The sequence below is a fragment of the Salvelinus fontinalis genome, chromosome 30 (genome assembly GCF_029448725.1).
Source record: "Salvelinus fontinalis isolate EN_2023a chromosome 30, ASM2944872v1, whole genome shotgun sequence".
Lineage (NCBI taxonomy): Eukaryota > Metazoa > Chordata > Actinopteri > Salmoniformes > Salmonidae > Salvelinus > Salvelinus fontinalis.
In genome coordinates, this window is record NC_074694.1 from 21,424,564 (window position 1) to 21,535,775 (window position 111,212).

The 111,212-nt window shown below is 42.6% G+C and overlaps 1 protein-coding gene, 1 long non-coding RNA gene and 1 pseudogene across 4 annotated transcripts; 2 read left to right on the forward strand and 1 right to left on the reverse strand.

The window, feature by feature from the left end:
- Positions 1–235: 235 nt before the first annotated feature.
- LOC129828464 (uncharacterized) lies at positions 236–32,087 on the forward strand (annotated as a pseudogene).
- A 355-nt stretch (positions 32,088–32,442) lies between these two features.
- LOC129828796 (uncharacterized) lies at positions 32,443–81,772 on the reverse strand. Of its 2 annotated transcripts, none has more exons than XR_008755294.1 (5): positions 81,578–81,772; positions 79,038–79,136; positions 78,517–78,588; positions 36,386–36,507; positions 32,443–33,166 (listed from the first exon to the last, which is right to left on the reverse strand). It is a non-coding gene; the product is annotated as an uncharacterized LOC129828796 (long non-coding RNA). The 2 variants fall into 2 exon arrangements; XR_008755295.1 differs by lacking the exon at positions 32,443–33,166 and adding an exon at positions 34,806–34,892.
- A 730-nt stretch (positions 81,773–82,502) lies between these two features.
- six2a (SIX homeobox 2a) lies at positions 82,503–86,999 on the forward strand. 2 transcript variants are annotated; one of them, XM_055890006.1, is made up of 2 exons: positions 82,503–83,551; positions 85,012–86,999. In XM_055890006.1, exons 1-2 carry the CDS (start codon positions 82,986–82,988, stop codon positions 85,313–85,315), a joined length of 870 nt encoding a protein of 289 aa, XP_055745981.1. In that variant the 5' UTR covers positions 82,503–82,985; the 3' UTR covers positions 85,316–86,999. The 2 variants fall into 2 exon arrangements, with proteins under 2 accessions (XP_055745981.1, XP_055745982.1); XM_055890007.1 differs by having other exon boundaries at positions 82,504–83,545.
- The last annotated feature ends 24,213 nt before the right edge of the window (positions 87,000–111,212 follow it).

The following is a 111,212-nucleotide window of genomic DNA, read 5'->3' on the forward strand; positions in this document are numbered from 1 at the left end:
AAGGTTGAAACTGGATGTGGATGAGAGACTGAAGAAAATTACAAGAACATGAGAGATTATTAAAAAGAAAGGCAAAGATGGAGGTGAAGAAAGTGAAAGAAGAGTTGGAGGGATTGGAGAAGAAGATTAAAGAGAGAAAGGAGAGGGAGAAAGGGAGAGAGAGAGAAATAGAGCGAGAGAGAGGGGGGAGTTTGAGAAGAGGAAGGAAGAGGAGGTGGAGCGTGTGAAGTTGGAAATGGAGGAGAAGCTGAAGATGGAGGTAGAGAGGTTGAAGCTTATGAAGGTAAGGATGGAGGAAAAGTGGAAGACCAAGATGGAGAGAGTGATAGAGTTGATTGTGGAAGAGAAGATAAATGAGAGAAATAAGTTTGACTGTAAGAGCGAGGATGTGGACGAAGTCCGAGAGGAGTTGGAAGGAGTGATGGAGAAGATGAAAGAAAAGGAGGAGACGTTTAAGAAGGTGGTGGAGATGAAGCTGGAGAAGGAGAAGGCGGTGAAGGAAGTGAGGAGGGAAATGGAGGAGAAGAGATTAAAAGCGTGAGAGAGTGGATTAAGAGAGTGGAGGAGACCTTCTGTAATTGTCCTACAGCATACGATACAGGTGCCTCTATTGCCACAGCTACTAATCAGTAGAATTAGCTTGAATGTATGTAGCCAGAGCCACTATTAAGTTGCGATTGAATGGACTCCAGCCACTATTAAATTGAGATTGAATGGACTCCAGGTACCATGCTCTTGTGGATGAACTAAACCTTTTTTTTCACTTTCAGATTCACAGATGGGACATCTACAGTGATTACATCTCTGACCTCATCAAAAAGGAATAGGATGGAGGGAGGAACACACATACACGCACACGCACACACACACAACACTACCATTTTTCTACAATTACTTCTTTAAAAACATCACATTTCAAATAAAGGCAAGCAAAGGCAAAGTGGTGTTCCTAGGTGTAATACGACCTCAGATTTAAGGGTTATTATAAAGTAAGAAAGTTGTACTAAACTCATAAGGAATTTTTTATTATCTTCTAGAAATCTATGGGATTACATAATTAATTGAAATGAAAATGTAACAGCAGGAACTCTTACAGACTGGGCCAAGAGCATGATTTATTTTTTTTACCTCTACTACTACTGTACTAATACTACTACTACTACTGTACTACTACTGATGCTACTACTACTACTGTACTAATACTACTACTACTACTGTACTACTACTGATGCTACTACTACTACTGTACTACTACTACTGCTGTACTGCTATCGTATTACTATTGTACTACTACTACTGCTACTACCACTACTGCTGCTACTGCTACTGTACTACTACTACTACTACTACTACTACTACTACCACTACTACTACTTCTGTATTACTACTACTGTACTACTACTACTACTACTTTACTAATACTACTACTACTACTACTACTTCTGTACTACTACTACTACTACTACTTTACTAATACTACTACTACTATCACTACTACTACCACTGTACTACTACTACTGTACTACTACTACTACTACTACTACTACTACTACTGTACTACTACTACTACTACCACTACTACTACTACTACTACTACTACTACTACTACTACTACTACTACTACTACTACTACTACTGTACTACTACTACTACTACCACTACTAATACTACTACTACTACTACTACTACTACCACTACTAATACTACTACTACTACTACTACTAATACTACTACTACTACTACTACTACTACTACTATTACTACTGTACTATTACTACTACTACTGTACTACTACTACTGCTGCTACTACTACTACTGTACTACTACTACTGCTGCCACTACTAATACTGTACTGCTACTACTACTACTGTACTACTACTACTTCTACTACTACTACTACTACTGTACTACTACTGCTGGTACTACTACTATTGTACTACTACTACTGCTTCTTCTACTACTACTGTACTACTACTACTGCTTGTTCTACTACTACTGTACTACTACTACTACTGTACTACTACTACTGTACTACTACTACTGCTGCTACTACTACTGTACTACCACTGCTACTACTGCACCTACTACTACTACTGTACTACTACTACTACTACTGCTGTACTGCTATCGTATTATTGTACTACTACTACGGCTACTACCACTAGTGTATTACTACTACTGCTACTACTACTACTACTACTACTACTACTACTACTACCACTACTGCTGCTACTACTACTGTACTACAACTATTGTACTACTACTGCTGCTTCTAATACTACTATACTACAACTACTGCTACTACTACCACTGTACTACTACTACTGCTACTACCACTACTACTGTACTAGTACCACTACTGTAATACTACTACTACTACTACTGCTACTGCTACTACTACTACTACTACTACTACTACTACTACTACTGGGCTACAGGTACCACTACTGCAGTCACTACTTCTACTGTTGTTATCAGACTAAAGGCTACTATCTCACTACTGTATTACAGTCACTACTTCTACTACTACACTGGCTGAAGCAAGTCGCACATTTTTTCTTCAGGAAAAGTACCCTTTCTAGTTTATTTTATTAACGTAACCAATACAATAGTAAACATAAAATGTTGGAATGGTGACTGACTAAAGAGAAGAAGAACAACAATACTAGAGCTGCACATGATTTTCTTTGTCGAGTTCAATAGAAATGTTGGAATAGTCACAAATTGAAAACTAATTGCAAATTAAGATAAATCAAGCAGAGCTGAACAACCTTCATTTGACATGTATTTTGACCCAGGTGGTTAGTGAAATAATTAGGGCTGTCAGTGTTAATCAGTTAACTCCATTTCCCTTTTTGTAATATTAGTGCACCCTTTTTTATGTGATTAATGGCGTTGTCTGAAAGTGTTCAAAATACACTGAAAACATCCTAAGTACATCTACAGTACACAGCTAAGAACAACAATGCAATGTCAAAAGAAGTTGGCATTGAGGTTAAACAAAGTGTGCTTTATCAATTTACCAGATTTTTTGGGACAAAATCAAACATCAAAATTGTTGCAATACTTTTTGCATAAAAAATCTTAAATTACAGCTCAATTTTATCAAATTCTGAATTTATTGTGATTAATTGTGATTCATCACAGCAAATCCTGCAATTAACTCGATAAAAATGGTATCGTTTGACAGCCCTAGAAGAATAAATAAAAACTGACACTACTGTTAAAGTTCATCATATAGTGTGTGTGTGTGTGTGTGTGTGTGTGTGTGTGTGTGTGTGTGTGTGTGTGTGTGTGTGTGTGTGTGTGTGTGTGTGTGTGTGTGTGTGTGTGTGTGTGTGTGTGTGTGTGTGTGTGTGTGTGTGTGTGTGTGTGTGTGTGACATAGGCTTGTGTGTGTGCAATGCATGTACTCATTGGTGTAGGTGTTTACCTGCTCAGGTGAATCTCCGGGGCAGTAGGGTGTAGCAGGATAAACAGGTGGATGAACTGAGCTGAAAGTAAGGTCAGAGGTCAGAAGAATGAAGAAGATTAACGGGAACATTCACATGACCCTGCTCATCCTTCTATGACCTTTGACCCTGTCAGAAGCAGCTGAGTCGCACCTGTCTTTGCATGCCTCTAACTGGGGGAGTCAAGACAGATTGAAATAGGCCAACCTTACTCAATCACTATATATTTGTATGACTTTTAGTCGTTTTTAATGGTTAATTAACAAAATACACCCTGACACCCTGCATGTCTGTGCGTGTGTGTGATTGGGGGCTGGGTGGAGCTTGGAGACTAGGGGGTAAGAGAGACAGGGGCGAGGGTGGAAGTTGATGTTCCTGGTCCTGGGGGAAGAGCAACAAAAGCGGATCAGTATTAGTAACAGGAAGCGCCTGCAGCGCAAACTGGAACCTTGTACCTCCTTATCTAGGGGGCAAGTGAGTCTCTCTGTATCGCTTTCCCATACATACTTGATCCGTCTGATAAGATCCTGTTGGTGTCTTAAAGATCTCAGCTTACCAAAAAATCCCCAAGAAACAGCCAAGAGGCAGGGAGGCCCCAGAGACAGGCCTCACAATGGCACCAGTGACAGTTGATGACAGTGATCGTGATAATTATGAGATTATTAATAGCATTTAGCACCATCTGTAATAATTTATGTGGTGAATCACTCATGGCATTGTTGTGAGACTAGGTCAGAATGAGGTGATCTTAACACACTGACATGGAGGGGAATGGTTGCTGTTGTGCCAAGTATGTGCATTATTGTGAACGGTCGTGCATATTTCTGTTTGTATGTGATACTTCAGCATTCTGGAGTGTCAAGTGTATAACACAGGAGGTTGGTGACACCTTAATTGGGGAGGACGGGCTCGTGGTAATGGCTGGAGCGGAATAAGTGGAATGGTACCAAATACATCAAACATGTTTGATGCCATTCAATTTGCTCAGCTCCAGCCATTATTATGAGCTGTTCTCCCCTCAGCAGCCTCAAACTGGTGTATGATGTGTGTATTGAGTTACAGTAGGTTACACTCTGTGGGAACCTGCGGTCCCTGGACAGTAGTGTGATGGCTGAGATTGGAGAGGACATAATGAGAACAGGGCAGAGCCACACACACACACACACATACACATCCATCACTCTGTCACTCCAGATGTCAGGTTACTTAGAGAAAGTGACCAGCCGAGGCAACTGTTGGAGTTTTAAGTCAAAGTCATTTTCCGTTGTAAGAATCAATACAGGGCGTGCCGTCAGGCAGGTCACCCGTGATACAAGTCAGTATTCGACGTCCAATCTCTATCTGAGGATGTCAGGAGATGACCTGGAAACCAGCCACTAGGGGCAACAGTGAGCGCTGTTACCATCAACTTGTTGGTGCAGTAATTAACTCTGCAGATATTAGTCTCACAATCACGGGGACAGGAAGGGACTCCAGCTGACAGATGGACAGACAGACCGAAAGACAGATTGGAAGACAGATGTAAAGCCCTGATTTTGTTGCACGCCATGCAAGCTCTCTCTCTCAACTGCTTCCCCTTTTTTCCTGTGTTCTGGAGGGTATTAGGTTGTAGTGTTTTTTTCTGTCTTCCTGAAAAGGTAAGACGATCCATCTCCTTTTTTTCCTGGAGAACAATGCCAGAAGGCCGGTGCTGCTGGCACAGACTGCAGAGTGTTCAGAGAGTTCACGGCTGGAACGCTCCACTGTGAATCACACTGCTGCTAAACTCTGACGATCATCTCTCCTGATTCCTATGAGAAATCGAGAGATTAAAACATTGTGGACCGGGAGGTAGGTCTCCTCTATTCCACGGTCACAGTCAATTCAGAGACGTTGAAGCCAGTCAAGGTGTGACCTGTCTCTGGTAATGTCAGACTACCTTGAAGCCCACTCTACTCACAGGTCAAAGTATCTATATGGTTATTCAACTTATATTATAGAGACAAGGTTTGGTTTTGGAGACAGCCTTTCTAAACCATCACACACAATGATTAAACACTGTATCTGGAGACCCTGTTAAAGGAAATCCTAAAGGGTGAGCTTTTGTTCAGACATTCTCAGTCCTGGTCTTTGAAAGCTATTACTCCAACGTTTGGAGATTACTGCAGAGGTGTCCAATAATTTTGAAAGCCTGTCCTGCCCAAAAGTATAACTACATTACAGCACAGTACACAGTCAGATACCACAGTACAGTCACATGCTTGAGTATTCAGTCCTAGTTCTTTTAGAGTACAGGATTTCATCTCACTTACTGTCCCCCATTAACCTACTTTTACAACTCAATGTAGTCGTCAGATATTTTATTTTATAGAGAGCTCAATTGAAATCCCCATTATAATTCCTAGTTCTCATATGGTTTCCTTTTCATGTGGTTAGTGAGTATGAGGAATGCCCCCTGGGACGGTCTACAGGTACTGTACCACAGACACCCTGTCATGACTCACTACTGCTGGAGCCCCTCGGTCTGGGAAAGCACTCTTAATCAGAAAGTCTGCGTGTCTGTGTTTGTCTGTGTGTGTCTGTGTGTGTGTCTGTCTATCGGTCATTCGGTCACCTGGTCAGCCAGTTGAAGCTGCTTTCTGTCTGATAGATCGCCAGTCTGTCTGTCTCCCTGCCTGTGTCTGTATGTGCGGGTGTCTTTCTGACTGCCTGGACTCTATACGTGTCTGTGTCTGTCAGTCTGTCTGTGTGTTCTATCTGTAGCGGGTCCATGACAGGGTCAAAGCCAGATGTGGAGGTGAAAGGTGGACTTTTGATCGGCCCTATTGAAACCTTGTTTATGCTTTTTCCGATCAGTAGAGGTGAGGGTGTGCGAAAAATGGGACTGACACAATCTGGACTGAAATCTGTATTTTTTCCCTTTCCTTAGCTCAGTCCCTTTTCTCCCTCCACCCCCACTTCACTGGCCTAGCCACCACAACCATCTACCTCCTCCACTTTCCTCACTGAAATCTGAGACGGGTGTTGGGTCACAAACAGTCGTGTTCAGTGGGGTCAGAGTCATGCTTCTATTTTGAAGCCCAGCTATAAACAATGTGCAGATTGGATTACAGAGAAAATAAATGAACTAACTGCAGAAAATCCATTAGCCATCAATAAACAGTGAACTGCAGCGGAACAGAGCTCCTTTCTCACATTGCCTTGCATGTTCATAGTTGACCTTTGTAGCTGAAGGCAATGAATTATGGGAAGTGCTGTCTGTGCATGTCCAAGATATCACTGAAGGAGCACTAATGTTTTTTGTTTGATAAAGTCGGCTTTTTGGAACGCTAGATCTGCATTATAGCGAGCTTGACATTTAACACGCATCGTTTACTGTGAATGTGATCGCCGCCAACGTCGGTGATAATATTTTTAAAAGCCTGGGCTAGGTATACCTCTTACCTAGGCCAGTAATGTCACGTCCTGACCATAGTTCTTATGTGTTTTGCTTGTTTAGTGTTGGTCAGGACATGAGCTAGGTGGGAATTCTATGTTGTGTGTCTAGTTTGTCTGTTTCTGTGTCCAGCCTAATATGGTTCTCAATCAGAGACAGCTGTCAATCGTTGTCCCTGATTGAGAATCATATATAGGTGGCTTGTTTTGTGTTGGGGATTGTGCGTGGTTGTTTCCTGTCTCTGTGTTTGTGTTCTGCACCAGATAGGACTGTCTCGGTTTTTCACGGTTTGTTATTTTGTTATTTGTTAAGTGTTCACGTTTATTGTAATTAAACATGTTGAGCACTGGCTACGCTGCGTGTTGGTCCGATCCCTGTTTCACCCTCTCTTTTAGTGAAGAGAGGGAAGGCTGCCGTGACAAGTAAACAACTTTTAAAATGTAACAATCCCAAAAACGGACAACATTTTCACACTCCCTCTCCCTGTTGTACATTTAATACTAACCTTTATTATCACAAAGCAATATTTTCTATGGGGATGAATGGCTGTGGTTAATGTGCGTAATTGAATTTGGGTGAAGGGGGTTGTAAGCACAGGCAGGCAGCTGCAGCAGGGCCCGCCCGTCCCTCTCTCCCTGGGGAGTCTGAGTCTGTGGTCACCATGCCCACCCAGGATGGGGCCAGGGAGGCTAGGCCTCCTCCATCTGCTCATGGGCTAAGACTTTGGGTCCTGGGTACTGGGTCCTAGATCTGGGTCTGTAGTCTGGGGTGGGATCCTGAGGCTTGCTGGTTGGCAGTGAGGTAGAGCAGGGTGTGGTGTCTGCTTACATCCACCGGGCTGTGCTTCCAGGGCTGAGGGAGGGGAAAGGTGGAGAGGTCTGATCCATCTGATTCCAGAGGTGAAATAGAGACATGTCAGTGGTTGTGGATGGGAGCTCTGGGGATTCAACTATGTACCCTATGATCCCAGGTCTGGTTTTGTGTACCATAGATATAAATCATAGTTTTATCTCTGGTACAAGGTGTTACTTCAATGTCATCCCCAGAAGCTGAGATGTGCCATGGCTGTTCAGGGACACTTCAGATTTGGTTAGAGCACGCAGTATTGGAGAGAGGAATCTGGGCAGAGCGACAATGGTGTATTTAAAATAGAAAAGCAAAACTTTGAGTTGCTTTATAAAGATTCTTGAGTGCTGTAACTGTACATGCTGGAGGAAATGAAGTTGTCGTGGAGAGCGGTTAGGCTTCTCCACAGAAAGAAGAAATGACCAATTCTGCTTTTCCCTTTCTGCTACTTTCTTTCTCAGCGTCAAAAATTCCAGGGTGGAAATTCTGAGTGTAATCCGAAAACATGAAAAGGAAATTACTTTAAATATGAAACCTTGCAAAACTGCCACATATTTCCATAGGTTTCCACACAGCTTACAACAGCTGCTGGTACAGTTCCGCCAGCAGTTGTTACAATTTCAGTCTCTCAGTCTCAGTCAATAGACAAGACAGTAAGAATATCCCATGTTAGATGTACTAACCCATCTCACATGACCAAGCCCAGTCTGCTACAGGGTAAGCCCTGATCTCTATCTCTCTATCTGGAGTACACATGACCGTTCTGTATCTGGGTCATTGTGACAGTAAACCATGAAGATGAAGGGGCAACATGCTCAACTCTACACCTTCAAAGGGGTAGAAGCCAACAGTCCCAACCAGAGCCATGTATTTAGAGAGTTGTGCCAACTTGTTTTTATTGTTTATATTGTCATACTGATTCAGTTACATTATTTAAATATTCCCCATGTCAAAAAGTCTAATCAAATCAAATGTTATCTGTCACATGTTTTTTCATTCCAGTGTTGTCTTGAGTCCCACCACTAAGTGCTACTACATGTAGCCTAGCGTTTTTTTGTGAAAGACATGAACTGCTGACTCACCATGACATGGGTTAAGCTGTTATTCACTGAGGGAACAGCAGCACACCCTATCCAGCCATCCCTGCCCATCAGGCTGGGGGTCGCTATGCTTTGCTCATGTGATATGTGACCGCCTGGTTCCAGCGTCTGGTATTAGCCTTGCATCACCCGACCTGGCATACACTCCATATACTTGATATAACATTTCTGCAGCTCTGGGAATTGCAGGGGCTTCCTTCTAACTGGCATCAGCACGTTATCACCTCTTAATTAGCGTACTTTTGGACTTTAGTGCTATCTGGTTTTAACGTGCAACACAACACCCAGTCACCCAAACACAATTTTTACACTGTATAAAAATAGAACTGTATAAAAATATACTTCGGCAATCTACGTTCTGAAATTCCATTGGTTCAGATTGGGCCCATATGCCTGAGCTTGACCAATAAGAGGGCCCGTGGAGCATAAGGATCACGTTACCTGTGTGACTGCTGGGTGATTTAAAGAGGCGCAGGTATTTATATCAGCAGTGAAAGTGTCACAGATAGAAGGTCACAGTACTGGGTAAACACTTCAGCCCTCTGTATCACAGAAAAGCCTGCTTGTTTAACCTGTAGGCAGGGTACATGTACACTAACACTAATACACCCACACAGTGCTGAGGACACACACATACTGCATGCATGCACAGTCACACACGTGGAAGCATGTATGCAGATACACACATACAAACGTATGAGACACACACAAGCACAAGCACAAGCACGCACACATACATACACTCACATAGTCCTGCTGTGGTGTTCACATGGCCAGGGGCCTGTCCATCTCAATGAAACCTCTAGAGCAGTGTATGTCAATTGAAATGGAGTGTAACCGAAATCAAACGTGCTCGTTTAGTCCGAGGCGATAAAGTGCATATTTGCTCAGTGCTGTAATATGGTTAATATCCCCATGAAACTCTCGCCCCAATAAAGAGCTACTCAGAACACAATGGAGGTGCCACATGTCGGACTGGAGCCGAACCAGCGATGACACTGTCCTCTTCCAAGTAGGGAGAGAAATGAAAACCACAGCCAAAGTTACTGTCAGCAGACATAATAAGAGAAGGAGAGACATTCTCAGGGTCGGATTTTGACTCTCTCTGCACCTCCCTTTTATGTCTGTTCTAAATGAAAGCTCAGAGCCAGTTCGGCTGCTATTCAGCTGTGAATAAGATAAAAGGTCTGTATCTGTATGTGTGCTGGTAGCTGACTGACTTGGTGATACGAGACAAAAGAGTTGTTTATTTACCCTCAACAGCTTCACACTACGTCTCCATGGAATCCATTACCCATAACACCACAGGCTAAACAAATATCAACAAATACCAATTTATATGGAATCAGGAAAGCAAACAAACTTGATCTACAAACAGAATATTACTTTTCTGAACACACATCCTGAAGGTTGGTGTCATGGGGGTATATTTTATATGAAAATTCGCTTTGACATTTCATGCCTCTAACACTCTGAACCGCAGTTATATGTGAGCAATCAGCTCCATTTTGGTACAATCTATTTCCAGGGGCTTAAGATTTACTGATGCTGTTGCCTATATTTTTTAACATAAATCCCTCATAAGTTCTCAAGCCTTTACGATTGGACTGTTTCAGATTTCATCCTCCTTCCCCATGCTCCCCTGCACTCCCTTGCTCCATGCCTCAGATGGCTCTCATATTTGGCGAGTTGAACGTGTCAACCTGAATTAAGCCAGAGGAGTCGGCTTGGCCAGCGGCTGCCCGCGTGGTGGGACACCTGTGACGGTGGTGTCAGGTGAAGGGGCCACCCTCACTGCAGTAACCGTGGTGCCTATCACTTACATACATGACATTACATATTAGTCATGTAGCAGATGCTCTTACTCAGACTCAAAGAATCGTACAACTAGCGCATTCATCGGAAATAAGTAATACAACCATGTGTTAACTGTCATTGCAAGTAAAACACAAAAATAGCAACTAACGGCAGGATCTTTATGGTCAGTCATCTGTCATCTATATACAGGGGTTGTCTTCTCAGTGTCACAGCATTTGGAGCTTCTGCTGCTGTTCTCTCCACCTTCATAATACTCTCTTTCTAATATCGTCTTGTTCCATCTTCCCTCCCTGGAATTAAGGGAGTGGCGTAGTCAGGGAATGTCAGTCAACACACCCAACCTGTCATAACTCAGTAACCCACAGAATACTACCAGACAGCATCCTGTCTCTCCAGCTAGTCCTGCTACCTCTCCCACTGGAACCAGTAGAGTACAGATGGCCAGTTTGGGTTAGGATTGGCTGGCAGGGGTGGGTAGACTGGTGTGGGCTGGGCTGGTTGTGGTCACTTGCACAACCAGAATCAAGTGAGTAGAGAGGTATCATGGCGTGCGTAGTGTTTGACGCAGAGGCCCAATTTGTGTTCTACTGATGCAATGGTTATGGGTTGAGAGGGAAGACAGTTGAGTAGGAGAGAGAGAGGGAGAGAGAGAGAGAGAGAGAGAGAGAGAGAGAGAGAGAGAGAGAGAGAGAGAGAGAGAGAGAGAGAGAGAGAGAGAGAGAGACAGAGAGAGAGAGAGAGAGACAGAGAGAGAGAGAGAGACAGAGACAGAGACAGAGACAGAGACAGAGACAGAGACAGAGACAGAGACAGAGACAGAGAGAGAGAGAGAGAGAGAGAGAGAGAGAGAGAGAGAGAGAGAGAGAGAGAGAGAGAGAGAGAGAGAGAGAGGAGGACACAGACTCCCTCCCAGAAACCCAAAGGCCTTGCAGACAGTAATGCACAGTGGAGCATGACTATATACAAACTCTCAGAAGACCCCAAGGAAGGGGTCACAGGTCAAGTTGTTATTTCCCCTCCGTGTCTTTAAAAATCTGCAGATGACAATTACGGCGGATTTGATTAACGTAGAGGGCGGTGCAGATATCGGGATATCCAGTTTCACTAACTGTCATTTATATGGCCAGAGGAAGGCAGGGAAGTCCCTTTACTGCTGCAGCCCTTCTACAGCCCAGACTTCAAACAAACCTCCCTGGTTCGAAAGACCAGTATTATAACTGAACCTGGAACAAGGCAGAGGGAACAGAGTGAGAGAAAGAGAGAGAGAGAGGGGACATGGACATTGCTTTAACAAGTGATTTCCTCAGTCATTTTTCATTGAGTTTCACTTTCGGTCCCTTTGGTAAAAAGAGGGAGTGGGTTCTCCATCTGATTCCATGATGGCTCAGCCCCGTAGAGCACATACAACCTCTCTCTCCAGTCCACATCAGCTACCTACTTCTTCTCAATCCGGCCTGGTGCCCCTTCATTAAAGAGAGCTGTCAATTTGTGTTTCTCCCCCTTAGTCCTCTGTTACCCGTACCAGGCTGCACATGACAAAGGCTGTCTGTAGTCGTCCCTCCCGGTCACGATTCGATTGGGCCCAGTTGTTTTTACAAGCGCACTGTGTAAACCCACTGGTTTATTGAGACAGCCACCCCTCTTCTCTTTCCTCCCCCCCTCTTTGTCAATGGCCGATACGGATGAGTGGCCAGCAGCTATAAATAGCCTTCTTCATTAAATCAGTTGTTCTTTTAATTTCAACTTAAATCAAGAATGATTTATGTGGGGCAGCTGGTTCTAATAGAGAAAGAGAGCTCCTTGTCTCAAGTAAAAGCAACATTATTTTCAGCCACTAGGCTTGTGTCATTTGGGGGTCCTTGGTGTTATCAACCTCTCCAGAAAACATCCGCACCCTACCCTGATGCATTCAGAGATTTATTTTTCTTTCAATTAAATAAATGGTTTGGTATTAAATTCCTGCACCGGATTTGAGTCTAATGGCCAATGCTGACAAGTGTTAATGTATGGGGAGAGGGGTTTGAGACGAAACACGCTGTCCTCGCCTCGTTAGGCCCCCCCCCACACACACACACCCCAACCCCCAGCCACTCCCTCTTAAGTCCCCCTTGAATCTGCAAGCAATTTTGCCTGTGATGGCAATCACCCTCCTCTGCCAGTGAGCCGTTTTCATTACTCTGCTAACCTAATGCACAGCGCTCACTCAGCAACACCAAGACACATTTCTGACACATTTTTTTCCCTCGCCGAGACAAAAATTCTTGAAGTGAGCCGTTGTTTGAAAGCGTTTTGTGGTCTCTGGCAGTGGTGGCTGATGGAAATTTGCTGAGTTGGAGCCATGAAAAGTTGCAGCTGTCTCACTAGAGCCTGGCCACAACTGGAAGTCTCAGACCTTGGCTTCTGGTCAAACGCAGCCAGAACCGGAGTCCTTTTTCCCCCACTCTACCTACCTACCTACCTACCTACCTACCTACCTACCTACCTACCTACCTACCTACCTCTCTCTCTCTCTCTCTCTCGCTCTCTCTCCTTCCCTCTCTCTCTTTATCCTTCCTCCCTCCTACTTCCCTCTCTCTTTATCTTTCTCTCTCAGTCAACCCCCTTTCTCCCTCTCTCTCTCTATCTCCCTCACCCTATCTCTCTGCTTTGTGAAAGTTGAGAATAGGTGTTGCGTCTGCTAAATGACTAAAATGTAAAACAAAAAAATAGAATAATCCTATTACCTTATCCCCAGGTCTTCATTTCCATGTGTTGGGTTAGGAGATTGTGTCCCTCCCTGATTTGGTAGAAATCAAATAAAGCGCTTCAGGCTGTGTTTACAGGACCTCCTGAGCTGCCGGCCCAAACACACACACATTTCTACCCAGAACACACTCGGTCTGCAGTCTGCAGTGCAGAAGAGGCACTGGAGAGGACACGAGTGGAGAGTCATTTGTCAAGAAATGTGTGTGTGTGTGCAAATGTGTACGTGTATGTGTTTGTGTGTGTGTCTGTGTGCATGGGTGCGGACATGTGTTTGCACATGTGTGTGTGTGTGTCTGACTTCCTCTATGAGTGAGGCAGCCACTTGTCCACTGGAGGGATCTGACTAATGTAATCCTCTCCAAGCTGCAGGACTACTGCTACATACCTCTCTAATAGCAGGTTGAATATCAACAAGACAGTCATTTAGCACGTTCCCAACATCTGCTTTCTGTCCTTCCTGAAAGTGTCTAGGCCTCATTTCCACACCCAGGCTCACTCCTACACTCTCATACTGACATGTGCATGGACATACTCACTCATACACTAACCCCAGGCCAGAGAGCCCCAACAAACATACACTATATGCATTCACAATATACAGTCCATTTACAAACATGGTCACCCATACTTAAACATAAACAAAGACATCCGTCTCCATCTTGGCAGTAAGCCTACGGTGTATTGCACCTAAAATGACAGTGTGTTAAAATAAGCTTTATTGTGTAATTTCTCATAGAGTCTCGAGCATTTGACAAAAGCTAAACAGTCAGGTTTGCTTTATATCCTGCATGAACAAAGGTTATTGCTTGTTAAAAACTTGTTGTACATGTTGTGCCAGCAGCTTCACACAATCTAGTCTAAATAATAATTGTGCTAATTCAAACTCTTTGTTATTTAATATGTAATGTTTTGACTAACTCTACAAGAGTCTACATTCGATCCCTTGTATCTCTGCTCTTCATTGCCCTGGTCTGCCCTCTATGCCCTCTCCAGAATGACCTTAGGTGAAACTGTAGTCTAAGGTCGACTCGCCCCACTCAACCCGCAGGTCGTTTGATTGACACATTCCCCCCAGCCCAGAGGATGGGTGGCTGATTGAGGCCTGGCATGCAATTCTCCACTGCTGCTCCTCTATGATTGGCTCTCATCACCAGGACATCTGAAAGACCATGCTGTCCCTCTTCTACGCTGATTTTCCAGCCTCTCTCCACTTTCCCCTCGCACGGCTCTCACAGCAGCAGCCACCGGCTCCCCGAACAGCCGAATGGAACCAATTTAGACCCCTCCAGCAAGGTGGTTTTGATGACATTTGAAATGCTCACAACGTAAACTTGGCATATAAACACCCTAGGTCAAGAGAAGTTTAGAAATGCCGTTTGTAAACACTTGAAAAAGGCTCCTTTTGACAGATGGGTTGTCAAGTATTTCAAATATCATTTAATTTGTCATTCAGTGTCCAGATATTATATGAGTATGTACCTGCAAAAATATATTGGGCATGGAAAAGAAAATTCAAGCCGTACACCTTAATAACTTCTCATTAGCGAGCTCAGTAAATATGGTGGACAAATCAAGGTGACTGTGGTCAGCACCTTTAAAGAAACACAAATACACACTGCTTTAAGGACTAATGTCAATGCTAATATCAAGCACAGAGGAAAACCCAAATGTCTGCAGCGACCAGAAAATAAACACAAAGACGATAGGAAAAATATACTGTGTGTTACATCTTTTATGTTCCTACCAAGAGGGACAGGCCGGTCATTCAGTTCACCAGGGATGTTGTGGCAGGAAAATAACAAACACGCAATAAATACTGGGATTGACATCATATGTCTGGTTTACCGTACGTATGACATGGAATTTCCAGATTTCTAAATTGTCAATCTATTTGTTTTAGTTTGTGTACTAAATAGGTCATTAAGTGTTCATTCAACTCCACTAATGATCAGACAGTAGTATTGCATTGTTTCCATGATGGTCCTGCGCTCCAACAGGGGACACTAAAAGACAACTGGTATGTCTAACACAGCTTGACCTTTGCCCCTCTTACAGAACATAATGTTTGGTTTGGGCTGAAGGATGTACAGAGAGAACGAGAAATCCTCTCTGTGTTTTTGATCCAACCTTGAGTTTTCAGAGATGACAGGTTGGTTCTTTGCCGGCATCGGCACAGTAAACGTCTCTCTTTGCAGCTCAGGCTTCTTAATTGATCCTCCATTAGAGCTTTATAGAGACCGTGTCCATCTTGATTGCTTTTTATGTTTGCCATTTAAAAATATCAAAGTCTTTCTTTAACTCCTTATCATGCTGCTGAGTTTTTATGTTCTCCTCAAACTGGGAGCGCCGCTCAGCCTCTTTACTGTATAATGGAGAGGATTCAGTTACATGGCCTCTGCATTTATGTGTCAGGCTGGCACCATTTTACTACCGGAAAATAGAGAAAAAATGAGAGAAATGTGGAGAACGAGAGAGAGAGAGAGAGAGAGAGAGAAAATGATAGCGACAGAGACAACCAGAGAGAGAGAGAACGAGAGAGAGAGAGAAAATGATAGCGACAGAGACAACCAGAGAGAGAGAGAACGAGAGAGAGAGAGAAAGGATGACAAAGAAAAAAGTGAAAGGTGGTGAGAAAGATATTACAGCCTACAAGTGGTACTTGTTTATTTTCCTAATAATTATATTAGTTGAACGCCAGAGCTCATTCTAGTGTAACTCTATCCCTAATGAACCAATAAACAAACAAACACTCTAAAAGCCTATCCATACTTATTAATACAAATAATTCCACATGCAGACACCTGTGGTGTACTGAGCCTTCAAGTACCCCTAGAACAGAGACACATTAAACAGCAGTGTCGTCATAGCATGACATTTGGAGCTAGATAGGACTACCGGTCTTAAATCAAAGCACTAATAACGTAAGTATATTTTGAAACCAGACTATCACAACTCTGTGTAATCTAACATTAGATCCCTGTGCACAATATAGGACAAATGTTTTCTAACACCAGATCATACGATAAGACTATACTTCAGTATTCTAGCACTGACCGGGATACTCTATACTCAGATATTAGGTTCAAGACACAGACACACTATAATCCATATGGCCGAAACTCTATACTCCAGTATTTGGTTTCTGAGAGAAACTCACTACCCCTCTACATTAAATCACTTTTACTTACACCGTACTATGCAGGCAAGTACTTAGACACACTACCAGGCCAAGACTGAGACTGAGACAAGCTGCTTCATGCTTTTGATGTAAGATATACTGTAGATGTCTAACTGATGACCAGCGGAGACCAGACATTAAATATGTTTCCCCTAATTAGAAAACATTCTGAAGTACATACTACATCACCTGTGTGATTATCAATTATGAATTTCATTTCAATGTTAGAAACAAATACTGTATCACTGGAGGTAGTAATAGTTCTTCTTTAATATCCCCTGCTATATATTTCTGACATTTAAATCATCACATTGACATTTTTGAAACACTTTTATTAGATTTTCATCTCCAAACAAACATTAACTTGTGTTAAAAAGCAACATCATATCATTGAAACCGACTAGATTGAAACAAAATGTCTGCTATTACTTGCAGAGGTTGGAAATAGTCTGCGAGACAGAGTACTTGTAACTTTGTGCCTATATTCAGATATGCATAACACCACCCATTTGATATGCATAACACCACCCATTTGACATGCATAACATCACCCATTTGACATGCATAACATCACCCATTTGATATGCATAACACCACCCATTTGATATGCATAACATCACCCATTTGACATGCATAACATCACCCATTTGACATGTATAACACTACCCATTTGACATGCATAACACCACCCATTTGACATGTATAACACTACCCATTTGACATGTATAACACTACCCATTTGACATGTATAACACCACCCATTTGATATGCATAACACCACCCATTTGATATGCATAACACCACCCATTTGACATGCATAACACCACCCATTTGACATGTATAACACCACCCATTTGACATGCATAACACCACCCATTTGACATGCATAACACCACCCATTTGATATGCATAACACCACCCATTTGACATGTATAACACCACCCATTTGATATGCATAACACCACCCATTTGATATGCATAATACCACCCATTTGACATGTATAACACTACCCATTTGATATGCATAACACCACCCATTTGATATGCATAACACCACCCATTTCATATGCATAACACCACCCATTTGATATGCATAACATCACCCATTTTACATGCATAACACCACCCATTTGACATGTATAACACTACCCATTTGACATGCATAACACTACCCATTTGACATGTATAACACCACCCATTTGATATGCATAACACCACCCATTTTGACATGCATAACACCACCCATTTTGACATGCATAACACCATCCATTTGATATGCATAACACCACCCATTTGACATGCATAACACCACCCATTTGACATGCATAACACCACCCATTTGATATGCATAACACCACCCATTTGATATGCATAACACCACCCATTTGATATGCATAACACCACCCATTTGAGATGCATAACACTACCCATTTGACATGCATAACACCACCCATTTGATATGCATAACACCACCCATTTGATATGCATAACACTACCCATTTGACATGCATAACACCACCTATTTGACATGCACAACACTACCCATATGATATGCATAACACCACCCATTTGATATGCATAACACCACCCATTTGATATGCATAACACCACCCATTTGATATGCATAACACTACCCATTTGACATGCATAACACCACCTATTTGACATGCACAACACTACCCATTTGACATGTATAACACCACCCATTTGATATGCATAACACCACCCATTTGATATGCATAACACCATCATTTGATATGCATAACACTACCCATTTGATATGCATAACACCACCCATTTGATATGCATAACACCATCATTTGATATGCATAACACCACCCATTTGATATGCATAACACCGTCATTTGATATGCATAACACTACCCATTTGATATGCATAACACCACCCATTTGATATGCATAACTCCATCATTTGATATGCATAACACCACCCATTTGATATGCATAACACCATCATTTGAGATGCATAACACTACCCATTTAATATGCATAACACCACCCATTTGATATGCATAACACTACCTATTTGACATGCACAACACCACCCATTTGATATGCATAACACCACCCATTTGACATGCATAACACCACCCATTTGACATGCATAACACCACCCATTTGACATGCATAACACCACCCATTTGATATGCATAACACCACCCATTTGACATGCATAACACCACCCATTTGACATGCATAACACCACCCATTTCACATGCATAACACCACCCATTTGACATGCATAACACCACCCATTTGACATGCATAACACCACCCATTTGACATGCATAACACCACCCATTTGTAATAGGTCTCAGTATGCGTGTGAGTGTTGACATGTATGGGCACATGAGCTGGAGAAATTCAGTGGTCTGCAAGTTTGAGTGTTTCCAGTGTAAGTAATGAGTGTGGCCTGTCTTCTTGTTTCCAGTAAGCCTTGCTATGTTCCCTACTAACAATCCTCCGTCCTCCAGCCAGGCACCTGTGGAAGCTGGCAGGCCTGTCCCAGACCTACACCCAGTCCTGGGCCCAGACCCCCAGGCCCCGGGACACCCAGAGCAGCACACCACCCTGGACCACCGGCATGCAGTGAAACAACTGGAGCCAGCACTGGAGAGGAGAGAGCAGCCCACTGTTCAGTACATGTAGATGAGTCGTGTTGCTTCCTTCTCTTCTGGCTCATCTAACCCTGGTTAGTTTTCTTCTTCCTCAAATTCATGTTATTGTTGCAGAAAATATCTAAATTAATGTTATAGATTTTTTCCATAATTTTGGGGGAAATACAAAATGTTATATACTATATGAAATTACACATTATTAAATATTGTGATTAAATAGTAAATGTACAATAAATAAATAAAATTATATATTTCATTGAGTGGGTATAGCTTTCAAAGATATTATTTTATGTAAGGGTAAGATGAAAAAGTTTTCAGAAGGTCAGGTCAGATTAAAATCAGGTAATTCAAAAAGAGCAAAAGCTATGTAACACTACCCAGCTCCCGGCTTTCCTTTCTAATTTGACTTCAAATGCTGCAAGCAAACTTCACAACCAAACCTAAGTGAATAATTCAGTGAAACACCTTAAGTCTCTTTCAAACAAATTCACAAAATCAAAGTGGTACTTACAAATAATTATGCTGGTGTTTTTAAATCAGAATAAGTAGGAAAACAACAATTAACAGAGAAAGTTTTTTCCCCCATTTGCCGGTGCGCTCTGATAGGAGGGGAAGTATCTGTTTACCTAGTGATTAGGACAATTTTACTGTCGTAGAGCAGTAAATTCAAACCATTCAGCCTGCTAGATTGCCCTAGACAACATCAGGCACTCACTCCTTGTGAACACGTATAGACCCTTGTCTAGTTTTTTTCTCTTCATTTTTCCTTCAAACTTAAATAAACTTTTGCATATAATTACACAGAATTCTGTATATTTTTGTGTCCATTTCCCTGAAACAAAAAACGATTCTAAGAAGTGAGCATGTTATGGTAAACAAACCTATGACACACATAAGGTATGGCTCAGATAGAAAGACCTGAAAGGCTGTCTTATTTATTCAAAGAAAATTTGCAAAAGTAAGAAGGTAAAAGAAACCTTATCCACTCTGTCGTTAAATTACTATGTTGGAGAGAGGTTCACAGTTCTGACTTGCCACGTCGTCAAAACATTATCAAAGTAAATATTATGAGTTTGAAAAGTTCCTCTTATGCAAAAAGTGATATTGTGGTTATGTCTGACTGTCTCACTCTCTACTCAGAGGTGGAATATTCAATTATGAGCATAATCTAGAGTCCAAACCAGAGGACTGGGTGATTTTACTATGGTGTTGAATGCATGTATCTCTGCAACAGAAAAACCTCTCTTCTACTGTTTTTGCCAGTTAGTCAATGCCTCGACATTTCAGAGTGACGCTTTGGCTCTATGCCATGAATGCCCTGAAACACGCTACACAAGAACACATACGTGTGTGTGCGTTTGCGTGTGCGTGTGTACCTTGAGTTCTGGACAGTGTCCCCGTTGCCAGAGAGGGATGTAAGCAATTACCAATTCTCAAAACACTACTTTACCGTAGTTAAACATATTACACGCCTCTCACCGGCACCCTTGTCCATTCCCCTCTCAATCCAGCTTGTGAAATATGGACACTCACACAGCACAAGTTATTTTACTACAATCACAACCTGCCTGCAATTAACCAATCATCATCATCATCATAGTCATCATCATCATACACATGCAAAACACATGCTGCACAAGAGTGCTGCACACCTAGGCCTAATTAACACCATACAATGTTAGTTTGTTTTATTTTCATGTCATTTTTCTTTAAAAGTTTGTGTTTGAAGCTCACCAAATATGCAGGCAATCATACTGTACGTTATGTAGTTGGGAAAGATTTATTTTGACATTATATGGATATGGATGGAATGGGAAATTTAAGCTATGGATACAATTATTGTCTTAAACCTTACGGTAAACAAAAATCTGTAGAACCTCTCTGTTAATGTGTGTCTTTACTGAAAAGGTATTACATGGTAGTTCTGGGCCTATAGTTACCTATAGTTCTAGGCCTACAGCTAGCTATAGTTCTGGGCCTACAGCTACCTATAATTCTGGGCCTATAATTACCTATAGTTCTGGGCCTACAGCTATCTATAGTTCTGGGCCTACAGCTATCTATAGTTCTAGGCCTATAGTTACTTATAGTTCTGGGCCTATAGTTACTTATAGTTCTGGGCCTATAGTTACCTATAGTTCTGGGCCTATAGGTACCTATAGTTCTGGGCCTACAGCTACCTATAGTTCTGGGCCTATAGTTACCTATAGTTCTGGGCCTACAGCTACCTATAGTTCTGGGCCTATAGTTACCTATAGTTCTGGGCCTACAGCTATCTATAGTTCTAGGCCTATAGTTACTTATAGTTCTGGGCCTATAGTTACTTATAGTTCTGGGCCTATAGTTACCTATAGTGCTGGGCCTATAGGTACCTATAGTTCTGGGCCTACAGCTACCTATAGTTCTGGGGAAAATGGCGCCGGAGGAGATGGCCGTTTTACAGTCTCCTAACCAATTGTGCTATTATGTGGGGTTTTTTGCGATATTTGTAAATTGTTTTGTACATAATGTTTCTGCAACCGTATCTTACGGCAGAAAAGAGCTTCTGGATATCAGGACAGCGATCACTCACCTCGGATCAGACGAAGATTTCTTCAACAACAACAACAAGCAGGACTCACACGATATTCTCCAAACACCCCACAGGGCCGACATCCCAATTATTCGCATAAGGAAGCGACGCAGAGGAAGTAGAGCCGGATGCCTCGTCTGGATCCGCAGAAGGCGAGTAGAAAAGCTGCCGTTACCGTCAATATTTCTCGCCAACGTGCAATCACTGGACAATAAACTAGACGAGGTACGATCACTAATATCCTACCAATGGGACATCAAAAACTGTAATATCCTATGTTTCACAGAATCGTGGCTGAATGACGACATGAATATTCAACTAGCGGGATACACGCTGCACCGGCAAGATAGAACAGCACACTCCGGTAAGACGAGGGGGGCGTCTGTGCATATTTGTAAACAACAGCTGGTGCACGTAATCTGAGGAAGTCTCTAGATTTTGCTCGCCTGAAGTAGAGTATATTGTGATAAATTGCAGGCCACTACTTGCCTAGAGAGTTCTCAGCTATACTTTTTCTGGCTGTTAATTTACCACCACAATCAGATGCGGGCACTAAGACCGCACTCAGTCAGCTGTATAAGGAAATAAACAAACAGGAAACCACTCACCCAGAGGCGGCGCTCTTAGTGGACGGAGACTTTAATGCAGGGAAACTTAAATCAGTTCTACCAAATCTCTATCAACATGTTAAATGTGCAACCAGAGGGGAGGGGGAAAAATTCTAGATCACCCGTACTCCACACACAGACACGCGTACAAAGCTCTCCCTCGCCCTCCATTTGGTAAATCCGACCACAACTCTATCCTCCTGATTCCTGCTTACAAGCAAAAATTAAAGCAGGAAGCAACAATGACTCGGTCAATAAAAAAATGGTCAGATGACGCAGATGCTAAACTACAGGACTGTTTTGCTATCAGAGACTTGAACATGTTCCAGGATTCTTCTGATGACATTGAGGAATACACCACATCAGTCACTGGCTTTATCAATAAGTGCATTGAGGACGTTGTCCCCACAGTGACCGTACGTACATACCCCAACTAGAAGACATGGATTACAGGCAGCATCCGCACTGAGCTAAAGGCTAGAGCTGCCGCTTTCAAGGTGCGGGACTCTAACCTGGAAGCTTACAGGAAATCCCGCTATGCCCTGCGCCGAACCATCAAACAGGCAAAGCGTCAATACAGGGCTAAGATTGAATCATACTACACCGGCTCCGACGCTCGTCGGATGTGGCAGGGCTTGCAAATTATTACAGACTTCAAAGGGAAGCACAGCCGCGAGCTGCCCAGTGACACGAGCCTACCAGATGAGCTAAATCACTTCTATGCTCGCTTCGAGGCAAGCAACACTGAGGCATGCATGAGAGCATCAGCTGTTCCGGACGACTGTGTGATCACACTCTCCGTAGCCGACGTGAGTAAGACGTTTAAACAGGTCAACATACCCAAGGCTGCGGGGCCAGACGGATTACCAGGACGTGTGCTCCGGGCATGTGCTGACCAACTGGCAGGTGTCTTCACTGACATTTTCAACATGTCCCTGATTGAGTCTGTAATACCAACATGCTTCAAGCAGACCACCATAGTCCCTGTGCCCAAGACCACAAAGGCAACCTGCCTAAATGACTACAGACCCATAGCACTCACGCCTGTAGCCATGAAGTGCTTTGAAAGGCTGGTAATGGCTCACATCAACACCATTATCCCAGAAACCCTAGACCCACTCCAATTTGCATACCGCCCAAACAGATCCACAGATGATGCAATCTCTATTGCACTCCACACTGCCCTTTCCCACCTGGACAAAAGGAACACCTATGTAAGAATGCTATTCAATGACTACAGCTCAGCGTTCAACACCATAGTACCATCAAAGCTCATCACTAAGCTAAGGAACCTGGGACTAAACACCTCCCTCTGCAACTGGATCCTGGACTTCCTGACGGGTCGCCACCAGGTGGTGAGGGTAGGTAGCAACACATCTGCTACACTGATCCTCAACACTGGAGCTCCCTAGGGGTGCGCGCTCAGTCCCCTCCTGTACTCCCTGTTCACCCACGACTGCATGGCAAGGCACGAGTCCAACACCATCATTAAGTTTGCAGACGACACAACAGTGGTAGGCCTGATCACCGACAACGACGAGACAGCCTATAGGGAGGAGGTCAGAGACCTGGCCGGGTGGGGTGGTGCCAGAATAACAAGCTATCCCTCAACGTAACCAAGACTAAGGAGATGATTGTGGACTACAGGAAAAGGAGCACCGAGCACGTCCCCATTCTCATCGACAGGGCTGTAGTGGAGCAGGTTGAGAGCTTCAAATTCCTTGGTGTCCACATCAACAACAAACTAGAATGGTCCAAACACACCAAGACAGTCGTGAAGAGGGCACGACAATGCCTATTCCCCCTCAGGAAACTAAAAAGATTTGGCATAGGTCCTGAGATCCTCAAAAGGTTCTGCAGCTGCAACATCGAGAGCATCCTGACCGGTTGCATCATTGCCTGGTACGGCAATTGCTCGGCATCTGACCGCAAGGCACTTCAGAGGGTAGTGCGTACGGCCCAATACATCACTGGGGCAAAGCTGCCAGCCATCCAGGACCTCTACACCAGGCGGTGTCAAAGGAAGGCCCTAAAAATTGTCAAAGACCCCAGCCACCCCAGTCATAGACTGTTCTCTCTACTACCGCATGGCAAGCGGTACCGGAGTGCCAAGTCTAGGACAAAAAGGCTTCTCAACAGTTTTTACCCCCAAGCCATAAGACTTCTGAACAGGTAACCAATGGTTACCCGGACTATTTACATTGTGTGCCCCTCCCAACCCTTCTTTTACACTGCTGCTACTCTCTGTTTATCGTATATGCATAGTCACTTTAACCATACATCCATGTACATGTTACCTCAATAAGCTTTACTAACCAGTGCTCCCGCACATTGGCTAACTGGGCTATCTGCATTGTGTCCCACCTCCCGCCAACCTCTCCTTTTACGCTACTGCTACTCTCTGTTCATCATATATGCATAGTCTCTTTAACCATACCTACATGTACATACTACCTCAATAAGCCTGACTAACCGGTGTCTGTATATAGCCTTGCTACTCTTATTTTCAAATGTCTTCTTACTGTTGTTTTATTTCTTTACTTACCTACACACACACACACACACACACACACACACACACACACACACACACACACACACACACACACACACACACACACACACACACACACACACAAACACACACACACACACATACCTTTTTTTCGCACTATTGGTTAGAGCCTGTAAGTAAGCATTTCACTGTAAGGTCTACACCTGTTGTATTCGGCGCACGTGACAAATAAACTTTGATTTGATTTGATTTAGTTACCTATAGTTCTGGGCCTATAGTTACGTATAGTTCTGGGCCTATAGTTACGTATAGTTCTGGGCCTATAGTTACCTATAGTTCTGGGCCTATAGTTACCTATAGTTCTGGGCCTACAGCTAACTATAGTTCTGGGCCTATAGTTACCTATAGTTCTGGGCCTACAGCTACCTATAGTTCTGGGCCTATAGTTACCTATAGTTCTGGGTCTATAGTTACCTATAGTTCTGGGCCTATAGTTACCTATAGTTCTGGGCCTATAGTTACCTATAGTTCTGGGCCTACAGCTACCAATTGTGCTGGGCCTATAGTTACCTATAGTTCTGGGCCTATAGTTACCTATAGTTCTGGGCCTATAGTTACCTATAGTTCTGGACCTACAGCTACCAATTGTTCTGGGCCTATAGTTACCTATAGTTCTGGGCCTACAGCTACCTATAGTTCTGGGCCTACAGCTACCTATAGTTCTGGGCCTATAGTTACCTATAGTTCTGGGTCTATAGTTACCTATAGTTCTGGGCCTATAGTTACCTATAGTTCTGGGCCTATAGTTACCTATAGTTCTGGGCCTATAGTTACCTATAGTTCTGGGCCTATAGTTACCTATAGTTCTGGGCCTATAGTTACCTATAGTTCTGGGTCTATAGTTACCTATAGTTCTGGGCCTAAAAAAGTTAGTGTTAGTCAAGGGTGTCCTCAGACTGTGCTCTGTTGAAAGGAATGTTAGACAGTGGTGAGCAATAATAACCTTATTTGTGCCTCACAGCCTCTCTCTCTCTGTCCAAACAATATAAAAAAAAGATCAGAAGAGACTGAAAAGATAGAAAAAGCCATATATAAAAGACTAAGAGGAGATAGAACACAGGAAACATACAAAGCAGTGGAAGAACTCCAGATCTTCAATTTATAGACAAGAAATCCCATCAGGGTCTCATGCCATTGGATAAAGCATTCTGCTTGTCAATGAGCTATTGCAGTCATTGAATAAACTGACCTTCACTGGATAAAATGAAGCTAAACTGAATAAGAAACAGAAACTGAAATCCATTCCCTTGGACAAACAAAGCAACCATAACACAATCTGCAAGTGTCTCTACTACTGAGGTTGGTCTTTGCTCTGTTTGGGATTTTGTGCGGTTTGGATTTTGGGTTCCTGGGGTTGGTTGAGTAACAAATGCATCCTTTATGAGAAGACAATCAGTATTGGACATCTATTAAAATGGCCTAATCTTACATCAACTTCGGTGCCGCTTGCTGGGATGTATGTGACCTCAAACTCAACCTGTTCATCGTCCTGTCTCACTACCAAACCCTCTCTCTCAAATGTAGAAGTGGATCCATGCTGCAGGCTGGCACTCTCTCTCGATTCCATGCCGTCGACAGCCTTTACAAAGGGGGCTGTCTGCCCAGGATTCTCCCTGGGACCTTCAAGGGGCTCTCCCATGTCAGGACATTCTATCTGTCCTGTGACTGTCCTGTGACATGTCGCCCCCATCCCCAGTGAACGTTGCGCTCCTGGTCATTAACAAGCCTTTCACTCAGAGGAAATAGTCCTTTTGAGACACCAGAGCTGTTCTTGAATTTCCTTATTTCTATCGTCTGCAAGAAGTGGACTTTTTCATGAGCGTGTCGTATAGTAAAAGGTGCATTCAGATACTTTGAAAACATCACAGCTCTGATTTTGCCTGACATTGATGACTGACAGACACAGCTTCTGCAGTCTGGTATCAGTAGATTGCGATCTTTTGATTTCGATGAGAAAAGCTTTTCCTTTGGTTCTGTTTGTGCGACAGTACACAAACTCTCAATAACAAAACTTGATTTAAGGAACCATAAACATGGCAACTACTCACTGTCTGCAGTGAGAAACTGTCAGGGGATAAAGGAGCTCACCATTTTTGCTAGAGATAGTGACAGCATCAAGTAGGGCTACAGTAGATCCATTATTTGAAGAATCTCACTGATGTGACAGTTCTTTCAAACTTATCCCTCACTTAATTTTACTTTGTGACAATCAGAGCAGTCCTGTCCCATGGCTGAAGAGATTGTCCTTGCATGCCGGTCTCATCCCAAACATCACCTCAGAGCATTTCAGTTGCTTGAGAAATCTGGAGTGGTTAGACTTAGGAAACAATGGCTTAACCACTATTGTAGACTTAACATTTAAGGGACTGGGTAAATTGAGATTCTTAGACCTAACATTAAACATGATCTCTTACATTACAGACAATAGTTTCCTTGGCCTGGACAGCTTGGAAACCCTAATGTTAGAAAGAGAACCCCCTTGTACATATCACCACATCTGCATTCATCCACCTCACTTCGCTGAAGAGCGTACATTTATGACACTTTCTCCCTTCTCCCAGTGAGGTCGAGAGCAGCGTTAATTTGACATTTATATTTGGTGCCTTCCCTCAAGGGCTGACCCATTTGAACATTTCCTCCATTAGATACTGTAACGACTTTCCTCTTCTTCTGACGAGGAGTAAGAGATATCGGACCAATGTGCAGCATAGTAAGTGTCCATTTTAATATATAAAACTGAACACTACAAAAATACAAAATAACAAAGTGAATGAACAAACGAAAATCGAAACAGTCCCGTATGGTGCAAACACAGACACAGGAAACAACCACCCATAAAACACAAAGGAAAACAGGCTACCTAAATATGGCTCCCAATCAGAGACAACGACTGACACCTGCCTCTGATTGAGAACCATACTAGGCCAAGCACATAGAAATAGAACAACAGAACAAAACATAGAAAAACAACATAGAATGCCCACCCCAACTCACGCTCTGACCACACTAAAATAAAGACATAAAAAAGGAACTAAGGTCAGAACGTGACAGTACCCCCCCCCCCCCCCCCCCCCAAAGGTGCGGATTCCGGCCGCAAAACCTGGACCTATAGGGGAGGGTCTGGGTGTGCACTTACCGCGGTGGCGGCTCTGGAGCGGGACGAGGACCCCACTCCACCATAGTCTCGGCCCACTTCTGTGACACCTTAGGAGCGGCGACCCTCGCCACCGACCCCGGATTGGAGACCCTAGTAGAGGGCGCCTCTGGACTGACGGGCGCCTCTGGATTGACGGGCGCCTCTGGACTGACGGGCGCCTCTGGACTGGAGGGAGACTGGCAGATCCGGACTGGAAGGCGGCTCAGGCGGCTCCTGACTGACGGGCGGCTCAGGTGGCCCTGACTGACGGGCGGCTCAGGCGGCTCCTGACTGACGGGCGGTTCAGGCGGCTCCTGACTGACGGGCGGCTCAGGCGGCTCAGGACAGACGGGCGGCTCAGGCGGCTCAGGACAGACGGGCGGCTCAGGCGGCTCAGGACAGACGGGCGGCTCAGGCGGTTCAGGACAGACGGGCGGCTCAGGCGGCTCAGGACAGACGGGCGGCTCAGGCGGCTCAGGACAGACGGGCGGCTCAGGCGGCTCAGGACAGACGGGCGGCTCAGGCGGTTCAGGACAGACGGGCGGCTCAGGCGGCTCAGGACAGACGGGCGGCTCAGGCGGCTCAGGACAGACGGGCGGCTCTGGCAGCTCAGGACAGACGGGCGGCTCTGGAGGGTCTGGACTGAAGGGAGGCTCTGGAGCATCCGGACTGGAGGAACACTCAGGAGACTTGGTTCTTAGAACAGGTTCTTAGAACAGGCATAGTACTCACCAGGCTGGAGAGATCTACTGGAGGCCTGGTCCTTGGAGGAGGCACAGGATAGACCGGTCCGTGGAGGCGCACTGGAGGTCTCGAACTAAGGGCCTGAACAACCCGTCCTGGCTGGATGTTGATTTTATCCCGGCACTTGCGGGGCGCAGGCACAAGACGCACTGGGCTATGCAGACCCACGGGAGACACAGTGCGTAGGGCTGGTATCTCTTACTCCTCGTCAGAAGAAGAGGAAAGTCGTTACAGATACCCCCTTACCATCATCATTGGCAGCGACAGCACCCTAAAACCAGGCCTTGCCCTTCAGCTCCATGTTCAAACTATATCCTTCCAGGACTGCTGGAGGCCATTCTTCCAGTCTGTTGTCAGCCTCATGGCCAAAATGGATCAACTTCTATGTGGGCATCACATTGCCAGAAGGTACCTCACCTCCCTGGAGTACTTTGACTTCCAGTCACATGTCTCAGCAGAGTCTGTGGACATGTCTGACCTGAACATGCTTGTGCAGCGGAGGTTTCTGAAGCTGAAGGGAGTGGACTTCATTATGCAACCAGGGCTGGCCACCATGTTCCACAACCTGATCTGTCTGGAGAATCTGATCTCCTGCAGAATCCTAGCTCTGGAGGAGGAGCTGAGCAGAGACCTTCTCTCCCTCAGGCAGCTAATGGTGGAATCTCTAGAAGAGTTTAGTGTGATAGAGAGCTTCCCTGAGCCCCTGCAGCCTGGGGTCCCAGCTATTCTACCTTCACTGCAGCTGTGACAACTCCTGGCTGGTCCCGTGGGTCCAAGGACAGAGACATGTCTAGGTCACCTTATATCACCTTGGGGAGGCAGAGCTAACATGCAAGAACAAAAATGTTATCCAAACTTGAATAGATACTCAGAGGCTGGACGTGGGCTATGTCCTGTTCCTCTGCACCTCCCTGGGCCTGTTCCTCTACATGCTAGTGGTCCTGCTCCATCCGCTGGCCAGGGACTACCTGCTGACCCTCAGCCACATCACCCGCGGTGGGTGGTGTTTGCTCCTAGGCAAGATTTCTTATCCCCTGAAAGTAATTAATTAATTCATTTCATTTGATTAGGTATTCTTATATAGGTTATAAATAAAGATACACAACCACAGACACACAAATGTGTTTTATTTAAATACCTACATTAGTAAAATATACAAGAGATTATCAGCCCAAATAATAACTCTACCTACTGTGAATATCCCAAAAGTTGAATATGGACCTGGAGTCAACAACCCATAATATGCATGAATTTGTTTGGTTAGTTACAGCTTATCATTGGCATCATTGAGAGCAAAATAATGAGATTGGTAGTTCACTGACAAAATGGTAATCTCCTGTTGCCACAGGGTGGGAGAGAAGGCCAACTAGACGTGTGGCACAGGAGCACAGCTTGAACCTTGGCATGTCGTACTGTATAACGCCTCCATTATTTACCATGTAGAGGGGAATCCGCCACATGCTTGGAATGCCTGCCCCAGGGTGGACAGGAAGCAGCTTCCTCAGCAGAGTGGGTGTCCATCTATATGATCCCCACTATGGATTCCATCCCACTGCTGGACAGGGTCAAATGGACAGGGTCAAATTCTTTATAGTAACACAGGGGAATGTGTGTATTGCTGGCCATGGTGGCAGAAGCCCCTACAGCCCAGCAGTCTGCCAACTGACACTAGGATAGAATGGATACATGAGAGAGGAAGGCTCAGCGTGCCTTTCAGAGATGCAAATTTCACTTGGAACATGTCCCCCCCCCCCCCCCCCCCCACACACACATTCCAAAGTTGTATTTTTGTCCCCCACCAGTTTTATCATTGGAATGTGATGCAAAACGAGGCAATGGTGTGCTTTAGGACCATGAGGACGCCTCCGAGTGGACGGATAGGGGAAGGGTGTTTGGAGTGTTTTTCTGACTGGATAAAAAAAATAATAATAATGCCCCCCCCCCCCCACTTCTAAATCCATAGTTGCGCCCCTGGTGTCTTTTATGATGACTTGAGCACTGAGCAGGAGGCCTGATTAACCAAAGCAGAGAGGCAGGCAGAGTGGGTAATTACCTTGAAGAGAAGCTGAGGGCTTCATTACAATATCACAACAAACAATTATGCTCCTCTGGGGTAACCCTGAGAGACATGGCACACACCAATCAAACCTAATGACCAACACTGAGACAGTCAGGAACATGTACTGCCAAACATATTCACACTATTAGAAACAGTAGCATTGACATACAGTAGTGACACATTTAGGCCAATATATCATGCTCACAAGTCACAACCACTTTAAAGATCAGTACTTGGCCTGCTACAGTAATTCCCATCTCGTTCCAGAATATTAATAATAATAATTATTATTATTATTATTAGTAGTAGTAGTAGTAGTAGTAATAAATAATAATAATCATTACTATTATTATTATACGAAAGATAATGCTAATAATAAGTATTATTATTGTAGGAAAGATAATAATAATAATGATAATAACAATACTAATGTAATTAATGTCATTATACTCTAGTTATATACTAGTTATGGTTGTGTAATTGTTGCTGTCATATTCAGATGCTTCTGCTTCTCTGGGAAGACATAACCTTCAAACTGGGAATTTTATTATCGTGATAAAAAGACATTGTTCAACACGTTTAGATCAACATATGCATGCATCTTTCTTCCTTCGTTTCGAATTAATATCACACTTTTTTCCCATTTAAAAGGTTCATCTAAACATTTAGCAAAATAAAGTATTGATTTGAATTTCTTAATCCATTATACCGTGATGTATTACTGACGTTTGTTTTTTATTAATTTGGTCGCCGAATTGTTCTAAGTGAATATAATTCAAGTGCACAACCTCGTTTGAAATAATTGCATATTTTATTGTGCGCTAGATTAGTTTTCCTACGCATCTATGGTTATACAATATATTTTGAAATTGAATTCATGTAAACATCAGTGTCATATCCAATAAAGCAAAAACCCCGAGATTTCATGACACCGGGATGTCAAATATGTCGTTAGCAGGGTTTATGGTCAAGAAGGCATATAGCAGTGAGTGAATAGTCACCGCAAAGGCTCTGTCCCATACACATTGTGCACTATCTGGACTTGAACACTTCATTGACGAAGTCGTTTAACTGTGACAGCCAGAGAATTCATTTTAGGGCCACGGGAAACTCAGGTAGACCCATGCAAGAGCGACTGTATGATGACTGTAATGGTCAAAATATTGTGTTTCTCTTGGTGATCTGTGTAGAAATGTGTTGATCAAAAATAAATTTCTTATCACATATATAATTATATTTTTATATTAGCTAAGAGCTATGATATAAAAAGAGTAGCCATTGATTTGTAATAATGGAACCTTGTGTTCATATCAAAATATGCTACATAATTTTCTAAAAATAATTCTGTTGATACTAGAAAAAATATTGTTGCATTGATTAACTTTACAACCTCTGGGAAAAAGTCTGATTCTCAAACACCATGACTTCAGCTACGGACAACCAAACCCTATTACACATTACAGTCCTTATGCAGACGCTCTCCAGAACAGTTGTCAACCATTATGATTAATGAAACTCACACTTGGAGAATTGTTTTAACATTGCATTTTATTATTAATGCATTATCAAAGCCAGAGAATTACATTTTTCTCTGCCCCTGGCACACACACACACAAAGAAAGAAAGAGAATTGACATTCATCTCTCTGTATGATGGAATCAAATGGATTCATAGAGGGCTGACCAGAGGTCCGTTTTATGACTCTCTTCACAATAAGGCCACGTTTCAATGTGTTCACTAACAGTTTTTAAAACACTACACACACTAGTGATTTAAACTATCAACATAAGTATATTTGTCTCTTTCTCTCTCTCTCTTCCACATTTTCTGTATCATCTGTAGTGAATTAAGTGTTGGGTTTCAAGGCTAAGGTTGCCTGGACAAATCCTCCCATTTCTCTTTCTGTCTGTCTGTCTGTCTGTCTGTCTGTCTGTCTGTCTCGCTCTGTCTCGCTCTCTCTCTCTCTCTCTCTCTCTCGCTCTCTCTCGCTCTCTCTCTCTCTCTCTCTCTCTCTCTCTCTCTCTCTCTCTCTCTCTCTCTCTCTCTCTCTCTCTCTCTCTCTCTCTCTCTCTCTCTCTCTCTCATCAAGAGGCACATGCTGGTGGAGTCAGTAGATCCTCGTTAGGGTTAATCCAGCGAAGACAAGGCCACACCGGTTTTAATTAGTCCGAGGCGGCTGGATGAGGGGAACAGGACCGGGCCAAGGGGGTTCAGGGGGGCTCTCGAAGCGGTCCGAGGGGGTGCAGCACAGAACAGGACCTTAATTCAATTTGAGAATGTCTGTTTTGACAGAAGCAAAGAGTTACAAGGGGTGGCAGGAGAACCCACCACACTGTAAGGGTCCCAGATTAGGAACACCACACCACATTGTATGCGGCTCAGATTAGAAACACCCCTCTCCTCACGAAAGACCAATCCCTCAGCTCAGTTAGTATATTAGATACAAATCATTACTATATAGGCATTGTGGTGTCAAAAATGTGGAATTAAGTGTTTCCAGATATGCCATAGAAAATACAGTATTGGGGCTAATATCAATAACATGCATGTCAATCTCTCCTGGCTCAAAGTAGAGGAGAGATTGACTTCATCACTTGTTTTTGTGAGAGGAATTCACATATTGAAAGCCCCAAACTGTCCGTTCAAACAGCTAACACACTGCTCAGACACCCATACATACCCCACAAGACATGCCACCAGGGGTCTCTTCACAGTCCTCAATTCCATAAAAAACTCTGGGAAACGCATAGTAAAATCAGATTTTAAAAACGGATAAAACAATAACTCATGGCACAACGCGGACTGTGAAGAGACACACACACAAACACACGCTTACACACACTCACACACACACTCTAACACACACACTAGACACACACACATTGTAATATTGTAGTATTGTACATTTTATATTGTAAATGTGTAATATTCAGGTAAGGATGTAATAATGTATTGTATGATATATAGTTTTATTTATGATGTAGGCGTTTTTTTTGTTTAGATGCAACTGTTTTTAATCATATTTGGACCCCAGGAAGAGTAGCTGCTGCCTTGGCAGTAGCTAATGGGGATCCTAATAAATACTAAATATTGTCTTGTTTCTTGGAAAGCATTGTAGCAATATCACATTGTAGTTCAGTTGGAGTTTTGCCCTTGGGGCCGATTCTAATTCACAAGAAGGGGGTCCATTGTCTGCTGAAATCCATTATACGTGAGCAAACGTATCATATTTAAGTACTTTAATATATAATAATATATAACATTCTGAGAATGTGGACAATTAATCCAATATCAGATCATAACATGTATTTAAGATGCATAATACAATCAAGGGGTTTAAACTATTTCAGAATTACAGCAAACAACTGCCAAATGGAAACACCACTGCAATCCCTTATTGCGCATTGTTGAACAATGGTAATAAAAAATATCAAAATCAATAAACCTAGAGATGAAGTTAGTGTGTAGTTTAATTACAGATAAAAGCCTATGGTGAGTCTGAGCGAGTAGTGAGGTTCTCCACAGAGACACAAGGCAATATGCTGTATATTTGCATACAGCTGGTGGAGAGTGAGTGAGTAATAATTATGCATATTAAATAACCCCCTAGGTGTGCTGTATGCATCCACCTCAGCGTTACTGTGTACTATGGGGGAAAACACAACACACAAACCCCACATCACAAGGAGAACCACCAGCAATAGAAAGTTGTATTTTATATTTTTGTTTTAATCCTATCCCAAACCTTACTTTAACCATTCCGAGTTAATGACTAACCTTAAGAATTCGAAGATAATGCCCAAACTTAATTGGAACAACTTCTAAATTTGACATTTGAAAATCATGAACGTTTAATTCTGGCGTGAGACTGTGAGAGCCTGTAGCTCAGAGGCATGGTTGTGTAGACGCTAGCCTATCTTTTTCAGATAAATTACCATTTGATCCGCTGGTTTCCTGCCATTGATCAAACCCCACACGACCACTCAGCTGATAGACCGGGAGAAACCTGATCGGCAGAGAGTGGCGGAATGAAAGAATGAGAGGAAGGAGAAGAGAAGGGTAAGTCACCACTGCACCTCCTTCCCCCTTCCCTCTCCATGTGTGCTTATCTTTAAACCTCTTCAGGTGTAGACAAAGCTAAAATGCATCTATGTTTCATGATAATCTTTAAAAGGCCTCTTCTAAATGTGTATCTCCCTTCTTCCTGCCATCTCACTACCCTGGATGCTAATTTTCCAAAACCAATCCTTTTCTCTTCTCCAGACTCTCTCCAGCATGTTTCCCTTTCTCTCTAGCTGGCTTTAGCTGTATTCCTCTATGTTTCTGTGTTAAATGGAGGATGTCAGGTCTACCACCAAAACTGAGTGTCAGTCATATACCGGAGACTGTTTACACTTACACCCTCAGTGCCATAACATGCCCCCCCCCCCACCCCCCCAGATGGGTCTGAGTGACAGTCACTCCACTGCCCTAGCCTGGCGGGAGGGCACAACCTGACCCATCTGGTTCTAATCGCCCCCAAACACGGATAGGCAATCCGCTCGCCAGGTCTTGTCCTTGCCAAGAAACCTGCTACATTGCAGATTTCTCTGCCCATATCCACTGTGGTGGCAGGTCAATTTCTGTGAAATTAAAAGATAAATAAAAACAGTCTCATACATTGTTCGAGAGACGTAATATGACAGATTTGCTTTCTGTCTGGACTATCGTGAGACAATATTATTTTGAAAGAAGAAATCAGTAGGCCTATTTGTAAATTATCTTAATCACACCGTAGAAGCCAACATTGCAACTCTGAAAGTCAAATCTTTTTTAAAGTATTGCCCTGCATAGCCACAGATTTCAAATGTATAACGGCTCACGTAAAATGATCAGTTACCATCCCACTAAGCCATTTAGTCAATGTAACAAACGTACAACTATTCTTTTGCGGTTTTCGATTACATAGCCTACATTGCATATTCATTTTCAACTGTTTCTGTACATTTTTACTTCTGTTGAAGGGAAAGTATTCCCTGTAATATAACCTAAATAGCATAGAACTATTGTATATTGCTAAACAGATTTGGATTGGCCTCTTAGCATGTTTTACTGTTACTAACTATCAGATACAACCTCATACTTCTAGACCTGCTTTAGGCAAACTTTAAAGATCAAGTTCAAATGGTTAGTTCATCAATAAAGTCGTATGATTGATTCGTTCAGCTAAAAAAAACTATTGAATGTTTGTTGTTATACAGAGACAAAAGATACCCTGACAAACCAAGCAAGACTGATCATCAACAATTGGTCTAAGTAACAAATCTAATGACAATACATGAAAACCCATTCCTAATATTTACATCACTGTTTTGTTTTTTATAGTAAGTTGAATGCACCTGGTAAAACCAAACTTTTTTCACTTCCAAGCCATGAGTAAAACAGTGGAGGAAGAGGACGAGAGACAAGACAGATGGGTTTCATGGAGGAAGCTGGATCAGTGCAGAGAACAATAAATACCTGGCTGAAGCTGGAGATTGGGGGTGGGGTTAGCCATTGTTTACAGTGAGTATCCTGCTGGAGGTGTGATGTTAAGAGTAGGCCTCCCCTCTTATGCCCAGGTGATCTCTCTCTGCTGCCAGCTGCCATGGAAACAGAGAAGATACAAGTCAAGTGAGTGCCATGTCACATTGAAATAAAGAGACCCTAATATTTGACATAATATTGGCAATTTTTATTGTTCAACATCACAAAAAAACTAATCAGTAGCCTAATCATATTTCCTGCAGCATCATATCAATTGGTGTAGGCCTATATTTACTGTACCTAGACCTATGCCCATCTAAAAACCTAGGAGTTTATGCCTTTAGCAGGCCAATGTAGGCAAATGGGTTAATGAGCTAGGCTACATTGCTTTCCCTTTTTTATGCAGTGAGTGACCAAATTCTCTCTATTTCATATATATATATATGCCTGCATGGAAACAGGCCTAATGTCTAGTCTGCCAAATCATTCGAATGACAGGATTGAAATAAAATAAAGCCTGAAGTAGATATATATTAGGCTACAACATTATTTACCCAAGTAGCAAGGTTTCTATCCAATTGGGGACAGATTTTCATGCGAATATTCTAGAATCAGCATAAAAACAGTACGCGCATTTTTCCAACAGATATGGGTTTCCATCAAATAGATTTTTTGCGGATAAAGATCACTGCGTTATGAGGTAGTGCACACAAAATGCACTTTTTCGCTTAAGTTCATGTACCGAATAAAAATCTGAAGTTAAATATGTTTCCATTGCATTTTTAACTCTGCCAATAGTTTATCTCAAAAACTGTTGCGTCAAATAGAAAATGTGTCTACTCTGGTCTTGGAATGTGCGCTCTAGCCAACAGCTGGCAGATACAGTGCTGGTAGGCTGTGGCGGTAGGCTAGTCTACATGATGAGATGAATATGGATATTGAGCGAGAATATTTTTCTACGTCAAATGGCAGTCAAGCATCAATCATTATGTCTCTAGAATAAGATCCTCGATATTTATTGGAAAGGAGCATCACGATAACCATCGAGCACATTCACCATATTGTGAAGTTCATCATAATTTATTTCATATGTGGCCTAATAAACTGCATTGTTTCCCAAGTCCTAGTGGGAGGACTACACACCATATCATCGCATGACTCCAAATTGACTTCGATATGATGGTTATTATATCAATATTTTCGCAAAAAGGAGTTTCCACCGCCATTTCTCGCACAATACATTTTACGACACAAAAAAATCCCACCATGTCAAATGAACAATTATCTGTTGGCATTTATAAAATTGTACCGAAACTTCCTGTTTGACTTTACTCTCATAAAAACTCTAGATGTGGTTTGTGATGGGCAAAAAATAAAATCTCTGTAGAATATTTGAAATGCATAGCCTGATTGTCCACCAGGGCAGGCGGGAAGTCGTCTCTACTCACGCGCGCCTTTGAATCAACTCATGGCTCTAGCCAGCCAGTATCGAGGTCGACGCTGCAACTTGAAAGAACGACACAAAAGGATGAAAAAATATCAATGTAGGATAACACATGACAAGACAGGACTGATGGAAACAGAACATTTGTCAGTAAACTTTCCAAATGTTGACAAAACAAAGGTGGGATATTTAAGGATGAGAGAAATGGCGATGGAAACGCCATTATGCGCAAATATTGATAGGCTATAATAACCATTATATCGAATTAAACTTGGAGTTACGCGAAGATATTATGTTGTCCCACTAAGACTCGGGAAAACATGCAGTTTATTAGGCTAGATTGAATAAATTATGATAAACTTCACAGGGTGATGAAAGTGCATTGTGATGAGCTTGATGCTTCTTTCCAATAAATATCTACGGTCTTATTGTGGTGACATGATGAGCGATGTTTGGCTGCCGTTTGACATCTCGCTCTCATCATGTAGGTAGCCTAACACGGTATCTGCGAGCTGTTGGCTATAGAGCGCGCATACCAAGACCAGAGATTCTCTACAGTAAGATTTCTTCTTAGAAAACCATTAGTAGAGTTAAAAATGCGACTGAAACCCATTTAAATGTAACTGCAAATGTTATTTTATGTGCCCTACGTCATCACGCACAGACTGTTATCCGCAACAAGTCAATTTAATTGAAACACATCTCTAGTGGGAAAAGATTTTAGAATACTCACATGAAAATTTCTCGGCAATTGGATGGAAGCCTAGCTACTGTCTATCACTTTGAAGGGAGAAAAAAATATTTTGATGAGGCTAAATTAAGCATGAAAATCCACGCATTGTGGTGCGCACGTGGTCAAAAAAATATGCATAATGTGATCTGAAGCATAGGCTACAGGTTGTGTTCTTGAGTGCCAGGTCGATTTAAGATAGCCTTTCTACTGTGTCAAATAAATTAAACTTGAAACAGACTCATCTTTATCTAATGCCAATGTAGTTTTAAGACTAGAACTATGAATGTAGGTTATACTGTACATTTGTTTGAGCATGCATGGACTAGAAGCTTCTGCACAGGTAGTCATGCACATTATTCAAGAAGGTGTAGCTAAAATGTTTGTTCACAGTTTTTGGCCATTTGATGCACTGTTTTAGTAGGCTACCACATTAGATTGCAGCATGCATTGCAATGGATACAAATAATGAATGCCATTGTCTTTCCTCTCTCCATATGGTGGATTTCTTTGTGACAAGTTGACATTTATAAAGGGTAATCCCTTATTTTAGTCTTTCAGCATTTAATTCCTCTTTCTTTCTCTCATGGAGTTTCATCCCCTGTCTCCTTCTGAGTTGAGGAATAGGCTACAGACAGAAAGCTTTTTGCAGGGTTTAGATGTCTTGAAAAACAACTCAATGTAGACAGAGTACCCAATAAAGTGGCAGTAGATAAGCCAGTGGTGGGCGTGAGTTGGGCTCTTCTGCCTGTGAAGACACTGAATCCAGGCTTGGCCGAGATGAGGATGAGCTGCACTTCACCAAAGCTCTCTGTTCCTAAAATAAACATCTGCTCTGCTGATAAATTATGTGTGTGTGTGTGTGTGTGTGTGTGTGTGTGTGTGTGTGTGTGTGTGTGTGTGTGTGTGTGTGTGTGTGTGTGTGTGTGTGTGTGTGTGTGTGTGTGTGTGTGTGTGTGTGTGTGTGTGTGTGTGTGTGTGTGTGGGTGGGTGGGTGGGTGGGTGGGTGGGTGGGTGGGTGGGTGTGTGTGTATGTGTGTGTTGAGGGAAGAGAGTTGAATCTTTGTCTCACAATCCCTTATTAACTGGCATTTTATGAACTGTGATTTCACATCAGCATAACAGACAGGGAGTTGCCTGAGGGAGGTGTTGGTGCCTCCTCGGCTCCATATTTACTAGATTCTGAGATAATAGACTGATAATGAATTCACTCCGAGTCAGAAACCATTTTTAATAAAAGATAAATTCCATCTCACACTCAGCTATTGCCAAGTGTGGCCCGCCATCCCTCTCCTCTGGGACTGAAAATGCAATCTGATGACATTATCTTCCCTTTCTAACAGTTATTGTTATTTATGTTGTTATTACAGGTTTTCACACCGGATGAAACGACATCTACGGTGACTAAGACGTGCAGAAATGAAACCATTGAAAAAATTGAATGAGGTGAGCTGAATGATTTATTATGCTATGCTATGATTTATTGTAATTTACTGAATTACACACACAAAAAAACGCACACACACATGCACACACACACAAAAACACTTGTTTAGAAGTGAGGAGGGGTGAACAGCTCCTAAGTGAGCAGCCTCCATTAGAGAGGTAATACAACATTTCTCAGTGAGGAGTGACAATGCTCATCATCACCTATCATTGGCTTTTGCATTACTGATTTGGGACCAGAGATTATATGGGTCAACCTTTTCTAAGAGGAGCAGAAAGCAAAGTAAAGAATAACTTAAACACAATGTAGCACTGAAACCCTATGTGGAACATAAATCTAATATAGTCACTTTGAGTTACGTCCCTGACCTCACTTGCCCAAATTCTAACCAACTGTATAAATGGATTACAGTGTGTTTAAGAACTTACGCAGTGTTGGTCACCCTTGGAAAATGTAATTTTCCTATGTAAATAAATGATTTCATGTAGTGCAACATTTCCCTTAATTCACCTCGAAAAACTTTCTGCTAACCAAAAGTTATGCAAAGGAAATGAGGTGATTTTATTTTCCATGCTTGCAAAATAATTGCTACATTATTTGTTGAAGGTAATAAATGTCATGCCCAGAACATTACTTTTTATACCCATGACCAATCTATATAACCAATGCTACCCATTGGTCCTGAAAACACACAGAAACATGTAGTAAGTAGCCTATTGGATAGTAATAGCCGATCACAAAGCAACAAACACCAGAGCTCTCGCTTCTCACATTTCTCCACAACTATTCAAATCTCCCATAAGGCCCATTATTTAGGCTGTTAGCTAAACTCTGCTAATTCAGCCTTTCCTCTGAAAATAAAGCAGAGCATAATTTAAAGCTTACAGAGATCGCTGTGGCATAAAATCAAAATTAAGCAGTTATAATGGTCATTACTTATTGGGATATTTAGCTTTTTATGTTACCTCCCAAAAATTCTGAGCAGTTCATATTTCCCATGTGATAAAAAATAAATTGTATCATCTCATATGACACTGGTTCAAAGGCAGTAAATTAGATAGCAACACCAAGGGTAGTAGGTTTGATTGCTTCTGGGGCCACATGACTGTACTGTAAGTTGCTTCGTTAAAAGCGTCTGTTAAATGGCATATATTATTATTATTATTATTATGATATATTAACCATTTACACTCGTGGGAATTGGCCTAAATGGATAGGGCTAAATTTAAATGTTTTAAAGAGAAGAAATATAAAAAGCATAGGGAACAGTTTGGAGATAATGGGAAAATTATTAGACCAAGGTTCTCCTGACATAAGACTGAATCCAAATATTACACGGTTGATTTTATGTGCATTTTACATTTACTGTACATTTCGCTGCATTTGTTGATAACAAAATCTGAAAATACTCTGGATACATTCAGTAATATGATAAGAATAATCCTTGAAAATGTGGGGTAGGTGCAACAAAAGTTTAAAAAATGACAAGGGTTTGAGTGACAGGACTAACTGATGTCCCCAAGTGGCTACACACCACTCCAAAGTGTGCACAGTTCCTAAGTAATTTCAATGCACTTTTATGACTCAAAAAAGAGTCTTCAACTACAAGGTACTTTTTTTGCTTTCCTAGCTGTGCCGTTGAGGAACTAGAGCAAGCACACTTGTAGTTGTTTAGTTTGTAACACAACCCTGCATCCCCGCCATCACACAATTACTGTTGTTGTTGACAAAATCCCCAAATTGTCCTTTATAAATCTCAATCTGGGTCGGGTGGGCTTGTTCTATTACCAACATGACTAGCTAAGTTATAAAATAGGATCTTACAGTGTTAGGCTTTCACAAGGCGATTCAGAGAAAGAGGCCGTCATTTTGGTGTGCATAGAAAGTAGTCATAGAAAGGAGTCATCATGAGTGCATTCAGGTGCAGGCTCATTCTGTTCAGAACAACCTAGGATATGACGCCTTGTCATCTTGCAACTGTACATCAAACATAGTGATCATAAACATTGACATTGTATATGACCTGAGTTTTATGATATGGAAATGTGAAGTGCACATTTGGACTCACGCATGTTTGGCTTGTAGGACATCAAAGCGGTATTTATTATAATCCTCAACGCCTCATCTTTCTAAATAAATAGAGTCCTCTTAATGTACAGCATTTCCCTCACTCAGACAACAAAAAAGTTGCTCAATTAGCAGGAGGGATGGGGGCAACTTCTTGTTGAATGCAGTGCTCAAGTTCAGAACGGCTGTCAGTCAAAACCCATACAGAGCTGTGAAGCGCAGAGCCAGAGCTCTGACGTCATGTACAGCATGGTACTACGTTCCAATTTAGGCGCTTATTAGTACCCATATCTGCCATTGTCAACCCGTATTCAGGTAAGAGTGTAAAGGGCTACCGCAGAGTATCAAACGTATCGCTCCATGTGCCCCACTGTTGTTTTATGGCCCAATTTATAATTTAATACACTTCATTAAAAGTCAACAAAATTCAGCATTTTTTATATAAAATGTATACAATCTGCTTTATAAAGACCATTACCCACAATCCTACTAATTGACACAAAGTTGAGGAGGACAATAATTTTCCTTTCAACTGAGGTCGAAAGATATCCCTTTAACTGTAACAGACATGTATGATGCATCACTCAGACCCATCCCTCTCCACTAATGCAGAGCTAATGCAGGGAACAGGGGCTTGTTTTTATTACCGCGTGTCCGAGTGTTTGGACAATCCCTCGATTTACAAAAGCCACGTTGACAGGCCTCCTCATTGAGCCAAGCCCCTACAGATGTCCAAACACCAGCTAATGTAACCAGCAGGACCTCATACGAGGCCCATACGAGGCCCATACGAGGCCCATCGTGACAGCAGAATAAGAAATGGAGGACAGAGTAAAGTCACTCAAATGGAATGGCTGATTAGTTCACACCAGGATGGAAATGGGGAGTTTAATGTAACCCTGCGGTCTGACAGATATAAACAGACGGGGCCATCTTCAGCCATGGGTAATCCTAAGAGGCTCATTTGTGTATCTCACACCGCAGAAACAGTTTTGATTAATCGTGTGACCTTTGACCCCAATGACTGATGACAACAGAGGAAAAAATGCAGCCAACGGAATCTCGCATTACATCCTGTTTGTGTGCGGGGTCGGTCCGCTGTTAATCTGTACATTATCTGATACACTCTGACAGTCTACGCAATGCAATATCTCCGGGGGTTACAGTAAACCGCAACACATGGGTAAAGAAGGTTGATAACATATTAGTTGATAAAATAAGAAACAATGTCTTACGTCAAAGTCAAACAACATACAGTACATTTTAGCATGTATTCTTTTTTCTATTTAGATAAATTATTATATTTTTGAATTACACAATACATTATACATTACATTTTTCATTGCATTTCACATTAATTTGCAGTAGCAATACACATATAATCCATGGTATATTTACATTGACTAAGAACACAAGCCAAATATCCCATTTGAGAAACATCTGCAGTGCAGACTCAATATCTCCTGTCATGAAATGCATACTTCTGTTCGACTAGATGATTAGCAGTCCCATATTGCATTAGATTTTACACTGTTCATACTAATGTCAGTTTGACATAGATTAGAATTTATGGACAAAATTACAAAGAACTATTTTTTTATTTTTTTATTGTATATTATCTTTTTAAAATAACAACTTTGGAGTAATTGGATATATACACTATATATACAAAGTATGTGGACACCCCTTCAAATTAGTGTCTATTTCAGCCACATCCATTGCTGACAGTTGTATAAAATTGAGCACACAGCCATGCGATCTCCATAGACAAACATTGGCAGTAGAATGGCCTTACCGAAGAGCTCAATGACTTTCAACATGGCACCTTCACAGGATGTCACCTTTCCAACAAGTCAGTTTGTCAAATGTCTGCCCTGCTAGAGCTGCCCTGGTAAACTGTAAGTGCTGTTTTTGTGAAGTGGAAATGTCTAGAAGCAACAACGACTTAGCTATGAAATGGTAGGCCGCACAAGCTCACAGAACTGGACCGTTGAGTGCTGAAGCGCATAGTGCATAAAAATCGTCTGTCCTCAGTTGCAACACTCACAACCGAGTTCCAAACTGCCTCTGGAAGCAAAGTCAGCACAAGAACTGTTCATTGGGAGCTTCATGAAATGTGTTTCCGTGGCCGAGCAGCCGCACACAAGCCTAAAATCACCATGCGCAATGCCAAGCGTCGACTAGAGTTGCCGCCATTGGACTCTGGAGCAGTGAAAACGTGTTCTCTGGAGTGATGAATCACGCTTCACCATCTGGCATTCCGTCGGACGAATCTGGGTTTGGCGTATGCCAGGAGAACACTACCCGTCCGAATGCATAGTGCCAACTGTAAAGTTTGGTGGATGAGGAATAATGGTCTGGGGTGGTTTTTCATGGTTCGGGCTAGGCCGCTTAGTTCCAGTGAAGGGAAATCTTAACGCTACAGCAAAAAACGACATTCTAGACGATTCTGTACTTCCGACTTTGTGTCAACAGTTTGGGGAAGGCCCTTTCCTGCGAGCGCCATACAGAAATTGTTTGTTGAGATCAGAGTGGAAGAACTTGACTGGCCTGCACAGAGCCCTGACCTCAACCCCATCAAACACCTTTGGGATGAATTGGCCTAATCGCTTAACATCAGTGCCCAACCTCACTAATGCTCTTGTGGCTGAATGGAAGCAAGTCTCTGCAGCAATGTTCCAACATCTAGTGGAAAGCCTTTTACTTTGAAAGGAATCACTGAGTGCAAACAAATGCTCCTCCTGTTTCCAATGTGTAACAAAACATTTCTGCGGACATTGTGGTATTGAATAAAGTTTCAATGCCGTTTATTTTTAATCTAGGCCCTTAGCTAATGTACAGTAATACAGGCTTTTAATGGAGGGGAAACACCACCTTTTGGCCCAGAGAAAAAATGGCTTTGAGAAAATCAATGGGACATTTTACTCAAATTTCACAGATTTCAGTGAGTGACTTATATGCGGCAGCACACTCTTAACTCTGCACTCTATCATAAAGAAAAGTATTGAAACAAAATATGTTTTCTTTAATATAACTTATTTTTCAATATACAATATTATTGAACGCTGTAATGACAGGACTATTGGAGAACCAAACCCAGGACATAATACATAAACTATTTCGTTTGGTGTCTAGTATAGTCATGTGTGCTATAGTTCTGCTGTCTAACCCATGACCTTTACCTCCAGATCACATTTCTGCTGTCCTGCATGCATCACAAACAGGTTATTACATGTGCAGTTTCTATGAGCGTGAAAACCTTTTAAGCTTGTTTCTTTGTTTCTAGTAGTTACCAGTATTTCTTTGTTTCCCGTAGTTACCATAATGTTCATTAGATATACAGTAAATATAGGTAGAAGAATGTATATAATACTACGTGTTGAGGTATTGAGAACAGTACAATGGAAATGAAAGCATGACATTACTTTTATCCTCCTTGCAAATATATTCTTCATTCTATCATTCTGTCAGAAACTGGAGCAAATTGTGACCTTTTTGGGACACTGTAACTATGCATGTGCCTTAAAATATCCCTGTTGCTCTTTGGCCAGCAGGATAGAGTCACACACAAACAGGCCATGTCATCTACCTACATAGAGGTTGTTTGTGAAACCCGCTCTGGAAAAACTGACCCTGTCCTGCAGGCTCAACTTGTTTTTTGTTTTTGTTTTTTTTAACAGCAGAGAAAAATATAACACAGTGGAACATTTTAAATATGACCTGTTCATAAATGCTAAACATTTATGAACGTTTTTCCTCTCGGAAAATGTGTGCGAAATTAGCAAATGTTTGGTGCATACTGCTGTAAATATGATTGGATTCAATACAATCAAGAATCAGAATTCAGAAGGTATTCACACCCCTTGAATTTGTTCATTTTTTTGTTTTACAGCCCGAATATTTTTTTTTACAAATGTATATTTTGTATCACTGGCCTACACACAATACCCATAATGTTAAAGTGGAATTATGTTTTTAGAAGTATTCATCCCCTTTGTTATGGCAAGCCTAAATAAGTTCATGAGTAAAAGGTTGCTCAACAAGTCACATAAAAAGGTGTCTGGACTCACTCTGTGTGCAATAATTATGTTTAACATGATTTTTGAATGATTACCTCATCTCTGTACCCCACACATACAATTATCTGTAAGGCCCTTCAGTCGAGCAGTGTATTTCAAACAAAGATTTAACCACAAAGACCAGGGAGGTTTTCCAATGCCTCGCAAAGAAGGGACCCTACTGGTAGATGGGTCAAAATCTAAAAAAGCAGACATAAAATATCCCGTTGAACATGGTGAAGTTATTAATTACCTTTAGATGGTGTAACAATACCCCCACTCACTACAAAGATACAGGCGTCCTTCCTAACTCACTTGCCGGAGAGGAACTAAACCGTTCAGAGATTTCACCATGAGGCCATTGGTGACTTTAACACAGTTACAGAGTTTAATGGCTGTGATAAGAGAAAACTGAGGATGGATCAACAACATTGTAGTTATTCCACAATACAAACTTAAGTGACAGAGTGAAAAGAAGGTAGCCTGTACAGAATAAAAATATTCCAAAGCATGCATCATGTTTGCAATAAGGCACTACAGTAAAAATGTGGCAAAGAAATTAACTTTATGTCGTGAATACAAAGTGTTATGTTCTGGGCAAATCCAACACAGCACATCACTGAGTAACCACTCTTCATATTTTCAAGCATGGAGGTGACTAGGAGTTTTTTAGGATAAAAAGAAACGGAATAGAGCTAAGCACAGGCAAAATCCTAGAGGAAAACTTGGTTCAGTCTGCTTTCCAACAGACACTGGGAGACAAATTAACCTTTCAACTGGACAATAACCTTAAAGACAAGCCAAATATACACTGGACTTGCATACCAACACGACATTGAATGTCCCTGAGTGGCCTAGTTACAGTTTTGACTTAAATCGTCTTGAAAATACTTTAAAATGGCTGTCTAGCAATGATCAACATCCAACTTGACAGAGTTTGAAGATTTTTAAAAATAATAATGTACAAATATTGTACAGTCCAGGTGTGCAAAGCTCTTAGAGACTTACCCAGAGAGACTCACAGCTGTCAAAGGTGATTCTAACATCTATTGACTCAGGGGTGTGAATACTTATGGAAATTAGATGTTCCTTTATTTAATTTTCAAAAATGGAATACTTATTGAAGGCACTATATATATGCTGCAGGTTTCATTTCTATATGTTTAGGACATGTTTTGGTTTATTTTGCGTTCATTTGACTGCCCTGCCTCCTGATATTATCTCTATTTATTGATTTATTTGTTAATTCTTCTGTATGACTTTGATTTCCCCCCAGCGACTGTTTGTTGAATGATTGTCCATGCTACTGATTTGTTTCATAACTAAACGTTTCAAACTAAACTCCCTCCATGAATATGGTGGTTCAGTTGAGAAAAGCAAAAACAGCCTGCTCATCCTGAAATTGAGACATCACCGTAACCTTTCTTCTAGGACACACACACACGTGTGTGCTCGTACACGAGAAGACAATTTTTTAAAACTAAAACATGCTTGCAACATACAGTATTTCCCAGTACCTATTTCTGTACTGTATGTGAAATATACTTACATATGTACATCAATATATTTTGAATAGCAGATTATTTTTCTGAATATTCCAGAATCAATTTAGCCACATACTTAACCTAACACACTAGCACACTGGCTGGCCTGTAGTGAGACAAACACCAGCAGCACACCCTCCAACTGCCCCTGATGCAGCACAGTGCTACTGTACCCCTAACAAGCCACAGGGATTAAATGACTGTCTAGTGTTGGGATTCAGAAGGAATTGAGTGTTGGCAATCATGCTTGTGCCAAAAATGATTAAAATGGTTAAAACCAGACACAGAAACATAGAGGCTATTGTGCTGTGTGTACACACCCACAGAGGAGTTTACAGTAGTGGTGAGAGAGGGAGAGAGAGATATAGAAAGGGGGGAGTAAGGAGAGAGAGAGAGAGAGAGAGAGAGAGAGAGAGAGAGAGAGAGAGAGAGAGAGAGAGAGAGAGAGAGAGAGAGAGAGAGAGAGAGAGAGAGAGAGAGAGAGAGAGAGAGAGAGAGAGAGAGAGAGAGAGAGAGAGAGAGAGAGAGAGAGAGAGAGAGAGAGAGAGAGAGAGAGAGAGAGGAAAGGAGAGGTTGCCTAGGATCGATCTGCTCACCGTTGGGACTGTGCTAACAGCCTCTAGCTCTCAGGTGTCCAGTCGATAGCTGATGCATTAGTCTGCTGATACGCGCTGGTTTTGGGTTTAAACACACATTTTCTTAATACAACATGACCCCATTTCCCCCTATCATTAATCATGTAACCCGATTTATGCCGTCCCTCTTTGCCTCTGCGTTTCATTTGGCCTGTCAGACCTCTTTCTTTTCCCTGCGCCAGGCACCGTGTAAACTCTGGAGGACGAGCGGCCTCTGATGTCGTTGCGGTTGGGAATGATTGCAGCTGTATGATCCTTTATTTTTTTTTGAGTTTCGAGGAAATATTGCCCAGGCAGTTGCATTACTGTATGACTAATTTTAGCCTATGCTCAGAGATATGGTTGGTAGAAGAGAGCAGGAGAGAGACTGTCCTTCAAAAGATTGAAGGTGGAACTGAATATTCAAGAACCAAAATAGGGGTACACAAGCTGTAAAGGCTGTCGTTCTCCTCATCCTCGGACGAGGAGAGGAGAGAAGGATCATCAGACCAAAATGCAGCATTCGGGAAATAAGCCATCTCTTTATTATTAACGACGATGGCAACACGAAAAACAAAACACTTTCAAAATTACAAAAACAAGAAAACGACGTAGACGAAAAAAACCTGAACATGAACTTACTTAAAACGTAAAAAAAAACGTAAAACTCACGGACAGGTACAGACTACATCGAAACGAACAACCGAACAGTCCCATGGTGCAAGACATAACACAGATACGGAAGACAATCACCCACCAACAAACAGTGAGAAAACACCTACCTAAATATGACTCTTAATTAGAGGAACGCCAAACACCTGCCTCTAATTAAGAGCCATACCAGGCAACCCAAAACCAACATAGAAACAGAAAACATAGACTGCCCACCCAAAACACACGCCCTGACCATAAACACATACAAACACAACAGAAAACAGGTCAGGACCGTTACACAAGCTATGAGAATGCAATGCTTTGGGTTCTGCTGTGGAGCAAATCATTTGGGGGTTGTGTGCTAGTGATGGGAAGTTCGCCTATTTTTACTAACGCTGATCTTTTCAACTCGTTCAGTCAAAAGAACAAATCTTTTGACTCATTTCGCTCATTTGAGTCAGCAATGCATATAGCACGCAGGACCCTCTACCGGCGAACGATGAACTGAAAACTCAAAAGATTCATGATTCTACAAGCCTCTTGTTCACATGTTGTTCACCATAAGGGGCTTATTGGAGCTGTCATTTGTGACTGAGACTTGTAAAAGTGTGCTTTAAACAATGTATATTTGTTGATTGTTTGGCATACAAATAAGATTAATCTTGATACATTTGAAACGAGGTCTAGTTGTGGCCATAACCGGACTAGATTGTGAACGATTCTTGGCGGAATGCATTGCTTGACTACCATAACGGTTATGAGCACCCTCATGGCAGGTGCTCATCACCCTCATGGCAGTCAAGCAATGACTTTTCGTCTATCTATGCTGCCTTCATGATCGGAGCACGTCTCCGGAGCCACTGAGCTGGAGGAGCGAGTGTTAATCCTGCTGTAGACCTAGTCACTGTGGCCAGCAGGTCAAACCAACAACTGAAATGAACGAGTCACTCAGAAAAATTCATCATGACTCTCGAGTCAGTAAAAAAAAGAACGAATCGTTAGCGAACTGCACATCACTAACGTGTGCGGAGATGGAGCTTGTATGATTACCATGACCACATATGGACAGACGGGATACTAAGATTTAGGGCCCAAATTTCCCAAATTCTCTGTTTTGTTTTTCCAGGTTTACGTTGATCCCAAATTTTTCAGGTTTTCGCTCTCAAAATCACAGTTTTTTATTTATAGAAAAACTGTCACGTTCTTGACCTGTTTTTCCTTTTTCTTGTATTTATTTAGTTGGTCAGGGCGTGAGTTGGGGTGGGTTGTCTATGTGTTATTTTCTATGTTGGGGTTTTGTGTTCGGCCTGGTATGATTCTCAATCAGAGGCAGCTGTCAATCGTTGTCCCTGATTGAGAATCATACTAAGGCAGCCGGGGTTTCACGTGTGTTTTGTGGGTGTTTGTTCTTGTGTCAGTGTTCCGCCACACAGGACTGTCACGGTAGTTATTTTGTATCGCATATTGTTGTTGTTAATTATTAAATCACTATGGAAACTAGCCACTCTGCGTATTGGTCCGATCCGTCTCGCCTCTCCTCGTCCGAGGAGGAGGATTACGACTGCCGTTACAGAAACACCCACCAAAAAAGGATCAAACAGAGTGGAGAAGGGCAGCGACAGCAGCAGCAGCAGCAGCGCAAAAAGGAGAATTGGACATGGGGGGACGTTTTGGACGGCAGGGGTTGCTACACATGGGAGGAGATCCTGGCTGGAAAGGATCGCCTCCCATGGGAACAGCTGGAGGCAGCTCGGAGAACGGAGGCAACCGGAGAGAGGAACCGGCGGTATGAAGGTACAAAGCAAGCACGGAAGCCCGAGAGTCAGACCCAAAAATGTATTGGGGGGGGCACACGCGGAGTGTGGCAAAGCCGGGTAGGATACCTGAGCCAACTCCCCGTGCTTACCGTGGAGTGAGAGGGCGTCGTACTGGTCAGACACCGTGTTATGCGGTAAAGCGCACAGTGTCCCCAGTACGCGTGCTTAGTCCAGTGCGGGCTATTCCACCTTGCCGCACTGGCCGGGCTAGGTTGGGCATCGAGCCGGGTGTCATGAAGCCGGCCCAATGCATCAGGCCTCCAGTGCGTCTCCTCGGGCCGGCGTACATGGCACCAGCCTTACAAATGGTGTCCCCGGTTCGCCAGCATAGCCCAGTGCGGGTTTTTCCACCTCGCCGCACTGGCAGGGCTACGGGGACCATTCAACCTGGTAAGGTTGGGCAGGCTCGGTGCTCAAGAGCGCGTGTCCTCCTTCACGGTCCGTTTTTTCCGGTGCCACCTCCACGTACCAGTCCTCCGGTGGCAGCTCCCCGCCCCAGGCTGTCTCTCCGTCTTCTCTCTCCAGTTGCTCCCACCTGTCCAGCGCTGTCAGAGCCTTCCTCCTCTCCAGCGCAGCCAGTGTCTGAACTGTCTGCCTTCCCAGCGCTGTCTGAACTGTCTGCCTGCCCAGCGCTGTCTGAGCTGCCTGCCTGCCCAGCGCTGTCTGAACTGTCTGCCTGCCCAGCGCTGTCTGAGCTGCCTGCCTGCCCAGCGCTATCTGAACTGTCTGCCTGCCCAGCGCTGTCTGTCTGTCCCGAGCCTTCAAAGCCGCCCGTCTGTACTGAGGCTTCAAAGCCGCCCGTCTGTCCTGAGCCTTCAAAGCCGCCCGTCTGTCCTGAGCCTTCAGAGCCGTCCGCCAGACAGGAGCCGCTAGAGCCTTCCAACAGACAGGATCAGCCAGAGCCTTCTGCCAGACAGGATCAGCCAGAGCCGTCCAGCCAGAGCCGTCCAGCAAGGACCAGCCAGAGCTGTCCAGCCAGGACCAGCCAGAGCCGTCCAGCCAGGACCAGCCAGAGCCGTCCAGCCAGGACCAGCCAGAGCCGTCCAGCCAGGACCCGCCAGAGCCAGCCAGCCAGGATCCGCCAGAGCCAGCCAGCCAGGATCCGCCAGCCAGCCAGGATCCGCCAGCCAGCCAGCCAGGATCCGCCAGAGCCAGCCAGCCAGGATCCGCCAGAGCCAGCCAGCCAGGATCCGCCAGAGCCAGCCAGCCAGGATCCGCCCCTCAGTCCGTTGCTGCCCCTCAGTCCGGTGCTGCCCCTCAGTCCGGTGCTGCCCCTCAGTCCGGAGCTGCTCCTTAATCCAATGGGGTTTATATGGAGGGTGGTCATTGGGAGGAGGCCAAGGAAGCGGGGTTTGACTATGGTGGGGTGGGGACCACGACCAGCGCCAGAGCCGCCACCGTGGACAGACGCCCACCCAGACCCTCCCCTAGACTTTATGCTGGTGCGCCCGGAGTTCGCACCTTAAGGGGGGGGGTTATGTCACGTTCTTGACCTGTTTTTCCTTTTTCTTGTATTTATTTAGTTGGTCAGGGCGTGAGTTGGGGTGGGTTGTCTATGTGTTATTTTCTATGTTGGGGTTTTGTGTTCGGCCTGGTATGATTCTCAATCAGAGGCAGCTGTCAATCGTTGTCCCTGATTGAGAATCATACTAAGGCAGCCGGGGTTTCACGTGTGTTTTGTGGGTGTTTGTTCTTGTGTCAGTGTTCCGCCACACAGGACTGTCACGGTAGTTATTTTGTATCGCATATTGTTGTTGTTAATTATTAAATCACTATGGAAACTAGCCACTCTGCGTATTGGTCCGATCCGTCTCGCCTCTCCTCGTCCGAGGAGGAGGATTACGACTGCCGTTACAGAAACACCCACCAAAAAAGGATCAAACAGAGTGGAGAAGGGCAGCGACAGCAGCAGCAGCAGCAGCGCAAAAAGGAGAATTGGACATGGGGGGACGTTTTGGACGGCAGGGGTTGCTACACATGGGAGGAGATCCTGGCTGGAAAGGATCGCCTCCCATGGGAACAGCTGGAGGCAGCTCGGAGAACGGAGGCAACCGGAGAGAGGAACCGGCGGTATGAAGGTACAAAGCAAGCACGGAAGCCCGAGAGTCAGACCCAAAAATGTATTGGGGGGGGGGGGGGGGGGGGGGGCACACGCGGAGTGTGGCAAAGCCGGGTAGGATACCTGAGCCAACTCCCCGTGCTTACCGTGGAGTGAGAGGGCGTCGTACTGGTCAGACACCGTGTTATGCGGTAAAGCGCACAGTGTCCCCAGTACGCGTGCTTAGTCCAGTGCGGGCTATTCCACCTTGCCGCACTGGCCGGGCTAGGTTGGGCATCGAGCCGGGTGTCATGAAGCCGGCCCAACGCATCTGGCCTCCAGTGCGTCTCCTCGGGCCGGCGTACATGGCACCAGCCTTACAAATGGTGTCCCCGGTTCGCCAGCATAGCCCAGTGCGGGTTTTTCCACCTCGCCGCACTGGCAGGGCTACGGGGACCATTCAACCTGGTAAGGTTGGGCAGGCTCGGTGCTCAAGAGCGCGTGTCCTCCTTCACGGTCCGGTTTTTCCGGTGCCACCTCCACGTACCAGTCCTCCGGTGGCAGCTCCCCGCACCAGGCTGTCTCTCCGTCTTCTCTCTCCAGTTGCTCCCACCTGTCCAGCGCTGTCAGAGCCTTCCTCCTCTCCAGCGCAGCCAGTGTCTGAACTGTCTGCCTGCCCAGCGCTGTCTGAACTGTCTGCCTGCCCAGCGCTGTCTGAACTGTCTGCCTGCCCAGCTCTGTCTGTCTGTCCCGAGCCTTCAAAGCCGCCCGTCTGTACTGAGGCTTCAAAGCCGCCCGTCTGTCCTGAGCCTTCAAAGCCGCCCGTCTGTCCTGAGCCTTCAGAGCCGTCCGCCAGACAGGAGCCGCTAGAGCCTTCCGCCAGCCAGGACCAGCCAGAGCCGTCCAGCCAGGACCAGCCAGAGCCGTCCAGCCAGGACCAGCCAGAGCCGTCCAGCCAGGACCAGCCAGAGCCGTCCAGCCAGGACCCGCCAGAGCCAGCCAGCCAGGATCCGCCAGAACCAGCCAGCCAGGATCCGCCACCCAGCCAGGATCCGCCAGCCAGCCAGCCAGGATCCGCCAGAGCCAGCCAGCCAAGATCCGCCAGAGCCAACCACCCAGGATCCGCCAGAGCCAGCCAGCCAGGATCCGCCCCTCAGTCCGTTGCTGCCCCTCAGTCCGGTGCTGCCCCTCAGTCCGGAGCTGCTCCTTAATCCAATGGGGTTTATATGAAGGGTGGTCATTGGGAGGAGGCCAAGGAAGCGGGGTTTGACTGGTGGGGTGGGGACCACGACCAGCGCCAGAGCCGCCACCGTGGACAGACGCCCACCCAGACCCTCCCCTAGACTTTATGCTGGTGCGCCCGGAGTTCGCACCTTAAGGGGGGGGTTATGTCACGTTCTTGACCTGTTTTTCCTTTTTCTTGTATTTATTTAGTTGGTCAGGGCGTGAGTTGGGGTGGGTTGTCTATGTGTTATTTTCTATGTTGGGGTTTTGTGTTCGGCCTGGTATGATTCTCAATCAGAGGCAGCTGTCAATCGTTGTCCCTGATTGAGAATCATACTAAGGCAGCCGGGGTTTCACGTGTGTTTTGTGGGTGTTTGTTCTTGTGTCAGTGTTCCGCCACACAGGACTGTCACGGTAGTTATTTTGTATCGCATATTGTTGTTGTTAATTATTAAATCACTATGGAAACTAGCCACTCTGCGTATTGGTCCGATCCGTCTCGCCTCTCCTTGTTCGAGGAGGAGGATTACGACTGCCGTTACAAAAACAACAAAATTGGATGTTGTAAGTCCACAACAACGCTTAAACAACATCATAAGACCACTTTTGAGGTCTGGGAAAAATATAAGACATTTAGATTTTTTGGTGTAGTTACCCTTTAATGCAAATATACACCAGCAAGAGACTGTTGTTTGGTTAGTGATGTTTCTGTAGCAGTCATGTGGTTGCAGAGTTTATGAAGCAAATGGCCACCGAATTGATGCAAATAATCAGGATATCTTTCTGCCAGGTAGGCATAGGCTACTTTGTAGTTAACATTTAATTGAGAAGGTTTTTGGGAAAATCTTTCTATCTCCACCAGAAGAATGTTATCATTAACAGCATGCTAATTGCTACACAAGCTGTACACACACACACAGACAGGGGCATTCCTGTGCCATTTCAGAAAGTTGCAGGAAAATACATATCACTGATGCATTTTGTTCATGTCTTATGATTAACTTGGGCACATTAATGACATTTCTAATACAAGTTCAATACATTTAGTTGATTTCCTACTAATTCCAATAAATGATTTAATATTGTTGAATTCCATTTTTATGTCTGGATTCCGTGATTCCGTCCACGTTATACACAACGTGGATTTTCTAGGGCCCTAAACACTGTCTACCACTGTGACATTATGTTGACGGGATGTGTCCCATGTGTGTAGTGTCTGTCTTGTGGTTAGGACAAACGGTATACGGCGACATCGTTCAGAGCCCCCTACAAGCCTATTTCCCATGAGGCATCTCACTGTAAACATTCCCCTTGCTGTGTTTACCTCTAATAAATCGCTCTGCTTCGTCTTCTATGGCTAATTGGCTTAGTGCTCGACATTCAAGCCCACCCCACACCACCCCTCTCCGCCCAACAGGCCTCCTGCTCTTTTTCTGCTCTACACATTTTTCAGAAGTTCCACTATGACTAAATATTTCTGCTGCTGCGGTGGTGGCGTTTCACTGGGAATTTGTCTTCATTTCCCCTGTTGGCTGGTTTGTTTATGAACGTAAACACAGCACCCTGGGAACATGGGAAAAGGCCTGATTTTCTTGTCTAATTAGATCTCAGTGCAACGAGAGCTAGAGCAGCGGTTTGTACCTCGTGGGGTTAAGGGCACAGACAGCACTCTAGTGAATCATCTGAGAGTAGAACGCTATTGGAACTGGGCCAACCGAGCTGACCTTCAGGTACTGACTGACTGACTGTAGCTGCATTGTGTTCTGTGAGTCCAGTGTAAGCCTAAGTGAGTCAGGGAGTAGGACTGGCCTCACTGTGGTATAGCCAAGGTGGGGCCATGACTGAGGGGTATGTCACACGCTTGCTGGTTGGTTCGGCAGGGTCTTGCCCAGGTTTCTAATTGCTGGTGTCAGAACACAGGAAGTGGGGAAACCAGAGTCTGGAGTGTGTGGGACCCAGGGGCCGGAGCGCACCAGGTCAGACTGGGTTTATATGCCTGTCACTTTGTCACCGATATCCCCATAGCGTCTGTCACTCGCCACACACATGCACACATGGATGCGGGCACACACACACACACAGAAGTGACACAGACGCATACACAGAGATAATTGGTATCTGCCAGTCAGACAGACAGATAAAGTACTTGAGAAAGCCAGCTTTGTTCATTCCTTCAATATTAGTTGGCCATTTTCCTTTCCATTTCACCCCTATCTCTTTTGATGATTCCCTGATGCAATGTGGTGATTGTGGTCTCTAACTAATTCTAGTCATAGCATATCAATTATTTCATTTGTTTGTTCCTATAAAACTAATCTCTATGAACACCAAGACTACAACACAATGCTGATTGCTTGTAAACAGGTTGAATGTATTCAGAATGCTTTGTTACAGACTTTGGAGCTGTACCAAAGGATAGCATTTCCCACAAGAACAGGAGAAAAAGTGATGTTTTTTTGTTGTTTCCCCCTAAAAGAAACCCTGTCGAACAAAGAGCAGAGTTGTGGAAGTACCAAAGGTTTACATGCTGTTGTGGTGAAAGCAAATATACAATTACCTGAAGAGGATATCATGAGCAACCAACGAATGGTATTTAGATACAAGAGGGAATGCACACAAACACACACACACACATACACACACACGCACACACGCACGCACACACACACAGGATGGTATTTCAATCCACAGCCTGGACAGCATGGAGTTTTCAGTGAGCTGTCTGTGTGGTTTCCTGTGAAAGCCAAGCAGTTGATTCATCATTCAACTGCCACAATGGGCCTGATACACGATACTTACCAACACACATACATACTCACGCTCACACACAGTTTTTTTTGGCATAATATAATGCACGCATATCTTAGGTGTGAAATTTTCACAATATGTGCTTTCACTTTTATGACAAAATAATATAGAATATGAGCGAACACAGGAAAGGGTCCTTTAGCGCTCACTCCATGTGGCCCAGGCTGACTTCACTGATGTGTGGGAGGCTGGCTGTTAGACGAGTGCTTGCTGCTGCCCATTGACACCCACAGAAGTCTATGCCGGCTGCAAGTATTGAATTTAACTGTAGCTCTGATGTATTTTCGGGTCACCACACTCAATCCTGAATCGGGCTGCTATTGACTCAGGGGCTGTAGTTTCCTTTCTCCTGCCGATAGACATAGGCCTCGCTCAAATAGCCCAGACACTCTGATCAATGTGGGCCGTAAGTAGCAATCCCCACCCTGCCTCTTAACTGACACAGGGGCACTTGAGCCCAAGAGGTCCCATCTTGTTAACATAGATTTCCTCATCAGTGGCTCTCTGGTCTAATGGACAGAGGGGCTGACTGACCCACTATTTAAGACCAGGACGCCAATCAGGGTCCTCCACACTGGACGGGCCAAGCCGCCAATCAATGTCCTCCACACTGGACAGGCCAGGCCACTATTTCACGGTCCTCCACAGTGGACGGGCCTGGCCAGCAATCAGGGTCTTCCACACTGGACGGGACTGGCCCCCAATCAGGGTCCTCCACACTGTCTGGACGGCAGGTCTGAGTGCGCTCAAACAGAGGGGTAACAGTGGCTGTATTTTTGGCAGCTAGTCACAGTAATAGCTGTAGCTTCTGTATTTGTCTTGACTGTATCAGCTACAGTAGGTATGGAAGTGGACTTCTGTATTTGTCTTGACTGTATCAGCTACAGTAGGTATGGAAGTGGACTTCTGTATTTGTCTTGACTGTATCAGCTACAGTAGGTATGGAAGTGGACTTCTGTATTTGTCTTGACTGTATCAGCTACAGTAGGTATGGAAGTGGACTTCTGTATTTGTCTTGACTGTATCAGCTACAGTAGGTATGGAAGTGGGCTTCTGTATTTGTCTTGACTGTATCAGCTACAGTAGGTGTAGAAGTGGGCTTCTGTATTTGTCTTGACTGTATCAGCTACAGTAGGTATGGAAGTGGACTTCTGTATTTGTCTTGACTGTATCAGCTACAGTAGGTATGGAAGTGGACTTCTGTATTTGTCTTGACTGTATCAGCTACAGTAGGTATAGAAGTGGGCTTCTGTATTTGTCTTGACTGTATCAGCTACAGTAGGTATGGAAGTGGACTTCTGTATTTGTCTTGACTGTATCAGCTACAGTAGGTATGGAAGTGGACTTCTGTATTCGTCTTGACTGTATCAGCTACAGTAGGTATGGAAGTGGACTTCTGTATTCGTCTTGACTGTATCAGCTACAGTAGGTATGGAAGTGGACTTCTGTATTTGTCTTGACTGTATCAGCTACAGTAGGTATGGAAGTGGGCTTCTGTATTTGTCTTGACTGTATCAGCTACAGTAGGTATAGAAGTGGGCTTCTGTATTTGTCTTGACTGTATCAGCTACAGTAGGTATGGAAGTGGACTTCTGTATTTGTCTTGACTGTATCAGCTACAGTAGGTATGGAAGTGGACTTCTGTATTTGTCTTGACTGTATCAGCTACAGTAGGTATGGAAGTGGACTTCTGTATTTGTCTTGACTGTATCAGGTACAGTAGGTATGGAAGTGGGCTTCTGTATTTGTCTTGACTGTATCAGCTACAGTAGGTATGGAAGTGGACTTCTGTATTTGTCTTGACCGTATCAGCTACAGTAGGTATGGAAGTGGACTTCTGTATTTGTCTTGACTGTATCAGCTACAGTAGGTATGGAAGTGGACTACTGTATTTGTCTTGACCGTATCAGCTACAGTAGGTATGGAAGTGGACTTCTGTATTTGTCTTGACTGTATCAGCTACAGTAGGTATGGAAGTGGACTTCTGTATTCGTCTTGACTGTATCAGCTACAGTAGGTATGGAAGTGGACTACTGTATTTGTCTTGACTGTATCAGCTACAGTAGGTATGGAAGTGGACTTCTGTATTCGTCTTGACCGTATCAGCTACAGTAGGTATGGAAGTGGACTTTTATTGGCGATTGTGACAGATTGATATATCATCTGCCATACTTATTTGTTACTCTGTTGCATGAGATACACTTTCTAGTTGTACACCCATTGCCACTAACATGCAGTCTGACTGAAAACAGTAGGTGTTCTTTCTGCTTGTCTGGAAACTCCACCGCTCACCTTCCTATGAAGGCCTTAGAGCATCCGAAGCCAATGCAGCTCTCTGTACCATCTATTCTCTCTCACGCTATTTGTCCCGGAACACATCAGCCCTGCCTAAACCTCACCAGAAATGCTCCTTCTCTTTCCAAACCCTGTCTACCTCCTTACCCCCAGACTAGTTAGTGGTCTGGGGTGAATGATTCCCAATAGTTACCCTCTCTCCTTGCCAACCCTCCATGAAGCGCCCTCTTTCTACACTAAAACCACCCACCCAGCTCTATCCTGGCAAAACACACACACGCTTTGGGACGAGCAGCAAATTCCTGAGGGCTATCGGATTTCTCGTTGCCATGGCGACGGGGCGGGGAGGCAGCTCCATTAATCATTTAGAGCGCTGTTCAGAGTGGAGGTCAGCCTGATTGCAGCGGATAGGGTATCTTCCCAGCGCCCCGCCAGGGACCTCCTTGATTTGAATTAAAAAATATTAAGCTACCCCCCCAGCCCCAAACCGTATCATGTGACCACGCTCGACAGAGCCACTCAGATTAAGAGATTGGAGACATGCGTTTATTTTTCAGGGGCTCGCTGAAACATTAGACTCGCACAGGTGTCTATGGAAGAGAGGGAGAGAGAGGGTGAGAGAAAGAGGTTAGGAGATAACGCATTGCCCTCCTGCATCTTTCTCCCCTCTTCTATCTCTCTGTACCCTGTTCTTTTCATCCGTAACTTGTTGCTGTGCTTTGGGAAACTGGAAACAGTAACTCAGTTTTATCCCTCCTCTGATATTTCCCCACTCTTTCAAGCCCATGAAACTGTGCATTTGTTACAAAACCTTTATAACTTAATAGGAATATGGTATTTTACGAGCATGTAGGACAACCAGGTCTGCACTAGCGGAATGCCTGAAGACCCAGCAGAGACCCAGACAGACAACCGCGTGGGCAAACTGTCTGACAGCGGCTGGCGGGCGGGCGGGGTCAGATAGTCTGGGGGGGTGGAGGATACTGTAGCTCCCCTAAAATGGGCCAAGGAGTAAAATGACCAAAAGTGTTAGCCCATGAGAAGAGAAATGGCCCTCCCTCCACCAACCCCCACCCCTAATGACAGCCGTCCAGGCCCCAAGATTTACTGTGCCTCGGAAACCCGGATGCAGACGACCACAAATCAGCATGACTATGAAATAGAGGTAGGCCGCACCACTGCACCGGCTCCCAAAGGTGCCCGCGAAATTTACGGGCTCCTCCAGCACTTCAAAAGATCTCCATAACTTAGGGCCAGACAATTTTATTGTTTCGTGGAAGGCAGGGGGGAAAAGGACCAGAGCGAAAGATAGATGGGCTGGGGAAAAATTAAAACCTCCTTTGTCTCAGACAATTAAAATTCCGATGGTGGCTGCCCCTGCCGCAGCATTGAAGCAGCGAGTTGCGGATTCCTTTGCTTTAAGTGCTGTCTCTCAGTAATAGAGCTTAAACTAACACTGATGGGTTATGCATCCAGGCTGTGTTGTCTCAGGGGTTTCAGTGTGTTTGTGTTTCCTCCTCTATGTCCCAGAGCTCTGTAGTACACCAACAACAGAGCAGGACGTCTGTGAAATAAGCGCTCCGCTGAGATTATATCAGCTTTCCTTGTTAAAATTAATGATCTCGACACCTTGCTCCACCAAGTTACAAGGCTTTTGGCTGGTACACAAACTTGTTAATGTCCACTTTAATAAGTGTACACTAGTGCTGGCCACAGCCTGCTCACTAACCAATGGCCAGTGGGGTAGGCCAGACAGGCCATAGCTGGACTTGCCCTACACCATAGATTGCCAGATGGAGTAGTATAATGTGTGTGTGTGTGTGTGTGTGTGTGTGTGTGTGTGTGTGTGTGTGTGTGTGTGTGTGTGTGTGTGTGTGTGTGTGTGTGTGTGTGTGTGTGTGTGTGTGTGTGTGTGTGTGTGTGTGTGTGTGTGTGTGTGTGTGTGTGTGTGTGTGTGTTGCTATAACAGTTTAAGTAATCAAACCCTGCTGTTTGGCTTTTGAGAGAAGGACAGGTTCCCCTCTTGGCTGAAGGTATACAAACGGACACACGTCTCCTGTTGGTACAGCGTCAGATGAGACTTCTCAGCCAGGAAGCTGACACTAACAGCAGGTGGCCTCCCAAATGTTATCTCTGTGACCTATGGCTGGCCATGTCTGATCACTTTACAATAACTCAATTCACTCACTGTGAGGAGGGGATCACTAAAGCCTGTCCACAACTGATAAGATATCCTCGACAGCAGGACAGGGATTTTCTATCCTGGGAGAGATAGACAACAAAGACTCCAACAGGGAGACAGTGAACAAGAGAAGTAGGAGAGTGACTGAAAGATAAACAATTGCGTGAATGTACAGTCAGACAGGTACAATGCCACTAGATTGAGAGCAGTGGCCCCTAAATGTTTTTAACACCTGCACCCAGCTAAAGATTTGGCGACATTTCTTGTGACCCACCAAGTACATAAAACCATTGTCTTGTCTTAAAGGGGCAATCCGATGTTGAAACATTAATAAAGCGTTTTCCCTGCCACTGTTTCTGTAAAAATCTGAGGGATGAGGCTGGAGAAATAGACAGAGCTATGGATGCAAGGACTGACCAGCCATGATATCAAAATATAGTTTTAACCATATTTTGAGGCTATACATTGTTTGTTTACATTTATTTTGTTTACAAACATTGGAGTTAAAGAAGCTACATTTTGGGATCTGGCGTGGTACAACAGTTGAACTAAGCTCATGAGGCATTTATGTTATATTCTTCAAGAATCAATGGGCACATATCATTAATTTATACGTCGAAAAATTTATGTAGAAACTGCAGATTGACCCTTTAAGCTGTGACTCGCCAATTGGGAAATAATTATGTAATTACTCCTCTACTCTAGCATTCTGTCAAGTTTCATGGTTAAGGTTATATGGTTAACCTCAGACAGTGGCTCGAACTAGAGCACATACATAATTGTGTGGCCAGCCCATAGCCTGAGGAGGTGATGAGTAATCACTCTCTTGATTATACCTGCCACACAACTCTCTCGCTAACCTCTGTTTCACTAGGGTCATTCCACCTGAAAAAGTAAAAGAAAGAGACTTTCGACACCCGCCATCTCAGATTGTTCTGAAATTGTTTCTGTCGTTAGTAACAGATATGATTAGCGTTCCTGAAACATTGTTTTGTTTGAAATATAATTAGATTTCTGAGAAATTAAGCGAATTGAATGCACACAAATTGTCCATTTTAATGTAAAGGATTCAGATCATTTTCAATAAATATAGTAACCAGCATCTGATTTAGACCAAATTTCTTCCTACCAATACCATAAAATTGTAAAAAAAAAACACTCACGGTCCCCCACACTTCATGCCAATCCCACCCCAATAACCAGTATACAGTATCAGTTTTCTATGTTTGACAAGTAGTATGAACCTGTGGCTTGGAGTATTGCTTCTCCATAGTATGTAATGTATTCCATGTGAATCTGATGATGGTTGTTTTCCCCTGTTCAGAGAAATGAGTCATTGAAGTTGCTAGTATTATTTACCATAATGTAGTGTGAATGTACCATGTACCAAGCCAGTCCTCCGCAAAAGCAATACAGTTTTTCCTTCTCTTAGCAGCTTAATGCCTCAGCTCAACTCCTTGAATAGCCCAACAAGTGGCCACTCTGAGAGGGCTATCCCTATGGTGCCATTCTCAAATGAATACTTTTCCTACAAGTCCAAAACATTGATGGACAAATTGGGTAGGGTCTAAAATGTTGTGACAGCCCTAATAAAATAATTAATTGAATGGCAGTCATGTTTTTTTATTGTATTATTAGGAAACAGTTGTATTGTGATTAGTGACATTTGCCATTAAACCCAGTCTAACCCAATACCATTACAATTGCAGAACTCTATTCAGTGTGTCTTTGGGAGCATTGAAGACCAATAGAGACAATAAAATTGAAACCACTGCTATAGCCTAATGGTTTGCTTGTTCACCAGGAACTAATCCAGACCTTTTTTGATGGGAATAAACCACACATGAAGGGGCCGTTTCCTTGACACGGATTAAGTTTAAAAGAAAGACAAACTGAATTGCTTTCATGAAAGACTGATTTGAATTGTGAGGATGACCAAACAATTTATTTTCATCATGAGCGAAATCTATTGGTTTTCTACTCAATGTTGCGAAGGAAATTTTGTGATCTATTTAATAAACACAAGAGAACAGCAAAATGGATAAAATAGTGTGGCGGTATAGCAGGAATAGTGGTATCTAGTGGTCAAAACCTGGTGCTTTCACACTACTTTATGGTAAATTATGCAAGCAACTTCAATGGCAAATTTCTCTGAAGAGGGGAAAAAACATCACTATATTCATAGGGAATACATTACATAGTATAGAGAAGCAATACTCCAAGCCACAGCTTCATACTACTTGTACTACTCAAACATAGAGAACTGATACTGTATACTGGTTGTTGGGGTGTGGGGGGTCCGGGGGTGGCTTTTGACAATTTTTTTGAGATTCCTCATGTCTTACTCATTAGTAGGAAGAAGTTTGGTCCAAATCGAATGTTGGGTTCTTTCTTTATTTAATATTTTCTGAATCCTATAAATTAAAATGGCCAATTTGGGTGCAATCAATTAGCTTCATTTCTCAGAGATACAATTTAATTTCAACAAAATAATGTTTCAGGAATGTGAATCTTACCTGTTTCTAACTACAGAAACAATTTCATAACTACCTGAGATGGTGGGTGTCATGGCTTGCTGAAATGACATGGAACGACTCACTTCTATTCAAATTCTGTTCTTGTTTTCAAGGCTGATGTGCTATAACCCATATCCTACCACAACCCTCAAGCAGGCCAGTAGGGAACAGACATCCCACATGCATGACCAATTTACCTGAATTAACTCTCTTAATTTGTGTGTGTGTGGTGCATGGATGCTGCCTTTCTGGTGTTTGTGTGTGCGTGTGTATGTAACTCCATAGGGGTCGAGTGCGGTAGGGGTGGCTCTAATTTCCTGAACAAGTTGATAAAAGACAGAATCCAGACATCCTCAGAGCAGAGCTAGAGGAAGCCCAATCCTTGGTGGATGGAGAGGGCCTGTGCTCCAAAGTTGCGGGGCATTCCCGCAATTTAGCTTTAATTAAGCGCACCGGGCGAGTCACTGAGGAACAATGAGCTGTCTGTCTGTTCAAGGAGCTGCGGTCAGAACTTGAAGCCAGCCGGCGAGTCTGTTCACTCTATAAATCCAGCCTTTTCCTTGACCATAAAGCCCTGCTGGATAGATTCTGGCCCAACATAGGTGTTGTTGCACTTGTTCAACTACTGAACTGAGACATGATTCAATAGGCTAAGTTATCTGAGAGAGGGAGAGAGAGAGAAAGAGGGAAAGAGTCAGAGTGGAAGAAAGAGAAGAAGTGTGTGGGAGTTTGATGTGCGTCCGAGGGTAGGACAAGACTGATGCATATCAGCCCAAGTCCCAGGGGACCAGAGAGGGGCCGAGGGACGAGTTGGGGGCAGAAAGCTACACCCCTTTCAGTATTTATTACCGCTATAATGTTTCAGCTCTCTGGTAAAGAACTTGTGAGCAGGTAGAGTGAAAAAAATGTATCATCCACAACTGATAAAACAACAGAAGGCATAAACTTGGGAGGCTGTAAAATAGCATGGGGTGGCTCAAGGGGTATCATCACAGATTGATTCCAGACTTTGGTTTTCTAGTCCTGAAAAGGAATCTGTCCTCCACTTAATAATCCTGCACTGGCCTGGTCCATTCACCAGATGAATTCACACAATACCGTATAGTTTTCCGTTCTTTTCTCCTCATACTCAAGTGATCCATATTTGGATATTGATAGAGGATTTTTAGAATGCCATCTTTTGTTGCACAGTGTTTCCTTTTATTACAGGAAGGTTTTGTTTTACCCATCAATCACAAGGGTTGTCGCAATACCTCAGAGCTCTTCCCTTGTGGAGGGTTCAGGAGAAGGTCCTTTAGAGGACACCTTGGCTGTGTGTGTGTGTGTGTGTGTGGGGGGGGGGGGGGGGGGTTTGGGTGTGTGGGTGGAGGTGTGTATGGGTTGTGCCTCTGTTCTGTAATTTGCACACTTCTCTGAGCATACACTATTTGTTTACACTTTATTCTATAATCTAGTCTATGTGTAGCTTGACATATAACCCAAGACTTCAGATTATTCGGCCGTACTATTTAGGAAAAGTTCATGGGATTTTTACATCAAAGTCAAAAGTGCTAGAGATAGTGAAAAATATGGACAGTGGTGTGTGTGCACTAACCCTAAACGTGGGATGAACTGTAGTTTTGAGAAACCATGAATTGAGTTGCGTTGCCTTTATAAATTTAACTTGACTGGCCAATAAAAAAAAAGGTCTCCACCGCCAGGTCGACTGCGGGTCAGGCCCATCTCCCCAATCGAGAGGGACTGATCTGACTCGCTGTTTTTCCAAAAACACAAACTGTGAAATTTATACTTCAACAATGTCAGCTTCCCTCCGCACCACTGTCACTCAGAGCAGGCAGGCCTTACCGTTCTAGTTGCAGCAGCAGAAAACATTTGGGAAATAAGAGGATCCCGTATCATTTGCTGTTCCACCATTCCATGTCTTTCCGACCTTATTTGCGGATCCACCCTGAGCTTCTCTGTCTGTCTGTCTGTCTGTCTGTCTGTCTGTCTGTCTGTCTGTCTGTCTGTCTGGCTGGCTGTCTGTCTGTCTGTCTGTCTGTGTCTGTCTGTATGTCTGTCTGTCTGTGCCTCTGTGCCCACTTGTTCAGTGTGACTGCTGGCACGGTTTAGTCTCGGAGAGGGCAGGGGCGCTCACACTCTCCGGGCCAAGTGCCAGCCTGTCCTCTACACCCATGTTTGACCACAGAGCCAAAAGCGAGTGTTTTCTATTTCTCTTGGATCCCTCTTTCAAAAGGTTTTCCTTGCTCTGTCTGTCGAAAGCTTAACCCCCGTTTCCAATGAGAAGTTCTCGTTCTGGCAAGAAACGGCTTAAACGAACACAGAATATTTCATTTTGGAGGGAAAAAATAAATAGATTGTGAAAACAAACTGGATGGGGTCTTTCATAAGTGCAGTTTGGAGTGTGGTTACAAACAGGAAAGGTGAGACACAGGTAAATGTGTCGGCTCATTCAATTAGCATTGACTCTGGCTAGAATGTCTTTCCATAAAAGCCTTCGCCGACTGAGCCAACGTCTTCTAATCCCACACGGGGCTGGCTGAATTTATTAAATTACTTCCAAGATTACATATGAAAAAAGTCTTCAAATATGCTGAGATGCACAAGATAAGCTTTCAAAGCTGCCTATCTGGTAATTCACAGAGAGAGCATTTTTGAATGGAAATTACTGCTCATGGGCAGTTTTCACTCAGTGGATCCTGTAAAACTAAGTGCCACATTTATCCTCTCCCACTAAGGAAATAGCTTTAAAAAAAGTATTCCAGGAGATTCACTGAAGATGTACACTGTAGCTTTGATAGCTATTAGAGTAGAAATATTTGCTAATACAAATTTGACTACTGCAACGACTATGACTACTAATGCTATTAATAATAACAATAGTTATGTTTATGATAAAATAATATATGACTTATTCACTTTAATAAATATTATTTCAATACAATAAAATGTGTACGTGTATTTTATAAATGTTTAAAAATAAGGGTGGTTAATCATAGAGATGAACAGACTAACAGACTATATATTTATCTACATTTGTTTGTATTTATCCAGTCACTGTATTTGTCTATGTGAATATACAGGGGAAACAGGCCTGCTGTGAACTATAAGAACAGTCTGGGTAATACAACAAACATTTTCCCTCGCATCCTTTTACATGTACAGTGTAAAGTTTTACATTGAGTCTAAATTGGGTTTGCAGTATCTGTTAGCATTTATGAGGCCCTCAAACTTGGCCGGCACATGGAAACGACACCCTGGATCTTACAATTACCCCTTCCACTCCAGTTAAACACTCTACGCCCTAAAAAAGAAAGGTTCCGTAATGAGATTTTGCCAAAACTTCAAACTGTAAGGTTGCGCTAGCTTTTCCGCTCCATCAGGGAATATAAAGTTTAAGACCCCTTTGCTATCAGTGACCCAGAGAGAAAAGGCACTGGCTGGAGAAGTGGCCCTCTAATTACCCAATGTGTGAGTGTGCAGTGAGACGCGGAGCCGCTGCAACAATGACACCTTGGGATGTATAGTTACAGCTGAACAGGACCCCTAATTTATATCAGCACTATCGCAGGGCTAAATTTATTGACGGTAACGAAATACAGTGAGATCTGTTTTAAAAAGCCCTAAGGCCTCTTATTTTACAACTTGTCTGTCTTTCACTCTAGCCTAAACTGTAACTGTAGAGCTGACATGAAGGACATATGGTTTCCAAAGAAACCATTAGAAGGACACCCAGGCCCCCACACCCCAATCCCCACCTCAACCACCACCCCAATAAACTACATTATTCGTCAACTTAGAATGACTGAGTTCTGTGTATCTAGACAAAAAGGGGAAAATGTGAAGTTCAAACAGTTTTCAAGGAAAGTGAATTTACTGAGTGACACTGGATGATCATTTGAATGCGAGTCAGGGGGAATTTGGGATGGAGAGGGAGAGGGGGGAAGACGTGCCTGTAACAGAGAGGTCAGACAGAAAACTTCAAAGTCGACGTTCAGAATTCAGTGTGTTTTTATGTGCGGGTCTGTGTTTTCTCCCAGTGGTTTTAAGTTCAAACGAGCGAGGGCTTATAAAAGGCATGTTAGGCCTATTATGTACATCCTATCTGTTCCAGACCTTACTGACCTTCACGAGACGTCCAGAAATAAGCAGTCATTAACTCGACCTCCACTGGAATTTATTTACGCTGGCTAATTTCTGCCTAGTTTTTGCAAGACCAAGGAGGGAGACGAACATCCTGGTTTTATTGGCCATTAGAGAGCTTGGGTTAACGCAGGGCAGTTTGTTTGGCTAAGTGGGGCAATTTTGGTCTTTAAGTATCTCATGCCACTTCCCCTCGCAACATGTAAATGATACACACTCAGCCTTCCCACCCCAACTCATCCAACTTGGTGAGAATTTCAATCAAACTCGCCATCAAACTTTTTCTCTGAATTGTCCTACAAATATTTTTTCATGAAATCTATTTGTTCATTAAATATTTGCATATGTATCCTTATGTTCACTTCGTGGAACTGTTTTAAAAATGATCTGTTTACAATGCGGTGTTACAGTACCAGGGGTGTGTTTTCAGATAGGAGATTGGTTATTATTCATGCTCTTCATTTGGTCCAGCTCAGGTGGACTGAGGCCTGCTGTTATCTCTTGCTGATGAGGTCATGTAATGAGGTCATATAGATAACCTGCTGCTGGAAGCCAAGTAACACTGTCTACCAGGGACAGAGTGGAACGTCACTGCAGTATCATGTAAAATAATATTTCTACTTTTGATTTTATAGCTACTGTCTGTTAGTTATCCAATCATTTCAACTAATGACGAATTCACCAAATACACAATGAGATCAGTACAACTGTTTTGCCTGATTATAAACAAATAAACTCACAAATTCACTTGTTGTCACCTACTGTATATCTTCTCATTAATATTCCCCAACTCCCTGGACGTGTTGCCAAATCTCACACAAAGGACAACAAGCCACAATTTGACCTGAGGATTAGATTCGTGCACAGTCTTAGCTGGGATGCCCATCTTTCACCCCCTCCTCTCCCCTTCCCTCCCCTTTTCACCTCCATCCTCCCTCCTCTCCTCCTCACCGACCCAGCGTCCTCCCCCTTTGCCCTGAGGAGGACGAGGCCAGAACAGCTGCACAGCCAATTGTCTGCTGTGAGTTACAGCAAGGTGCCTGGCTCCAGGCTTTTATTGATAATATTACAGTACTTGATGTAAATATGACTGCGGTGGCCTTCCCCCTCAGCGTGGGTCGAGGCTGGCCTGCAAACCAAACCCTGACCCCCGCGCACAGCTCCCCGAGGTGGAACACACAGCACAGGCTGCCGCTTGCAGGAAGCACGTAAGTGACGTTTGCCATAATAAATATCCTCCTGCTTTTTTGACAAAGGTTTTGTACTGCTTTATAGATTTATTTTATTTTATTTTGGGCCATAACTTCACACAGAACCGTATCTTGGGGCTGCAGGCCTCATTGCTACTAGAGAGTTGAAAGGTCATTGGCTTCAGAAAGTATTCATACCCTTTTACTTATTCCACGTTTTGTTGTGTTACAGCCTGAAATCAAACATGTTTTTAGACATTTTTACAAATGTATTGAAAATGAAATACAGAAATATCTAATTTAAATAAGTATTCACATCCCTGAGTCAATACTTTGTAGAAGCACCTTTGGCAGTTACTACAGCTGTAAGTCTTTTTGGGTAAGTCTCTAAGGGCTTTGCACACCTGGATTTTACAATATTTGCCCATTATTATTTAAAAATTCTTCAAGCTCTGTCAAGTTGATTGTTGATCATTGCTAGACAGCTATTTTCCTGTCTTGCCATAGATTTTCAAGCGGATTAAAATCCAAACGGTAACTAGGTCTCTCTGGGAACATTTAATGTCATCTTGGTAAGCAACTCCAGTGTAGATTTGGCCTTGTGTTTTGGGTTATTGTCCTGTTGAAAGATGAATTTTTCTCCCAGTGTCTGGTGGAAAGCAGACTGAACCAGGTTTTCCTCTAGGATTTTGCCTTTGCTTATAGCTGTATTCTGTTTCTTTTTATCCTAAAAAACTCCCTAGTCCTTGCCGATGACAACCATACCCATAACATGATGCAGCCCCCAACATGCTTGAAAATATGAAGAGTGGTACTCAGAGATGTGGATTTGCCCTAAACATAAAGCTTTGTATTCAGGACAAAAGGTGTATTTCTTTGCTACATTTTTTACTTAAGTCTCTTGTTGCAACAGGATGCATGTTTTGGAAATGTTTTATTTTGTACAGACTTCCTTTTCTCTCTGTCATTTAGGTTAGTATTGTGAAGTAACTACAAAGTTGTTGATCCATCCTCAGTTTTCTCTTATCACAGCCATTACAAAAATAAATTTAGGAATGACGCCTGTATCTTTGTGGTGACTGGGTATATTGATACAGCTTCCAAAGCCCAATTAATGACGTCAACGTGCTCAAAGGGATATTCCACGTCTGCTTTTTTCTCTTCTTTTTTTCACGTCTATCAAGGCATTTTGAATGCCTTCGTTGTGAGGTATTGAAAAACCTCCCTGGTCTTTGTTGTTGAATCTGTGCTAGAAAGGTACTACTCGATTGAGGGATATTACAGATAATTGTATGTGGGGATACAAAGATGGGGTAGTCATTCAAAAATCATGTTAACCACTATTATTGAACACGGAATGAGTCCATGCAACTTATTATGCAATTTGTTAAAGGCCTTTACAGACTGTACATCGGATTCAGTATTTTACGATTATCACGTCACACTGTGCGATGTTACCAAATTAAAATATTGGTATTAACCTGGCCAGATTGTACGATTTACTTCAGTTCTACAGTTCTTCAGCACCAGCAGCACGAGCATCCCTCTATGTACTGTATATGCGGGAGTGAAATGAGTTTTGACTCAAGACATTTCAGCTTTGAATTATTTTACATTTCTAAACTGTTCTACAAACAAAATTCAACTTGGACATTATGGGGTATTGTGTGTAGATAAGTGACACAAAATCTCAATTTAAACCATTTTAAATTCAGGTTTAAACACAACAAATTGTGGAAAAATTCAAATGGGTGTGAATACTTTCTGAAGACACTGTGTGTACTGTTGGTCGGTACAGTGTACTGCACACATGCTCTGTAGCACGGGGAGGCTCAGTCATTCTCTCTCTCTCTCACACACACACACACACACACACACACACACACACACACACACACACACACACACACACACACACACACACACACACACACACACACACACACACATTCACTTATGCATGTGTGCACACACACACATAGCCTGCCGCCTTGCCTCTCCTCCTGCGCCAGCTGCAGAGTGTGTGCAGACAGACGGATCTTACTCCCAGTGATTAGGTCTTTCATGTGCCCTGACCTGAGGGTGTTAAGTCAGCTTTAATGCCTGAGCATTGAATTCTCTACTGTCTTCACTACTGGAGCTAAAGAGCCCCCCCCCCCCCCCCCCCCCCCCCCCCCCCCCACAGATGCAGTCCACCCACACTCCATTCCTTCACTGACGCACTGAGGGGAGATACAATTTGAACACTGTGCCTTTCCACCAGCCAAGACAGGAAACGAATATGAATGTGGTATAAGCTTCCCCATTTCCTAGTTGATTAATATTATATGCTGAATGGATGCAGGTCCTGACAGTTAAGATGACAATATGAAGACAAAAGGGCCATATTTCATTATTACTTTCAGCAGTGCTCATTAAATTCTGTTACTCGATTAGCCATCTGCTGGGTGTGAGGGAGAAGAGTGAACAGAGGAGTGGGGATGTTACTGTACATGTATGGTAGCCTGATCGGTGTTTTTGCTCCACTGAAGCTGTTTATACTCATTAAAGATACCCATTAGATGGTATACAGTACATATACAAAGTCATCTTATCAATAAATACATTAAATGAAAGAAAAATATATTCCATTATTTTCATACATGTTATAACCAATTATAAATAAACAGGTTTCAGAGGGGTTGGTATTTCACACATGCTTTTTCTAAGTGTCAGTGAAAAGAATGGATATAGTGTTGCCCGTTTAAGGGTCACGAGTTGCCAATGTGGAATGGACACATGTAGCAATTTATCACTTGTCTCTCAACGCGTGTGTGGGTGGCCGAGCTCCGGGTATTATTGCAATTTGTGAGCAACTGACAGTAATCCCCCTCTCCCAGTGAAGGCCATATTTTCCTCTGCATGCAGGGAAGCACGTCTTCAGTAAACCTCATCCTACAAAAAATGTATACTCCCCCGCTATATGTACTTCATGTACAGACCATGATACTGTATATACTGTAGACCAAAGACATATATTTAAATGTATGGCTCTGCTGTAGACAGCTAGAGACATGCTTACAATAGCAGTTTTTGAACTATTAATCAATCCCATTAAAACGTCAGAAACAGATACGCCTACATTTTTGTGCTGTTAGATGTTGTTACAATTCTGAAGTTGTATGTGTGTTCTTTTTATCTAGGAAATAATCATAGTTCAATATCGTTTCCTTTTGGGCCTAATAAACTATCCCTGTTTTTGAAATACTTAAGGGCTTTCTACTGAGATATTAATTATACATAAATATGTTTGCTAAAACAGGTTTGTCTGATTTTAAATGAATAATGCTGAAAATAGTCTTTAAGAAACAACCAATTCAAAAAAAGTTAGCATTGCCTTCATATCACACTGTTAAAAATAAAGGTGCAAGTTGGAACCAAATAAGGTTCTTGAGAGCAATGCCATAGGATAACCATTTTAGGGTCTCTGAAGAACCATGCAAAATAGGACCAGAATTGAATAGCCCTGCTGTAGGGCCTTTTTCGCATATTCCCCAGTGTGCCATTCGAGTGGATTTTAGATACCAGTACCACCCATGACTGTGTTTGCTTGTGACAAAGACATGCTTGTTGCATTCATTCATTTTCAGTCCTGTGACCTTCACCAAGTGAGATCCTAAGTGAATATGTTGTAATTGAAATGTAATTATTTAAGACAATACAATACATACACTGAGTATACCAAACATTAAGAACACCTTCCTAATATGGAGTTGCACACCCCCTTTTTGCCCTCAGAACAGCCTCGATTCATTGGGGCATGGACTCTACAAGGTGTCAAGCGTTCCACAGGGATGCTGGCCCATGTTGACTCCAATGCTTTCCACAGTTGTGTCAAGTTGTCTGGATGTCCTTTAAGTAGTGGACCATCCTTGATCCACACAGGAAACTGTTGAGCGTGAAAAACACAGCAGCGTTGCAGTTCTTGACGCACTCAAATCATTGCGCCTGGCACCTACTACCATACCCTGTTCAAAGGCACTTAAATATTTTATCATGCTCATTCACCCTCTGAATGGCACACATACACAATCCATGTCTCAATTATCTCCTCCCCTTCATCTACACTTATAAAGTGGATTCAACAAGTGACATCAGTAAGGGAGCATAGCTTTCACCTGGATTCATCTGGTCAGTCTGTCATGGAAAGAGCAGGTGTTCCTAATGTTTTGTACACTCAGCATATTTTATAAGGCCTTCTTTTGAGGGTCTAGTTTTACCCACATCAGGCCTGCAAGTCATATTATTTAGAATTTTTATTTACTCGCAACCTGCATCAAGAATGACTGCCAGGCTTGAAAAGACTAAGATATGAGACCTTAAACATCTCAACTGGAACAACCATTTCAGTACCAGGTGCAATAAGCCAAGTAACAGATTGGAATATTTCAGAAAAATGCTTGTTATTTATATTTGAGATGCATACGATTAATTAATCAATCAATGTACATGCAAAAACATTGATATTGAAGTAAACAATTTAAAAAATATATACTGGCAATAGAGCATGCTGGGAAATATGATAATGATGAGTGTAGTTTTGGTTCAACTCTGGTCATTAACACCAACTCTGGGGTTATTTTACACCACTGAGTGTTAATTTAACTCTTTACAGTGTTACTTTAACTCTTGAATCAACAGTAGAAATGTTACACTGAAAACTCAACACTATTTAACACTGGCCAATTAACACTGGCCAATTTGCAGTGTCCTTCAAGACACATCTCCAGGCTTCCATACATTTCAAGAACCATACATTTCTGAAGAACCGTAGATGCCACATCAAGAACCCCACACTTCACTCAACGGTTATTGTTTGGGCAAGAGTTCTCCAAGGAACATTAAGAGCTGAGGAAGAACCATTTAAGAATGAATTCTCAGTACAGTATCATTTATTGAACTTCAACTAATGTACATTTAATTTTCATTCATACTGCTCAATGACAATCAGGGTTTGAATAACACAAGGTGAAGAATAACAATATAATGTCAATATTATCAAATGTAAAATGAGTAACATTCTCAAAATACAAAATATCATAATAAAACTTTTCATGGTATTTCACCCCAGAACCACACATCAGTGTGTTGAGTTTTATCTACATTGAAAGGCAGACTGACCATTAAGCTCACAATCTGACACATTATGCCACCTCAATGATGATTGAACGTGATACTGACTTGCAGAAGTGAGAAACAAGTGAAATATCTGAGGTCAGTTACAGGGCCATATGTTATTACTTTGGAAGAAATAAGGTGAACAAATCTTACATAGTTGACTCAGAACATCTGAACTTTTATGGGAAAAGTCCATTTTGATGAATCGAATAGTTTGTTACAAAGAAGGATCCGTTCTAGGAATGAATCTAAATGAGTTGTGTTAAAAAAGATCTCATGTTTTGGACAACAGGAAAATGATTAATTTCCATGTTAACATTAGCAAAAGCAGCAGTAGAAAGGGAAACTACTGTATCTGTAATGACACATATGGGCCATTTCCTGGTGTATACTGTGGTTGCACACTCAAATTGATTGTAATTGTTAGCTTCCTGAATTTTGCAGGCGTTTAATTTGCCAGACTGGCTGAATTAAAAAACAATCATGAAATTCCACTCCTCCATATAAAAACAAGTATGTATACGTTTATTTACAAATCATATATCTCTTGCCTAATCTCTACATGTTTTTATATAACACAATTAAAGGCACTCCACTGTAAATACTGACATGCTTGATGGACAATCTGAGATCTTGAGAAGGAACTCATTATTATGAAAAGAATACAATTATAGAGTTTTCTTTCTGATGCTAAAGACACATGTTCAGAAGGATGGATCAGCCATAGTTTGGATTGGTGTAAGACACTATAGAAGTTCTAATGTATTGATTCTAATCTACGCTATTCCGCTATACATAGAGAAAACTAGGCAATAACTGCCGTTGTCTTGAACTCAGTGTTCCCCCTATGTTCATTAAATCATTGCTGCCACTCAAAAAAATATTAATAATTCAGGATGGTAAACGTTTTCAGTGTAAACTTAAAAGACTAAAACCAGAAATATAGTATGTAGAAAATATTATGGAGCTATATATTTGTTAATAAGATCATATTTGAAAACTAACAATTACCTAAATAAAAACTAGATAGTCAGAGCGAATCTAAAATTCCAAGAATAGCATGGCATGGGGCCTCCATTGATTTTTTTATGTTTGAGTCACTCAGATAGCATAGGACCACTGCATAAGCCTTGACAAAATGTGTAGAACTGCAGGAAACTAGCTTTAAAACAGCAACATTTTGTCTCCAGGGCCAAGAGGAGGGCCTTTAAATATTTTGGTCGGGGAAGTACCCATCGCTGCTGAAAAAAATCCTAGGGGAAACACTGCTTGAACTCATGAACTTACTGTACTGGAAGGAGGTGAACATGTTTTAATGCTGCACGCAAACACATAAAACAGTCCTTCAAAGTACAGTAAAGCATGACATGATAATAGCTAACAATGAGTCAAGATCAATTGGTCAATGGTCTGTATATGACAAAAACATGATGACAAAAACATGTAGGCCTACAGTATGTCCTGCATTCTGTACTGTACTTATATGGTGCAGCAGTATCATACCTTACTACAACTGACTGTATCGTGGAAGTATTTACTGGCCATGTGGCTTGTGACACCCCATGAACTCCTAGTTTCAAGTGAAACCACAAATCGCAGTAAAATCCAGAGGACAGGAATGGATACAAACTCAGCATTAGCACATAACTAATTACTGTGGATCAATGTTAATAAAATCTTTCCTGACATATAAAGTCCATGGTCTATAAAAGGGACCTTGCATAAGGGGAAAACATTAAGCGATGTTGCAGGTTTCTATGACCAGAGAGCAAACTGCCTTACAGTATACGTAAAGAGATACCCTCCCAGACTGTAACAGGCCATTGTAGTCATAGTATATGTGAGAGGAGAGATTGAGAAAAGAGCACAGGCTGTTTGATGAGAGGCATCAGATTGTAACAACATCCTCTGCTGTAGAAGCCATCTTGGCTGACCCTAAACTCCTTGTTAGGTGCCCAGGTTAAAGCCTTTTCTCTGTCCCACACAGCAGATGAGTGCAGTACACCTATCCAGCCTATCATATGCCCATATGGGGAAGCAGAGGTAATGAGGGCACTGTAAACAAACCCTTTCCTATCACCCAGTGTATTAATCTAGCCTAATGCTCATTAAACAATAACATCAACTCAGGAGGAAAATAGATACATTTTTGATTTTCTTGTTCTGAATCTGAATCTGAATCTGAAATTCTAATAAGCACTGAAACGAGTAGCTATAAGATGTATCTCCAACTTGCCTGTTCCTTGTTTGGAGAATCTGAATGGATGATGTTTTGGATAAGGGTTAAATAATTAAATGATCATCCAAAAATAATACTAAAATGATTAAAATAGTAATTGAGTCTATTGCGAAACACTGAGAAAATAAATGTACAGCTTAGTAAGAAAAGTTGGCAGATAATGCTGAAATACAATTTGAATAAATGGGAGAAGTCTGAAGCAGACTTTTTCAGTGATTCTAAAAAAAAAAGTTTTGGTTTTCTTGAAAGAAATAGAAAAACGTGTTTATTCACCAATATTCAGGGAATTTAACATTTGTGTCAAGATTCATCATCTATAGTGTGTATATCATTAGTCTCACATCTTAAAGAACAAAGATGCCATGAAGGGTGAGAGAGGTCAATAGACAAAACAAGCTGACAATCAAATCACAATGTTTTTTGTCACTAGCAACGATTTCAATAAAGTGCCAATTAAGTATGTGCTTTGTCCGTGTAGTTCGCCCATTCTGCCTTTGAACGCGTGCATTGGTCCCTGAGAAATGTTATACAGTGCTGGGACATGGTTTCAGGAGGTTTGATGTTTCGCTCTATGGGCCATGTTGCCTCAGGGGTGCCTTCTGCAGTGTCATCAGAATTACATTTTGTGATTAGCAATAGACCTACCTGCAAAACAACACAATTTGAATAGGCTACTGAGTTGTACTACTGCTAGTGACTACTGCTATAATTAATTCGTCACTTTGTATAACCAACCATCTAAATAATAATAATAATATATTTCTTTCATTTTTTCCCTTCATTATCTCTATCATCAAATATTTTGGTGTAAATCATCGATAGTTGACCCGTTGTTTCTATAGCGTAGTGGCAAGTTAATGTAAGCCTACCCTAAAATGTTTGATTTTTTTTTTTACATGTTTCACTCTACTTTGCACTTACTGTGAGTATAAACTATAAAGACTACCCTAGCCCTTATGAGAATCTATGTGGACAATAGTTTGTTTTCTCATTAAACAACTTAAAACCCTTTTGGCTGTTTTGGAGGCCTATCAACAGGGGAAAATGCAGACCGCAGGTGCTCTCCTCTATTCAAAGGTCTTCTTCCTGACAAAACAGTGACACCCGCGATTCAGACGGCGTTTATTTGTTAAAAGTTTTTTTTAATGCAATTTACGCAGACGCTGGCCTATAATAAAAATAATAATATCACACTTTGAGAGGCTCTGGAATAGGCTATATTTTGTCCGTGTGTGTAGGCCTATAAGACCAGAGTTAATGGGCCTAAATTGGTCTCCAAAACTGCACACGCTTTACATAAGGTAGCTGTATCCACACAGCTACTTGCGCTTTCACCTAGCGCCTTGACAAGAGGCAGCCCATGAGATGTCACGCGCAGCCTGCGTCTCCGGGGACAATAAAGGTTACCAAGCGTGAAGTATCAGGGGTGCTGGAGTAGCACTCCACTTCAAATTATAGTTCGTGCTATGGATGTGAAGGGAAAAGGCATAATAGATTCAGTGTACGGGTGAAGTAACTAAGCGAGCACTGAAAATAAACAGGAATCAAATCAAATGATTGATTGAAATAATTAGTCTCAGTAGCGGCCCAGGGCCCACACTCCAGCCCCCGTGGAAAGGTTGAAGAAAGCCACTTGTTGCTCCAGTGATCGCTCACACCTGCGTTGTGCGCAGATCTAATCTGTGATCTGAGATTTGTACAGAATGCCCAAGAGAATGTCCATGCGTAATTCTGTAAATCAGAGTAGCCTAAATCTTACGCTACATAGCCTATAGGGATAGGCTATACTCATAATCAATTGTTCGATATGTGTTTCTTAATGAGAATATAGAATAACCTGGCACATTCGTGAGTAGCGTAGGTCTTATTTCAAAACAGCTCTAAAAATCAGCTAGGTCTGTGTTATTGATAGCCTATCATCTACTGCGTGAACCATATTTGAACCATATTTGACCAACCTTGCCTCCTGGTCTGTCTGTACATTAAGACAATATCTCCTCAGTCCTTCCAGTACTCCTTCCTGTGTAGGCCTATTGGGTAACAAGGTAGATATAAACATTTAATTATTGCATAGGCCCTCATTCATAGATCCTTAAACAGCAGAGACACCAAACGCCTGGGTTTAATTCGTTCTCTCTGTCTGCCCAACATGACATGTCTGAAAGAATGTAACTCATCAACCCACGTCGGGCCTGTCTCGGGGTAGGCCACGGAAAAGCCACGTCCCGCAGCCACCCTGCGCTCCCCCAAAACATCTTGCAATAATCAGTCCAATTAGTGGAGGTCGTGGCAGAGAGCTCTCGGGTTAGCGGTGGGAGGTTGTGAAAATAGGGGGCGGCTATTAGAAGAAACGCGATCCCCATTCATCAGCATTGTAATAATCACCGCTCTGACGAGCCACGCGGGCCCAGCGAAGCTCTGATCAAAATGATCCATGGAAACAAGAGGTTTACAAACACTGTCAAGGCGAGACGGGTACCTTGATTCGGCCTGTCACTGCCAGGTTCCTCCCGCTTGCAGCAGAGGCTTTGATGGGCGCTTGTGACTGCGCCGCCGCCCTGCAGCGCGCACTTTCCGCCTGCAAGGAATAAATTAATAGGCGCATCTTTAGCTGCAAGGAGCACTAGGCCTGTATAGGACATTGCATTGCTGTTGACAAGGAGGTGGAACAATAGGCTATAGGCCTATTCTGTAGTTGTACTGTAGTCATGTGTAGCCTACGCCTAGTTGGCTCTTAGCATTTTCAGTTCATGATCCCTAAATGTGCTCGCAAACAGAATGACGTATTGATTGATGTGATTTTCGTGAAATTACTATTTTTAGTAGCATATAGCTAGGCCTAATAACGCCAACTGTTTTCAACTGGGCTAATGTATAAAGGCCTATATGTCAGAACAGAATTTGAAAATGGAAAAATGGATTTCATGAAATATTATTTTATATGGTGGCTAGAGCAATTGGCCTAGGTCTTTATATGCCTATACAGTCTATGACCTATTAGACACGATCATAAAATAACGTTTCTCAATATTCAAATAGTCTACCCACAAGCAGTCATTATCAGGCATGGTGCTAAAAAGGGGGGGGGGGGGGGGGGGGGGACGACAGACGACCATTGTCACGGTCATCGCAAAAGTTATCATAAACGATTTGGGAGCTTTATGCATGTTATGGTTCAATTCTGAGACATTTAGCTGTTTCTTCTAGATTGTTAGAGAAGATACGCGAATTTAAAAGCGCTCGAAGTGGCTGGTCTGTCAAACAACGTTTGGATTCTCACTTTTGCTCTATGAAAAGGGTTTTCTTAACCCCTCCTTTAGATCCGTCTTGAAGCACTATTTCGTGTCATTGATTGAACTTATACATTTGATATAGGCAATTGGAAGTTATATGCAATGGTTATTTTTTGAACATAGTTATTAAATATTTATTACACAGTTTCCCTTTCATCTTGTAGCCTTGGATTTATGATAATAATTGTTTAATTATTACACGCATATAGCCTATTAGCCTAATATTATTATTATTATTACATTCCCTTTGTGAGAGTTTATTTTTAAGTGGACGAAGACGGGGAATATATAACTCATTAATGCTCAGTCTAATATGGTTGAATTAGGAATTTTTCATATAGGCTACTCGTTTACACGATTAAATCGAAGCGTTGTTTTTATTAATACCCATTTCAGCAGCCTTGTCCCCTGATGATTAGCATCAGTCAAGCTAATGCCGAAATACCACTCTGCAAACTGGCTTCAGGCGAAACCCAAGTCAATTTATTAAACACGTTCCTTTTGCGAGTGAAAACACAACATGAAAACGGATAAGGGTCTTCTTACAAGATAATTCATCTTAATGATAAAATGGAAACTAGTCAGTGTGCGTTTTTCATTTGTTTAACACCTCTTCCTTCGATCGGCATGTTAAAATGCATGATTCCATGTATGACTATAGGCTATACATTATGCATGCATTTTAACCTACAGGTGCATACGAGACAGACCACTGTCCTTTCACTAAGGACTGATTTTCTTGCAATTAAGTGGCTCGGTTTCCTGGGTCTTATTTAGAGCACATAGGTCTGAATTAAGAGTAAAACTAAACTAGGCTATAATATTAAAGAGAAATAAGAGACAAAGGCTACCATAAATATTTTAGCTTTTTGAGCAAATATATCCAAATAATTTTGGATGCGTGATTAGCCTACCTAAATTCAAAGTAGGCCTATTGGCCTAATTGGAATCAATCTTAACATCTAAAAGTAATTGATGCGAGGAAACATTCGTCTTTGACAATTTTTCTCTACTCAAAAATGTAGGCCTACGTATCTTATTTGTTGACTAGACGAGTAGGCTACACTTTCGTTCGAAATCTGTGTAGAAGCCCCGTCAGGCTGCACCCGCGCCGCGCAAGGCTACGCTGTGATCACTGCCCCACAGGTTGGAGCAGCTCGAGCTCGCCTGAAAGAGGGAAGGCAACCGAGGTCCATTTTCATTGAAGGCAAAACAACACAGAGCAGAACACGTTTTCATCTCTTGCCATATTACCACCCTTTCCATTTATACTACAAGCGTCAGCGATTCTATAATTTCACACAAAATGTAATTTTGCTAAGCTTTCTTGTGGTCTGTGGTGTTATTAAGTTAGATCAAAAAGCTTTTCGGATGAAAGCTAAAACAGGTTTTTGCGTTATATTTTACAGAAAGCAGATACCAGAGATGCGTTTAAGATCTGTGGATGGAAAGAGACCTGGCCTCGTGTGATATGATACTAGTGAGTGTAAATGTACTTAATGAAGAGGTCCCTCTGTGATGCAATATAAATCTATCAACTGGTCAATTCCTCACTCCATCGGTCAATACAAAATTACATATTCACAACAGGTAGCTATGGCACTCTCACTCAGAACAATTATTATTATTGGTAGTTTAAAAAGACATCATGGGCTTATTTAATTATTAACATCTATTATAGGTCTTATATCCTGTCATCTCCAAACAAGAGCTTAATTTGTCTTACCGGCAGCATCAAGTAGAAGCTTTCGTTCCCCTCAGAAAGCCGTAGAGAGCGAGCTCTCCGCGCTCTCATAGCAGAATACACCTCTCAACCTTTGTTTTGTTATTCAGGCACCTTGTGCGTTTGCTCTAATGTTACAGTATTCCACATTGTACAGTTCCTGGGGATGTGTGCCCACAGGATGCCTGCCTGCCTGCCTTGTTAATTTGTCATACCCGCATGTGCATTAAATACTCTACAATGCATGGTTAATTACACCAGAGGTTATCAATGCGCACATGATCTAACAGGAGTTAAACTAGGATTTGAAGGTGAGGGAACTGTCTTCAAAACGGGGCACTTTTCTATGATTTTATTTGAGCAGAAATCTATTTAATTCAACTGTCTCCCATTCCTGGAACACGTGTCAACAGTGGCCCAAGTTTGCCCAAGTTATTCATACTTGGAGATATACTGTATCTATAGATTTTTGTCACTGTGTCAAAACATGGCAAATAATGCAAAATATGTGGTGAAACTATCTGTATTGTCCCCCAGCAATATTTATTCACGTCTAGCCTATAGTTTAAATATCCTTTCTATACCACGATGTTCCAGGTAAATTAGGCCTACGTACAATTCCTTATTACAATGTAATAAGCGTTAGATGACATATAATGAATAAGCAGTTATTGTGGAAACTGTGCATACACATGCGGTTCCTGGTTATGGACATGAACATTGGTTAGCATGATCTGTCGCACGCTCTGGCGCCATCCTCCCCAGGAAGAGGGATCACTGCTACACAGCCTCGCGCTCTTTGGCTGCCTCGAGTGTCTGTCAAACATGAGAGAGAAAAAAATCCCATTTACAGGAAAAAATCTGGGCAATATTTCTATTGGTTGGAGGGCTTGAATAGAAGGGAACAATCAGTCAGTGAGGCCAGGGAGCCACCTCAAACCATATCGGGTTACATTGAATGACAGCGTAACCATGGCAAATAATTTGACTAAAACTATTGTCTTATCCTCACCATCCCCGGGTCAGATAACCAACCAATCACAGTTCACATAATCGCTTTTCTTGCCAGTTTAGAATAATATTATTAAAACAAGCGAGCGAGCCTGGTCTTCGGGAGTAGGTAATGTTGAAACGACATAGAAAAGGTGGACAACGACTGTGGAAGGAGTAAACACTTTCTCTCGGTGTACCTTGTGGGGAATGCTGTGCATTTTGTACTGCTATTCATAAACGGGACTTTCATTTTTTCTTTTCGATTGGATTTTATCCTCGTCATTTTTGATACAGCCTACTTTTGGAGACTTTCATGGTCGTTTGTGGACTTACAGTGTCGGTTACTTGCTTTAATGTCTTAGCCATAAAAGGGGACGTGTAAGTAGAGAAAAACATACCTGTTTATTAACTTGCAACCATGTCTATGCTTCCAACTTTTGGCTTTACGCAAGAGCAAGTCGCTTGCGTCTGCGAGGTCCTCCAACAGGGTGGAAACATTGAACGGCTCGGGCGCTTTTTGTGGTCTTTACCCGCGTGTGAGCACCTCCACAAAAATGAAAGTGTTCTCAAAGCTAAAGCTGTGGTCGCATTCCACAGAGGAAATTTCAGAGAGCTTTATAAGATCCTTGAGAGCCACCAATTTTCCCCTCACAATCACCCGAAGCTGCAGCAGCTGTGGCTCAAAGCGCACTACGTCGAGGCGGAGAAGCTCCGAGGCCGCCCTCTCGGGGCTGTGGGAAAATACCGCGTCCGCAGAAAGTTCCCCCTGCCTCGGTCTATCTGGGACGGCGAGGAGACAAGTTACTGTTTCAAAGAGAAGAGCCGGAGCGTACTCAGAGAATGGTACACACATAACCCCTACCCTTCCCCGCGAGAGAAGAGGGAGCTCGCCGAAGGCACCGGGTTGACAACCACGCAAGTCAGTAACTGGTTCAAAAACAGACGGCAAAGAGACCGCGCGGCAGAAGCTAAGGAAAGGTACGAGTAAGTGAATGTTTACTCCTTGTCTTATTGCTTGTGTGCGTAAAAGTCTGGGCCCTGACTTTAACTTGGATCATTTGTTAGGAAATACTGATTTATACATGCTAACCTCTCATTTCAAATCAGGGTACGGTAAACTATAGTATAATTTATTATAAGCTACCATTGATAATCATTCTAACATTGATGAGCAAAAGCAAACTAATATCATGCTTTTATTTTGCCATTTAAACTATCCACAATCAACGGATGGCAAATATTAACTCTGGCTTCATGATCACATCTGAAAGTATGTAAATGTAGATCATATATTTAGTTTCAAAAAAGTTCCTTGAATGTCAAGACGTTTTTATTCTGCTTGAGGGTGGTAGTTTTTTTGCTATTGCTTAATGAGCTGTTTGTAGGCCTACATTTTAATTTTCGAAATTATACTGTACAGAAGAGCTTTAATATGTATTTAGTCAGGTGTTCACTCGGAGGGTGTCTGCTTTCTCCCGCTGGCGACTAATTCAAACTGAAACCACTGCGTAAATCATGTCTTTCCACTTGAAAACCATGAGTCATTGCGATTCGGACTGTAAATATATGCCTAATACACGTTTAGCAATAATTAGGCCTGTCATTTGTGCCTGCCAGCTTGTGTGTGTACACAGTTAAGGTTTTCCATTATGCCTTCATACCCATAGGCCCAAACTAATAGCCTACACCAGTTTAGATATAGTTCAAATGGCTTAACATATTTTTTTTCTAACATTGACTTGGTGAAATACAGTAGTGCCAAATTCGTCTATTCGTCCTCATTAAGGGTAGGGTGGTGATTGATAAAATGTGTTTAGAAACGGCTAAATCCACTGCAGATTTCTAATAATAATTGAATTATATAAATTATATAGCAACAGTAAAGGTACTAATATAAATCTCACACATTGCATTTCTGTTTAGGGGTGTGTCGTTTGCGTCTGTGTGAATTCAAAAATAAGTTGCATGCACACTCCACCAAATGCATAGGTATAAATAACCCTGTATGTATTTCCTGAACATAGATTCTCCCATTTTTATTATGCGGGCAAACAAGATCTGCACAATGGAACTAGATGATGCAAGAAAATCTAACATTGTTACTAGTTTCAAATATGCCTTGACACTTGACTTGAATGTCACACATTGTTGTTTAAATTGCATAGCCCAGCTATATGAGAACTTCTCATTAAAAATGCTGGAGAGACCAATGGCGGTGACGACATATCCCACACTGCTCATTTACCAGTTCCTTTTAGTCTATAGGCCTAAAACTTGTATATTACAATCTGTACTAAATTGTTCATCCAAACATAACTCGGTATAATTATGATAAGTATTTGTGTTGTTTGCAAGCGAATGCATGTTTGTATAGGCTACCTGACAATATGGGCTAATATAGGGTTCATTATTACTTACCATATTATCATCTTTCCTTTCCACAGGGAAAACAACGAAAACTCCAACACCAACAGCCACAACCCATTGACTTCTTCCATGAATGGAAATAAAACACTTTTGGGGAGCTCAGATGACGACAAAACGCCTTCAGGGACTCCGGATAACACCTCGTCGACTCCGGCTATGCTCATCGCTTCAAACTCGGGGCTGCAGATGCACGGCCTAGCGCCTCCACCCGGGCCTAGCGCCATGCCAGTGTCCAGCCATGACTCTGTGCACCATCATCACTCTTTGCACGATACTATACTGAACCCTATGTCGTCCAACCTGGTCGACCTCGGCTCTTAAACACGAGACCCTGGTTGGAAAGGGACTTTCTGAGTTACGTGGATGTTTGAGAAAAGCTTCAGGCACCTGATGCGAGGAGCAAAGGCGAAAGGACAGTCAGGAAAATGTGGCTCACACGGTGAGAGGTGAGATGGTAGGCGTTTAGCTGAAAGGTATTTTACCGGAATGTGATAACATGTTATATTGTTGAAAACAATAACAATAAAATGTCTTAATTCTTGTTACTATTATCGTTATTATTTTAGGGGATAGATATCAACAGATACGTAAACTCAAAGTCAGGTACCCCATGACCTTTTGTTTACACATAGGTTTTCCAAGAGAGCCATATTCAGTTAGATTTTGTTTTGGGGTATCATCGCTTAAGTGTTTTACTATCATGAGAGCCGTATGTGAACGATTAAAGATTATAATATCTTATTATTTGTATTTTCATTTGGAAAGCGACTGCATGTTAACTCTGCGATTAATAATAAAACATAAACAAATCGATCTCACTATAGTTTCATATACCCTTTACAATAAAAAAAAGAAATGCATTCATTTGAAAGGAGAACTTGTTTGATTTATATTATTTCAGCTTTTTATTTGAAAAATGGCAATTCATTTTTTGTGTGGAGTTTGTTTTTGCACATCATAGTTGACCATTAAGATATATTTCATACGATGGAAAACACCACTTGTGATTTTTTGCAAAATGCTTTAGAACCACACCCATATTTTAAAATATATTGTTGACCATAATGTAAGCCAGTGCGTAAAGTAGCCTAGGAGGAGCATGATTTTCGTTGATTCATTATTTTGAAAAGGCGACAGAATGTCTAACCTGAAAATACATCTGTGTTACGTCTCCGCGTTATGATTCTGATTTCGATAGTATCGTGTTGCAACATTGGGCTATCAAGTGGGCTAAGGTAGCCATTAATCCGGATGCAAAGGCAGCCCGATATGAGACCTGTGTTTTCTTTTTTTTTCTTACTGTAGGCCTAGACCTGGGTCTATATTATTTCTCGAAATGTAATGTGACCAGACAACATTTCAAAGTAGCCTACAAAGTCTTTGAAAACGTAAAATATATATTTTCTTATAGCCTATATGTTTATTGCGCTTTCCTTGTCTTGTTATTTTCGTGTTTGAAGATATATGATGAAGGTGTATGGCGCGTATAGGCCCAAAACCCCAGTGCCTATGCGTATTACACTTTTACAGAGAGGTTTGCTGTAGGCCTATATTCTAGGCCTACTGCTGTGCTGGGATTTCGTGACATATTACCCCCTCCCCCCTTCCAATATAGGCTAAAGATAATGAAAACTATTGAAATCTATCTTAAATGCAAAACAAGTGCAGCAATTTTGCAACTTGCTGAAATGGGACATTGTCCATTGTGTGTGTTAACTACATGCATGGACTGCAGTATGGTGTAGATACCCACTGGGCACAGACCTCAATTCAACGTCTGTTCCACGTTGGTTCAACGTAATTTCATTGAAATGACGTGGAAACAATTTTGATTCAACCAGTGTGTGCCCAGTGGGTAGGGTCTACACTTTTTTGTTATTATGCGTGTCAGGTCAGTTCTGCCTACTCATCTATGTATATGGTGCAAAGAAAATATTTCTTACACTACGATATTTTACAGTACTATGTCATATGCCTATGGAATAGAATTAAAGTATGAACCTGACTACGGCTGTCAGTCTATGGCATTCTTTAAAAACAGGACTGAAGAGTGCATTGGCAATTATCAATAAAATCTATCTGACACAAATGATTTAGACCATAACGGAGGTTGATGTTCATGTGATGACACTTTTTCTTTCCTCTTGTCGATGAGAACAAAATTGCGTTGTTCCCGGAGACAAACACAAAACTAGAAACGTGTGTTGAAAGAGGACACTTTGTTTGAACAACTTCAACCCACAACCTGCCGTCATCCAATCTCTTCTACTTTCAAAGTCTTGTAGAATATTTCTAAAAACAACATCGACATAGGCCTATTCATTCCTCTTTTCAGGAATTGTTGGTATTTTATATTAAATGTTTTAGTCCTTACATAGGTTATGATAGTTGCATCTCTTTATTCAAATCAGTCCCCTTTCATGAGTCCTAGGCATGGATACCTTACGCAATTATAAGTTGAATTGAATGTATGCCCTATGGACCCAATTCCATGTATTGAATATGATCTTTACAAGAAAAAAAAGATTTTGCTGTGTGGCCTTGGACTACGTATTTAGATATAAGCAAGATGCTAGCTTAAAGTGTGCATTTATAGGTCATACACAGCATTCGTATAATTGTGGCTATAACCAAACGTTTGTATTGAGTGGTGAGCATCACACCTTGTTGGCTTATGGACCATGAAGTTATTGACGCTGGTATTCAGCCCTCTCATTTTATAATTAGCAACCATTTCAGTGGATACTCAAAACAACCATGCCCCATAATACCGTCTGTGTTTGGGTATAGGCGTAACACCAAATACTTTGGTTCTCACAAAACAAATATTTTAATTCCTGGGAAGTGCAAGGTTCTGCTCTTGACTTTCTCTCTCTTTCTCCAACAGCTGAAATCAGAATTTTAACTAGTTTGTGTGAGTGCAGCATGTGTGCCTTAAGAGTGGCAGAGAGGTTGTTAAACTTTTGGGCATAAAATGTTACAAAACTCTTTCGGCATGAGCTGGGCTAACCAGACCCCTTGGTTATAAATGCAATGCAACATGTTGATTTAATGCTGGGAAGCCAGTTTATGGGAACATTACTCAAACTGCAACAACGAAAAGTAATGGAAACAGAATAAACAATAGTGCATTTTTGCACATTCCACTGTTTCTCTCTCTCTCTCTCGAATTTTACAAAGCTGCGTAAGACAGGCTGGTGTAATTTCTGTGTCTGTGGTTGGTAAGCAATTTTCTCTTAGTGGTATTAGGCCTATATTGACTGTAACAATTAAGACTAAATTGGTGCAGATAACAGCCTTGCAGTACTTGTAATAGTACAAGTTTAGCCATCCGTTTTTCATTGTTAAAATAATATACACAGGGACTTGCGCAATGGCTTTGACTGTCCTGTAGATAAAAAGCACTATAGGTCACGTGAGCCTACTCCAAGTAGCCAGTTAATAAGTCCTTAATTAGTAAATGAAAATGCCAATAATCATAAATATAATGACTATTCAGTTCAAGGTTGAATCACGCATTACTTTAGCGCATATCTCTCATCGACACCAATGCATGCTTTACGAAATGCAATATTTACGCACAGGTTATCTTTATGCACCCCTTTGCCAATATTGTATAACATTATGGCGTATATACAAAGTGAGACTATTCTATTTCCACCAAGGAATGTTGACAGATGAATATTATTTACGGGTCACGGGCCACACCAGATCCAGTGGCGAATGTCTTTCTACGCAAACGGAAACCTCGCTCACACAGGCACTGGTGTAGCCTGCTGTTAGACCTTATTATTGTGGGGCCTCGTACTTTAACTATGGGTTTAGCTTGGCCTTTATCATGGAAATGATTGGAATATGTGATTAGTCTGTAGGCCTAATTCGTCTGTTCATGCCCACTTGTCAAATTACTCATATGCAGGATTGATTGACATTTGCATTGTTCTGTAATTGTCAAATATGACTAATTATGTATGTGATATGTATTTAAATGCAAGATTTTAGTCAATTGAAATGTAATTCTAGACAACACAGTGCTCATCAAGATTTGGGGATGACATTTTTCTCATGGTTTTATTTTTTTTAGTAATTTAATCTGATATAGTTTTCCTGATAAAATTTAGATTTTAACAAAATATCAATAAAAGACTAAGGACTATATTTTTATGGAAACACATGCTGTTGTTTTCTAAAATGCTATCGATTGTGATTGGGCTAGTCTCCTAACCAAGCAACATGTTCACTTAAAACCTTTTCTGACATGTTGGTATAATTCACCCTTAGCTAGCTTTTAATTACACGTGAATAAAGGATAGGGGTTAATAAGCAACGACAGTATTGATTTCTAGGCATGTACAGTGAATTCAGGAAGTATTCAGACCCCTTGACTTTTTCAACATTTTGTTATGTTACACCCTTATTTTTTTCGGCATCAATCTACACGCAATATCCCATAATGACAAAGTGAAAACAGGTTTGAAGACATATTTGAAGACAGAAATACCTTATATAGATAAATATTCAGACCCTTTGCTATGAGACTCGAAATTGAGTTCAGGTGCATACTGTTTCCGTTGATCATACTTGAAATGATCCCGTGTGGCTCAGTTGGATCAGTTGGTAGAGCATGGCGCTTGCAACGCCAGGGTTGTGGGTTCATTTCCCACGGGGGGACCAGGGTTCAATTCCCACCGGGGACCAGGATGAATATGTATGAACTTTCCAATTTGTAAGTCGCTCTGGATAAGAGCGTCTGCTAAATGACTTAAATGTAAATGTAAAATGTAAATGTTTCTACAACTTGATTGGAGTCCACCTGTGGTAAATTCAATTGATTGGACATGATTTAGAAAGGCACACACCTGTCTATATAAGGTCCCACAGTTGACAGTGCATGCATGTCAGAGCAAAAACCAAGCAATGAGTGAGAAGGAATTGTCCGTAGAGCTCCGAGACAGGATTGTATCGAGGCACAGGTCTAGGGAAGGGTACCCAAACATTTCTGTAGCATTGAAGGTCCCCAAGAACACAATTTCCTTCATCATTCTTAAATGGAAGAAGTTTGCAATCACCAAGACACGGCCAAACTGAGCAATTTGGGGAGAAGGGCCTTGATTGGGGAGGTGACCAAGAACCCGATGGTCACTCTGACAGAGCTCCAGAGTTTCTCTGTGGAGATGTGAGAACCTTCCAGAAGGACAACCATCTCGGCAGCACTCCACCAATCAGGCCTTTATGGTAGAGTGGCCAGACGGAAGCCACTCCTCAGTTAAAGGCACATGACAGCCCGATTGGAGTTGCCAAAAGGCACCTAAAGAACTCTCAGACCATGAGAAACAAGATTCTCTGATCTAATGAAACCAAGATTGAACTCTTTGGCCTGAATGCCAAGCATCACCTCTGGAGGAAACCTGGTACCATCCCTACTGTGAAGAATGGTGGTGGCAGCATCATGCTGTTGGGGTGTTTTTCAGCAGCAGGGACTGGGAGACCAGTCAGGATCAAGGGAAAGATTAACTGAGCAAAGTACAGAGAGATCCTTGATGAAAATCTGCTCCAGAGCGCTCAGGACAACAACCCTAAGCGCACAGTCAAGACAACGCAAGAGTGGCTTCAGGACAAGTCTCTGAATGTCCTTGAGTGGCCCAGCCAGAGCCCGGACTTGAACACGATCGAACATCTCTGGAGAGACCTAAAAATAGCTGTGCAGCGACGCTCCCCGTTCAACCTGAAGGAGCTTGAGAGAATCGGCAAAGAAGAATGGGAGAAACTCCCAATATAGCCACACTCCACGGCAGTCAACGGATCAAAGGCAATCTATTACCTGTAAACTCATTTAGAACATAGAGATTTTTACAATCATCACTGAAATCATCACCAAAAGTTATTTGAAGGTGTTGCCTTTCATTTTGTTCTCTGACATATAGGAATTTGAGGATGTTACATGACCTATAGCTAGGCCTACCTATATCTATAGTACAATTGAGACAGTGTTCTGATACTAAACTCACAAATGTTTGTTTATATGCATGTTGACAGACTCCAGTTACCAGAGCATACTAGCTAGATAACGTAAGGCACAAGACGGATGGAATTTCAACTGTTTAGTTTATTTTCAGTCGTTGTTCCTATATTTATTGGACTATAAAGTCACATAGATGGGACTTCTGTTGACAAAGGAGAACATTCAATTATATTCAAGACAACTAAAGAATATTCTAATCCACCAAAACTTCCAGGCTATATAAATATGTCCTTTTACATTGACTAAAAGACGCCTAAAGAATTATTATTATTATTATTATTATTAGAATGATTATTATTATTTTTATTATTATTATTATTATTATTATTATTAGTAGTAGTAGTAGTAGTAGTGATAATAGTAGTGGTAGTGGTAGTAGTAATATAAGTAGTAGTAGTGGTGATAACAGTAGTTATAGTAGTAGTAGTAGTAGTGATAGTAGTAGGTGTAGTGATAGTAGAAGTAGTAGTAGTGATTGTAGTTGTAGTACTAGTGATAGTAATAGTAGTAGTTGTGATAGTAGTGATAGTAGGAGTAGTAGTAGTAGTAGTAATAGTAGAAGTGATAGTAGCAGTAGTATTAGTAGTGATAGTAGTAGTAGTGATAGTAGTAGTAGTGATATTAGTAGTAGTAGTAGTCGTAGTGGTGATAGTAGTCGTAGTAGTGATAGTAGTGATAGTAATAATAAGAGTAGTAGTGATAGAAGTAATAGTAATAGTAGTAGTAGTAGTAGTTGTAGTAGTGATAGTAGTCGTAGTAGTGATAGTAGTGATAGTAATAATAAGAGTAGTAGTAGTAGTAGTGATGGTAGTATTAGTAGTGATAGTAGTAGTAGTGATAGTAATAATAAGAGTAGTAGTAGTAGTAGTAGTGATAGTAGTATTAGTAGTGATAGTAGTAGTAGTGATAGTAGTAGTAGTAGTAGTAGTAGTAGTAGTTGTGATAGTAGTAGTAGTGATAGTAAAGTAGTTGTAGTCGTAGTAGTGATAGTATTCTTGGTAGTGATAGTAGTCGTAGTAGTGATAGTAATATTAGTTTTAATAATCCATTGTTGTTCTTGCTGTCATTATATATTTAAGCAATAAGGACTGAGGGGTTGTGTTATATTGCCAATATACCACGGCTAAGGGCTGTTCATAGGCACAATGTGAAGCGGCGTGCCTGGATACAGCCCTTAGCTGTATATTGGCCATATACCACAAACCCCCGAGGTGCCTTATTGCTATTATAAACTGGTTACCAACATAATTAGAACAGTAAACAAGTAATGTGCTTCATACCTGTGGTATATTGTCTGGTACACCAAGGCTTTCAGTCAGTCAGCATCCAGGACCCAAACTACCAAGTTTATAATATTAATTAAACATACATTTTTTAAATTGTCGTAGCCTACTAGTCACCAACATTCATTAATAACTATCCGTTACATAGGTGTGATGGAATGTTTTGTGCAGAGTTGAGAACCGTTCCATGGAGTGAGGTACAGTGGGATGTGTATTGATGGACACATTGATTACAACATTTCTTGGCTTATAATGCAGTTTGAGGGTATCAGGTGCATCCCATAAAACAAATTAAACCGGTGGGGGGGAAACGGACGGTGTTGTGTTACGGTCAACAAAGAGCACCCAAATGGGCAGGGGAGTAGGCTATAACCAGAGGCTAAGCATTAATGCACTGAACTCCACCGTACCGGACGCATACAGTTACAGTACACCTCTGTTGCCTATCACAGACACTGACCTTTGCTTGAGTAAAAGGTCACTGTTCAGGCCTACTCCTCCTGAGTCTTATTGCGACACAATGGGAACCTTGTCACGAGTGGAGTGGAAGTTGAACTGGCTGTATGAAAAACTGGTTGTATGAAAAACTACTCCATCTCACGTAAATTGTAAATTTAGAAATTCAGATGTCGCTGGCCATGTTGATTCCATGAAGTTCAGCAGCAATAGTTTTTCCAGAGGTGTCATATGACACCCTACCATAAAATCATTCCACTCCAGAGAATAACTACACCATTCTTTGGAACACAATGGGCAGGTTAAATCTTTCACAGACCTTTAGTATAGCACACAGTATTTTCTACATTGGAAAGTAAAAATATTTGAAAGTGATTTAGCTGATGTTTTGATGTCATATATCAACTGGCAGCATAAACATGTTTTACATCTCCACTCAGCAGCTAGGTCCAATTATTCTTCATAGGCCAATGTTAGGACTATCCTGAAATTACTGTCAGACCCAAAACATTTGAATTAACATTTTATAAACATTTTTAGTTTAGGTTTAACATTGAGTGTGTCAGTAATAGGTGTACCGTTCCAGTCTTTGTGGTCTAATCAGTCTCTGTAATAGGGGCCCTTTTGATAACGTAAGGAAGGGTGCTAGTTACTCTGATTATACTTATTGCATTTATAGTGACAAAAAACATTCAATCTATGCGGGTTTGTTTAACACTCGAATAACTGATAGTATTATTTGGAATAACTGATAGTATTATTTGGAATAACTGATAGTATTATTTGGAATAACTGATAGTATTATTTGGAATAACTGATAGTATTATTTGGAATAACTGATAGTATTATTTGGAATAACTGATGGGTTGAGAAATCTGCAGTGAAATGGTCTGGTCTAACAACAGATGCTGCTTTTCAAAATGTCATCCACAGTATCTTACTAAACTGTCGAAGATGCCGTTTGGTTTTTACAGCCTCTCTATAGATGGTTGTCGTGGCTGGACAGAGGGGTAATAATGGTAGGTTCTTGTGATATCACAACTCACATTTGAAATCAAATAGAAAATATCACAGTAGTCTGTGATAAGACAGCATAGTCTAGAATGTTCAGTATATCATATGATTTCTATTTTTACACTCCATAGAACATATAATAATTATTCTGTCACACAAAAAAAGTGTCATAAGGGTGGGGATGATGATGTTCTTGTGATAGAACAAGTCACATGCCAAAGTGTGAGATCAGCTAGAATGTATGACTGTAGTCTGTGACACCATAGACCAGAATGTCTAATACTCATCACAGTGTTCCTATTGTTATGCATAATAGACAAAAGGATTCTAAATCAATATAGAAGCCATTTTCCACCTCATTATGACATCACAACATCCCTTACAGCCTTGATACTACTAGACAAACAGGTGGAATAGCTACTATTCCATCACAGATCACTGAGCATTATAGTTTTTGTGTACAGTTAGCTCTTATTTGTTTCCAGCTAAACAGCCAAACAGGTATTACTATGTAGATTGAGTAAGTCAAACCGATGCCCAGAACAACTGTGTTCCTCATCAAATGCACTGTCACTCAAAAACAATGTTGGTTGGCAGCATCAAGACAATACAGTTTTGGAAATAAAATATATGTAAGTGTATTATGTTGATATACAGTGTACTTGGCTTTAGGTGCTTTAAAGGCAAGATTTCAAAGATATAAAGAGAGCATGACCATCTTTAACACCTGAAAGAGTGGTCTGTGCATTTGCGCAGAAAACTTTGTAATGCTAATAACATAAATATAAACTATCATTGAGGATGAATACGTGTCACTTAGGGCCTGTAGTGAATTTATGAAATGTCTGAGTTGGCTCCATAAACAAGGGCTAGGTAATTATAAGGTAACCTAGTGAGATGCAGTTCATTTTCAACATTGGTAAATAATATGGTCTAGGTTTAGATACAGCTAGTCCCTCCCTACTCTAACAAGGAGGAAACTGTGGTAGCCTAAACAGGGTGACTGTGTAAGTGAACCAGGGTCAACCTAAGACGATGAGGAGGAGGATGCATGTGTGTCTGTCTTCCTGCTGCAATGGAAACCATAACAATTACACCTCAACACTGCAGACAAGTGTGGAATCCTAAATGAGCACACACTCTAACTTGCTCTTTCTATCATTATCACACACACACACACGCATACGCACACACACACACACACACACACACACACACACACACACACACACACACACACACACACACACACACACACACACACACACACACACACACACACACACACACACACACACACACACACACACACACACACACACACACACACACACACACACACACACACACACATACACACACACAGTTTGTTGAGTAACAGCACCCTCTAGCCTAATGTTGACAAAATACCATATTTTATTCAAAGTGAGTCGCTTGGAGCCATCCTGGCAGTGATGCATTGAACACTTGCACCCTCTAGAGGAAAGAAGCTTAACCAGCACCCATATTCCAAAACATTACTTTACATCGCAATACAGTATCTGTTGATAGGGAGGTTTTGTTACGCACAAGACTTTACAGGATAAATTACTGAATCTATATCGTGTAAAGTCCAATATAAATATCTATAGATACAATTGCCTATTTCTTGTTCTCACATGGTCACTCATTTCCCTTGCTTCTGAAGTGGTTAGAATCCATTTAAACGCAGTCCTTTACCCTTTTCACACTACTGAACATAACTTTATTACTATAACTACTGTTCCATGAAGGAGGGAAACGAGGTACAACACACTATGGGGAGTCACACTCTTGCGACATAGGTTGAAGGATTAACAATCACGCCTGACAAGGCCAATGAAATCTGTGCCTTGCTGGAAGCCCAGCCTTCCCAAGGTGATAAGCACGAGGCTCGGATTCGTTCCTTCAATTTAATACCGCTCTTCACCGAGCCCAGGAATGAGGGATGCGGGGCCAAATAGGTGTTGTACCTAATTTCCGTCCTTCAGGGAAGAGTAGTTATAGTCATAATGTTACGTTCCCTTTCAGTCAGTCAACTTCGGTAAAACCTACTTTGGAGAAATATAATCATGCCCCAAGCCGACCCCAATGGATACTAGATGAAACGGCCCATGGCAGGCCACCCAGACCTGACCCCGCCAGATGCGACAGTCTGGGTGTTGCGCATACGGCTTGCTGCCTAGTGACGTTCCCCTGTCCCAGCCGTAAGCATACTGTGAGCTGCCTAGTGACGTTCCCCTGTCCCAGCCGTAAGCATACTGTGAGCTGCCTAGTGACGTTCCCCTGTCCCAGCCGTAAGCATACTGGGAGCTGCCTAGTGACGTTCCCCTGTCCCAGCCGTAAGCATACTGTGAGCTGCCTAGTGACGTTCCCCTGTCCCAGCCGTAAGCATACTGTGTGCTGCCTAGTGACGTTCCCCTGTCCCAGCCGTAAGCATACTGTGAGCTGCCTAGTGACGTTCCCCTGTCCCAGCCGTAAGCATACTGTGTGCTGCCTAGTGACGTTCCCCTGTCCCAGCCGTAAGCATACTGTGTGCTGCCTAGTGACGTTCCCCTGTCCCAGCTGTAAGCATACTGTGTGCTGCCTAGTGACGTTCCCCTGTCCCAGCCGTAAGCATACTGTGTGCTGCCTAGTGACGTTCCCCTGTCCCAGCCGTAAGCATACTGTGTGCTGCCTAGTGACGTTCCCCTGTCCCAACCGTAAGCATACTGTGTGCTGCCTAGTGACGTTCCCCTGTCCCAGCCGTAAGCATACTGTGTGCTGCCTAGTGACGTTCCCTTGTCCCAGCCGTAAGCATACTGTGTGCTGCCTAGTGACGTTCCCCTGTCCCAGCCGTAAGCATACTGTGTGCTGCCTAGTGACGTTCCCCTGTCCCAGCCGTAAGCACACTGTGTGCTGCCTAGTGACGTTCCCCTGTCCCAGCCGTAAGCATACTGTGTGCTGCCTAGTGACGTTCCCCTGTCCCAGCCGTAAGCATACTGTGAGCTGCCTAGTGACGTTCCCCTGTCCCAGCCGTAAGCATACTGTGTGCTGCCTAGTGACGTTCCCCTGTCCCAGCCGTAAGCATACTGTGTGCTGCCTAGTGACGTTCCCTTGTCCCAGCCGTAAGCATACTGTGTGCTGCCTAGTGACGTTCCCCTGTCCCAGCCGTAAGCATACTGTGTGCTGCATAGTGACGTTCCCCTGTCCCAGCCGTAAGCATACTGTGTGCTGCCTAGTGACGTTCCCTTGTCCCAGCCGTAAGCATACTGTGTGCTGCCTAGTGACGTTCCCCTGTCCCAGCCGTAAGCATACTGTGTGCTGCCTAGTGACGTTCCCCTGTCCCAGCCGTAAGCATACTGTGTGCTGCCTAGTGACGTTCCCCTGTCCCAGCCGTAAGAATACTGTGTGCTGCCTAGTGACGTTCCCCTGTCCCAGCCGTAAGCATACTGTGTGCTGCCTAGTGACGTTCCCCTGTCCCAGCCGTAAGCATACTGTGTGCTGCCTAGTGACGTTCCCCTGTCCCAGCCGTAAGCATACTGTGTGTCATACCGGGAGCAGTGACATCCAAGCGATAAAACCTCACAACAGTATGTGGTGATGCCCGACTCGCTGCAGCACAAATATCTCCTATAGTCAACCCTTTAAACAACGCCCAAGACTCTGCCAGACCCCTGGTGGAGTGGGCTCGTACACCGCTAAGTAACCATTGCCCCTTGCTGCTATATGCAAGGGAGATCCACAATCCAGTGGGAGTGACGCTGCTTAGAGAGCGACCTGCCACCAGATGGATTAGCAAAACAGACAAAAAGTTGGTCACATAACCGGATATCCCGGTCCGTATGTACATGTGTAAAGCTTGCACTTGATACAGGGCATGTAACCTCTGTTGCTTTTCAGTACCAAAAGGAGGAGGCGAAAAGGGAAATAGCTCAAAAGCTAAGGACCTGTAGGACATAGCCATGACTTTCAGGGCGAAGGCTGCATTTGGACGCAACATCACCTTAGAGTTGCCAGGGGAGTACTGAGTAGAGGAAGGGTGTACGGATAACGCATGGAGGTCCCCAACACGTTTAGCCAAAGTCAAAGTAATGAGCAGGGAGGTTTTGTATGAAAGGATCTTCAGATCTACTGACTCCAGAGGCTCAAAGGGGTCCGCACACAGTGCCTCCAAAACCAGCAGTAAGTCCAATGTGGGCGCAATAGTTTTAGAGACCTTCTGAGATGACATACACCTTTCAGGAACCGCACCACCAGGGGGTGAACCCCCGGTGAGGTTCCATCAATTCCCACATGACACGCTGAGACAGCGGCCATGGACACTTTTAAAGTGGAGAATACTTGAAAAGCTTCTGTAGGAACATAAAGATGTCCCTCACAGAGCACTGAAAGGAACAAGTCCTTTATGTTTCACCAGAGCTCAAACGCTTGCCACTTATATGCATACAGCCCTTGCAGGATGAATGGTAGCAATAACATTCAGAGGTAAACCTTTAGCCTTCAGATTGACCTTGTTAGTGACAAGGCCCATAGGAACCATATCTCCGGCCTCGCTTGCCAAACCTGCCCATGCGCAAGGGACAACAGGTCCCTGCACAACGGAAGTTTCCACGGATCCTCTCCTAAAAGGCGAATGATCTCAGCAAACCAAGGCTTCCTCGCGATGCGCCCTGCCAAAAATGTCCCATACCTGGGAGAGCTTCCACTCCTGCAAGAGAGGGTTCTACCTGGATAAAATATCTGCACCCAAGTTAAGGCAACCGGGGATATGTGTCTCCCAAAGTGAAAGCATGTGCGCACTGCTCCCCAGCAATAGAGAGCAAGCCAAGGTTACGAGGGAGAGATACAGTCTCTCCCCATCTGTTGATGCACACCACCACTGACATATTGTCGGTTCTGACCAGCACAAGCATGCCTGAGTGCCAGATACTTTGGGTAATTTACATGCAGTGCGCTCCGCTCCGGTGTCCATACCCCCTGAATAGTCCCCTTGGGGGGATGCGTCTGTCGTGATCACCTTGCAGGATACAACCCAGCACATGGGAGACCCCTGACAATAGCAGAGAGTCTCACCACTGTGCCATGGCCCGTAGATCTGACAGGGACACCTGAAGCGACCGACTTATTAGGCTGTGAGATGCATCCAGGTGAGTGGCTAGCACTCAGCACTGGAAGGGCCGTATCAACAATAGCACCACAGGAATGGCTTCCATCACAGAAGCCATCATCCCCAGTAGGCATAGGCACAGGCTAAAACACTCTGTGACCAAGCTGAAATTTGTCTAAGCAGAACTGGAACCCGGACACCCTCAGTGGGGATAGAAACACACAATACGTGAGTGAGCATAGCTCGAGACCTAGAGACAGAATGCGCTGAGATGTAGGCAGATAGCTCTTTTTCTGGTTTCTTATGATGCCTAGAGACTGAATATGGGACAGTAGCATGGATGTGTGTAACATTGCTTGCCCCCTGCTTCCAACATACGTTGTGAGACTGTATAGCGTGCATGAAGCCCGGCCCCTTTATGGGCACAGGGGGCTCTGGCAATGGCTGATGTAGTACCCACTGTTGTCACAGTAATGTTTTTGCGGAGGGGTGCACTGGTCACTCAGACCAGTGCCAAGCCCCCTTGCTCAGGGAGTTACCCCAGCCAAGTGCTCGGGGGGCTGATTCTTCATCGGAGGTGCACACAAACCTCGTTTCCTTCACTCCCTCCAACTCCAGAAACTGAAAATAGGAATGGGGTTGCCAAAACGCTGGAGAAAAGCTAGTAAGTTTCACTCTCCGGAAGTTAAGCATGTTAGCCGATGTTAGCCAGGAGGCTTTAGCCAGGAGATACCACAAACCCACGCCCAGGCAGCCACCACATACCCCACACCCAGGCAGACACCACATACCCCACGCCCAGGCAGACACCACATACCCCACGCCCAAGCAGCCACCACATACCCCACACCCAGGAGACAACACATAACCCACGCCCAGGAGACACCACATAACCCACGCCCAGGAGACACCACATACCCCACGCCCAGGAGACACCACATACCCCACACCCAGGCAGACACCACATACCCCACGCCCAGGCAGACACCACATACCCCACACCCAGGAGACACCACATAACCCACGCCCAGGAGACACCACATACCCCACGCCCAGGAGACACCACATACCCCACGCCCAGGAGACACCACATACCCCATGCCCAGGAGACACCACATACCCCACGCCCAGGAGACACCACATACCCCATGCCCAGGCAGCCATCACATACCCCACGCCCAGGCAGCCACCACATACCAGGCAGCCACAGCATACCCCACGCCCAGGCAGCCACAGCATACCCCACGCCCAGGCAGACAAAGCATACCTCACGCCCAGGCAGACACCACATACCCCACGCCCAGGCAGCCACCACATACCAGGCAGCCACCACATACCACATGCCCAGGCAGCCACCACATACCCCACGCCCAGGCAGACACAGCATACCCCACGCCCAGACTGACACCACATACCCCACGCCCAAGCAGCCACCACATACCCCACGCCCAGGCAGCCACTACATACCCCACGCCCAGTACGTACTCCTCGTAGTATGTACTGAAGTTGACTGACTGAAAGGGAACAGAGACAAATTGGTGGCTGGCAGCACAGTACAGTTTGGGTCACGTAATAGTGTGAAAAGGGTTCTAGTGTCATACACACATGCTTTTCTGAATGAACAACTGAACATCTCATTCACACTCTAGTACTCATGGCTCAGCTGCTCTGCACAGTAGCTGCTGGCAAACCAGATTTCTCTCTTTTTCTCTCCCTCCCTCTGTTTTATTTCCCTCTCACTATCCTTCCCCTCCCCCAATTTCACAGGCTCTGTTGTTTCTCTCCCTCCTTCCCTCCCGATAACTTACACCAGACTGGTTTCCAAGCTGAGGTCTTCTCAAATTTTACAGTGGCAGCCGTTTGAAGTCTTTCTTGTTTTGTTGGCATTCAGTTGCTGCTTGATTTAGTTCTCCATTGAGCCTCAATAGCTTCTAGGCACCCGCAGGAATGGTGAACAATTGTGTAGTGACTGAGAGATGCTGAAAACATGCCATGTGTATAATTTTCCTCCACAGAACTGAGGATGGAAAGAGAAAGAGAGAGGGATAGTCAGAGTATTTGTCAGTGACCTTAAGCCATTGCACTGGTAATGCATAGCCCAGTTGACACATGGAACGTTGCCTTTTGTGTGCCTGTACAGAATGGCTCAAGGTCAAATTTGGAAGGTGGAGGGTTCAAAATGAGGGTGGGATTGTTGAGTTGATAAAATGATATAGGCCTATGAAGGTTTTTCATGAACAATTTAGCTGCTTGTTCTGATTTAATTCAGGATACAGTAGAGTACATAAATGTAGGATCACCTTTAATCATAACTATAATTATCAAATGGAATGGGAACAGAATGCTTGCTTATCTTTTCTCCATTATAATGTATATTCAGACCTTGTGTTATAATACAGTAGTACAGTACTTTCAAACATAAAAGTCCTGTCAAATTGCACATTTTTTACACCCCCTATTGCTTAAACTCTGTCCTATGGTTATCATGTCCAAGGTTGACCTGATCAAAATGAATTAGGTACAGTCACAGGCCTATATACTGTATTTTATTTGTAACCTTTATTTGAACAGGAGACAATGACGATGTGGATGAGGAAAAGGAAGATAACACTAGCAAGTATCAGGTGAAGGTTAGTGTTTACACTTAATCATATTATTGCCACACTGATGGTTAATGAATTTAGGCTCATGTGTCATTAGTGGTTCCTTCCTATCATGCTTGATGAAAGGCTGCTGGATCGAATCCCCGAGCTGACAAGGTAAAAATCTGACGTTCTGCCCATGAGCAAGGCAGTTAACCCACTGTTCCTCGGACGCCAAAGACGTGGTTGTTGATTATGGCAGCCCCTTGCACCTCTCTGATTCAGAGGGGTTGGGTTAAATGCGAAAGACGCATTTCAGTTGAAGGCTTTCAGTTGTACAACTGACTAGGTATCCCCCTTTCCCTTTTTTGATGACATAATACAAACTATAGATTTCAAATGGTCTGTCTGGAGAGAAGGGCAATGAGGAAATTACTTTAATTTGAGTATTGTAACACAATCACTATAACCATCTGTAAAAAAGTAACCTGGAACTCTGGCATGTCCAGTAGATGGCACCATTAAACAATAAGTAGGTCTGACCAAATACTGGACTACTTCAGAGGATGTCCAATGGCTCTGCACTGTTACTTGAACAAATTTTACAAAACACTTCTCACAGAATGATAGTCTATTCTAACAGAATTGTCTATCAACACTGTGGACCTCACTGGGCGATGTCAGAGGACGAGATTGCATGAGCGTGACATTTGAGGTCATCTAGAAAGAAACTGTCAAATGGATTAACTGGAAGGTCCCCTCTCTTTGGTTTAGAATGTCAATAGGCAATGGGCTACTTTTTTTGCTTTCCCAACTGTTATCCCCAGCACCAGTCACCCCTAGAAAAAAACAATGAGTATATTTGTACTGTGCTTATGATATCAATTTCAGAGCACAGATTTCCCTTTGCCCTCCCTCAGACATTTCTCACATTGTATTTATGAAATATGTGCTCATTGGATCCAGTAAACTGACTGATGAATACAGAAACCTTTGAAAAGAGGGGGGATTGTGATGAAGCACTTGTAGGAATGACATGGCATCCTTTCGGCTCATAGCCCAGGTGCACCAGATTATGTCTGGGGTTGATATTACTGTTTCAGTGCCCTCTGTGACAGTTGTGGGCCCTTCATAATAGAGAGACATTTTGTTGTGTGTGTGTGTCCACGGTAATTGTATGGTTGGCTATGTTTGTGACTGATTGATTTTATTTGACAGTTTAAAAAATACATACACACACACAGTACATACATTTTCAAAACTTGACAGGGACAACACAATAAAATAAATTACGTATTTCCATTGTGGTCTCTTAAGGTGCATGGTACAATACACAGCATAGATACAGACATAGATACAGACAGAAAAATAGTTATATGGTTCAGTCATTAGCCAGAGTTTGACATTCTGAACGTGTATGGTTCTTGACCATGGATGTTGTCATTCCATCCTAAGATATAGTGAGTATGTGTTGCATCACTTTAATTAAGTTCATATAAATATTCACCATCCTGTAACTTTCAACCTTGATGCAGTTACCATTGTAGTGGCTATGACCATTTAGTTAATACTGTCTTATGTGATTTTGAAATCCTGAGTGGTACTGATTTATGAAACTAAATATAAAAAAATTGTAAATAAACCATTATAAATGTGTAATTACACCATGTTCACAATGCAATCCCATAATGATCTCAATAAATCAACAGTTTCAAATTGGTCTTGAATTCAGAATTGTTGAATTGTGTCACACTACAGTTGTATAATAACACCATATTCAGTAGAGCAGTCCCCACAGTAGAGTTGTATCTTCTTCCCCTCTTCTCTGGTTGGAGCTCTGCTGCTGAACTCGGCTCGCGCATATATTCCCAGGAGTGCTGCTGCATTTAGTCTAACTGACATCATCTGTATCTGGACCTGTAGTGGCGAGGTGGGATGAGGCGAGGCAGTGATAACACATCACATCAGCTGCAGTCGGTCAGGACAGCAGAGCAGTCCCCACAGTAGAGTTGAATCTACTTCCCCTCTTCTCTGGTTGGAGCTCTGCTGCTGAACTCGGCTCGCAGAGAGAGCAAAGTGGATGGAACAGTGCACCCTTTAAAAATGCATGAAGAGGGGAACCTTGGGATAGATGCCTTTTTACAGAGTTTGGTTTAAAAATCCAGTGAGTCACCTCATGTGAAAAACCTAAAATAGTAGATACAGTCCAGCGTTCAATTCCACCCAGGCTCCTCTGAATGAGGCCTGAAGAGCCCCACCTGAAGTGTTTGTGTGGATTAGTGGGTCGGTGGTGCTTCAGACACTTGGTGGATATTTTGTCCTCATGTCTGGATTTAGATTGTGCGATTTGTTGGGAGTCAAAGATAAATCATTGTGATGCTGCTGGATTGGCCTGCTCAGGGAAAATAGAAAACATGAGGTTGATCTTTTTTTATTGGGGTTTCTGCAAAGACATTTGGCCATTCCGAGGAACTATAGTATGTTTAGATGTGGTGTGCATGTTCACTACACTTATGCAGGCCTATTTGTTTAGCTAGCATATATCTTGTTTTAAAGACTAGTCTTTCAATCAGACAGTAATATACAGTTGAAGTCGGAAGTTTACATACACCTTAGCCAAATAGATTTAAACTCTGTTTTTCACAATTCCTGACATTTAATCCAAGTAAAAATTCCCTGTTTTAGGTCAGTTAGGATCACAACTTTATTTTAAGAATATGAAATGTGAGAATAATAGTCATCACATTCCCAGTAGGTCAGAAGTTTACATACACTCAATTAGTATTTGGTAGCATTGCCTTTAAATTGTTTAACTTGGGTCAAACGTTTCGGGTAGCCTTCCACAAGCTTCCCAAAATAAGTTGGGTGAATTTTGGCCCATTCCTCCTGACAGACTGGTGTAACAGAGTCAGGTTTGTAGGCCTCCTTGCTCGCACATGCTTTTTCAGTTCTGCCCACACATTTTCTATAGGATTGAGGTCAGGGCTTTGTGATGGCCACTCCAATACCTTGACTTTGTTGTCCTTAAGCCATTTTGAACAACTTTGGAAGTATGCTTGAGGTCATTGTCCATTTGAAAGACCCATTTGCGACCAAGCTTTAACTTCCTGACTGATGTCTTGAAATGTTGCTTCAATATATCCCCCTAATTTCCCTCCCATCTATTTTGTGAAGTGCACCAGTCCCTCCTGCAGCAAAGCACCCCCACAACGCAACCCCATGTGCTTCACGGTTGGGATGGTGTTCTTCTTCTTGTAATCCTCCCCCTTTTTCCTCCAAACATAACGATGGTCATTATGGCCAAACAGTTATATTTTTCTTTCATCAGACCAGAGTACATTTCTCCAAAAAATATGATCTTTGTTCCCATGTGCAGTTGCAAACCATAGTCTGGCTTTTTTATGGCGGTTTTGGAGCAGTGGTTTCTTCCTTGCTGAGCGGCGTTTCAGGTTATGTCGATATAGGACTCATTTTACTGTGGATATAGATACTTTTGTACCTGTTTCCTCCAGCATCTTCACAAGGTCCTCTGGTGTTGTTCTGGGATTGATTTGCACTTTTCGCACTAAAGTACATTCATCTCTAGGAGACAGAACGCGTCTCCTTCCTGAGCGGTATGACGGCTGCGTGGTCCCATGGTGTTTATACGTACATACTATTGTTTGTACAGATGAACGTGGTACCTTCAGGCATTTGGAAATTGCTCCCAAGGATAAACCAGACTTGTGGAGGTCTACAATTTTTTTCTGAGGTCTTGGCTGATTTCTTTTGATTTTCCCATGATGTCAAGCATGAGGCACTGAGTTTGAAGGTAGGCCTTGAAATACACCAACAGGTACACCTCCAATTGACTCAAATTATGTCAATTAGCCTATCAGAAGCTTCTAAAGCCATGACATCATTTTCTGGAATTTTCCAAGCTGTTTAAAGGCACAGTCAACTTAGTGTATGTAAACTTCTGACCCACTGGAGTTGTGATACAGTGAATTATAAGTGAAATAATCTGTCTGTCAACAATAGTTGGAAAAATGATTTGTGTCATGCAAAAAGTAGATGTCCTAACTGACTTACCAAATCTATAGTTTTTTAACAAGAAATTTGTGGAGTGGTTAAAAAAAGATTTTTAATTACTCCAACCTAAGTGTATGTAAACTTCCGACTTCAACTGTACCATGATAGGCCTTTGTTTTACACACTGTGGAGAAATGTGTTGGCTATAAGCTTATATACATACATGGTAGGCTTATTTATAGGCTATTTGTCAACATCCATCCCATGACGGAGATGTAGCCTATCTATTTCCGGCATGCTTTACGCAAGAAAATAGGGTCAAAACTGTTTGAGTAGAGTGACCATAAAGTGGAAATGTAAAAGTTGATACAGTACCGTCAAAGCTGCTTCCGGGACTGCGATTAATGGTTGTCCTGTAGCCATAAGCAGTGTTTTACTGTCCATTTACAGCGGCCCATCTCGGTCTCATGCTCTTGCCGGAGTTTAACTCTGAAAGGCCTCGCTCCAACGGAGCCCATTAGATTGTCTCATCGGAAGCCCGGAAACTCTGGGTATCAGTAGTGAAAAATTAACTAGGGAGCCAGGATTCCATTACACTCTCTGCCGACTGAATCCTTGATCTATCACAAATGGAAATCCAGTTCAGTGTTCCAACATCATTTGACTTTCATATGATAAAACATTAATGCGCGAGCTTGTTCGGCGGCTGTCCCCATGGTGCTGAACATTAACTGAAGCACGAGAAGCTGCAGCGAAACGGGCCAGACGGTAGGCCTAAGCAATTCTACACATATTGCCATAGGGCAGAGAGAAAAATTTGCAGTTTTATAGATAATCTCATGCTATTTTACACATTTTGCCATGAGGCTGAGAGAAAATGTTGCTGTTTTGAAGCCAATTTCCTGCAATTCTACACATATTGCCATAGGGCAGAGAGAAAAAAAATCAGTTTTATAGCTAATCTCATGCTATTATACACATTTTGCAATGAGGCTGAGTGAATTTTGCATTTTTAAAGCTAATTTCCAGCAATTCTACACACATTGTCATGGGGCAACTAGGAAAATATGCAGTTTTTTAGCTAATCTCATGCTATTATACACATTTTGCAAAGAGGCTGAGAGAATTTTGTATTTTTAAAGCTACACTGAACAAAAATATGAGCTGAAATAAAAGATCCCCGAAATTGTCCATATGCACAAAAAGCTTATTTCTCTCAAATTTGGTGCACAAATTTGTTTACATCCCTGTTAGTGAGCATTTCTCCTTTCCCAAGATAATCCATCTACCTGACAGGTGTGGCATATCAAGAAACTGATTAAACAGCATGATCATTATACAGGTGCACCTTGTACTTTAGTTTATTTAGTAAATATTTTATTAACTCTTATTTTTCTTAAAGCTGCTTAGTTGTTTAAGGGCTTGTAAGTAAGCATTTCTATTACACCTGTTGTATTCGGCGCGTGTGAATTTGATTCAATTTGCTGGGGACAATAAAGCCCACTCTAAAATGTGCAGTTTTCTCACACAACACAATGCCACAGATGTCTCAAGTTTTGAGGGAGTGTGCAAATGTCATGCTGACTGCAGGAATGTCGACCAGAGCTGTTGCCAGAGAATTAAATGTGTGAGTGTGTGATGCACCAGCACAGGCAAACTAATAACCATGTCCATTTCAGTAGCCTTACTATACTGCATATTGGCGTATTGTTAATCTCAACATTATTGTTTTGGTCACAGTGGGCCAAGCAAGGTTGTCATAGTAAACTAAAACTGAAACTAAAACGAAAATCTAATGGGTTTTCAAGATTGCAGGTTGAATTGAGATGAAGTTTATAATTGAAAGGTGGACTCAGCTAGATGAAGTTGCCAGAAGCAGCACTGCAGCATTCGGGCGAGTTTGAGTGGTAAGGCTAAAGCAACCGACTGTAGATAAAAGTGGAGAAGTGAAGTCGTGAAGATGCATCTGCAACAGTCGAAATTCGGACACTAATGTGTTTTTCCTACAGCAAGGCTCAGATGGCAGTATTGCCATTGTTTATAAAACATGTCTCTAACCCCAATACCACACACTCACAAACTGAAATCATAATATAATATAATGTGTGCACATTGTACAATCACTTAGTGAGAAAGAACCTCAAATATCACATTTATTTGTATATATCCACTGTACACATATGTGTGGATCAAATAAAAACACCCTCATGATTGGTTGATAGTAGAAGCTCCCACAGTGCAGGGATGGCTGCAGGATGAAGTTGGTGAAGAGCAACTGCATAAACTTGCAGTTGACTGCAGTGAAAACTTCATGACCTTCGATCACATGATTTTTGTAAAGTTCCTGCAGTTGACATGTAGGCGGAAGTCTGACAATTTTTTCCCCCAGAATGCAACACACGTTCAAATGCGTGATCACCAACTTGACAAAAGTGATGTGCTTGAACACACCCATTGAGATGAGCATGATGCAAGACTTTGCTCTCACAGTCACACTGAGTATCAGCGCATGTGCACGGGTAAGCTTCACGCTGCTACAGCGTGGTAGCTATGGGACCAAAACCGAGTAGAAGTTTAACCTCAATTGACCCATTACTACTATTTGCTTTTTTCATCTACATCATCTCGCTGAGTCTACCTTTTAACCTAACCTAACCTATGTGACCTGACCCATCACCTTATGCATTACTGCCCCACAGTGGCAACAAGTGACATCCCCAAATACACAAAAACTATTCAACACATAAATGGCTACTTTTTGTCCCTAACACTAAGGGCTGGTTTTCCGGACACAGTTTAAGTTTAGTGCTGGACTAAAAAGCTCTTTCAATTGAGATCCTCCGTTGAGCATGCTTTTTATTCCAACACTAGGCTGTGTACAGGAAACCAGTCCTAAAACTAAAACGAGATAATATAAATATTAAATATATATTTTTTAAATAAAACTTAAACGAAATAAAAAATAGTAAAGTGGATCTGAAAACGAACTGGAACTAATAGAAATAAAAAAAACAATATAAAAACACAAAACTATAATAACCTTGGGGCCAAGCTGGACACGATGCCATGCCTTTCCATTTATTTAGATGTCTATGTGCTATTGACCCTCGCCCTCCGGAGTAGGCTATCATAAGGCTATCATAAGCCCACAGCCTGCTTGTTCATTGTAGTCTAAAATACAAAATGTAAACTTATAATCAACTAGATGTGTACTGACCTCAAATCGGCTTATTCTTCAACGATGACAACATTTGGATAGCCCACGCAGTTATACATATTTCGATGCCTGTTATCCATCTTGCAACCAACAGTGAGTCAGTATTTTATAGGCCTATGTAACATTTCTGTTATTTTTACTTCAAGCAAATTCCGGTAGATGGCAGTAACAGCACGTGTAATGGTGGCAGGTTGAACTTGTGTCAATGCACATGGCTTTGTGCAGAAACGCTGTGCTCGGAATCGACACTGTCAGGGGTTGTTTGTGAGCACGAGCTCAGATCCGTGGGTAATCCATTCTACTGGGCTAAACGGAGGTTAAATTGATAAGGGCAACCAGACTCGAGTCAATCTCCAACCTTTTGTTAAATGCAGGCTGGGTTTATAGGCTGCTTATGACGCTATAGGTGTGCTCCACATATTTACATAAACTAAAGATGATTTTGCTTTATTTGAATAATTCTCAAATGTGCCCTGGCAGTCATATTTTTGTTGGAAGTCATTTGGGAAAGGGTGCTGGAGTAAGGATCAGGATTTTGCTTATGTATGGTCCCTTGGATAAGAAAATTATTTTTAGTAATATGATTCGCTCTAAAAACCTGTACTGATTCATTTCAAATGACGAAATCTTGCTGTCAGGCTTTATTTAGCTTCATCCCAAGATAATTTATAGGCAGTGATTCTTGGGGGTAATTCGTTGTGTCCTACCTGTTGACCTAGGCTATTTGAACCAAAACACAAAATATATATAGCCTAACTGTAGTTGTATGTTATCAATGCCAACAAATATAATATGATAGGATGTGTTAGGTGAAAACAACAAATACAATGTACACTAATATGTATATGATAGTCATAGTTATAGACTAATAGTTCGCAAATGTGTTTGTTTAAAATAATACAAGGTGTTTCATAAATGTTTTGTGAGCGTTTATAAAATACATTTTGAACAATTTGGCCTAAAAAAATTAACAACGTTTTTTTATTGATCCGGGCATATTTATAATAAATAAAAAGTATTTTTTTAGAGGCCATATGTAATTCTGTGTTTTTAGCTGTTTTTACACGTGGACGTAGGCTACAGACTTGTTGCGTTGTTCCTTCCATTCATTACAATTTCTAAGCCAGTTCAGAAATGGTCAGTAGGTGTCAAATCCCGAGGATAGACGAAGAGAGGATGAAAAGGTGTTTACTGGCTTCAACTGGCGGCCAATCTGTCGCTCGTTATTCGTCCTCGGCTGAGCAGGTTTGGGTGTGTGGCCGAGTCCATCCGGTCCTTTCAATGCTACTGCTAGTGAAGGGACTCGTTTCGCCTAGAACTCTCCCTCTGGTCAAACAATAGAGCCGAACATTCACTGACAGACCATGGAACAATCGCCAATTCATAAGGGAGATGTCACCAACTCGCCAAAGTCCAGCTAACATGGCATTCGTGTAAATGGTTTCTTGCTAATAAACTACTCTCGAATGATGTCTTTGTTGGGAAGTCAAAGATTATTTACAAAATGAGTCCATTTCTAAACGGTTTCATGATTGTTGGGCAGAGTCGCCGTAGGAGGCGCGGGAGACTATTGGTGGCTTCGTGCTGACCTCTCCGGCGCAGCAGGGCACCGCAAGCAGCGGCGCTAATTGAGCAAGCGGAGCCAGAGGACGACTTCAGCATCCTGTCAGGAGATATGAGATATGAGACCAAACTTCATCAATCTCTCTCTCGCTTTCTTCCTCTCTCTTTCTCTGCTCAGTTTACTTCTATAATTTTTACCAATTCACATCCTCCTGACAATATCTATATGAATGAAGTGGACATTTCTTGCTTCTGAAACTAGACAGGGCCTCGTTTCCCAGATCCTTCGTAGCGTTAAGATAATCGTTAGAACCGTTTTATGATATCGGCCTATCTTTAGTAGCCGATCTGTTTCCCAGAGCCTTTGTTAGTAATGTTGCTCTTAAAAACATTCAGCCAAAGTGCATCGTTAGATGTTTTTCGCCCTTCAGCGTCACTTTATTCACTGAAGATCTCCAATAAACATAGAATAAAGATGTTATGCTGGGTATCTGTCTGTCCGCGGATAACTTCAGAACTAAGTTCACTACGCATAGGTACAAAGTTACCAAGTATTTGCATATGTTACAAACAAGTGAAAGACAAAACGATGCTTCGGATGAAAACCGAGATGATTGCATTAAAAGATAAATAGGCTACATGGGCCTAGAGGCCTATATTTAAATTATATTGAAATCATGTTACGTTTTATTTTGCCACTAGGCTACTGTTTGTAATTTGTGCCTCAATATGTTTCATGATGTGTGACAAGATGTGCGCAATGATGTGCCCAATCTGTGATTTAGTGCATTATTATTGGGTTATCATAATAAACGGGACTCAATATGTGCAGCCATAGGTGGTAATATCTCTTTAGGAGCTGAAACGTCGTCAGTATTGTGGAAGAATTCTAATGTTAAATATTTAAGTGGAGCTTGCTTTTCTTTCGATCCCATCTATCAATATCGACACACTAACGACGCA

Excerpts from the sequence above, each read along its gene's own strand:
- six2a (XM_055890006.1), top strand. The coding sequence starts at position 82,986 with ATGTCTATGCTTCCAACTTTTGGCTTTACGCAAGAGCAAGTCGCTTGC. Across the intron at positions 83,552-85,011 it reads GAAGCTAAGGAAAGGTACGA|GGAAAACAACGAAAACTCCA; the intron begins GTAAGTGAATGT and ends TCCTTTCCACAG.